The sequence below is a fragment of the Amphiura filiformis genome, chromosome 10 (assembly GCF_039555335.1).
Source record: "Amphiura filiformis chromosome 10, Afil_fr2py, whole genome shotgun sequence".
Lineage (NCBI taxonomy): Eukaryota > Metazoa > Echinodermata > Ophiuroidea > Amphilepidida > Amphiuridae > Amphiura > Amphiura filiformis.
In genome coordinates, this window is record NC_092637.1 from 13942817 (window position 1) to 14044146 (window position 101330).

The following is a 101330-nucleotide window of genomic DNA, read 5'->3' on the forward strand; positions in this document are numbered from 1 at the left end:
ATAATGTTCCAGATAACGCTAGTTAATAAATACATTAAGAAAAAGTACCTTAAAGTTGCACTTTCTGTTAGTAGTCTATAGGCTTACGTGATATTTTTCAAACTTGTCATTTTTTTGGGTAGATTCTTGGCAACCATGTTTAAACACATCTAGAAACTTCACTGATTAAGAAAAAATGGGTGCCAGTTTTTCCATTAACATTTAGAGCATCCATTTTGAATTTCAAAATGGCCGCCAATATTTTTGGAAAAATTACCAATTAACCATAACTATTCATCCAAATGTCATACAATATTTATTATTTTTTACATAAACTCACATAAAGGGGTCAATGATTTATTGAAAACAAACTAAGCACACTAAAAACACTCTAAATAGCAAAAATCCAAGATGGCCGCCATATTTCAAGCTTTTGACGTAAAATGCCATAACTCTTGAACCAATGGACATAGGAAAATACTTTTGATGACTAACCATATGTTTTGGCATATGAGGATTCCAAAAATAACAACGTATTTATGATTGGAACACTTTTAGTATATATATTCCAAGTAGAGTTTCTTCTACTGATTCGGAGACGTGCCGAAAAATAAGGCCATGAAATATAATGATAAGGTCTTGAAATATAATGCTGTGTCAGACATAATCCTAGAACAAGGCAAAAGTTCATAGTCAGCAAAAACATATGCATCCAGCGATGCTGAGGTATTCATCAGTGCTCGGGCCCCAGTTCTTTTTGTAGAAATACTCGGAGACTCGTTTCTGACTAGAGCAGACGAGTCACTTCTGCGTTGTGATGTTTACTGCAGAGCTACCTTCGTGATGATGTACAGGAGAGGTGCGGTGGATGAACATGAACATAACTGGAGACGGATGATAATGCTGACCAAAGTTCAGTAAAAACCTGGTGAAGCTTGACTAGTAGTACATAGCAAATAATAGCTTAAAAGTACTGTAAGTAAAGTAGTGGCGGCTACGTCGGCATGAAAGGTTATATGAGTAAGGTTCCAAGTAAGGTTTCTTCCACTGATATGGAGACATAATCCTTGTCCTTGAACACGGCAAGTCTTCAACAAACACAATTATGATAAAACGATTAGCATCACTAAACTCATTAAGGTCTGAAACTGGGACACGCTTCAAGACAAAAGAACCACAAATAGACTATGTTACTCCACAAAACCATACAGGGCTACCTGGCCCTGCCGGTGGAACACCTACTCAAACCAAGCCTCACGTCAATCTCGGCATTCTTACTCTGATTCATACCAGATAATCAAATACTCATATAGATTTCCCCAGAACTGTAATATACTGGAATCACATACCCCAATGAATCATTCAAATACAAGACTCAACCAGCTTCAAAGCAGCTGCGCAAGAATACCTAAGCAAAACTAAAGGAAAACAGCAAGCATCCTTTCATGCGCACACCCATTCCTGCACGTCTTGTTCCACCTAGAGCGTTGTGCAGTATAGTGCTCGGGCCCAGTTCTTTAAAGCAGAAATACTCGGAGACTCGTTTCTGACTAGAAAACATTTGCGCGAACATGTTTTCTAACACGAGTACTAAGCTTGGCGTCCAATCTCACCATAAAACTTTACAGTGGAATGATCTACCTCTTGCCGTTAGAATGTCCATCCACCCCGCTTCCAATTTTTAACAAGTATGTTAAAACTCATCTCTTTGTTTAATTGTTTGCTTTCCATTATTATCTTGTTCTTTGAATTGTTTTTTCTTCTTCAAGTTTTGTACGCACTTTGAGCGTCCTGGAAAAAGTGTATTCTTTAAATGCTATGTAATGTATGAATCAGGGGCGTCAACGTTACTGATTAATTGTTCCTAATTGTCATTCTAACAATGATCTTGTAGATCTTCACCAATCAATTGTGGTGTAATGTTCATACAGCTGTCGCCTTCCCCACCACATTTGCAAAGTTTGGTACAGACTATATTGTTTCCTCTGCATGAGCACCTTCTCGAGCACTTCAGTTTCTCTCTGTTACACCTGACGAGCTGAGAAAGAACCATCAGGTTGTCTAGGTTTCGCCACCCCAAGGTCAGGGTTCAATACCATATCCTGGTGCCAGATATTAGCCTGGACATGGGCACGGCGTATATGTTCAACCCATGCTCCCTGGGTCGGTGGCAGTTTGTCAACTCCTTGTTCATCTTTGAGTTGCTCGAACAAAAACAATTTGAGCATCTTTGCCTGCCCAATGTTGGACAGAAAAGAGAGCAAAGAAACTCTTCACATCCACATAGAACTTCATCGGATGGTTCTTCTCCTTTGCCAAGACCAGCTAGTGCTCTTAGAATTGCGGGGCTGCATGGCCTTCAGGAAAGTTGTAAAGCATTCCTTTCTCCCTTCTCTTGGATATGTCCTGTCGTATCACAGCCTGTGAGAGCATGCCAGTTGATCAAAGCTGCTGATCTCTCTGGGCCAAGCTTGTCATAATAGGCTGCAGGAAGACTTTGCGTTGTCTTTCGTCTGTTCCCATGATTAGCACCAAATGGTTGCCAAGTAGTGGTGTTCTTCGTAGGGCCAAAAGTAGCACATCTGTGTCTTGTGAATAAATGTGGACATTCATCCCATTGCTTGCAGCTTCTATAGCATAATAAATCATAAGAGTGTCCGCCTCTTCCTGAGTGCTGACACTGGTCATTGTTTCACATTCATAATTCGTCATGACTCCCTTCCGTGTTGCAGTAGTAGCTACAAGTTGTTCGGTCTCATTAGAAAGCCGTGCCAGCTCCGGAGCAGTGAGACAAAACTTCAAGAGCGTTGCTGGAGATGTTGTTATTCCAGAGATCCCTCTTTGGCCTTTTGTTGATTTGTTGAGGTGTTCCATCGCTTGATCAACACCAATTCGTGTGAATGGAATTATGGTTGCTAGTATTTACTGCAAACTCGCCGTCGGTGAAGCTATGCCATAGTTCTGGATCAGATGTTTTTATGGCAGCCATGCGTGCGATGAACTCTGGAATGCTTTGAGCATAATCTAGCCTAGAATAGGCAAAGAAGTTCTTGCAAAGATGCTCCAGTGATGCCAAGTAGAGGTGCCAATTATATACCTTCCCGTATAGCCCTTTGGAACTATAACAGTGTCATTACCTGTCGCATGTACATCCTAGCCCATTTATATTGGGTCTGTCTTACGATTAGCGTCGAACTCTCGTAGCTGTTTCTCAAGATTCAAGGATTCTATCTCCATTAAGAATGCCTGGTGTGCTTCTGCAACGCCTGTTCTATCTCTGCATGCTTCAGTCAGCTGCTTAACGTTGGCGTCCAGGGTGTCACGTACAACGGGGTGATCCTCAAGGAATTCCTCCAACCAGCGATTGAAGAGAACCTGATATGATCGCTCTGTTGTAATGAATGCCATTTAAAATCTGTGATACAGTCACGCTACTCATGCATCGTCAAGACCGCTACCTTCAATTGTCCTTCCCAAGCAGCTAAGTGCACAGATCACTGTGTGGAATGCTCCTGGGCTGAACACCCACTTGTTCTTGAACTCTGGATATAGATACTTGAGTTTCACAACTCTCTTGCATAAATCCATGTCTAAAGTCACAACGATATTACTGCTTGCTCTAGACACAACTGCGTTCAATTTAGTCAGCTGATCCAAGGCAGCAACTAACGTGGGCCATTCGGTAGTAGTCCACAGTATGCCAGCTACAAGATGGGCGTATGTGATGAGATGTACGATGCTTCACAAGTCAATGACCTTGCTTGGATGATAGCTCGTTACTGTAACAGAGGAAACTCGTCAACAAACATCAACTTACCTGGCGTTGAATCTGAAGTTCCAGATTTGTTCGATTCAAGCACAGATGAATTTGCAGAAACCACCCAAGAACCTGAAGGATTGGTAGCCAATCAACGCATTGAAATGCAACAAGTGCATTTGTGGTCAGCTTATAACTTCGCTCCTACACACCTCAGATGATGCGGATGCCTTGCCAGTAATCCCCAAATGCCAAAACATATGGTTAGTCATTAAAATCATCTTCATATGTCCGTTGGTTCAAAAGTTATGGCGTTTTACGTAAAAAAGCATAAAATATGGCGGCCATCTTGGATTTTTTGCTAATGTAGAGTATTTCTAGGGGTATTGTTTTGTTTCCAATGAACCGTTGACCCATTTATATGAATTTAGATTGAATATAGTCAATATTGTATGACATTTGAATGAATAGTTATGGTTAATTTGTAATTTTTCCAAAAAAATTGGCGGCCATTTTGAAATTCAAAATGGCGGCTCTAAATGTTAATGGAAAAACTGGCACCCACTTTATTCTTAATCAGTGATGTTTCTAGATGTGTTTAAACATGGTTGCCAAGAATCTACCCAAAAATTTGCTTTCTTTGCACAAGCCAACAGACTATAGTATTCCTTTTTGGACTTTAACTTTTTAACATGTTCTAGCAGCCCTATATAAAACCGCGACACTTTCGAAAGGCCATATCTCTGGAATGAAACGTCCGATTAAGATTATTTAAACGCCAAAATGTTTCTTTCATCAATTCCCAGCCAATAAGTTAGGTCTGAATCAATTTAAAAGTACTTCAATTTTTAGTGGACATGCCTACTATTAAAGCCATAACATATGATCTTATAATATGAAATTGGCAAATTGTTTTCAAACCTGAGCTTTTGCTATATGTGACCAGCTCCAACAAAACCTGGAACAAGTCACCAGACAATGTTTTTGAGTTATAGGCCTTTAAAGATGACATTCCCATCATCCCATGGGAAAAAATCAAATTTTGGAATTCTTAATTTCATGGAATTTGACTATCCTTGAAAGTACTTATTAAAAAGAGGTTTATTTAGTCAATAAATAACAGTTGAACTATGAAAATCTCTATTCAATCCTGTGTAAGGCAGGAAACTAATTGGCCCATTACTCAGAATAGCAATTTGGCAAAATAGCAAGGTATCATTTACAAAATTATCCATATCCTGAAAAGTATGATGCTATTTATGTAATTTTGGTATCATTTTAAAGCTTATTGTCTAGTGCTTACAATTGAATACCTGAGTGGAAGAAGGGCCCAACTCCATCAAAACTGTTTTTGAGATATTACCAAAACACTTAATATTTTGAAAAGTTTTAAAGACAGAATGTTTTCATCTTCAGGGAACCTTTAATACATGAACATACAATACTACATATATTCGAAATTCTATATGATGTTTCTGTGGCAACGGTACAGGTCTTAATATGAGCTGGAGTTGGGCCCTTCTTCCACTAATATACTGCCAGTGCCAGTTCTGTGAGCATATGTGTTATCAATAGCCACAGGAATTTGATAATTATCCATTAATTGCACAAGTAGAAGCATGTAATATGTTAGCAAGAAAGTTTATTGTAGGGAAAAGCAGATTTCATGGATGAACAAAATTCCTCTTTAACCTAATATTTGTGGAAGGAGGGCCCAACTCCATGGAGTTGGGCCTTTCTTCCATAAAAACCATGATTAAATGTACATGGAAGACTATTTAGAGAGTGGATTTTGGCTCATCTTTCACACACAAGGAAGAACAGTGTGCTGGCAATAAAATGCTGGGTCTAACTCATTTTTGTAAAAAATTGGAGTTGGGCCATTCTTCCACTCAGGTATTCAATTACATTTTGATTCAAATCATGAAATTTCAAAAATGCGACTTGTTCCTGGTTTTTCAGAGCGGATCACATATTTGTAATGTTTACACATGTACCAATGTATGTAATTGAAATCTGCCAAATTCATTGTCTTTGTATATAGGTCAACAAAGCAATTTCTATACAGACCTAACAGCATAATTTTGTATTATATTATGTTCTTCTATTTGCTCAAGGAAATGCATTTTTTTTACATAATTTGATTTAAAGGATGACTTTGGCAATCACAACATTATGCCTTATATGTTAGAAAATTAATGATCAAGCACAAATCACATGGTCTTATTTTAAACAAACTAATAATATTGACCATAAAAACAAATTAAAATAGCCGTCTCTCAACACGGGCTATTCAAAATTCCCGGGCACCGAGATTGTTGAGTGCAATGACATCCCAGTAACATAATGAGCGCAAATAACCATGACATCATTGTACTGGATAATTTCAGCGCGGGAAGTTTGAATATCGCGTGGTGAGAGCTGACTGTTTTTATTTGTTTTCATGGTCAATATGAGTTTGTTTTATTAAAATAAAACCATGTGATTCGTGCTTGATAATTATTTTATGTAAGGCATAATGTTGCGATTGCCGGAGTCATCCTTTAACATTACGTTTTGATTTTCATTATTGCTTGTCCATATGCACTCAGTGCACAATATTATTTTTAGTGCTAAGTGCTAAGTTTGTACCTTGTACATATTATTTTGTTGTAATCATCTTGCTCTTGACATTTTTCATAAAAAATAATTGCTATTTTTATTGTATAACTATATAAAATATATTTATATTTGCTATTTTGATTGTTATTCATTGTATATTGTTCACTTGATGAATGGATACAAAAATTGATTGATTGACTAACCTTGACTATCAACATGCTGATGAAACAAAAGGGAACTTTACTTTACTTGCCAAGGGTAAAAAAATGTGAATTTAGCAATCTGTTAGGTTGCTATGGTAACAGTTCAATGCCATTGACAAAGCTACTGTAAATACATTGAGATTTCTAAAATGGTGCTTCATGATTGAATTGTGGTTATTTATAGCATAGCACAATAGATTGTGTAGTGTTGCCTATCAGTAAGTACTGCATATCTTGCCTATTTTACCATTTTACCTGTACGTACCTTACTTACTTGAAAAAATTGTCTGCAAATTATCAAAACAGGACTGCACTTATAATTTGTAATGCTAACAATTTTTGTTCTTGGTTATGGGCTTGTCACCCACCTTCAAACAGTATTTTTGTGGGACCTGAGAGACATACTGAATTGCATTCTGAATATGAGGAATGTCCTGATGATATCAAATAATATTGATTTTCTGAAATTTGGGATATGATTCAAATTATTCAAAATAGACATATTTGACACTTAACAGTCCTCAAAAAGTAAACTAGGTAGACTTTATAAATCTAATGATATGTGCTTAAACATTCATGTATGTGGGAGGAAAAGGCGACCATCATATGAAAAATTTTGACCTTTCGTAATGTCAATTTTTAATAATTTGCCATAAAATTTGTATCTCGAATTTCAAACAGTCTAAATTATATGATATCAGAAGGACATTCTGCATATTCAGAATCAGCGTTTTCATGTGTAGCAAAGTCTGCTGTCAAAATATCTCTTGGTATATTTCACACATTTCAGTGTGTTAGTCTATGGCATAAAAATACTATTCAATTCCAAAATTGTGTAGCAAATTTATAAAATTGCGTAGCATTTTGCTGCACCAAGCCACTAATTCCAAACGCTGTTCAGAATGCAATTTGATATGACTGTGATTAAATTAATGTTAACATCCCTCACCAAAGGACAAAATCTTTGACATTATAGATATATTCAAAAATAATGTTAAGAATGTGTACTTTTAATTTGATATGATTGTATGTAAATCATATAACTTGGTACTTTGTATTTTAAAGTTTGTATTGTGTCCACGGCCCAAAGGAAGACTGATGAAAATTGGGCTATTCTAGTTGAAATCCACACCCTGTGGAAAATTTTGGAAATATCTTCCACAGGGGGAGTATGTTTTTCAAATGTAATCAGGGTTAATCATTTTGAAACCCATACTCCCCCTGTATTATGGCTTTACCTATATCTTCTCCAACAGGAGTCTGTATTTCAAATGGAAGTTGCCTAATTGTCTATTCTATTCAAAACTTATACTCCCCCTGTGGAAGACTTCAGCTAAATCTTCCACAGGGGTAGTGTGCATTTTAAATGGAATAGACCAATAGAGTATCCTATCCCAAGAAGAAAACAATGTAATTTCCAGGGTGATAAAATGAATAAAACATTTGTTTAGATCAAGCTTTGAACAAGATTTTGTATACCTTATTTGTTGTTTATTTTCCCCATGCCTTTTCCAAAAATTAGAACCAAGCCAAGGATTCTGGAGTACTAATATACTATAGGATAAGCCACTCGTTTGCGCAAATGAAGTCAGTCATTCAGCCTAGATGCGCCTTCATGCATGTGATGGCATGGCTGTGTAGGAGTGTATTACCTGTGGAAGAGTTGCTGCATGTTGACGTCATCGTTTCAAAAAAAATTAAATGGCGAAAAACGGCGAACAATTGGTCGTTTCTTTCCATTACTATCATATTTTGAAAAACCAAGTAGCTCAAGAGTTACCTCAATATGCTAGGAAAATATTTTTTTCGATGACCCCATGACGAGACTGGCTAAATAAGCTGTATTTACAAAATAGCTCCATTACAAACATTGGAGTTTGAAAGGTATTCTGGTGATAAATGATCTTCTTGATGACAATGGTGGCTTTAAAACATTTGATTCTTTTGTGCAAACCTATGATATTCATACCAATTTTATAGAATATTATAGTATTATTCATGCAATTGAAGGTGGTTTCAAATTTAAGCAAAAACTAATGAAGCAAGATGGTTTTGTAAATCCAATTGTAATGGATCTGTTAAAGCCAAACAAAAAGGGATGTAGATTATTTTATGAAATTTTGTTGAAAGTTCAATACAGATCTCCTACAGATAAGTGTAAATGGCAAAGTGAGTTAATGTGCAATTTTACAGAAACAGAATGGAAAGACATTTGTAGTCGCAATTTCAAATTTACAAATGATGTAAAATTAAGATGGTTTCAGTACAGAATAATACACAGAATTCTAGGAACAAATGCAATGTTGTTTAAAATGAATAAACGTCAAAACGATCTATGTGCATTTTGTAATGAAGAGAAGGAGACGTTATCCCACCTTTTTATCAAATGTCCAGTTTCGTCATGTTTCTGGATCAAAGTACAAATATATGTAACAGAAAATACCTCCCATAGCCTATTTGTTACATTGACCCTACTAGATATTATGTTTGGTAAAGATGGTAATTATCTGAGAAATTTAATTATTGTGTTAGGAAAGTTTCATATTTACAAATCAAAAATGAACGAAAGGAAACCCGATTTGATCATTTTTAAACAAGAACTGAAGTATTATTATAATACGCTGAAGTGTATGGCTTCTTGCAATTTAAAAACACACATTTTTGATAAACTTTGGGAAGGCTGGGTAAACATTGTCACGTAATCCTTGTATAACCCTTTTCATATATTTCATGTTAATACAATTTCCTGCCCTGTAATAATTATTTATGTCTTTAGAAATAATTTCTTCATTGTATACCATTAAATATTCATTGTTGTTTGTGCTATATTTTTTTTCTCTAAAAAAAAAAATCCGTAAATTTTATACTTGTATAGCATTGGTAATGTAAGATGTGTTGTGGGAGCTGGTGGATCCATTTTGTATGTTTTTTCTTTCCCACCACCAGCTCCAAGTACAGGGAATAAAATTTACGGAAAAAAAAAAAAAAAAAAGTATTTTTGCCGGAAAGGGTCCGAATAATTGGCAGTCGATGTGCGCCATCTTGGAAAAATAGTTTTAGGCTTACCACCTCGATGCATAGCAACCGGCATAGCAACCGTCGAAGTGACTTCATTTTTAGCAAACTATAGCCGTAGTCTAAATTTGTCTATGCTTTTTACTTTCTCTTGCTACATCGTTTGAGCAATGGAGCTAGTAATTTGAGGGAGCGATCTTTGCATAATTGTTCATGATTGTTACTTATTTAGCTAGGAAAATTCGGACGGAAAGTGTCATTTTTGGAGCATTTTGTTACGAAAATGTTTACCACATTTCATGGAATAGTCTCCTATGCAGACTGTTTGTGGTGCTTTTCATATTACAAACACTGTACAAACTCCTTGATCTGGCGATTTTGTAAAAGAGATGTTTGCTTTTCAGTGTTGCTTTGCCTTACATTCTGTAAGTCAATAAAGCACCAATTGGGCTCGTGCTGTGTATAGGCCCTTACTTCTGTGCACGAGCCATGGGCAAATAGTGTCTCAAATTCTCCCAATTTGGGCTACCAAATTGTTGGTTGGCAACCCCGACCATGAACAAAATCTCACTCATTTATCACACATCTTGACCAGTTACTAAGCCCAATTAGTTATGTAAACATTTACTCAAGGTAAGTAGCACTTTTTCAGTGCCTGGTATATCAGTATATGGGACCATTAACCCCTCTCTGAGGTGGAATGTTTTAAAATTGTTGGTATTCGATTTGTAAGGAAAAGTAAGTCTGTTTTGCCGTTTCAATGAATGAAAACGAGCGAGTATTACCAAAGTTATGTTTGAACTAATTATGACTTTAAAAAGTTCTAGGTATAGGCCTAAATGTAACAATAATAATTAATATACAGCATCATATGGTCAGCAGAAGAAAATTACATCACCTATGATGTCATATCAGTGTCCTTGACCGGGGGTCCTTACTCCTTGACCACTGAACAGCATGATATCATGTTGATAACAGATCTATAGAATCAAAATCTTCATCATATCACACAACAATCTGTGATCATATGGACCATATTGATGTGAAAGTAGTTATCTATCATATCCTGTGTCATTTTTTAGGCCTAGCTATAATATGGGCATAATTTATTCATGTAGGCCTATAGTATTGAACAATGTACCCCATTTGACATGCACTTATAGATAAATAAATTGTCTTACTTTATTAATTTAATAACTTCTTTATTAAAAATAAAATGACACATAACTTATGTGAAGTCACTTTCTATCTATTTTATTTGATTCATAAAATTACATTCAACAAAATGATTGAAGAGAAAACACACAAGGCACTGGACAGACTGTTATAGAATGGAGTAGGTAAGATGCCATGTCCATAGCTTCGCAGGGAGTTTCCGACTAGCAATCAACATGATCAGCACATTCAGAAAAACACAGTTTAAGAGTGAAGATTGTAGTGAGTACCCAGCAAACACAAAAACGTTTTAAATAAGTTATATTCTGGCTTTTGGTTTAGGTAAAAACGTTTTAATAACATTAAAATGTCGGGTTATATAAAGGTCATGAAAACGTTTTAAAACGTTTTGTATGAAAACACACAACAACAATATTTTTAAATGTTTTCAAAAAATGTTATTGTAAACTATTTTTGCAAACATTTGTGCCAAATATTGTGTCAATACTTAAATAACATGATGTTAAAATATTTGAACCCAGCAAACACAGAAATGTTCTTAAAATGTTTTTGTCAAAACCTTTTAATAACATTTAAATGTCGGGTTATATAAAGGTCATGAAAACGTTTTTAAACGTTATTGAAAATATTTTGGGCAAACATTTTTCGCAAAATATTTTTTCAACTCCCAAAATAACATTCTGTTTAGAATGTTTTGTATCAAGTTTTCAAGAATGTTTTTGGAATGTTATTAAAACGTTTTTATACCCTTTATATAACCCGACATTTAAACGTTTTCTGTAAAACATTCTTGTTTGCTGAGCAGTAGATTATCAAAAAATGTTTTTTAAGGTTATGAAAACGTTTTATACTCTTAATATACCCTTTATATAACCCGACATTTAAACGTTTCTGACAACCTTTTATAACCTTTTGCGAATGATGTCGAAAACGTTTTGTGTTTGCTGGGTAATCAGTCCTTTATAAATGTGCTGGCCACTATCTATTATAATATAGTCCGGGGGGGGAGGGACACACTTTAGAAGTGACGGGTATGTGCCTACCGGCGTCGCCAAGTAAAGGGCCTATCAGGTACAAAGCGTCATTTAAAAAAGGGGGTCATTGGGTACAAACAAAATAAAAAAAGGGTGTCATTGGGTATAATATTTTGAAAAAAGGGGGTCATTGAGTATAAGATTTTTTTTAAAGGGTCATCGGGTACAAATATTTGAAAAAATGGAGCAATGAGGTTTGAGAATACTGAAATGTGTTTTTCAAAGTTGGCAGTCCTGTATACATAGCTATACATGGCTAGTTTCAAGTTTTTATGTGGAAATTGCTTTTACATCAGTTGCACTCATCTATCCGATGGTGCATCCAAGGCATTAAATATACAAACAAAACTGTATTAATGCGGCTGTGTACTCAAGACGCTGTTTCTTTCACAAAATTGAGCTTTTTCGATATTTGTTACTTTGTTATGTTTTTTATAAATACGAGGAAAGAAAATCCAGATTTATAAACTCCAACTGCGCTATTTTATGGATTTTGTTTCACTATTTCATTCGTGTTTGCAATTTTAAAAGAGAGAAAATCTTTGTTGTATCAGCGGGGTACACGCGTGCAACAACGCATCGCGTTGCGTATCGCGCAATTTGTTAACGCACAGATACGCTACGCATACGCGACGCTTATCTGCATGCGTGGCGCATCCTTTGGAAACACTAATTTCAAGTGGTCAAATGGCTCCGTTTTAGCTGATAAAATGTGGGTTTTTTCAAGTTCTTTTCCTCGATTTGAATATCAAGTTATGAATGGATTTCGCTCAAACTTCTCAACGGGCTGTGGATTTACCCGATGTTCACGTAATATAAGGTAGAAAAACGAAAACTGCCGCATTCTCCTGTGAGATTCGATGAAATGGCAAAATGTGACCACTTTAAACTTCAACGGCCATTATTTCAATGTTCATTTTCTCGGTAAAATGACGATTTAGGTACACGATAACTCAATAAATACAGCATCTATAGGTAAGCAAATATGATCATCGTAAAAAGCATGATCGACTCAAGAAACGGTTTTCTCATTTTATTATATTTTGGTCTATTTCCGATTTTAGGCATCATTTTGTGCAAATAGGCCTTTGTGAATTTTAAAAAGTTCAATTTGATGCCTTATATGGTCAATATCTCAAAAACTAAGGCCAATATCAAAAAAATTAAAAAAACGTTTTTGGAATGGAGCCTCAAGATTGAGCTAAAAACAAAATAAAATATTTTGGAAAGAGTGTTTTTTGTTATGATGTACCTCATAAATATTGCCAAAAACTCACTTTTTTGTGATTTTCTTCATAATTGTTGTTTTTACCCCAAATCTGTATTTATATTAAGATTTATTGATGTCTTGCCTTTACAAAAATGTATACTTTTATATGCCTTGCGCGATACAAAGTTATTGCACTTTTACTACATGCATGTCTGAGAGTACACAGCCTCCTTAAACAAAATAAAATCAAAGGATACTTGACAAGCAAAAGGTACAAATAAATAAATGCCTTGAATAAATAAATATCTTGAGAACCGTAGGTGTATTTTCAAAATGCTGATTTGTGCTTGATCACAGCACTATGGTGATTTTGAGGTTTGGGAATACTGAAATGTGTTTTTCAAAGTTGGCAGCCCTGTATACATAGCTATACATGGCTATACATGGCTATACATGGCTATACATAGCTATACATGGCTATACATGGCTATACATGGCTATACATGGCTATACATAGCTATACATGGCTATGACATGGCTATGACATGGTTACATATGGCAGCCCTGTATACATAGTTAGCAGCCATGTATACATAGCTATACATGGCTATACATGGCTATACATAGCTATACATGGCTATACATGGCTATACATGGCTATACATGGCTATACATAGCTATACATAGCTATACATGGCTATGACATGGCTATGACATGGTTACATATGGCTATACATAGCTATGCATGGCTATACATGGCCATACATAGCTATCCATGGCTATACATAGCTATGCATGGCTATACATAGTACATAGCTATGCATGGCTATACATAGCTATGCATGTCATTTACCATGTTTACCATGAAATTGTTGTAGTTTTTAAGTTTCAAGTTTTTATATGGAAATTGCTTTTACATCAGTGGCACTCATCTATCCGATGGTGCTTATTAAACAAAATCAAATCAAAGGATACTCGACAAGCAAAAGGTACAAATAAATAAATGCCTTGAATAAAGAAATATCTTTTTCTTTTTTTTAATTTTTATTCCCTGTGCTTGGAACTGGTGGAGGGAGAAAAACATACACAAAGAACCACCAGTTCCCAACGATCATGAACAATTACATTTATATAAATTTACAATCACATTAATTTTTATACTTTTAATATTAGGCTATAATCCATACTTATAAAAGCAACAGGTACAGAGAGAGACAAAAGAGACAAAGACAGAGGACAAAGACAACATGCATGATGGTATTCATGATTACTTGTATTACATGTACTACTAGCTGTATAAATGGGCAAAAATGGGCACATAAACATGGAACATGGTGAATAATACAGTCAACATTATGCAGGCTGGCTGATTACATGAATATGTGTAGCATGAAAAATAAATGGGAGTAGTAAAATCAGGAAAAACAAAAGTAAAAAAGCAAAATGAATAATACTTTTTGATATTCACTCTCCTGAGATGTCAAATGAAAATTTTTTAAAGTGTTTTCCCAATTTACCATTTTTTTCTGCAATTTTATATTCAGTTTTAAACTTAGTTTTGACCAAATTTAAAAAGGCTTGAAAATTTGGAATAATTTGTTGAAACTTACACCTGTAAAGATAAAACTTGAGACAGAGAATACAAAAGTTCAAGCATGTGTAATGCTTTGTACTAGTGGTATCGGTCCCAAACATTTTTTCAAAATTAGAAAAAATAAAATTTTCACCAGTTTTATTATAAAATAGAGTTGTAAGTTTGTTCCACAAAGGGGACACACAATCGCACTCACAGAATATGTGAGCTAAAGATTCATTTGATTTCTTACAAAAGAAACACAAAGGCGAATCTGTTCTACCAATTTTATAAAGGAAATTATTTGTGCAGATAGTTCTATGAAAAACTTTAAAGTAAAATGCCCTGAGGTGTATTTCGATGGTACATTTAAAATTATTTTCATGAATGGATGTCCAGTCAATTTCCTCTTCAACTCCCAAAGTGTCAATCCAATAAACCTCTGTATTTTCTGGTCTATCCTGAGTCTTTAAAATGTTGTATGCAAATTTTGTCACTTTATTTGTTTCAAACAAAGTTTCCACAATTTTATCAAAAATGTTCACATCAACATTCATGGGATTTTCAAACCATTCAATCAGAGTTCCATTCATGAGGGAATTGTATTTCCGTCTATCTCTAATTGGAATTTCATACTCAATGACAAGATCCTCAAAAGTCTTAACTAAATTGTAACCTCTATTAAGATCAGAAAGAGTAGAAATACCAAGATTACTCCACTCGGGATAAAAGAAAAACTGTTTTGTTTTCAGCCGGACACTTTTGTTCCACCAGATTGGATCCTGCAAGTGGTAATTTCCATAACCCATATTTTCCTTTACTTTGTCTCTATACAGATACCAATTCTTTATGGTTTCCGCAAGCTGTGAATTTTTCAAGGACTGAGAACCGTAAGTATATTTTCAAAATGCTGATTTCTGCTTGATCACAGCACTATGGTGATTTTGAGGTTTGAGAATACTGAAATGTGTTTTTCAAAGTTGGCAGCCCTGTATACATAGCTATACATGGCTATACATGGCTATGACATGGTTACATATGGCTATACATGGCCATACATAGCTATCCATGGCTATACATAGCTATCCATGACTATACATAGCTATGCATGGCTATACATAACTATGCATGGCTATACATAGCTATGCATGGCTATACATAACTATGCATGGCTATACATAGCTATGCATGGCTATACATAGCTATGCATGGCTATACATAGCTATGCATGGCTATACATAGCTATGCATGGTATTCCTGACCATAACCCATAACAAGCTACAGCACCAGTGGTGCTCTTGTTTATACAGGGATTGAATACGAGTGTCACAGCCCTGACTAAGCTAACAAAACATTACACAAAATAAACACTCAGTGCAACATTATATTTTATGTAATATCACATATCATTTTATTTATCGTTCTAATCTTTTCGACTATTACAAAATAAAATATTCTTTATGTAAGAGACATTTATCTACAATTTTATTGGCATTAAGGTGGTACTACACCCCCTGATAAATTTTGTGACTAATTTTGCATTCTAGCGGTACCTCTTTTCTTATCATAAATAACGTACCGTTTTGTCTTGAGTCACTGAATTCCAGTGTAGTATAGTAACTGGATCCCTTGCCCCTATAATATACATAACTTCTGTTACCATTGTATTACTATTTTTTGAGCAAAATGCAAAAATAGTCACAAATTTATCAAGGAATGTAGTACCACCTTAAGTGAAATAGTACTCGCATATATTCATTTCAATTTTGATACATTAGAATATCATTTATTGTTTAATTTAATTTTTTAATCTTAAGTAGCAAGTATGCATTGCATACAAAATATTTATAGCAAAATGATTTGTATTACTTTTTTTGCACCTGTAGGCTTAAATGTGTAGTTTTTCGAAGCTGCAATTAAAAAAAAAAAAACTGCTCAGAAAAGTTAATATCAATAAAATAGCTCACTATATAGCTATATATAGCCCTGTAAACAATCGCTGTGAAATGCCCTTGAAATCATTCCATGTATCAATGCTTTAGAAAGCACTAACCAATTTTATTTATCACACAATAATGCTTGGTAGTCAATTATAAGTGGTCTGAGTACTAACAATAATTATATAAATTGCAGTTTGCTCTTAAAGGTCACTATATATTATATATAAATTGAACAAAACCTGCTGGGGCAGGGCAGCTTTAGCCGCCCAAGCGAAGTAAACCATGAAGACGCGCTGGACGCAAGTGTTAATCGGTGATGAACAACTTGAAACATTATTGAATCCCTTTCAACAACGAAAACAAGCTAAATATTGTCTAATTCACATGATTCTTTCATTCGGAATGTCAGTTTGTTATTGCCAAGAATATCAGTGATTTCTCTATTGATATCAGCAAAAAAACTTACGAATAAAGCGGTAATGTTTATTAGCTGCTACTTCCAACATAAGACAAGTGTTCACGCATAAGTTCCAGGCATGACAAATTTTACGCGTAACACATACGCGTACCTTGCGTTCACGTTATAATGCTATTGGACTATATATGCTATTCATCACCGATTAACAATGCTTGGCTCCTGTACAAAGGTATATAGGAATTAAATGTATTTCAACTAGAAAAGCCCTATACTGGAATACTATTGCTATGCATTCACTACAAAGTATTACTATCAAAAACGTGTTGGTCCATAAATATCTAATCTAATGCTACTCAAATGAATAAGATCTTCTTGGGAACGAGCACCTTATGGGCGCTCATTTTTTGCATTGTTTACATAATTGCATGTACATTTTCACTCATCATCATCAGTGTGCCTTATGGTTTGGACCATGATCCCAGATTTGCATAGGCAGTTAATAATACCACAGTTTGCTTGTTGTAAAGTCACTGGGTGGGTGCTTTGAGGGGCATGTGTGGTAACTTAATGTTAAAGTTTTGAGATATTTTCTTAAAATATCAAGAGCTATCTTACGAACCACTGAACCAATACTAGGTTGGTTTGTACCACAGAATTAGAGAAGGAGAAACGGGACTCCCTATACCGCCATGTACAATCGCGACGTCAGCTATGGGGAGAAAATTGGGGGTATTCGGGTCCTTGCCGACGGTGCGCGGAGACGAACGAAAACAATTCTGCGTCTCATCTGAAGCGTCTTGGTACTCGCGTGCAGGTCGCATCAAGTGCGTCCCTCAAATGCGCCCATCATCCATGTCGCTTGCATGACAACGAATGCCTCGAGCGCATTCCGAGGGAAACCAAATACCCCCAATTTTTGCTCCATGCCTGTATCAAGATGGCGGTCGAGTCCTGGTTCTCTGGTTTTAATTCTGTGGTTTGTACTCATTTGAATGCATTTTTCATGCAGATTCCATACAATCATACATGGTCATGAAAATGTACAATTCTGAAATTTTTTAATTAAAAATCGTCTGCAGTCGACACCTGCATGGAGACAGTTAATGGAATGCATATGGTACAATAGTACTTCAAAACAAATTTCTTGTTAATTTCACACTAAATTCTGGGAGGAATGGAAAATTACGGATCTTTCAGTAAAGACCAAACAGGTCCTACAATGTACATGCAAATCTCAATATCACTCCCAGCAATATTAATAAAAAATTGCTGCAGAAGTGTGGACTAAAACTATTATTGCTGATAAATAAAAACTACCAAGGCGTAATTGTCACATGAAAGTGGTCACATTTGACACGTTTACAAAAGTTAGGTAAATATTTGGAAACACATTTGGTTAGGTCTATAGATATCTGAGACAAATATACCACAGGCCTTGTGTTGAAATTTCCAGGAGTGCTACAAATCGCACTCCTCAAGACATTTAGGAGTGCTGTAGGAGTGCGATTTGAGTTGCACTATAAATCTAAAAAAAACACAAAAAAGGCCTATTTTTATTGGTGTTATTGGAAAAAAATCCATATCTTCAATACGAAAGGTCATAATTTTCAATTGATCGTCAGCTTTTCATCCCAGCTTGACACAAATCATTAGATTTTAATATTAAAATTTGAGGATTGTTAAATATCAAAAAAAATTTTAAATATCAAATTTTAATAATTTTTCATAAAATTTGTATTATATCGCAAATTTCAAAAAGACAAAATTATTTGATATCAGGACATTCTTCATTCAGAATGCAATTCGATATGTCTGATGTGTTCTCATGTCCCACAAAAAATACTGTCCAAATGTTGCTACCAAAGCCCTTAAGCATAATAATATTTTTTGCGTAGTTTACTCTTACATATCAAGGTGATTAGTCCCTTCATATATACAATTTACATACATGTACATGTAGAAATATCATACACCAGAATAATACGTAAGTATTTACAGAAAAAGTTTTAAAATATTTTACTATTTTCCAATAAATATGATTTGTACACCTATTCACTGTACATACTAGAAATTTCATACACCAGATATGTAGGTACATGTATTTACTATACTTATTATTTTCCCATCAACACAATTTGTACTCATGTTAGGCTAAAAAAAAAAGAATGCTATGTCTCAATTGTTTTATACCTAAACAATGCGAGTATCAAATCAAGTAACTTTTCTTCTAAATTTGTCTCAGAATTTCATGATTTTATGGCAAAAACTATAAAAACATTTTTTGAAAAGATAAAAATGAACTTCCCATTTTAGCTGACATGGACGCGCTAAGAAAAACGAACGCGCGCGGGGGCTTTGAGACAAAACTTTTTTAGCCTTATCTAAATAATTAGTCTTTCCTATAGTAAAAAACTATAGTAAGCCCAGGCCTGTATGCAGGGGGGGGGGGGTGCAGCTACACCCCCAAATTTGCAAAAAGTATAAAATATCCAAACAAATCCTAATTTGCGAGCATAGCAAGGTTTTTTTTAATGCTTGTTTGGTCTAAAAAGGTCTAAATTTGGGGAAGGTCCACTTTTTACAAAACTGCCCCCACCCTTGGAAAAATATCCACTTTTTCCAAATCCGCAATCCTGTGTATGGGCCTGAGCCAAGCCAGAGACACTCCGGAGGACAGCAGAGGACAGAAAATGTGACTCTCGTGCTAGTCTCCTACACAACCAGTTAATTATGTGGTCCTGATCGTTCATACCGCATACAGTCTGGCCCGCGCCCGAGACTAGCACGAGAGTCACATTTTCTGTCTTCACCTCGGTATGGGCCGTTTGCACGTTAATTGTACGGAGTGTCGCTTCTCTATCTTCTTTTTCTTGGCCTGAGCAAGCCTTTTAACTGCAAACACACTAAAAGCAAGCTTAGGGCTAGGATTAAGAGATTAGGGTTTATATGCAGCATTGTGCTATTCCATTTGAAATCCATACACCCTCTATGGAAGAAGGAAGATATAACCTTAATCTCATACACAGGGAGTGTGAATTTCAAATAGAGTCACCCATCAGCTTTGAAAGATTGGGCTATTCAAGTTGGAATTCAGGCACCCGGGAAGACATGACCTTAATCTCCCATGCAGAGGGAGTATGAATTTCAAATGGGGTTACCTGAATGGGTGACTCCATTTGAAATTCACACCCCCTGTATGGGAGATTAAGGTCTTCCATAGGAGGTGTATGGATTTCAACTGGAACAGCCTAATGCCACACCCTTGAATTGGTAGCTCATGACTTGAAATGGCCACAGCGATTTTGCGACTTTTAAGCTTGAGCAGGACAACATTTCCTTCGGCCCATTTCAGGTAATGTTGCTACAAACCAACAAATCATGAACTTTTGAAGATGTTTTTAGATGAAATTCACAGAATATACTACAAATTTAGACAAAATTTGTCTTAAAATGCCCTCCAAAATTGATTTCTGAGAAGCTATATTTTGGGCAGATTTTTGAAAATGTGTGTGACATTTTTAAGTGTCACACCTGCAAAATGGGCTGAAAATAAGTGGCTGGCAACCCTGATTATATGATATGGTTGGAGATTGGCCACCACCACTACATTAGCCACCATTAAATTGCTTAAAAATTTTGATATTGCTGGTCGGGGTATATCGGGTACAGCTACTTCCATTTACATAAGCTGAAAGGAGGCCACAAGACTAAAAATTACATTACAGGCATTTTATAAGAATGAGGCACTACCTGATATATCAAACAATTAATTCATGACTCTTTAAGATTTGTTATGACTCTTGGGCGACACTTAAATATTCACACTTATGCTAATCAACTAACAGAATAGATTTCTCTGCCAAATATTGCTTTAAGAATCACAAAGCCTAATACACATGTAAAATAAATGTTCACAGTTTCCTTGTATGAATTCTATAGCAGCCCTCAAATTAAGATGAGTTTTATACTTGTATTGGCAAAATAAGAAAGAGGATGTTATTGGGTCAACTATTGGGTCCATTAGTGCTGGTATCGGCAAGCATTTTCATTGTCGACAATCGACAAAAATTAAAAAGCCGACGTCGACAATCAGGCCTAATTAATGTCCCAAAAAATCGCCCCATGGCAAATTGCGACAATCAAGGTTCAAAATTCGGCAACCTATTCAGAGTGCACATTTACAGTCAACATGCTGCAGGGAGTATGAAAACGATACATACTGGCAATGCTATAGTCATGGTATAGGTGCTTATATTATTTGCATGTGGGGTGAGAGGAACTAAGAAAATAAAGCATATTTTTCACATAAAAAACATAAATAAACAAATACTCAACCAAGTAAACACAAAATAAATTTTGGCATCCCAAGTGTGCACACAGCACGCTAAGAACGACCTTGACATTTGGCCAATCAACGATCGTTATTCAGCCAAGCCCCCCTGACGTCACATGGCGGCCGTTCTAAAAATAAACCAAGATGGCTGAAGCCAAATCGACATCAACGAAAATGGAAAAGCATGGAAAGGGGTCACAATTTTGCTGGATTTGACCATTTTGGATGCTATATTATGAACTATCCTTTGATATTTAGATAAAAAAGATTCATAACTTTCTTGTCGCATGAGATCTTTGGGGTTGCTGGTAAAAAAGAAGGAAATTAGCGAAGTTTCTGCCAATCAATTTTTCAATTTCGATCGCAAAATTTCTGATATTTTTTGTCGATACATGCAAAGCTCTTGTCGCCAATCGGCAAAAGTGCTCTTGTCGACAATTTTGTCGACAACGCCTTGTCGATACCAGCACTAGGGCCCATAATCATAATAAAGGCCAAAAAAAATGTTGTAAAAATCAAATTGGTGCAAAACCACAGGTCGGTATTTGCTTTTGTGTTTTTCGTTGATAAAAGAAGTTTAGTACAAAAATTAAGAAGAATCACTATTGCTTGATTAAAAATGTCAATTTGATCAAAATATGTTTTGTGTTATTTCCCCATTGGATGTTGTGTCATATTTCCTGTTTTTTATTTCAAAATATGTAATCGTATTTGTTGCTGATACCAACCTAAATGATTCCCATACACCCCCTACGGAAGACATGACCTTAATCTCCCACACACTGAGTGTGAATTTTAAATGGGGTTACCCAATGGGTGACTCCATTTGAAATCTACACTCCGTGTGAGAGATTTTTTTTTCTTTTCAAATTTTTGCATTCTGAAGATGTAAAAAAAAAAAATATTTTAGAGGTTGTGTTCAACATTTTAGTTGTTTTGTAATGTTAGTTGATTCATTTTGACACCAAAATTGTCTGATTTTTCATATTTTGAGCCTTAATTAATACAAACAATAGAGTTTGCTAGTAATTAAAAAACAAAAGAAAAAAAAAAAAAAAGAAATCCCGACCGACCGACCCTATTTTTAAATTTCATTTGAGGGCAAGCAAACAATTTTTTTTTTCTTGGCCTTAAGGTCATGTCTTCCGTAGTGGGTGTATGGATTTAAACTGGAATAGCCGGATGCAGAAACAATGTGTTTTCTTCTATTTTACAGTTTAAAAAACACACGACCTCTCATTGTAGGTTGAGTTATTGGCCGGGGGGAGGGGGGCAGCGTTCGAAATAGGGCCGGTCAGCCGGCCATTGGTCTGTAACTTTTTGGCCTGGCCGGTAACTTTTCTGACTGGCATCTAGTTGCAGGCCCGGCTGGCCGGTAACTTTTTAAGGTCAATCCCGACTGGCCTGTAACTTTTTGAGGCATACTTCGAACACTGGAGGGTGGTACTCAAGTTTGGTTTTGGTTGGGGTGTGCCACTGAGAATTTGAAAGTGGACCCATCAATATACCAATATTTTCGTCCACATTTTACCCAAATTGTCTTAGATTTGACAGATTTCCCTCCAAATTTTGGCAACATTTCAAAAATTTTGCTAGATTGAGACAAAATTGGGCTGTTTTCTGAAAAGTTGAGAAAATTTTGAAAAAAGGACCCATTGATCCATATACCACATTTATACCAAAATTGACATTTATATATACCAAAAGGTCGAAAATGCTACCCATGTCTGTGGCACGTCCCTGTATAGTCATTTGTACTGAGTAAACAAAAACACAAAATAATAACTGTATGCCTTATCTAAGATTTAATTTTAAATGTAACAGCAACACAACAATTTTTTTGCCTAATGTTTGACTCTTTCATGAAATAGTAAACTTCCCTTTATTGGACCATACGTTATACAAATATATACTGCCATGAGAGGTTCTGGTTAAAACTATGGGCCCGAGGTGAGATCAATAGTACTATTTTCCTGAGGGGCGTAGCCCCGAAGGAAAATAGTATTAATTGATCTCAAAGAGGGACCATAGTTTTAACCAGAACTTCGAATAAAGGCAGTATATATTTGTTTTATATACTTCATAAATATGTTCTTTGTTCATTGATTGGTTAAAAGAAAATTATTTTACGTTTTGACTCTCCAGCTTCTATCCTGAGTGAACAGCACGACCAATTTAAGCACAACCTATATTTTGCCCTTCAAAAAAATCGAATAGCCTAAAATCGGGCTGACCAATAACAGCAGCGCCGAAATCACGCTATGGCAGTTTCAGCGTCGTGAACTGTTCCGTCGCATCAAATGCGTGCCGCGAAGGCATGGTCAAAAGTACTATTTACGGCTTGGAGGTACTATTTACGGCTCATCCGGGACATTGCAAATACTATTTACGGCTTAAAGGTACTATTTACGGATAGGAGTACTGATGGTAGAACTATTTTTGGTCATGTGATCCACTTTTAACCAATCAATGAACAAGAATATATTAATGAAGTACATAAATACCTGCTATATGTGCTACATTGAATTTTATAGTCACAAATTGTGCAAATCTTATTGTGCAATTCTGTCAGTCTTGAAGTATACCGACATGTATGTAACCCCTGGAATGAAATCAAGTTACACTACAGTTATTTTATAAAAGGCAATTTATTTAAAGGAATATTTAGTGATCCTAGCATTCTCTTTTTACGACATTTTCAGTAGATATACATGAAAAAAGTTTATTCCAAAAATTTCAGTTGATTCCGATTTTGCGTTTGCGAGTTATGCATGCTGCTCCATAGGCCACTGTTGTAATTTTGCTCTGTTAACCAGAACTTAATACAAATTTGACGATATTTTTGCAATATTAATTAACCTGCAAGAATTTTTTTTGTACTTAAAATTTTGTAGCCAGATGATTCCAGTGGTATAAAAATCTCAACTTTTTTTTAATGAAAAGTGTGGGGATGAGGCTGTGGATCATGAATTGGCCCTTTAATGTCCCTATGAATGATTCATCGTTACCACACCAAGACCACCAAGTGATCAGGTGATGTACAACAATGCTAACAGATACAAGCTTTTCAGACATATATCATCAAAGTTGATGATGCTTTATACAGCTAACTTATTACACATTGGGAGATTCTGATTCTTTTTCAATCTTGAACTAAATTTATAAAGTATACTAACTGGAAAAAAGTTATCAGTGGAAATTCTTACAACAATAACACTGCAAAATTGCAACAACAAAAAATTTGCTGCAAAATCTGGTCCAGAATTTTATTATTTTTTATTTATAACATTCGGCCAAAGCCAGGCTAAGCCCAATAGTGCTCAGAGGCTACTAACTTCAAGGGATGCCATCCAGATATGATGGGACAGGGATATGGGAAGAGGTCCGATTTTAGATGCAGGTGGAAAACCGGAGCACCCGGAGAAAAACCTGCGAGGACCAGCATGGATCGGCAACCAAACTCACATGTGGCACCGCGGGGAATTGAACCCCGGACACAGCGGTGAGAAGCGAGTGAGAAGACCACTGCCAAAGATCACTTTTCATAACTTTCCATCTTGAAACTGTAATGTCAGCACCCATCTGGTCATATGGTATTAAATATTAATTGCCTTTTATAAAATAGCCTAAACTTACTGATATACATGTACAGAAACTCACTTATCCTTCTTCACTACCTTTTATTACACACAACTCACTCAAGATTTTCAACGCCACTTCAGGTTTCCTGTACGCAATCATGCCACCCGCATTGGCCCATTTCTGTCCCGGGCTGGCGCCTTTTACATCGTCAGGCTGATTATACGCAAGCTGTGTTGACTGAAGCTCTGCTTCCCCGTACGACCCTTCTGGACTTTCCTTCATTCCTGACAAGCCTTTCGCCAGATCTATGATACCACCTCCAAGTGATTTAAGTATAGAGTGAGGAGCGCATGTGTCCCATTTAAACGTACTGCCCTTGGATAACACGTACGCATCGACCAGTTGTTGAATTGCGCAATACACTTTGTATCCGGCACCACCTGTGTATTTTACATTGTTATTGGTTATCATTTCCATGGCGCTGATGAACTGTGGAACTTCAGAGCGACTCATAACGACTGACATTCCTTTCTTGTCTGCAGCGTCACTTTTTGGTGTTTCTATATTGTTTATGTTAGTGTTTTTGTATGATATTCCCCACAAGGATTGTCCTGCCCAGCTGAAAGAAACAAGAACACATTACATGAGGTTCAGTTGGTTATCCTTCATTTTTTTAACAACAACATACTATGACGTACATGTTGTCAATCACATGACGTCATCAAAAAGGATTATCCCGATTCTAGACAAGATATCATCACAGCATCACCATCTGCTGAAGATGTTCAAGGTGAGAGAAAAATATAGAGTAGTGCTGAAGTTATTAAATTCTTTAAAATTACAAACTAGGGGATTTTACCAAATCGCTGTATTTCCTAAACAACTTTTAAGTGAAGTTGTTGATTTAAAAAGAATACCATTGGTAAAACCAGATAGTTTAAGTTTTTGAATTTCAATTTGCAAGTAAGGAACCTATTAAAACTAGCTCCAGTACCATCTTTCAGAGACACCCTGTTTATGTACACCACAAGATTCCTATTGTCGCCGCCTACACAGGTAAACTGTCTACCATAGCTGGTACTCTGCAGTACCAGGGGAGTACCAGTGTGCTACCAGTGCAGTACCACTGTTGGTGGATCCTGTGCAGTACAGCATTGGTACTATGTAGGTACTTTATGTGCACCAGGTAGGTACCTTGGCGATGATGTACCTGTGCAGGTGGCCGCAATAAGAATCTTGTAGGGTAGGAGACACCACTGATAGACTCACCTATTGTCTTGTTTGTTGTATTTTGCAAATGGCTGATTGATAAGGCCCATTAATGGCTGCCCTGTGGCTCTGTCGAATACACCAATAAGTACTAATGCAAGAGGTAAACCAACAGGGCAGATGCCATCAGCTGGCAGTGGTCCTTCACCACCTCCATGGATGTATTCAGATGTACCATCTAAAGGAGGAGAGAGAAATGAATCATTAATGGCTGCCCTGTGGCTCTATCAAACACACCAATAAGTACTAATGCAAGAGGTAAACCAACAGGACAGATGCCATCAGCTGGCAGTGGTCCTTCACCACCTCCATGGATGTATTCAGATGTACCATCTAAAGGAAGAGAGAGAAATGAATCATTAATGGCTGCCCTGTGGCTCTATCAAACACACCAATAAGTACTAATGCAAGAGGTAAACCAACAGGACAGATGCCATAAGCTGGCAGTGGTCCTTCACCACCTCCATGGATGTATTCAGATGTACCATCTAAAGGAGGAGAGAGAAATGAATCATTAATGGCTGCCCTGTGGCTCTATCAAACACACCAATAAGTACTAATGCAAGAGGTAAACCAACAGGACAGATGCCATAAGCTGGCAGTGGTCCTTCACCACCTCCATGGATGTATTCAGATGTACCATCTAAAGGTGGAGAGAGAAATGAATCATTAATGGCTGCCCTGTGGCTCTATCAAACACACCAATAAGTACTAATGCAAGAGGTAAACCAACAGGACAGATGCCATAAGCTGGCAGTGGTCCTTCACCACCTCCATGGATGTATTCAGATGTACCATCTAAATGAGGAGAGAAAATGAATCATTAATGGCTGCCCATTGGCTCTATCAAACACACCAATAAGTACTAATGCAAGAGGTAAACCAACAGGACAGATGCCATCAGCTGGCAGTGGTCCTTCACCACCTCCATGGATGTATTCAGATGTACCATCTAAAGGAAGAGAGAGAAATTAATCATTAATGACTGCCTTGTGGCTCTATCAAACACACCAATAAGTACTAATGCAAGGGGTAAACCAACAGGACAGATGCCATAAGCTGGCAGTGGTCCTTCACCACCTCCATGGATGTATTCAGATGTACCATCTAAAGGAGGAGAGAGAAATGAATCATTAATGGCTGCCCCGTGGCTCTATCAAACACACCAATAAGTACTAATGCAAGAGGTAAACCAACAGGGCAGATGCCATCAGCTGGCAGTGGTCCTTCACCACCTCCATGGATGTATTCAGATGTACCATCTAAAGGAGGAGAGAGAAATGAATCATTAATGGCTGCCCCGTGGCTCTATCAAACACACCAATAAGTACTAATGCAAGAGGTAAACCAACAGGACAGATGCCATCAGCTGGCAGTGGTCCTTCACCACCTCCATGGATGTATTCAGATGTACCATCTAAAGGAAGAGAGAGAAATGAATCATTAATGGCTGCCCTGTGGCTCTATCAAACACACCAATAAGTACTAATGCAAGGGGTAAACCAACAGGGCAGATGCCATCAGCTGGCAGTGGTCCTTCACCACCTCCATGGATGTATTCAGATGTACCATCTAAAGGAAGAGAGAGAAATGAATCATTAATGGCTGCCTTGTGGGTCTATCAAACACACCAAAAATTTGAAAAATGTCAGTCAAAATCAATCCATTTCAGCCAAAAAAAATAGCTGCTTTTAATTGCATGGGGCAGATAAAAAATTCCAAAAATATAAAATCAGTATCGGCTCATAGAACAAACTTTATTTGCCAGCTTTTAGTCTACATAATACACTGAACACTCAGCTATATGCAAACAAATGAATCTCTCCATTACATTTTTTACCACATTTAAAAAAAGGGAGAGAGGTAATTGTTTTATCTTCAATTCTATTACCCCCACGACCCATTATTCAAAATCGCGCACTGTGATTTGTTGAAACGCGTCACGTGACAGACCATTGTGATGTGCCCTGAGTAATTTGATTTAATTTAATTATTTAGCTTTGTTTACAAGCTGAAAGTATTTCATGAGATGGGAAAGCCCCTTGTAATTGCAAGATAATGGTGTGGAAAGCCATATTGGAATTCCCCCCAAATTATTGTAAACAAAGTCAGAGCTATGTTTGGAACTTGGAAACCCCCAGTTCATTATTGCACCATCAGAAAAGCCCCCAGGAAGTGATGCACACCGTCATCATCCCTATATCTTCGTGTTAAAAATTGCCGTGGTAGTACGATAAATCCTCACGTTTTTCAACAACTACGCATGGTGATTTTGTTCGAGATAGGCCGTATGACTCAGGCTATGCATACAATTTGAGATTTTGAGAGCCGGCCACACTGTTTCTATTCTATGTTTTACGATTTTCGCATGATCAGTATATGGCTGGCCGTAACGCCCATACGTGGAGCTGCTACGCGTAGCTTACTTTTAAGCTTCATGGAGCTAAATTGACCAATCATGTTAGATCTTTTCATTACGCGAGCCAGTTGATGCATCATCGTTCCAGAGAGAAAAACTCTTGCCAAAATTAATGTTTACTATGTGGATTTTAAATGAATCGAATGTAAATAAACCACCAACAGTTGTACAGGATCAATACCATTGTTTGATTAGTGTATAGTCAATGTTACCTTGCATGCATGTGCCATGTGTGTGGCGTGTTTGTTTGTTTGTCTACTGTGTCAGGCCAGGATCACTGACACCCACGGTACTGATACTGTCATACTATCACGGTGATCATATTGTTGAATGTTGTTGACTTTAAAATAATCATGATGCAGTCATGTCTACAGTAGAATTCACCACGACCTTTGAAGGACTTAAACCCCATTAAAAGCTATTAAACCAAGATAACACTCAATGAAAACAGCTCAACTATGTAACATCAGATCTTCTCTGGTTAAATACACACTGCACTTGTGTCTGTTTTACCTGTGCAATGAACAATGAGCTGGTATTATAGTTTCAGTTGGGTGAATGATTATAAAGCTTAACGCAAGGTAACAATACTGTCTGGGCTTTTGTTTACTTAAATGAGACAATAGTCTGCTTATTGTTAACCAGCGTTCTTGAAAATGAGAAGCATAATGGTTTGCAGACTTAACACGGTTTAGAAATAATTTGTTCATATTTTTTGGTGTTATCTGTCGTTTGCATATCCTTCCTAAAACACAAAAGTACCAATATTTCCAAACACCTAAATTAGCTAAAAATTTAGGAAATTTTACAAAACTATATTTTCTAGAATTTCAGAGAATACTTTAAATATTGACTGGTTATTTTTTACACAGTGACGTCATATAGGCAATGGCATAATACTTCTAACATACACTAGGTCACGCGTCAATGGTGAGCGCACTGAGTATTGTGTATAGGAAAACGGGCAGTACCGTAACTACAGTATGTATGGCCTACTACTAGTATATAAAGTAAATCCGAACTGGTTTGCTGAAGGTCGAATTCCATGAGGCCACGCCCGCAAGAAGATGTACAAATCAGCTCCCGGCGATACACTGCAGATCGCAGAATTGTGTGCATGGTTTACCACCACTCTGCCTAGCTATATAGTTGTGTACAATACTGTATGAGTTTCTTGTGAGTGCATGTCCATCTTAATAATAATAAGTCGGTTCGTACTTTTCATAAATTACTTTTTGAATCATAACTATCGTGACCGAGGATATCTTGCAACCACGAAGCTCGTCTGGCAAATTCTTAATGACTAAATTCGCTTCACGTAATGAGTAAGTCGTACTTGATTGGTCAGTTTTACCTCCGAGTAATGAAAAACTCTAACATGATTGGTCAATTTGGCTCCACAGAACAAAAAGTCAGCTACGCGTAGCAGCTCCACGTTGTGGCGGTTGCGGCCTACCATATCAGTATCCCATATGATATTTCTATTGTAAGAAAATTTTATTTGTTGTCACGTAAATCACAGGTTTCGTTTAAATGTACTAACTGGAAATTAAATGTACTAATTAGTGAGGACCGGTATTTTGCTGTGGATATGTTTAACTGCAATTTTGATGTAAAACATTTGAAATCCGCTGTAAAAATTTTGATAATATTTAACTCTTTGAGAAAATTATTTTATAAAGGAATGCTGGTAAAACCAGGTGCAATACAATGTACATTATTGACACACTATCACGCTCTTTATCTTCGTCAATAATAGAATAATCGATTTCAATCGAATTGAATGCATGAGTTTGTAGTTGACTACTGAGCGACCTAAGCGATCGATTGCTAGCCAATCAGATAGAACTCCTTTTCTTGCGTTCAGTGAAATACCACTGCTTGTCGCTCACTACCACTCGCCCGTCGCTCACCAACGGAGTATTAAATTTATATTTATCGTATAGGACGTCGACGGTGTGTGATGTAATGTGAAAGGTGAATGTGTATAATTAATCTTGGGAAATCCCAAGATTGCAGCAATGTTGTGAAAATGTGATTGAAGTAATGGTTTATTAATAGATGATGGGTTTTTTTGCATGAGGACTGATATAAAAAGCTTGAGGCTTTTGTTGGGACTTTACAGAATGCCATGGGAGATTGAGATACTCCACATGTGTGTGATGGTCTTCGTGCTTCAAAAAAGAAGTACATTCTAACCAGTTTATATAGCCAATAATTGAGCTAATTTTAATACAGCAACGAAGAAGACAGCGAGCACACAAAAGTGCTCTTCCTCATCAAAGGATTAAAAGTTCTTCTGTCAAATTGCTGGAGTTTGCTGGGTTTGTGAAGGCCACGCATCTGTCAAAAAACAGCGGAGCTGCGTTAAAAAACCTGTTCCCTGGAAAAAGAGTGATTGGTGAAAGAAACACCATTTTTGGAGAAAGCAGCGCAAGGAGATATATTTGTGGAGATAGCAGCGCAAAAGGAGATTGGAGGAAGCATCATCATTTTCGTATGAGGATTTTATACGCAATGGATTTATAAATGCAAGTGTACTATGGACTTCGCTGATTTTCGCCGGACAAGTGAATAAGGATATATTACATCAGTCGTCCAGAACATTGCAAGAACTCTAGGATCACCAACAAGAAGACAGCTGGTTAAGTACTGATATAGTAAAACTGTCATTGTGTGATTTTATTGTATATGCGATATTGTTATTATATGTACCAATCATACTCTGTTTTCAATTAAAGACTTAGATTTTGTTAGCTTAAACAGTGTATTTGTGTTGTGCATTCGTGTGAGTTCGGGAAAAAGGTGATTTTGGCCTTGAGTCAAGTACGACTCGTAACACCATTAATTAGCGATAAAGTGTCAAGGGCAACGAACTTTATGTTCTTATATCATCACAGCGCACAGCAAAGCGCACAGCACACCTGCTTATGTAGGGGAGAATGGAATGCCAGGTGTGTGTTATTGTATGTGCATACCTGCTTATAGGGGAGAATGGAATGTTAGGTTGTGTTATTGGAATGTGCATACGCTTTGGCTACGTGTAGGCGCTACACCTTGAGGTAAACAACTTGAAATATTTGGGCAAAAATGTGATATTTTCTCTTTAAATCGCACTATTTTGTGGTAATAGAATAGAAATAAAGGGTGCAGCATTATCCTTTACACGCAAATAATATGTGTCCTCGGCAGTAAAATCGTTTAAATAATGGGTTCGGCTGCGCCTCACCCATTATTTACGTTTTTACTGCCTCGGACACATTATTTCCGTGTAAATGATCATGCATTACCCTTTATTTCTTAAATAATAGTAGAGTACACACATTGTACATGCCTCCAAATTAGTCTCCTACGCAGCCAGTTTGGTTACGCTCCCTCCACACAAACAGTCTGCCAATGACCACGTGTCACGGTGTTTCTGATTAGCTAAGAGGCGACAATGCAAAGTCAATGAGAACCGAACAGCAGTGCTGCATCCGGGAACTTGATTACCCATGGGTTGAACTCCTGGCTGAATAATCAGATACGCGAGAAGCACATGCTGGATGACGTCATGGGAACCGGCTAGCCAATCAAAAAGACCTTGTTTGTTATCATTGGCAGACTGTTTGTGTGGAGGGTGCGGAACCAAACTGGCTGCCATGGAGACTAGCCTCCAAATACCCCCCCATCACCTTGCCCCCCCCCCCCCCACACACACACACCAACATCACCTGGCTAATAATTACTTTGTCAGCAGAGATACTAAAATAAATACCCGGGATCGATACACATGAATTTGCTATGCACAAGTTTAATATGAGAAGAAAATCTTAGGATACCGGGGTAGAAAATGATATCTCCCATAAATGATTTTGTATAAAGAAACCAGATGTGGTCCCTTGCACTTGAATATATATTTTGAACAGATATGATAGTTGTTAGCTTGCGTCTTGAGAAAGAACTGTGCGTGTTGAGTCAAAAACTGACAATAATTCTGATTTATATGTGCCGAATTATATAGCGCAGTGTATAGGCTAATCGTTGAGGTAGTCAAAAAGAATATGACCTATGGAGTACCATGCTCGACCCACACATCAGCGAGGTCAGTAACCGGCTAATTGGGGCTATTGTCAGTAGCCTTAGTCAGATGTCCTTCGGCCCATTATGCGCCTCAAAACTATTAAACAGGTCGATACAAAAATACAAAATGGCCATGCGTGGTGGTGGATTCAACCTACCATGGCGATTTCTGCCATGAAGATATCGGGGCGATGACACTGTGCCACCCCATACCTTTCTCTGAAAAAATCCCGGCTACACTACTAATCTCACCTATAGGATCAATCCATATTCCAACAGAATCAACATCCAGATCTATTTGTACCGTTGCCAACAGCTCATCCGTTGTCATGGCAACCTCTCTGTGTATGATGCTAGCCAAGATGGCAGCTGCTTCTGCATTCCCATCAAGGACTTTGGTGAGTAGGCTACACGTTTGCTGCTCTGTGTCCTGCACAGCTACTACAATGGTTTCTCCTAATGTGTTGGTGAATTTGTTACTTTCCTCACCTAGCACATGATCTGCCAGTGAAGGATGCTGGTAATTAAAAAAAGATAGACACATAATTATAATTATCGAACTTTTTTTTTCAAGATTTTTCTTTCCTTAAATCTAACACAAGGGAAAGAATAATTTGAAAAGAACATGAAAAAATCGAACCACAACACTTTAAAATGCAAAGGAGCTTCAAACAATGATACAGAAAAATACATATTCACAAATATCAAGGGGTCAGAGCCAAAAGGCCTTAAGTACAAAAACACCATTTAATGATACAGGCATTTTTGTACTTGGGGCTCTCACATATTTCATGAACTTAGGGCTTTACATTTCCGCTGATGACTGTTTCTGTGGCTATAGCTTCATTATGGCTATACATACAATCTTAAGGTGCGCAATGCTGTAAGGATTATTTTGGTACCAAATCTCATTTTGGCCAAAAATGCACTTAGGGCCATTTTGCTCTGACACATCAATATTAATATTTTCTTATCAACTGTTGTTTTTTTCGATGATTTGAGCCACAGCGGGAAAATTGGTTTATTAAATTATAATTGGGTAATATCATTCCCGGGAAACTTTTACTGCTCGTGGGAAATACGACTTTTTGAAATATGGCGGGAACAAGAGAGGGCATACTTTGAAGTGAGTAATCTTTTGTATGCTTCTCAGCTATCAAAAGATTACTCACTTCAAAGTACGCCCTCTCCTTTTGTGCCCGCCATAGTATTTCAAAAAGGCTTATCCAAGCAACTTGCACTGGAGAAATATGATGTAAATGGAAATTTGTTTACAGAATTCTCCTTTTATGGAGATTAAGAGATGAATATATCCGTGTAGCTGTGTAAGGAGGGAGATTAAGAGATGAATTTGTCTGTGAACCTGTGTGTAAGGAGGGAGATTAAGAGATGCATTTGTCCATGTAGCTGAGTGGAGGGAGATTAAGAGATGATTTCATCTGTGAGATCCTGGGTTGACCGAGGGAAAATTTATTTGTCATTCCTGGGAAACTTAGCATTTTTTTACACCCCTGATTTGAGCCTACCTGTTTGGACACTTCATGTCGTATCAGTTCCTGTATCAATACATCTGCCAATGTCTTGAAATCATGCACAAAGTTCTTATTCTTCTGTTCTCCCGTCTTTTCTTCCACCAGTAAATCAAACAAAGTTTTCTCTGCTCTGATTCTCCTCGCCAAATTAGCTGCTTTCTCAGACAGGTGCAGCAGTAACTGAAGAAGTGATGCCATTTTGCTACCTGTTAAAAAAAAAGTAGTTCAGAATGGTATAATACAGGGTGTCCCAGAATGATCTGTTGGGGCAAGTTGATCTGTGTGTATGGGGGGAGGCAAGCCTGGAGGGTTGATTTTTTTAGCTATGAATATCATTGCCATTGGTCAAATTTAGTTGAACTTCTGTTTACATTAGCTTTTTAGAAATTTTAGATTTAGAATTAAAAGATAGACCAGGGAAGTACAATGGGATTAATGGCACAAGTTGGTAAAATTGTCGTCAGTTTTTAAACGCATTAAAAAAATTATCTGTGAAGTTTGATGTTACCGAAATTCATTTTGTGAATCTGTTTCTTCAAACGCAAAGTTTGCTCATTTTTAAGCGACTATAACACCTGTCAATTTGAGCAACTTTTTTGGAACTAGATCTGTACTATACTTTTTTGAGAAGTCTAGCCACAAATTTGCTCACCTATAGATGATATATATACGCACACATCATCACAATTTCCATTGTTTTTTGCCTGGCAGTATGTGCGCGCATCATATTTTGTTCAGGGCTCGTGTTTTTAAAACTCCTGCCGCATCACAATAAGGCTATTGAACAGTCTAGTGGTTGCATGCGCATGGGGTTCACTCAAGCATATCGATATACCAGTCCCTTGCCTTTGTTGATAAACATTGAGGTCAACAGTCAACTCATCTGTAGCTTCACATTTGAGGCTAGAGACCATTGCATTCAAAATCTAGTCAGATTCGCTGAAGTATGACACCGTGTAAACTAAAGCAATGGAAGTTCAGAAGTAAAACACGGCCAACAATCACGACAGGCGATCGCATAATGTTGCTAAAATTGCACTTCAATAAAATTTTAGACTGTTCAAAATAGGCAAATTTTATAGATAAAGTAGACTCCAAATTTAAACATTAACAGAATAAATAACATTCGTTGCAAAAAATGTCACTGCTGTCCGACCGAAAAATGATAGTAACATACTCTAGCATCGAATGCATAACTATCGTGTACAAATTCAAAGCTAGAATACCTGTACCGGTATGTGATGAGCTTTGTTTACTTTTGAATTTCCATTGCTTTACATTCTCAGACCTCACCGATTCTGACACGATTTGAGATACCCATACCGTATATGTAGATTCTCTATCGCCAGTTAGACTTTTCGTTCAACAGAACAAATTTATTTCTGAATACATTTTCCAAGGAGCAGTTTCTGACAATAGCTTGGGATTATTGGGGCAAAGGTTATCTATTGAATCCTTTCATGACCACCATGACCACTGAAGCATAGTAAAGTCTGCCAAAGACACTCAGCACAAATTGAAAGAACATGTCACTCTCGACAAAAGAATGCATGCATGTCAAAGGTCATAAAACACCAATTTGGTGTTTGTCATGCTCCCCAGAAAAAGTACGTATTAAGGCCTATGTCATTGTATGCTCTGTATGTCTGGATATTGAAATTGTCATTGAATTGATAAGCTTAAAATCATTTCTCTGCTTACCTTATCACAGTTTGCGAGCACGAACAAATACACCATACACAGTACGTGTACAAGTCAATAATTTCTTCGGGATGTACCTAATGTAATTGTCCTCAGTATAAAGATTCAGTTTAATTTAGATTCTAATCATATGTACCACTCCCTTTCATGTTGTGCAGTAAACATTTTTTATTGCGATTGATTTGGGGTTACGAGCTGTTACTTACAAGTATTAAGGGCGCATACCACTATTTTCTATCCCGGAACCGTGGGAGTAGCTTTTTAAAGCAATGATTCAGGGGGGGGGGAGGGTGCTTTTAAAGGTTAAAGATATATCTTTTTGACGCCGGCAATTGGTCCATGACATGCACGATTTGAGGTTGAGGGTATTATGAGGTATATAATATTGCACCCACAGAATTTTAATTCTGTGATTGCACCTCAAGCAGCATACAGGCCTGGAAGAAGCACCAAGGAACATGTCTTTAGCAAAAAATGCTTGGCAGAAAAGGAGCTGAAATTTTTTTCACCAACTTTTTTAAACGTAAAATTTTTTACACCTAGGGTTGTAAAATTCCCGGGAATTTTCGGAGTGGAAAGTTTCCACCGGAAATTTTGGGAATAAACGGGAATTTTCGGGAATTTTGGGAATTTTCAGAAATATTCGGGAATTTTCATTCAAATCTAAAAATCAAAGTTGAAACAGGGGAATCACTGTGTATGTTAGGGTATTGGAGTAATTTATAAGAGCATGCAATCATAATAAAGAACTTCAAGAATGACCAATAACCATTTATATCAACAAAAAAACAACATGCATGACCAGATCTTACTGCGTTATGTTTTTGTTCTGTAAAACATTTTACACTAGCCAATACAATGAGTTTTGAAACAATAACCACAAACTCTGAAGGGATAATCATTATCTTAAATCTTATTAGGCCTACATAAAGACTTCTATTATTTTAGTAATAGAATACTAAGCACTACCAACATTTTTGTTACCAGCTACCAGCTATTAAAGGAGTATTTCGTGATCCTAGCATCCTCTTTTTATGACATTTTTCAGTACATATCCACGAAAAAAGCATATTCCCAAAATTTCAGTTGATTCCGATTTTGCGTTTGCGAGTTATGCATGATTATGTGTATTACACTGCTCCATAGACAATACGTTGTAATTTTGTTCTGGTATACCAGAACGAAATTCAAATTTCGCGATATCTTTGCTAAACGAATTAATATGCAAGAAATATTTTGTACATAAACATTATGTAGCCAGAGTATTCCAGTGATATAAAAATCTCAACTTTTTTTTTTTTGAGAAAAGTGGGGGATGAGGCTGTGGATCACGAAATGCCCTTTTAAGTGATCTTGAATATTAAATTTAAACTCTCATTCAGCCCCGGAGGGGGGGGGCACTCAACTTTAGAAGTGACGGGTATGTGCCTACCGGCGTCGCGAAGTAGGGGCCTATCGGTAACAAAGCATTATTTTTTGGGTACAAACAAAATAAAAAAGGGAGTCATTTGGTATAATATTTTGAAAAAGGGGGTCATTGAGTATAAGATTTCAAACAAAGGGTCATCGGGTAGAAAATTTTGAAAAAATTGAGCAAAATTTTGAAAGTTTCGGCATAATTTTGAAAAAATGGAGCAAAATTTGAAAGTTTCGGCATTATTTTGTTGCATTTTGATGATGCTATTCTAGGAAATCTAGAAAAAAGGGGGTCATTGGGTAGCCTCAACCAAAAAAGGGGGTCATTGGGTAGCAGCAACTAAAAAAAGGGGGGTCATCGGGTATGACTCAGAAGGGGGTCATCGGGTAGAGTCGACTTCAAAAGAGGGGGCCTATTGACAGGCACATACCGTCACTTCCAAAGTTGAGTGCCCCCCGGGCATTCAGCGCTACATGTAGCAGGGATGCCAGTTTTCCGGATATTTCCGGAAATCCGGACCGCTCGGCCGGTCGCAAAAAAATCTCCCGTTGGAAGGAAAAAAATCTGAGGAAATCTCCAATTTTAAAATGAAAATTCCTTAGAACCCTGACTGGATGACTCAACTAGATAATGGTACTCATTTAACATGCATGTGCTCAAATTTTTATATTATTGAGAACACCTTTTCATGCCCAAAATTGATGAATTTTAGTCCATTATCGGACCAGCATATTATACTGAGTGTGTCGGCTTTTGCGTTCAAAAACTCATCTCTTTTTCCTCAACAAATATTACCCAAGTAAGAAGTATGTAATGTGTATTAATGAACGATGACGTTTGAGATGATGCTGGACTGATGATGCTGATGCCGTATAGGCCTATGTATACTCTAATATCAAGTCATGTTTAAGTCTAAATGGAAATGAACTTCGGTCAAAGGTTTGATATGAACCTTTTAGCTGTATCCTTTGGCTTTGTGTAGCCGTCGTTGTGAACATGGGGGTGGGGGTGGTTGAGTGTGTGTAGGTCTATGTATTTCCTTTTTAGGCCTACTATTTTAGTCCCAATTTGTAGTGACATCACTCTGTCTCTGTATGTTTAACATACCGAATTTTACAAATTACTCTTATCATACAATGTCCGGGTACAATGTATTCTTCATGCACAATCATAAGTAGGCCTATACCCCCCCCCCCATGTGGGCCCCTCCCACATACCCGAAGGGGGGGGGGGTAAAAAATTTGATGAATCATTGTTTTTATATTGCGCATTACATATATCAATTTCAATCATGTAGGCCATGTTATTAGGCCAAGAAAACACTTTGAAGAATGTCTCCCATGTACAAAAGTATAGGAAACAGAACATTTAAAACCACTTTTTTAGGATGAAGGAAGCATTTTTTCAAAAAAAAGTCTAAAACAGGTTTTTTTTAGCTAAATTTTAACCAAAAGGTGGGGGTGGGTGGGGTGGGGTGGGGTAGGCAGTGGATGCCAAGCACAAATTGTTAATTATTGTTTTATTTTTCTGCTTCACATATATCAACATCAGCCATATTGGTCATGTAATAAAGCCAAAAAACATTTTTTAAGAGTGTCTCTTGTGCATAAAAGTATAGGAAACTCAAAACTTTAAAGCATGTTTTCTGGAAGAAGGAAGCACTTTTTATTAAAAGTGTAGAACAAGCCAGGAGCTTTGAAATGTTCTTTTTACCCTCTGAAATGGCCTTTCCTAGTGTGGTGCTAAATGTGCAGAAACCATCTGGCTTCGGGGGGAAAAGCCCCCTCGACCCCCAACAGGGGCTTTGCCTTAAGCGGGCCCCTGGACCCCCACGCCGTGAGGGACGAGAGCTCCGCTCGCTACGCTTCGCATTTAGTATTTTATGAAATATTTTTTTCCTTCCCAACTTCAGGAGGCCACTGGTATCCCTGATGTAGCTCGTAAGATGCGAACTACAAAGATCTTGCATGAGTTAATGCTCAGGAGTTTTAACATCGTTAAAACATCGTCTGTTCAGTACCAAAACACATGTATGCCTATGTACCATGATGTAGGCCTACATACGCATTTTTTTTTGCGTTTGGTTGGACTTTTGAAAATTAAAATGCAAATAAATAATCACGAATTATTTTTCATACAATTATGTCGATGTCAAAACATAAATTTAACAAGAAGCATATTATCACTTGCACTATTAAAATATTTAATAACAAATGATTTTTTTTGGATTTCTGAAAAATGTCCATTTTCATAGCAATTTGAAGAGGTTTGATTGAGGAAGTCAATTATATGACATGGCAAGTTACATCGTCAATCAAAATGACTCCCATATTCTAAAGCATACTGCAGTTACTGTCCGTTTTCCTATACACAATACACAGTGCTCTCACCATGCGTGACCTCTACAAATGATGTATGTTGGAAGAATGGGCACTTGCCTAGTTAACATCACTGTGTGAAAAATAACCAGCCAATATTTAACTTATTCTCCAAACTTCTAGCAAATATATTTCTCTAACATGACCTAAAATTACAGCTAGGTTAGAGGTTCAGAAATAGTCGCACTTTTGTAAAATATGAGTGAGGGCAAGGCATAGCTAGCCAACTCCCCGTGTTAATTGAATGGAGATTTGACCGGAAATATTGGTATCGGACCGCTCACTTCTGAAGGATGCCACAAAAAAACGGTACAAGCTACATTTAAACTATTCTCTGGCAATCATCATGATGAATTTCTTATATAGTATGCCGAAATTGGGTACTGTAGGTGATTGACAAAGGGTCGCACTTTTGTGTTTTAGGAAGGATATGTAAACGACAGATAACACCAAAAATATGAAGAAATTATTTCCAAACCGTGTTAAGTCAACAATCATTATGTTGCTCATTTTCAAGAATGCTGGTTAACAAAAAGCAGGCCATTGTCTCATTTCGTGAACAAAGGTCTACATACCATTGTTTCCTTGCGTTTCCTTTATAATCGGTTACCCAACTGAAGCTGTATTATAGCAGCTCATTGCTATATCGCACATATAAAACAGACACATGTGCACAGCCAGAGAAGATCCGATTTAATCAGTTGAGCTGTTTCAATGAGTGTTATCTTGGTTTAATAGCTTTTAATGGGGTTTATAAGTCCTGCAAAGGTCGAGGTGAATTCTACTGTAGACATGACTGCATCATGGGCAAAATAAATAGGAATGTTTGTCTCAGTGACTCAAAACTATTGAAAAATCCCAACTGCATACATTTTTGGTTAAGAAATAGCAATGAACTATTATAAGGCCACCGCAATGAATTCATAAGCTTTCATAGTTTCCTCGGCGCTCATCATCAATCAGTCTTTATTTCATTCAAAATACAACAATACATTTTTCAAAACTTTCATTATTTTCATGCAAATCTCAATTTTCTTGAAGTTGATGTCATTATGAAAGTATTTACTTGTCAGTTATGTTTGTCTCATTCTTGTAAGCATTTTATAGCAGTGTTTTGCTGCAGTAGTGGTAGAGTGGTAAATAATGGAAATTTAAAAATCCCTCGTCACTTTCCGGTGCAGTTTCAGATGCGCTTGTAATAATAGTAACTTATTTTAAAAGATTTTTATTTCACTATATGAGCAAAATGAACCTATATAGTGATTCATTTGGAAAATGTTTTATGTTTGAATCCAATCCTCTACAAATAGCAAATAATGAAATGATGCCAAATAATGAATAATGAAATATGACCTCATCCCCTTTTCAAGATCTCCAAGAAGAAACTATGAATTCATTGTCGATGGCCTAATGGTAATTGGGAATTCCCAAAATATGCAACATTTTAGGATGAAAATATGCAAGTGGCTGGACTTCCCACATGAAAAAATCTTTATCTTGACAATTCATTTGCTCGCCCTATTCCTTTTAAAGGAATTTTTATTACCCCTGACCTGAGAAGTTGAAAAAAACCCTAAGAGATCAAAAACTTGTTTGAAAACTTTTTTGACCCCTCATATGAGGGGGGGGTTCTTCCTGGTTGAAGGTATACGGGGATGTGCCACGGTTTTGGGGTACCTTTTCAGCGATTTTGGTATATCAATGGGTGGGTTTTCAGTGGAGACCAATGCGCCAAATTGGGCGCATTTTGGAAAAAGTGCACATAAAGCGCCCAATAATGGCACATTTGGGTGCTTTGTGGGTGCTTTTTCTTGAAAATTGGTATACTGATGGGTAGCAAAAACAGCAAAAAGTAGGTATAGAGAAAGTCAGCATCCGAAAGTCTGCGTGGCACACCCCCGTACAATTTTTTTCGAAGAACCCCCCCCCCCGGATATTTGTCCCCCAGCTCACCCCATCAAATCATTTCTGAACCCGAGTTCTGGCATTCATTATATTACTTATTCTTTTTATTGAATATTGCTTTAAATTAAAATTATGTGTAGTGCGCCTGTAGCATTATGGTTACGGGCAGTGATGCCAACGCCGCGCCTTAGGCGCACAATTGGGCTACTTGGCGATCACTTGCCGCTACTCAAAAAAGCATGCCGCTACTTGTCTAAAATTGGGCTACTTTGGCCAGTCTCAGGCCGCGGCACTAATTTGATGTATTTTCCTTTCAATTTAGCCGATTTATAAAGGTTTTGAGTCTTTGAAGCTCCAAATTGAAATTACAATGGGTTTTGTGACCATTTATTGATCGATCAGTAACTTCCCAGTAAGTACCGGAAGTTTCAAAGTCAAGTGCTTTTCCGCCCAATTGGGTGTTTTGCGTTCTAAATTCGGGTAAATCCGCCCAAATATCCGGTATTGGGCGCTTTTTTAGAAGCTTAAAAAATTGGGCTACTTGAGAATCCTTTACCGCGGCCTGACGAGTCAATGCGCCGCGCCTTGACGCTGAAAAGTTTTGGCAACACTGGTTACGGGCTCTATTTAACGTTAATTGATTGGTTTGCGCAATGTGAATCGGTAAAGCTGTCGTGGCAAGCATCTAAATGTGAATTAAATAACAGTATTAACACTAATTAACACGTTTTTATACTTAAAGGACTGTTACTGGTAAGTATAAGTGAAACTTGATCTCATGTGTGATTTTGGGATACATTATGATGTCGTTTTTTAGCTAAAAGTTTCGATTGTATTTCTTTAAATTGTCGAGTGATAGCAGAATTCGGCAGACTTTCACTCGGCGGATCCAGGTAAGCTTACATGTAAGCTTAGCTTAAGCTTAATTCTTATTCAATGGGTGCGTCTTGTAAAGAATTCACGTAATTTGATTGGTTTTCTGGTGTATAATATCTCACAATAGTTGATAGTGATATTAGTCAAGGCGCACGCCGCCACGCAACGGTATACGCCAACGGCGGCACGCTAATTGCTCCTCAATGATCGCGCGATAATGCGTTCGCGTAATACACGTGCGAGAACTAGGAACGCGATTCGGCGGCTTAGATGTTCGTGATGGTTTCGTTCATTTAAAACAACGGGGATGTACTCTGAAAAAAGGCAGTTTTTCTCGCAAACATTACATTAAAACTGAATAAGAATGAGAATAAAAGATAGGATTTTGTCTTTTGCCTATCCAATATCGTGTCATAATGGATGGGCTGGCCAATATTGTTATCGTAGTCTACTCAAAATATTGGCCAGCCCATCCATTATTCTCTAAATACATGTAATAGGTATCACAGGGAAACCTCGGTTAACACATTTGTTAGTCAGTCAAAATGGCCTAAACCGGCAATACAAATTTACATTGAAATTAAAAAGAAGCTTTTTAAGAAGGAAACCTTCATAAATATGTTGTCTATACTTCACTTGACCCAAATATATGATTTTTTTAGTGATGAGAGACTACTTTATGGAATTTCAGAGAGATTTTGATAGCAGTTCCATTAAAAAAGGTGCTATCGTCATGAGACTAAGATCTAGAAACACCCCGTAATGCTGTTTTGGGGGAATTTTGCTAGGAGAATCTTTTTGATGAAAGTCAATCTTTGACAAGATGTAACTTTGCTACGGAAAGTGCTATGACAAAAAGGTTTTCAGTGTTGGCTTTCTTTACTCAAGGGCTTTAATTTGATATATAAAATGATGCAGTTTGATGGCAAATTTGAATTCACCTGGCATACCTACATGTAATTACAAGCTGCGTGAGGGGTACTAGTACTACACCCTCGATAAATTTGTGTCTATTTTTACATTTTTCTCAAAAACTAATAACACAGTGGTGACAAAAGTTATGTATATTATAGGGGCAAGCAATCCAATTACTACACTGGAATTTCAGTGACCCAAGACAAGCGGTTTGTTATTTATGACCAGAAATGAGGTACCCCTAGGATGTACCTCGCTTCCTATCATATATACTGAACCGCTTGTCTTGAGTCACTGAAATTTCAGTGTAGTAATTGGATTCCTTGCCCCAATAATATACATAACTTTTATTACCAGTGTGTAATTATTTTTTGAGAAAAATGCAAAAATAGTCACACGTTTACCACATGGGTGTAGTACCCCCTTAAATTTTGAAGACTGACCGACGGGTATGCCTTGTTTGTCTACCCAACAGGGTTTTCTTGAAGCAGTTTGCTGCAGGGATATGTTCAATTTTTTGGACCCTTTCAATTGTGAATTTTTCCTCTGAAGGGGTCCTAAACATTGCCCAAGGGGTATTTTTTATTTTATTTTGGAAGACGTTTTTAACAATATTGGGTGTTCCTATACATGTATATTCAAATATTCAAATTTGAACACATACGTTTCAAGATTTTGTACGCGTTGGACTTTGAACTTTGGATTTGAAGGGGTCCGCAAACTGTGTGAACGCGTACAAACCAAGGGTGATTTTAAGCGGGCGACAGGCGCCGTTTGGCCCCCAGAAACCATGCAAATACGCTTGTGACAAGGCAAAATAATATTGATGTGCGACACCCATTTTCTCCCGAGTGGCGCTTATACGTCTCCAACATTCCCTGCCTCTTAAATTTAAGATAAAACAAAGTAGAAATTACCTGTATAGCTTAACAAGTTTTGTTGACGAAAACATTGTTTTAAAATCATGAACGGCGCTCGCATAGAAAGATCAGTGTATTCAGTAATTTAGTTATCGGCAGCTTTCCAATCGTGCACAAGTTGGAAAGCTCAATTAATATGAAACAAGCGTGAATATGCCAATACAATAGATTGGTCTTGCAATAATACTTGTTTGTATATGCTTGGATCTGTAATTTATTTGCTCAAACTCTATAATGGCGCCTGGATTAATTTAGCTTTCATCCGAAGCACTCTATATGCTTGTAGACGATGTTTTACGGTATGATCACTCAGTGCCAGTGGCAGTGTAAATAGCTCATACATATTAATCACTTCATGGCGTGTCGGCATCTCCCATTGGTCAGTTGAGTCATTGAGCCTCGCAACTCTGCGTAGTAATATAAATTATCTAGGGCCTATTTTATTTTTTTAATAACATTATACTGCTTTTATTTTAGATCCCCAAACTTGAAATAATAATTGTTTTAATCATCTTTAAATTATTTGTTATTTTGCTATATTTGCTCAGTTGAAAATACATCTACCGCAAAAACATGTTTTCATAATTGTCACCAGGAAATGTACCACCGACACAGCTCAGTCGGCTCACAGCATATTTTTAAACTTTTCATTCATAAATTACATACAATTACTACAAACGCTGCTACATGATACACAGTGTGGGCTCACTCATCGCTATTTCATGCACAGATGTTTGATTAGTGATACAAGGGGAACTTTAGAAGAGGTGGCCTGGACTTTTCTTTGGATCGTGCAAATATTACGTTACAATGTCGCCAATTCAATTTACCATGTTTACAATATTTCTTGGATGGGATTTTTTCCAGGTCCAACTCCAAACACAGCCTGCTGGACCCATTCAGGTTATGTAATCTTACTTTTTCTGGGTCCAGTGAGTACAAAAAGCGTCCTGGACGCAAAAACATGAAAAACTGTGAACCCTGTCGAGGAACCAGAGGATACATGCCTGAGAAATATATAACAATTAAAGAAATGAAGCTCAGACAAACTGGCATTGTCTGAGCGGTTCTGATTTTTTCTCTCCTTTATTATAATGCCAGTTTGTCTGAGCTTCATGTCTTTAAAAATTATTGTAATTAAAAAGAAAAACAACCAAAACAAGTAAACAAATATAATTATAAAAAAATAATCAAAATGGGGAAAAAATCAACATGAACCACAGAAACAGTGGAACAAGGTAAATAAGAAATACTGATTCACTAAAACTGAAACCAGCATAAAAATCCGCTGAAGGAACAAGAGAACTAAACAATAAATTAAAAAAATTGAAAGACAACCATATGAATTCGGAAACAGTGAAAACAAATAAAAATAAAATTGATAAAAAAAAATCCTGAGGAGGCATGGAACAGATGGAACAAGGAACACTTGTGAACCATAAACACTTAAACGTGCAAAGTCGTGCATACCCAGAAAACTTTTTTGCACAAGCGTGCGTACCCATATTCACTTGCACAAATTTGTGCTTACCCACAGTGTCTGCAATAAGGGTGTAGCAGTAGCAAAATGCTACACAATTTTCATCATTTGCTACACAATTTTGGAATGTGTAGCAATTTTGTACCATTCATAAGCATTCGCTCCCAAATTTGGTGAGCATTTTTGCTACACAAATAAAATTGCTTAATGCGGACCCTGCTTACCCATTACCAAAGTTTGCAAAAGTGTGTGCGTACCAGCCCTCGAATTAAGGATCTGAAGGGGCACAGCAACTTTTTTAGGGCAAGTTGATAATTGCCTTGGATTTTCACTGAAAAGGCAAGGCAGCACGGCAGTTTGTAATATTTCAAGAGGGCACCATGGCAACTGTTGAGAATTTGAGAAGGGCACCAAGGCAATTTCTCAAAAGTGAAGAAAACACACACAAAAATAGATAGATGATTTTATAATGAAGGGGCAGGGCTGGGGCACCAACGGCAACTTCATTAGAGGGCACGGCAAGTGACTGCCTTGGGTAAAGGACATATTTTGAGGGCATTATGGCAGTGGGGATGGGCACCCATGGCAAAATGCCATGGGTGCCGTGGGTTAATTCGAGGGCTGGTGCGTACCAGGGTTGGCGCGATTTAAATCAAATGATTTTTTTTTTTAATCACTGATTTAAATCAACTTGTTCAATTTTTACCATTTTTGATAAATTTAAGTTAATTTCTTCCTTGAATTGACTGTTTTACTTCATCTGTAATGCTTTTACACCTTTTGGGTACAATTAAATACCTCTATGATGTCATTTTATCTATTGCTAAAAAAATCATTTTCAAGGTGCAGAATTCAACAGGTTTTTTCCCATGATTTTACCAAATTTTTTCTGTGAAATTTTCACATCTGAAAATGCGTTTTGACTTATACATGATAGGATTGTACATAATTTATGTCTAGCATTCCACTGGTCTCTTTTGACTTTATTATGTGGTATAGCAGTTCTTGGAATTTTTGAAAATCAAAAAATCGCCAACCCTGGTGCGTACACATAAACATGTGAACACATGTGTACGTATCCTATACATTTGCGCAAGTGCATGCGTACCCATAAACACCAACAATTAAGCGTCACATTGAAACACATGTGAAAATGTGTCTTTTCTTTTTATGATTTTAGACCTTTTCGGCAACAAATTGAATATAGCGATTACAAATCCATGAAAATATATGTTTGAATGTAGATTGTACAGGTAGTCTTCAAATTATATTTTGAGATGTGTGTACAAACAGCACCATCATCATTTTCAACCCGTTCTCTAGTACCTTGAAAACCTTTGATTTTGTACATCAGTAATTGTGCATCATCAGGTGTAGAGGTCAGTCCATTCTAGGTTTGTTTAGCATGCTGGTAACAATAGTATCCCTCCAGTAGTAGTTCATGCACATTAAGAAATACTACACCCTCGATAAATTTGTGTCTATTTTTGCATTTTCTCAAAACTAATAACACAGTGGTAACAAAAGTTATGTATATTATAGGGGCAAGGAATCCAATTACTACACTGGAATTTCAGTGACCCAAGACAAGTGGTTTGTTATTTATGATAAGAAATAAGGTACCGCTAGCATGTACCTCGTTTCCTATCATATATACTGAACCGCTTGTCTTGAGTCACTGAAATTTCAGTGTAGTAATTGGATTCCTTGCCCCAATAATATACATAATTTTTATTACCAGTGTGTTGTTATTTTTTGAGAAAAATGCAAAACTAGTCACAAATTTACCACAGGGGTGTAGTACCCCCTTAAGGGCTGTTGAACGTTGGGTCATGTCAAGTTTGTGCGTGTCTTTGTTGGTGATAAAATAAAATTAACAATTTTTAAGTGGAGTAAAATTTCATAAAAAATATAATTGTTGTGTTAATTTTAGTGAATAAAATGCACATTTTTACCAGTTATTTTCAGCTTGATTCATATAGCTTTCTAGTTTCTGTTTTGTCATAAACAGCAGTCATGGAAGGAAACTCGGCTAAACGGCAAAAGAGTTTCCATAGCAACAACCACTCATCCAACCAATCAGATGACTTGTATCATCATCGCTGTAATCTGCCAATTTATCCGGCTAGAGGGAAACTCTTATCTGAGATACATAAGACACAATGCTCCATAGTGATTGGTGAGACAGGAAGTGGTAAAACAACGCAAATACCACAGGTATGTGCATGTACCCAGCAAATTGGGCTGTTCCAGTTGAAATCCATACACCCCCTATGGAAGACATGACCTTACAATGTAAGGTGGCTGTGTACTCTCAGACATGCATGTAGTTAAAGTGCCCTAACTTTGTAATTATTCACGCAAGACATATAAAAGTATACATTTTTAAAGGCAAGACATCAATGAATTTTTATACAGATTTGATGTAAAAACAACAATTATGAAGAAAATCACGAAAAAGTGAATTTTTTTTTTCTTAAACTTGAGGCACCATTCCAAAAACCGTTTTTTTTTTGGTTTTTGTCTCGCCTGATAAGGCAGGAGACTATATAATCACTTTTCCGTATGTAGGGGTGTGCGTGTGTGTGTGTGTGACAAATTTGATTAAAGTTTTGGTTTTCGCCTATTTTCTCGGAGACTAGGAGTCGCACGTTTCTCAAACTTGGTGGGTGGGTGCATCTTGACCCGAGACAAAACCAGTTTGTATTGGTTAGTGGGTCAAGGTCACTGAGGACCTCTAGAGGTCATCTGAGGTCAAATTAGTAAAACCTGTCGTATGGGCATGAAACTTGGTAGGTACAGTCAACATTTCAAGCCAAATTTTTTGAAGGTCATTTCAAGGTCACCAGGGGTCATCTGAGGTCAAATTAGTAAAACTGTCGGATGGGCATGAAACTTGGTGGGTACAGTCAACATTTAAAGCCAAATTTTTGGAAGGTCATTTCGGGGTCACCAGGGGTCATCTGAGGTCAAATTAGTAAAAACTATCGGATGTGCATGAAACTTGGTGGGTACAGTCAACATTTAAAGCCAAATTTTTGGAAGGTCATTTCGAGGTCACCAGGGGTCATCTGAGGTCAAATTAGTAAAAACTGTCGATGGACATGAAACTTGGTGGGTACAGTCAACATTTAAAGCCAAATTTTTTCAAGATCATTTCGAGGCCACCAGGGGTCATCTGAGGTCAAATTAGTAAAAACTGTCGTGTGGGTATGAAACTTATTGGATACAGTCAACATTTAGAGCCAAAGTTTTGGAAGGTCATTTCAGGGTCACCAGGGGTCAAATTAGTAAAAACTGTTGCATGGGTATGAAACTTGGTGGGCACAGTCACCATCAGCCAGATAATCGTGCCTAGCCGATAACCGCCAAATTCATTTACCTCTACCAAAAGTAATCACAAAAGCAGGCGGTTGCGAAAGCAGGCGAGACTCGTGGTTCGAGAACCGCCTTGTTTGATATTGGTATTATTTTTTGAGATATTGACCATATAAGGCATCAAAATAAACTTTTTTAAATTCACAAATGCCTATTTGCACAAAATGATGCCTAAAATAGGAAATGACCAAAATATAAAAAAATGAGAAAACAGTTTCTTAAGTCGATCATGCTTTTTATGATGAGCATAGTTGCTTACCTATAGATGCTGTATTTATTGAGTTATCTTGTACCTAAATCGTCATTTTACTGTAAATAAATGCATGGTGTTTGAAAATTAATGCATTTTTGACAGATTTTTTCCTGCAGTACATCTATAGCTGAATAAAAAGTCTATCAAGTGAAACCATTAAAAACAGAAACAAGTATTAAATAAAAGTCAGGTATGAAGAAAACTAAAAATGGGGGTCCCTAATGCCCCACTTTACCCTAAATCTTTTAAAATTTCAACATTAATGTTGCATGGTATCAAATAACACGTAAAGCTGTAAGCACTTGAACATTGTCATTCTTGGCTCAAATGTTCTTTGGAAAGTTCAAATATAACATATTTGCACAACCTAAAGAATTAAAGTTGGAAAGCTTCCAATTGTATAAATCAAAGTTTTTCAGACAAACTGTTATTCATCTTCAGTGAAAGCATGAATAACATAACAATGTCGGATTATAAAATAGAAAATGTTGACTAAATTACTTTAGGAAGCAGTGAGCGAGTATGAAAAAGCGTCTGTTGATCAAACTTGGAATGAACTGCATTGATGCACGCATTAGGTAATCGTTGATTTCTTCGCAACCAGTCAACTGAATCAAATCAAAATTTTGTATGTAATGCGAAATAAAATAGGCTATGCGCTACATTTTTAATTGTTTGATTCTATTTCTCGACATACGTTCAATTTTATTCACTCTGTAATTTTTTCTGGGACACCCTGTATGTTTCGGGCCATGATCCAGATTTGCATGGGCAGTATGTTGTAAAGTTATTGGATGGGTGCTTATAGAGGCATGGGCAGTTAATAGAGCGAATACGGTAATTGTAGCACATTGAAATGTATTTTCTTGGTTTTATTCATTCTTAATTTACTTTCATCAATTAGAACTTATGTAATTAATACCAATATTGTGATTTATTTATTTCTCTTGTAGTATTTGTTGGAAGCAGGCTTTGCAAAGAATGGGATCATAGCATGTACACAGGTAAGCATCACAACAGCTATCCCATCATGCATTGCATTGTATCTGCTTGCTACATAGGAAATGTATACAAAAATATAAGTAAGAGCCGCTTATAGTGGAAATTTCAATTGAATGAACGCAGCTTGACATAGCATGTTGATTTTTTTGCGTCCATTGCGCGATGTACACCAGCGTGTGCGACTGTGTGTGAGTAACTCGGAAATGAATCCAACCATGCCAATGCACTAGTGATTGGTTAGTATTGTAGCCAAGGTCGTGCGTTCGTGTTGAAGTTTGAAATACGCGATATACGATCACGGTTGGATCGAGTACAGCTGTTGAAAGCTGTGTTCATTCAATTGAAATTCCTACTATAGATATTATATGGGTATGGATCAGGGTTGTAGCTAGAGAATTTTTAGTGCGGGTGGTATTTGAGGGAATTTTTTATAAATTGACAATTTTATTGAAAATTGCCTAAATTTGGCCAAATTCTGTGATTTTGCAATTTTTAACACTTGAGTGCTGGGTGCTAGAGCTTAAATTGTTTTTCAGTGGTGGGCTCTAAATCTGAGTGCCGGGCTCTGCCGCCCGCCACCGCCCACCGTAGCTACATCCCTGGTATGGATAGTAAAGTGATGAAAGTGGAAGCGGTGGATTTTGTATATATTTTCATTGGCAAGCGTTGTTCTATTAAATATTGTTCCGCAAAGCACGATGGGATAGACTTTTCACCTGCTACTGCGGCATGCAAATTGCAATATGATTCATGCAATACATGCACATTATTTACAGGTGACATGTATTTTTTGAAAGGAAAGAGTCAAGAAATATTGGTGTAACAAAGTTTTGGAGAGAATCACAAGAAACATGTTTGTTTGCCCTATTTTTTGTTTTTTTATTGATCAATATTCCTGAATAATATCCTGAATTTGAGTTTAACTTTGACAGTACACTATTATTTGCTCACCTGGAACGTTTTCACTAGTACGACTGGCTTCTTCAGCAGATGGTGATGCTGTGTTGATATCTTGTCTACAATCGGGATATTCATCACTGATGACATCATGTGATTGACAGAATGATGTCATAGGATGTTACGATGTAGTGCGCACTTCAGGCTTATAGTCTCTCACATGGTATTTTACCATTGGGCATCACAATCATGCAAAAAGTAGAAATTCAAAGTGGTGTCTAACCTAGAGCCCACCCATATATCCTTGTTAATTTTATACTACTCTCCTTTATGTGACTGTGATTTTTGGTGGTTTTTTTTCATCCTGTAGCCAAGGCGTGTTGCTGCTGTAACAATTGCTGATCGTGTTGCCCAGGAGAAAAATGCAGAACTTGGACAAGAGGTAGATATGTGACCAGTTCCAACAAAACCCGTAACAAGTTGCCAGATATGTTTCTGAGTTACAGGCCTTTAAAGATGACATTCTCATAAAAAAAATCAAATTTTAGAATTCTTAATTTCTTTGTATTTATCTGTGGGACTTAGAGGACTTTCAAATCCTTGAAAGCACTTATTGAAAAGAAGTTTATTTAATCAATAAATAACAGTTTAACTATGATAATCCCTATTAAATCATGTGTAAGGCAGGAAACTAATTGGCCCATTATTCAGAATTGCAATTTCGCAAAAATATAAATGTATCATTTACAAAATTATCCATATCTTGAAAAGAATTGAGGCTATTTATATAATTTTGGTATCATTTTAAAGCTTATTGTCTAGTGCTTACATTTTTATTCAAATCATGAAATTTCAAAAATGCAACTTGTTCATGGTTTTGTCAGAGCAGGTCATATATGTCAAATAAAATGTAGCATCCTTTTACAAGATTTATGATATATATGTTAAATGGATATGACCCAACTGACAGACAGTTTTATCCTCCAATTTTCTTCAAAAAAACTGAGAGTTTGGTATTAGAAGAAAGCTCATATATTTCCCATAAAATTAATGGCCAAGATACATTTTGTTTAGATGATGTGAATAAAAACATGGTGATTTGTGGTAGCCACGGAAAGCATTGTGTTGGGGTATTGTTATACATGTACACATTTTTGGCTTTTTGCTTCTCATATCAAAACCGCTGGAGCAATAGAGCTTAAAATTTGGAAACATTGTTTTAATGGTATGCCTTAATGTTAGATAGAAAATCCCGGACCACACCCCTTTAAGCATCAAGTGCACAAGCAGAATTGTTGATTGGCTCTTAGTTTTCAGTTGCAGAATTGTTTTATTTTACTATTTATTTGCAAATGTAGCCCTATTTGTTCTCCTCCCTATAGGGCCATATGTACATTCCGCAGCACCCGATAAACATTTTTAGCCTCCCGGTGCTGTAATTATTTTTCTAGAATTTAATTTAAGAATAATTCAGGAATGTCAGGGTTTTACTGATAAAATAAATTAAATTTGTATGCAGGTTGGATATTGTGTACGGTTTGAAGACATGACATCATCTAGCACAAAAATCAAAGTAAGTGACTTTAAATGCATGGGCATGCTTGCGTATTTTGGGGGGGGCTTTGAGCGCCAGCCCCGGGTCAAAGTAGGGGCGGCAGAAATGAAGGGCGGCGGAAGAAGAAGGGCGGCAAAACAGGGCGGCATAAACGAAGGGGCGGCAAAACGAATTAGCAAAGAAAAAAGCGCCAAAAATTGAAAAAGCATAAAAATTTTTGAAAAAAGGTTGCTTTTGGGACGCTAGCGCTCTTCACTTTTTCAAACGACCGTGAAAAAAATTGGGTCAACCTTTTCGGGCTTTTAAGGAAGGGGCGGCAAAATTGTTTCTACTTCAGCCCCCCAGGGTTGGGGCGGCCACGGTACGCCACTGATGGGGCTATTCCAGTTGAAATCCATACACCCCCTATGGAAGATATGACCTTAATCTTCTACACAGGGAGTGTGAATTTCAGATGGGATTACCCCAATGAGTGACTCCATTTGAAATCTATGGACAAAGTTAGTGACTTTCTGTGCATCAGGCTATTCGAAATCCATACATTCCCCATAGAAGACATGACCTTTATCTTCCTTAGGCCAAAAAAAAAAAAAAGGTTTGTCTCACGAACCCGCCAAGATAAGTATGTGAAAGCGATACAGCTGCTTTGTCTCACGCTGCTGACCGCCTTTTTAAAGGTTTTTTTTTTTTTTTCCCCGATTTTTCCGGTTCCCGATAGTTCGACCAACGTAGTAAAAATGAATTCCTCAATGTCAGAAAACCATCGAAAATGTCAGGCAGCGCGATGCCATTAGTGTTGCAGATAGCCCGTAACCCACACCGTAGCCTCAGTCTCGCTAGTTTCACGCCATCCTTGCAACGGCACGGAGCGTAAAGCCGACAAAAAGCCACATTGTACTCTAGGTTGGTACATATGAGCGAGAATTGATCGGTCCATAGAGGGGTAAAAAAGGTGAAAACTGAAGAAACCTCTCGATAGAGTACCGAAAGCTCACTCAGCCCTCTAAATATTCACCTCTATGGAAACATCAAATCTCGCTCATACCAACATTTGTATCGTAACTTTGTATTTTGCACTGATTTTTAATAGTGATCAGCTCTAGGAAGGCAAATAAAATACAGTTACAGAATATTAACATTGTAAATTTGTTGCTTCTCTTTCATTGTAAGACCACTTGTAGTTTTCCAATACCTGTCTTGTGATTTTCATTTGTCTCAGGCTAAAAAAAAAATGTTCGTGAGACAAACCTTTTTTTTTTTTTGGCCTTACAGGGAGTGTGAATTTCAAATAGGATTACATGAATAGGTAACTCCGTTTGAAATCTACACCCCCTGTGTTGGAGATAAACCCTCACCGTGCCCATGTTTTTTGGCTATCAGAAAGGAAAGAAAAAATGAAAAAGGAGAGAAGATGAACAAAGAAATCACTTGGTACCCCTGGGATTCGAACCTCGGACACCTCGCATGCCACACAGAAGATCACCGGTCTGTAGCCATGGGGGTTACGCTGGCCCGGACAGCGATTCCCTGGATATATACCGTATTTCGTCAAATAAACGCCCCCGGGGACGTTACATTTTCCCAAGGGGGGCGTTTATTCAAGGTCAATTTTAGAACAGTAATTCCTGTTAAAATCATTAGGTTAAGTAAAAACACGCGCTAAAATGACGAACTATGAACTAGAAACACTGACTTCTGGCTCACTTCCGGTTTCTGATCCAGATTTTCGCCAATTATTGACACTATTATCGACCATGTGCGCAACTTGGTAAGCTTACTACACAAGATAGCATGGAAATATCGGCATTTTGAAACATCTTGGTTGAAAAAAGTGGTGGGGCGTTTATTTGAGGGGGGGGGCGACTATTTGAGGAAATACGGTATGACTTGGGCTGATGATGTGGAATGCATGAATGAGCAGTGGTTTTAATAGTGAGCTTTAGTGAGCTCTGGTTGGTTAGAGTTAAGGTTATGTCCTCCATAGGGGATACCTACAACGTAGATATCAACTGGAATAGTCCATTATCCAAGAACAAATTGATGTTTGTGTGATATATGATTTGGTGTGAACAATTATACCACGCCACATGCTCATCAAATGCGTTGTCGCCATAGTGTGATTGGTTGAGGTATTTTTTGAGGTATAGTTTGTGTAACATTATTTACACATATATGAATATTAATGACTTCATTATTATTCTTTGCTATTTGTAAACCTTTGTTATTTATAAACCTTTGCTATTTGCAAACTTTTGTTATTTACAAACTTTTGTTATTTACAAACATAGTTTCCAACAGTCTTATTTGCTATTTTTGTTGTAGTATATGACTGACGGTATGTTACTCAGAGAAGCAATATTAGACCCACTACTCAGGAGGTAAGCCTAAAATTAAGTAAATATTTGTGTATGTTTGTGTGTACGTCTGTGTATCTGATACATGAACTTTGGTTGCATTGTTGATCACTCCCAAACTGTGAAAGGTCAAAAACAATTACATATATGTGACACAATCTGGTCCATTAGGGCCAAAGGAGGCAAATTTGAAATTGAGATAAAAAGCAAAAATATGGAGTTAAAAAGCAATAAAATACATAAAACAATACTCATCATAAAACTTCAGAATTGTAGAACCAAGTATGCTTGACATTTGGTGTTTTCAGTATATGATAGCCTAATGTTTGTATAATAATTATAGTAACTCAATTGTCAAAAAATACCTCCTTGGAGCAGATCATCCCTATATACCTGGTGGTCCACAAACAATGCACCACAATTGAAATACTGATGATATGATTTCTATAAGCAATTGGCAAACACTTCACATCAATGAGGGCGCTGTGAGTGTTGACCAAATTCAGTGTTAATAGCAGAGGTGTAAGTCTTCCCGAAATTCCCGGAATTCCGGAAATGTGGCCAAAAAAAATATATAAATTGCGGAAATGTGATTTTTTTTTTTACATTTCCGGAATTGGATGATGATAATTTGTCATAAAAAAGAAGAAAACAACTTTTTGGAGGGGGGGTGATACCCTGCACAGGGCCTAGATTTCATCATCACTGCACTTACTGTATATTACAATGAGAGAATCATTACGAGAATTGATTCTGTGATTCTCATCGAAATCTAGGCCCTGCTGCAGCCTATTCCCCGGACAAGCCCCCTTGCACCCCCGGAATTCCGGACATTTGGCGAGGTGCTCGCCTTAGGCTCGCATGTTTTTCAATGAGTGGATCGTTACCTCACTTACACCTCTGTAATAGGGACTACTAACATCTCTGCTACTTGCAAGACAGAAACTTGTACTTGACTCATGCTGAATTTGTATTTATATAATGCTCACACTTTTTGGTTTCAGATATAGCGTGATAGTCCTAGACGAGGCCCATGAGAGGACCATTCACACAGATGTATTGTTTGGTGTAGTGAAATCAGCTCAGAAACACAGAAATGCAAAATCACTTGTTGCAAAATTAAAGGTAAGGAATGAAAGCGGTAATGGAAAGTAAATAATAAATAAGTTTGGGGATTTATACAGTGGCTTAGCTAAGGGGGGGCAAGGGGACAGTGCCCCCCTGTGAGAAGTCTTGCCCCCCACCCCAATGTGGGATGCTGGCTGCCCTGATTTTGTATTTCTTGATAATTTTCGTCAAAGGTTGCGCCTCTTAAAAGTTGTCTTGCCCCCCCCCTTTGCCCACCCTCAGAAAAAGTGCTGGCTATGCCACTGTATTTATAGTGCATAATGCAAGCGCACAGACCTCTGCAGTGCACACTTTACAGATTTTTGTTGACCACTGTGGCCTGATTTAAATTAAGATACTAAGATAGTGGGAAATTTTCATGGGGGTTTAATTTTTGCACTTTTCGCATTTGAAAATGCAGTCGCAAATTTTTAACCCAGTGTAAATATTTATTACACATACAACTTAAAGGAGTATTTCGTGATCCTAGCATCCTCTATTTATGTCATTTTTCATTAGATATCCACGAAAAAAACCTATTCCCAAAATTTCAGTTGATTCCGATTTTGCGTTCGCGAGTTATGCATGATTATGTGTATTACACTGCTCCATAGACAATGCGTTGTAATTTTGTTCTGGTGCACCAGAACGAAATATCTTATCTTGCTAAACGAATTAATCTGCAAGAAATATTTTGTACATAAACATTATGTAGCCAGAGGTTTCCAGTGATATAAAAATCTCAACTTTTTTTGAGAAAAGTGGGGGGATGAGGCTGTGGATCACGAAATGCCCCTTTAATGTGAATGTAGTTGGAAATGTGAATTAAACACCCATTAAACTGTCCAAAATGATAAAGTTGAACCCCGGCGGTAGTTAGTATGCTCTCATGTAAAAAATTAAGTTAGCTTGAAATTTCCCTGGACAAGGAACTTGCTAATTGTCTTGTTGTAAGTAAATAGATAAATGATGAATTGAAAGAAGTTTGTAACTGGTTCAAAGCTAATAAATTGTTTATTAATGCAAATAAAACAAAATATATGACATCACACATGACATATAAAATACAAGATAACGTTGAAATTATATTAAACAATACACAGCTTGACAGAGTAAAAAAAACCCAAAACTCTTAGGGTTATTATAGATGAAAACTTTACATGGAAAAGTCATATTGACTGCATAACTAAAACGATTTCAAGAAATATTGGTGTCATGAACAAACTTAAACATTACATTACGTATCGAATACTACATTCTTTGTACTGTACTTGGATTCTATCTAAACTATGGTATACTTATTTGGGGGAATACCTACAAATGCTACTTGGATAAAATTGTCCAACTTCAAAAATGGGTGATAAGAACAATTAAAGGAAGGTGACCTGATATATTTGGGAAATCAAATTCTTTAAAACTTTCGTATAACATAAAATGTTATCCCTTTCAAGCACTCATGTAAAAAGAACATGTAAATGTGACTAATTCCTAATGGAATTACCAACATTTATACAGCGTGATATTGGTAGTCTACAGTGTTTTTATTAATGATAATCATCATGACCATGTAATATATTGATATCAAGTGAAAGGCCCTATTTTTCTCATAAACATATTGAAATTAGAAGTTCCAACTCAGTGTATTTCCGAAGATATCATCAAAAAACTGCCTAATTAGTCTCAAATGTGGTATACCATATTTGAGACTAATTCGCAGTTTTTGATTATTTCTTCGAAATATACCAATTTTGATGAAGTAAAGTGGGGGATGAAATTGTAAATCAGGTTACCCACCTTTAATAACTCTAATTACAGAAGCCATATAATACAGCTCCTTTATTCTTTAAAAGCAATCTCCTTGCCATCAACGATATGTATACACTGGAACTGGGCATTTTTACACTGGAACTGGGCATTTTCATGTTTAGACATGAAATGAACGATTTACCTGTAGCTTTTAAGGAGTACTTCTGTTCAAGTTTGGTAATGTTTAGAAGTGGGAGCTGGTAGCCTAATGGATAAGGCGTCCGTCTAGAGATCGGAAGGTTGTGGGTTCGATTCCCATGCCGGCACATTCCCTTGCTTTCTTTTCAAGTTGGGTTGTGTGCCGGTCGGGATTTGTGTTTATTTATTGTCTTGTTTAATTGTAACACTTTGGGTTGGCAAACTGTTCATTCTTTCTAATGTTTAGAAGTTTACTGTAGATTTAGTACCGGTACTGGATATTATTCAAATGTAAACATCAGTTTCCATAGGTTGCATTAGTTGTTGTAACTTCATATTCAAACAGCATCTCTATCATCTTGCAAAGATCCACTTATGTTACTAATGCCAGTCTGGATGCCACGGTGACTGTTAGAAGATAAGCAGCGACAACAAAGTTTTTTCAGAGTATCGCGCATTGCATGACGGAATTTTTGACAGCAACAGACATACAGGATTGGATTAACAGAAGAGTTTAGCATGAGACAAAAAAAACCCATGGCGAAAAATGTGTTGTTTTGCTTTGAATTCAAAATGTCGATGCTGCTCACTTTTTCAAATATGTCATCAAAATATTTAAATTGAATCGGCAATTGACAACAAAAGAAAACCAAGTTGTTCAGAATCAAAGTGCGAGTGACTTGATTATGAGCTGATTGCATCTGCACACGGTTATTTGTAAGATTACGGCTCGTCAATACCGATATGATTTTAAATGAAATAATGCAGTTGAACAGGAAGCAAACTACAAATGAACCAACTAGGATTAAATTTAGATATCCAATGTATAACTCACAAAATGCAACATGTACAGGTAGATGTGAGAATGCTTCTTCTGACGGCCAAATGAAACAGGTTGGATAAAGTTTTAATCCGGTTGCCCATATGACACTAAGTGCTGTACCAATCAACCATACAGCAATTATCATCTTAAATGTACGCTTTCCCCCTTTCATCAGGCGATGTTGAATTGGTCGGCAAATTGCTAGGTATCTTTCTGCCGCAATCAGTGTGACAAAGTACAGTGACACAAAGAGGGGGATAGTTCCAGATATATTGTGAACATAACAATCTATAGTTGAACGAAACAGATAATCATCGCGAACGTCCGAAGTCCAATAATCCAAACTTGCCCACATCAATATATCAGCAAGAAAGCAAATATCTGCAATGGCTAAGTTGCTCATAAAAGCAGTCAAGCTACTCTTCATTGCTGGATTTGTCAAAACTGATATCAAGAAGATAGCATTTCCTAGTATGCCAAAAGCACAAACAATAGGTCCTAAAAACATGTAGATAGCTGCATCTTCAGAGGAGAAAATCCTTTCCATGGCTAATATCGGATCAGTTACATTGATGATATACTCTGCCCCAAAACAAATGTTGGTGTTTTGAATGGCATCCATGATGAAATAACTGACTGTCCTCAACAATATTGTTCTTGCAACATTAAAAAAGTATCAAAGAAAGGTTTAAAGCTAGTCAACAACACTTGTGTTTTTTCCGAATAATTTCAGAGTAACCATACTCCATCATCAGCGGTGTAGTACTGGTGAATGTATGACCTTTACTTCTTGTTGACAATGTCCTTTTTTGACCTTTTTGTCAGATTTTTTTTTCTAGAAGCAAAGTGTCATAGATTTTGGAAAGTTCTCGACCCCTGTCCCTATTAAGGGTGGGCTGGTCTCTTTCTTGATGAAAATTGCTTCTCTCACTTCTCCTTGGCAATATAGTTTTTCTTCTCTGCAATAAAGTAAGTTGCGATATAGGAATTTTATCAGTTGTAATCTTGATGATTTGACAAAAGTGGTCACTGAGTTCACAGGCTTGCTACCTTACAGTCCACACAGTTAAAAATGCAAATGTTTGTGGAATGGTTTGTTGACACTGGCTTCAATCTCAAATTTCCTTACCAAATATGGATACAATAACTAGAAAAGCAGATACGTATGAAAATGTATTTCCTAGAACCCCAGATCAAATCGGAATAGGGGCCATTAGTTCAAAATAATAACCTATTAAATAATTTGTATCTTTCTTCTCTGGCCTGAGCCTGGTCAGGAAGTATGTCTTATTAACAGTGTTGCCAGTCTTCAGAAAATTGTCTGATTTCAGGAAATTTTACTCTGACGATTCTGTGTAAATGTATAGTCAAAGTACATTTTTCAGGAATTTTTTTTGCCATTTCAGGATTTTTTGAGAACATTGACTGGCATCTCTGTGTCTATAGACATTTTATGTATACCTCATCCTGTCTTCTTACATTATTTTCCATTTTGAAGTTAATGGATATACTTATCAAACTAATTATCAATGCATCAGGATAATTCAAGATATTTATATGCGTAATGCAGACCTAATCAATGCTAATGGAGTTAATGCAGAGCTGATCAGGCTAATGGAGTTGGCATAATGGGCGAAGAGACATGAATCTTATTTGGTAATTAGGTGATTTAGGCTATTATCGGTTTCAGCTACAGAAATTTTGTTATTACATGGTGCAGTTTTGAGTCTGTATTTTTTTAAATATAATATCTTTGTACCATACCCATTTGCCAGAGCCCACAAGTTGGCAACACTGTGTCACCAACTTCCTTTTGTTGATCTCATCACCAACTTTGAAAACATGCGGATCTTTATATAGAATTGCAGATTCATACGTAGTGGTAATAAAATGAAAGTAAATTAAACTTCCAACATTACTTGTTTATTTTCGCTTACCGGGAGCACTTTCGAGGAACTTCCTCGTCATCAGCCGATGTTGTTGGCTCTAATGTATTTCTTGGAAACGACTAGAGTGACGTCATTGAGTGTGATGTCACCTGATCAGGTTGGTCTCTAGCCGTTTCCAAGAAATACATCATAGCCAACAACATCGGCTGATGATGAAAGTTCCTCGAAAAGTGCTCCTGGTAAGCAAAAATAAACAAGTAGTGTTGATATTTAATTTAAATTACTTTCATGCTGATCTTTGTTCTTGTAGATTATTGTGATGTCGGCCACCATGGATGTGGATCATTTCTCACGATATTTTAACAATGCACCGGTGTTGTATCTACAGGGAAGGCAGCATCCTATTCAGGTTAGCAAAAGGGAGAAACATGGACCAAAATTCTGGACCAACCCATCATCCAAACTGGGCTATTCCATTTCAAATCCACACTACCCCTGTGGAAGATTTAGCTCAAGTCTTCTACAGAGGGAGTATGAGATTCGAATAGAATAGACAATTGGGTAACTTCTATTTGAAATACTCACTCCAGTTGTGGAAGATATAGGTAAAGCCATAATACATGGGGAGTATGGGTTAAAATGATTAACCCTGACCAATTACATTTGAAAAAGTTACTCCCCCTGTGGAAGGGGTTTCCAAAATCTTCCACAGGGGTAATGTGGATTTTAACTGGACTTGCCCAATTAACAGAGGGATGCAAAATCCACTATGGGTGCTTGTATGAGGGCTAGTTCTTGGTCCATTTTGGGATACTGTACAAAATATATATTTTGTACATATGTGTTTTTTTTTAGTTCAACCCAAAAATATCATTAAAAATGAATGGTTTTTGATCATTTTCAATAATAGTACATTGTGCTTTGAATTTGTAAAAGAACAATGTTTACAGGCTTAAGTATTTCCAGGTTAAAAGCTGAATTCAGGGCTTTTTAAACCAAAATTGACACTTCTATTTATTTTCAGACCATTTTGGGGTGTTTCGGTCAATTTCATGCACTTTGTCAGATTCTATCAGTTTCAGGTTTTTCCACATAAGTTTATTTGCATGTCTGTGTTTTAGGTGCCCTTTTTGGCCTTTGTATGTCTATTTTAGTCAATCCAATTTGAGTAAATATTTGGGGCGCTTCAACCTGTGAACGCAAGCATGAATCTTTACTTTACCTTTATGGCAATTATTTCAATTTGTAATCAATCTTTTTGATATATTGTTCCCACAGTTGATGTATTCAGGTGAGACACAGAATGACTACTTATTTGCAGCCATGGTAGCTATCTTTCAGATCCATCAGGAACAACCAGCCAAGTAAGTCAAATGTTGCTCATATGAACACCTGGGGGCAGGATCTTAGCTACATGTAGGACTGCTTGTCCAAAATATGACCTTGAAAAACAAAAACCAGACCTCATCCCCTTCTATAGCCTTTTTTATTAGTCTGGTCTTGCTAAGACATGTAACTTACATGTAGGCCTAAAAAAGAAAATTGTTTGATTGGCGTAACATAAAAAAATAATTAGGATAGGTCGGTCAGCATCTTTTTTTATTTGTTTTTTTACATACATTTTAAACAGTAAATTATGTGACGATAAAGGCCTTGGACCTTTTTAGTTTTTTTTTTTTATTGATTAAAAAATATTTAAAAAAGTCTAGGGTCGGGCCTATTTTTAGGGTCGGTCAGGTTACGCCAATCAAACAATTTTCTCTTTTAGGCCTTATTCAAACATTATTTTTAGAATGTCACAGCCATCATTAGTTTTACCTGTCCCAGAAGCAAACTGCCCATCCAAAATGATGGGTAACTATGTAGTTAAAACCCTGCTGGAGTACTCAAATTTTGTTTGGGTAAGAGTGTGCTGTTGAGAAATTGAAAGTAGATCCATCAATATACCAATTTTTCAAGAAATTTGCACCCATCAATATACCAAAAGTCAAAATTTTCAGCCAAATTTAACACAAATTGTCTTAGTTTTTACGACTTTTCCCTCCAATTTTTTGGAAATTTACAAAATTTTAGTTACAGTGAGGCAAATTTGGCTATTTTTCGAACCTCCTGGTTATGAACACAAGTCATAGTCATGATAAGGTGGCATTATTTTGTGCAGTTGTGTGTGAATGTAACTACTGCATTCCATCTTCAGTAATTTTCATCTCAGCGAGTCAATGACTTTTCACTGGACACAGCTTCAAATCTGAAGCATTTGCTGATTATAAAATGCTGATTATATAGATACGGGCACAAAGCAGCTGCTGCAGATTGGTTTCACCATCCTTTCATCATCGTAGTGCAGCAATACTCACTTTGTGAGGAATGCACCGCACATGAAGAAGAATCAGGTGTGATATTACTTATACTTATGCATTGTGTAATTCTTGTTTAATCTTGCATCACAGTGAAGACATCCTGGTATTTCTGACAGGCCAAGAAGAAATCGAGGCCATGGTCAGATCCGTCAAAGATATCGCCCGTGACTGTCCTTCAGGGACACCACCATTAGTTGTAACACCTCTATATGCTGCATTAGCACAGGGAGCGCAACTCAAAGTATTCCAGCCTACACCACGGGTAAGTTATTTCTGATGCAATGTAGGTAAAGAAGCAATTCAGACCATGGTTAGATGTGTCAAAGATATCGCCCGTGACTGTCCATCAGGGACACCACAATTAGTTGTAACACCTCTATATGCTGCATTAGCACATGGAGCGCAACTCCAAGTATTCCAGCCTACACCACAGGTAAGTTATTTCAGACAGGTCCCTTCATGCTGCATTAGCTCAGGGAGTGCAACTCAATGTATTCCAGCCTACAAAACGGGTAAGCTGTTTCTGACAGGCTAAGAAGAAATTGATGCCATAGTTAGATCCGTCAAAGATATCGCCTATGACTGTCCATCTGGGACACCACCATTAGTTGTAACACTGCTCTATGCTGCATTAGCACAGCGAGCGCAACTCAAAGTATTTCAGCCTACACCACGGGTAAGTTATTTCAGACAGGTCCCAAGAAGAAATTGAGGCCATGGTTAGATCCATCAAAGGTATCGCCTATGACTGTCCATCAGGGACACCACCATTTAGTTGTAACACTGCTCTATGCTGCATTACCGCATGGAGCCCAACTCAAAGTATTTCAGCCGACACCACAGGTAAGTTATTTCTGACAGGTAAAGAAGACATTAAGATCAGGGTTAGATTCATCAACTATATCGCCCATGACTATCCATCACTCAGGGACACCACCATTTGTTGAACAAATGTAACACCTCTTTATGTTGCATTAGCTCAGGGAGTGCAAGTATTCCAGCCTACACACGGGGAAGTTATTTATGACAGGCCGAGAAAAAATTGAGGCCATGGTTAGATCCATCAAAGATATCGCCTGTGACTGTCCTTCAGGAACATCACCATTAGTTGTGACATCCATGCAACATTAGCACAGGGAGCACAATTTAAAGTATTCCAGCATATACCACGGGTAAGTTATTTCAGACAGGTCCCTTTATGCTGCATTATCTCAGGGAACGCAACTCAAAGTATTCCAGCCTACATCACAGGTAAGCTAATTTTGATTGGATCAAGAAGAAATTATGGTCATGGTCCGTCATGACTACCCATCAGGGACACCACAATTGACCTTTTCAGCAAATCCACTAAGCGTTTGCGCGTAGAGCCCTGATGACATCACGCTTCATGCCAAATGCGCAGTAACAATGTTCGCTAATGATGTGTGTATCGGAGTGATGTCCAAACACAAAAGCTTATTGGATTTACCAAAAAAGTCATTTAGTTGTAACACCTCTTTATGCTGTATTACTGCATAGAGCGCAACTCAAAGTATTCCAGCTTACACCACAGGTAAAAATAAGCTATTTCTGACAGACCAAGCAAGAAATTCAGACCATGGTTAGATTTTGATCATCATGTCAGCATGTGCATAATAAATTAATTGTCTTTTCTTCTTTCTCTCCAGGGTAAAAGGAAATTGATTTTATCCACTAATATTGCAGAAACCTCTGTGACAATCCCAGGTATCAAGCATGTCATAGACACAGGCAGAGTCAAAGCAAAGTAAGTCAACTTTTGTTTAAGATATTATAGAAAGCCAGCTCTAGGCTTATTTTAGCTTAAATTTTGCTTAGATTTTAGTTAGATTCACATACCAGTGCATCATGGGAAAATGTTGACATCCAAAGCCGGTGTAATATGAATACAACACAGGGACATATGTATGTTATTGTGTGTTTAAATATCAATATAATGATGTTACATGAATGCACACCAGAGGATGTTTAAAGACATTCCCATGACCCAATGGGGTTTCTGACCTTGGTATGTCTGGTTTTTGTACACATGTGGCAAGTTGACCATACTTTGCATTGGGATTGTGTGCAAATATCTGATGTTTTTATCATAATATTTAACACTGAAAACATCGAGACTTAGGAATAAAATTAATGCAGTGGGACAATATGAATGTTTCCTGTAAGAAAATCAAATATCAGTCCTAAGTCTCAACTATTAGCTCGTTGGCTGCAGTTTTAAAATGACCATTTTGTGTGTGTGGCAATGGGGACTTTGCCTCTAAAATTAGGTTATATTGGTCAAATTTCCCAATCATAGTGCATTTTAGGAATGCCTTTAAGCCTCCTCTGAATGCACACTAAAACAGTAATTTACAATTATATTAGATCCAATTTCTATCTATTGATCACACGGAATCCTTCATGGAGCTGTTTCAACATTATTATTATCACACTTGTGTGAAAATCTAATTGTGGCTAGAACAACGATGTTGACCCCGGAGGTCAAAAATTGAACTGGCAAGAGCAATACTGATGGTGCATCATATTTTGAATCGTGAGAATTCAAGTCTCTGCACAAGTTGTGTTTTTCTTTCAGTGGCTTTTTTATTCCAAGATGTCTGAACACTGATAGCATTTGTACAATCGCTATCAGTGTTTGATCACAAATAATTGAATACCTAAGAAGGGCCCAACTCCATCTCCATAATGTTCCTAATGTTTGGGGAAGAAAGGCCCAACTCTAGTATGATATGGGCATACACTAGAATCAAGCAAGCTTTCCTTGTCTTGTTTTTGCTGTTTGCAGGAGTTATGTTCCTGGTAGTGGATTAGACATGTTAAAGGTGCAGTGGACTTCACAGTCACAAGCATGTCAAAGAATGGGCAGGGCAGGACGGGAGGCCAGGTAAGGTGTTTTTGTTTTAATTTGTAATTCCATTTTAATGTGGTTTGCAGCTTATGTACGACCTGGTCAACTGTTTTATGTCTCCTATGTAGATGACATTTCTGTAAATCTGTGTCAACAGTCATCCTTCTGTTCTTGATGTGGATGTACTAATCTTTTAGCTTTGAAAAATTGCATGGTGAATCTAGTATATTGGTATATTGCTCCATTGCAAAATTAAACTCAACTTACAGAATTTGTAAGTATGAAATGGAGTTTTGTAAAGTAGTTTTGACTGAAAAATACACCCAAAATGTATAATGTTATTCAGTTGTATGCAGGAACAAATCCCAGATCTGGGTGACTACTTCTGGCCCTAAAACAGAATATGTTCCATATGGATGGGCCAGATTTGTTTGTGTGTCTGTATGTGGAAGGTTCCAGAATCGTGCATTGGTAAAATAACTGTGTATATAACAAGCCCTTGCATTAATACTCAAACATTGAGGTACAGCACATAGGAAGGAGGGAAGGAGGGGGACTAACTAGTTTACCCTTGTGGTTGCTATTATTTTTTTAGAAATCTTACAGCCTGACACATATTGTCTTTCTTTCTTTCCTTCTTCAGTGGAACATGTTGGAGATTATACACAGAGACAGAGTTTTCCAAGTTGCCAACTAATACCATACCAGAAATACAAAGGTATAACCTTTTTTTATTTATTCTTATTTATAACATTCGGACAAAGCCAGACAAAGCCCAATAGTGCTCAGAGACTACTAAATTAAATGGATGCCAACCGAATATGACGGGACAGGGATATTGAAAATAGGTCTGATTTTAGATGCAGGAGGAAAACAGCACCTGGAGAAAAACCTGCGACAAGGATGGATCGCCAACCAAACTCACAGAGTACCCCCCAGCACCCGGAGAAAAATCTGCAAGGATGAGCATGGATCAGCAACCAAGCTCACAGAGTGCTCCCCCCACAAGAACTGTTATACACATAACACTACATACAAAGATTAAATGTTATCACAATTAACAATAGGCGCTTCACTGATATTTCATAATTTATTTTATTTTATTTTATTCATTTGGCAATTAACAACAAAATAGAAACAAAACAACAAATTGGGGACTGCTAAGCTGCCAGAGAACACTGAAAGCACAAAAGAGCTCTGTCACCACAAGGCGCAGCGGTCGCAACTCAGCAGACCACACACATACAAATCACATTGGAAAAAAATACAAAAAAGGCATCAATACAAATTAATCATAATCCATATAGTGAGATTTGAGTTGAGATTTAAAAGTAGACTTGCTACAGGTGAGATATGAGTCTCTGATATCGAATGGAATCTAAGACCATAAAACTGGAAAATTAACTAAAGCAAATTAACTAAGCATCTGTTTTGATGATAGGATCACCCAAGCATTAATGGTCAAAAGATCAAATGATTTTGGATCCATTGTCTAATTTGTGTGTTTTATTTGTCCTATCACTCAGGAGTAACCTTTCAAGTGTAGTGTTACAATTAATGGCTCTTGGCATCAAGGATGTGGTACACTTTGATTTTATGGACCCACCATCAGAAGAGGTAAGAAAACTTTCTTGTTCAGGGATAGAATTGGGCTATGCAAGAAACATGTTGATTTCCAGGTCCAGGAGCTCAGTCCATTAGTAGAAAGTGTCAGTAGTCCAAAAAGGGTTAAATTTTAGGTCAGGATTAGGGTTAGGGATACGGTTTGGGTTATGGTTAGCATTAGGGTTAGTGTTAGTATTAGGGATGGAGTTAAGCTAGTGATTAGGAGTATAGCCAGGATTATGTTTAGGGTTAGGATTAGAGCTTAGGTTATAGGTTTGGGTGACATTAATGGTTAGGGTAAGGATTGGGGTTAATAACCAAGTTATTGGATTTTTGGACTAACAACCCTTTGGACTATCGACCTGTAACCTATTTCCCAAGTTGACTTTTTACACTTTTTAAGGTCTTTCTGATATTTCTTTCCTATTTAATTTGTATTTTCAGTCTTTAGAGAGTGCTGTCAAGCAACTTCAGTTACTGGGAGCCATTGGTGGTACAGGGAAAGCACAGGTATTTGAAATATTTCAATAAACTCTTTGTATTTTTACTCCTCTAAATCAGTGACGTCAGAGTGAACGTGCTAGTGTTTACTCAAAATACTGGCGTACACACATACCCATGCATTGAAAGATGCCCCATAGACGTGCACAAAACAGATGCCTCAACACATTGACATCTCTGATTTATGGAGTGTGAATATACTATAGCTGACCTCCTGCGCAGCAAGGATGACAACAACCAAAATAAATTCTTAGTCATGTGGTTTAGCTTTTAAATGCTGAATTTTGTTTGTCGTTGTGGAACACACTTGTTAGATTTGCGCACTAGCTCCATGTATGTGGTGTAAGTGTAGTATATGCCACACAGTACACACAGGTGGATTTGTAGACAAGTTTTGTTCATTTTAGAATAAGGGGAGTGATGGTGACTTATTTTTTTCCTAAAGCAAATTCCCCCTTTACTTGAAAATTATGTTACTTGAATTATATACATGTATCCTTCCCTTCTAATTTCTGCCTGTAACATTTTGTGTTCCTCACCTTACCTCCCCTTTTTCTTGAAAACACTCCCCCTTCAATATTCCATTTCCATGCCAGAAGTATTTAATCAATCACTTGAATCTGAAATGCTTCATTCATTTTCTTTCTTTCCTAGCTGACCACCTTAGGTCGTGATATGTCAGCCTTCCCTCTGGAGCCTAGACTAGCCAAAGTCATTCTAGCAGCCAATAAATATCAATGCGTGTAAGTATGCACCGGAGACTATTTATTATTAATATTTATCCAAAGAAGATATCTTACCCTTCCCAGAATCCTTTGCAACATAACACATCACCTCATTTCAACAAATGGCACTCCCATTACTTAGTACAGATGCACTTTGTTTTCATTTTGAGAATAGAATGGCTATAAACAAGTGTTGATAATCAAGAAATAAACATAATTTGCAAGATCTGGGTGTGCTCTGTTCATTTTTTTTTTTGGGGGGTACATTCCGTCACTATCAACCCATGTTGTACAAGAGCAAATCAATACAGAAAATTGAAATGGGAGAAATGCATTGTGGGAAGTGTACAATATCTTCTCTGATTAATATGCAGATTGGAAACATGCGAGTTCTTGAGTCACATTTTGCTGCTGGTGGAGTGTTTTGACATTCTTGTTTAAAAAAGTAAAAAGATTTTCTGGTTCCATCCAGTGGGTATAGTCTGTCCACATAGAAGTACAAAGTAAATAGACCTCGGAAACTGGAGGTATGAGAATAGTTATTTCAGTGCAATGCTTCTTTGGCGCTAACTGCTGCGCGATTTGTGCACCTCGCTCTTTACGCGTCTCATCGCGCTCGCGTTTGACGCAAAGCATCGACCCCCGATGCCACAGATTTGGTTTGTACTTCTAAGTGGACAGACTGTAGTGGTGTGCAAGATCAGTGTTTCTAGATGGTCTTGTACTAGAGTTACCAGTTGCTTTCTCTGATCTCACTAAACAGTTGTATACTGGAGATTGTATTTCTTGATATGTTCTTTATTTTTTCATACACAATTTCATCAATATTTTGAAAACCAGTTTGCGGCCACCATTTTGATGAGACTGGTCACATGTGGCCATTGGCAACTAGTGCAGCAAAACTTAAAGAACAGATTTTTAAAAGTGATAGATTATCAGATAAAGTGTTAAGATAAGTTTGTAATTCTTGTATTTATCTTTATCATTTACAGAGAGGAAATTTTGACAATAGTATCATTATTATCAGTGGAATCAGTGCTGCATTCACCACATACTAGGGTAAGGAATACAGAGATCCCTGTAATTTCCTGTATAGGCACCACCATTTTTTTTTATTTCACACCCTATTTTCAAGGCCTATTTCACGAGTTCCGAAGTCATATTTGGTGAATTTTTTCATTGAAAATTCATTTCTAAAAAATTCATGCTTCCTTTTTCAAAAATGCAACGTCCCCGGACGTTTAACCCTAACTCCCGTAGGGCTTTTTGGCGACTGGAAGGGAAAGAAGGGAGAAATTAAGAGAGAAATGAACAAAGAAGTTGTTGGCTCTGCATGGGATTCGAACCCGATACCCCTCGCATGCCAAGCAGTAGGCCGCTGACACCTAGCCATGGGTCTTACGCTGCCTGGGCCAGCGAATTCATGCCCAAATTCAAAATTGAGATAAAGGCAAAAATATGAAATAAAAAAACAATAAAATATATAAGAAAATAGACACCAAGTATGCTAAACCTTTGGTGTGTTCAGTATTTCATAGCCTAATGTTTGTATAAAGTAATAAATATAGTAACTCAATTTTCAAAAATGCCTCCTTTGGCCCACTTGGAGCAGATCATGTCACAAATACGGTATTTCATTTTTGAACAGAGAGAGGAAGCACATGCCGCTTGGAGGAAGTTCAGCAGTAGCGAAGGTGATCATGTCATGTTGCTAAGCGTGTATAGAGCATTCAAAGCCGTCAAGGGGAACAAGGTATGTTGAAAGAATTTTAAATTAAGATAATTCTAGTGTGTGCAAATTATCCACTTTCAAACTGTATCAACTGTGGAGCCTTATCACAACCATGGAGCTCCATTGTTGATTAATTGACTGCATCAGAAATAATTTACAGGATGGCATATATCACATCTATCGTATAATCTGGCAGAGTGGCACAGAACCAAGCGACCTAGCAACTATCGTAAAATTAGATGTAGTCTGGCTACCAGTGGGTTTGATGTTATATTTGTTTTTGATAGATTATGCTTCTCAAGACCACCAACTTCAAAAATATTTTTACTGGACCTCTGTCAGCATGGAGCATTTTGAGATATGGAGGGTCAAAGTTAATACAGGGATCAAAATTCAAACTGTTCAAATGGTGTTGAAAAGATCACCAAATTATTCCTCTTGTCATAGCGATCCAGAAAAAGTATACTTTACCTGTCTGTGACATTCCCTTCTGGAGTTATAAGTAGAAAGGTCAAAGGTCACCATTTTATGAAAAAATTGTTCTACATATTTTGATACATGTACCTCATTCGGCACCATTTCTACCAACTTATATCAATTTGAATGAAAAAAGAGAGCATCTCAGAAGTGATGAAGATTGCTCTCTTGAAACACTAATTATATCACAACAAGTTTGTGTTAATCTGTCAAGCTGAAGGAAGAAATATCACTTGTGGAAAATTGAGTCAGCTTGAAATTCCCCTGGACAAGGAACTTACTGCTAATTGTGTCGTTGTAACCCATACAAAACTCGGGGAGCTGATCCTGGTTGCGATGGTTATTTGTGGAATGTCTAGGGTGTGCGCTCTTGTAGCTGCAAAGTCCCTGATTTATTGTTAAATGGTGTATAGAATGATGTGGGGCCGTAGTGGTCAGTGACAATCTATCAAGTGTGCTGAGACTAGGCATTGTGCATGTGCGTAGGGCACTATAAATCACTGTGTTTTTTAATTTTTTTTATAGCAATGGTGTTTTGAGAACTTTGTGCATGTTCGTAATATGCGTCAAGCGGTAGAAGTAAGACAGCAACTACGAACGCTGTGTGTGAGGCAGCATATCCCACTCAAATCATGTGGACAGGATACAACATCCATCAGGTAGGTGTAAGGACCGTTAATATATCAATAAATCGACTATCCGATAATATCGATATCACCAATATCCTTTTCTGAAAAAAATTAATACATCCAAGTTGCCTTGAAGGTGGCTGGCACATTTGCAGAGGAGGCTTAAAGGCATTCCTACAATGCAATATGATTGGGAAACTTGATCAATATAACCTAATCTTAAAGGCAAAGTCCCCATTACCACACACACACAAAATGGTAATTTTAAAATTGCAGCCAACGAGCTTATAGTTGAGACTTATCAAATTAAATTGGATTTTCTTATAGAAAACATCTTAATGTCCCACTGCATTAATTTTATTCATAAGTCTCATTATGTTTTGAATGTTAAATAAAAGGATGAAAACACCAGATATTTACACACAATCCCAATTGCAAGGTCAACTGTGCCACATGTGTATAAAAGGCAGACATACCAAGGTCAGAAACCATTGGGTTATGGGAATGTCTTTATGCATCCTCTGGTGCATTTGTGAGTCCAGATGGCATGATGCATCCTGTTACATAAGTATAGATTATGACATTATAAACTTACGGATGAATGTAGAAGATATGAGGAACATTTGGAAGGAAAATTGATTTGTCGATTTTTATGGATATTGAATGACCAATATATTGATTTTTTTTAAATCTGACATCAACACTCCTTATGTAGGTGCTAAAGCTGTTCTTATACTCCATTGCTCTTTTTTTGTCAAAAAAAACATTGTTTTTGCAAAGAGCATGCATGCGATTTTCTTTCCTGTAAGTGCGATCAAATATAAATTCAGCTCAAGAGTCTGATGCAAGGTTTGTGAAGTCAGGGGGAAAATTGGGAAATTTAAAATAAATGACCCATCCCTATACCAACATTAGCCTAGAAGAAGGATCATTGATATACCGAATGGCCGAAATGAAAACCTGTGTTTATGGCACATCCCCTTGTGGTTGTTTTTACTGAGTAACCCCTGCCCCGAGTTTGAGAAAGTATATCAGACAGTTTTGAAAAACATTCAAATCATCTGCAATCCCCTTTATCATCATGGTTAACTCCCTCCCACAATAATCATTGGGGGGTTGAGAATCGAGGGATAAAGCACCTTGAAATGTAATACTTGGAATGAACAATGCGGGCCAAGTATATGAACACACTTTTTTCAAGCATTGTAGGTTGAAATGAACTATCACTCATTGACAGCTATATTGTTCTATTTATGAATTTATATAATCATGATTGTAATGATAGTATAGTAAACAGGTTTAATTTGTACTTTATAACAACACATTTAACCCTTTGAACATATGTGACCTTTTGAAAATATTTGACCTTTTCAACATATTTTACCTTTTAAACATATTTTACCTTTTAAACATATTTTACCTTTTAAACATATTTGACCTCTTTACAGAAAGTGCCTTGTTCAAGGATTGTTCATGAATTCAGCAGAGTTACAGAGAGATGGAACCTACCTCACAGTGAGTATATGATATCATCTAATTTCTATACATTAATCATATCTGTATTTCAGGCATAATTATCGCAGGGAACCATTTTTGCTCTTGTACTGAAGGATTATATTTTAATCCTACCATAATTCTTACCCTAACCGAAGCCCGATAAAGGCTTACGAGGTCTAAATGGATCAATTTAGTACTATTCCTACAGAAAAGGCGGATGACTTGTGGTCATGTTTTTTATACTGGGCACCTAAAAAGGGCGGCTCTGTTGCATTCTTACTCATCAAGATGTGTTTACATGCATGTAGCTTGTTTATTTGATATTGTGATCCTCTTTACTTCAGTAAACTAAAAACTAGTAAAACATAGAAAGTTTGCGACAAAAGAGCGCCCTCATGCTCAATTTTGATCCAAAAAGTCCATTTTTACGAAAACGCTTTGTCGAATTCTCTTTTAACTTTCAAAACTGGATTGTCTATTGTGGAGCTTATTGTACATCGTTACATGCCTCAATCATGAAAATTTGCATCTCCAGTGCCAGATAAGGGGTGTTTTAAAGAAATTTATTGTCTCGCCTGAATGTTCAGGGAGAGACTTAGTAATCACTATGGTGTGTGTGTGTCCGTGTGTGTGGGGGTGCGTGTGTGCGTGCGTGTGTGCGTTCGGAAAAAGCTTGTGAACGCGTTATCTTGAGAACCGTAAGTGCTATGATGATGAAACTTTTTAGGGGGTAGCATGACCAGAGGGTGTCGACCTGATTAGATTTTGAGCGCAAAATATGGTAATTAAGTACCTAATTTGCATAATTTATGCGTAATAAGCAAAATACCTTGTGAACAGATTATCTGGAGATCCGTATGGGGTACAGTGACGTAACTTGGTGGGGAGTAAGCGTGGCCAGATGTTCTCGACCTGATTAGATTTTCAGCGCAAAATATGCTAATTAAGTACCTAATTTGTATAATTTATGCGTATTTGATGCGTATCAAGCAAAAAAAACCTTGTGAACAGCTTATCTGGAGATCCGTATGGGGTACAGTGTCGTAACTTGGTGGGGAGCAGCGTGGCCAGATGCTCTCGACCTGATTAGATTTTCAGCGCAAAATATGCTAATTAAGTATCTAATTTGCATAATTTATGCATATTTGATGCGTATCAAGCAAAAAACCCTTGTGAACAGCTTATCTGGAGATCCGTATGGGGTACAGTGACGTAACTTGGTGAGGAGTAGCGGGGCCAGAGGTTCTCGACCTGATTAGATTTTGAGCGTAAAATATGGTAATTAAGTACCTAATTTGCATAATATATGCGTAATAAGCAAAATACCTTGTGAACAGATTATCTGGAGATCCGTATGGGGTACAGTGACGTAACTTGGTGGGGAGTTGCGTGGCCAGAGGTACTCGACCTGATTAGATTTTCATGAGGTCAAAGGTCACATACAAGGTCAAAGGTCAACTGAGGTCACCAAATCTTTTAATAATTAATTTTCAACTGTGCATCACATATCCCAATAACAGCTTGATCGGTCATGTAATTAAGGAAATATGACGACTTTAAGATAGTCGCTTTCTTTGTAAAGTATAGCAAAGTAGCACTTTCAATGAGTGATAACTCGTAAAGGAAGCATCTTTCTGTTTTGATTTATTTGATGAAATAGTTCTTTGGTATTGCCAAATTTGATTTTTCAGCGCAACATACTTTTTCCAATTTCGTGAGGTCAACGGTCACATACAAGGTCAAAGGTCAACTGAGGTCACTAAATCTTTTAACAATTAATTTTCAACTGTGCATCACATATCCCAATAACAGCTTGATCGGTCATGTAATTAAGGAAATATGACGACTTTAAGATAGTCGCTTTCCATGTAAAGTATAGCAAAGTAGCACTTTCAATGAGTGATAACTCGTAAAGGAAGCATCTTTCTGTTTTGATTTATTACTTTGATGAAATAGTTCTTTGGTTTTGCCAAATTTTGGAAGGTCATTACGGGGTCATCCGAGGTCACTCAGGGGTCATCTGAGGTCAAGTTATTACAAACTAGTATGGGCATGAAACTTGGTGGGTACAGTCATCATTTAAAGCCAAATTTTGGAAGGTCATTTTGGGGTCACCAGGGTCATCTGAGGTCAAATTAGTAAAACTGTCGTATGGACATGAAACTTGGTGGGTACAGTCAACATTTAAAGCCAAATTTTGGAAGGTCATTTCGGGTCATCTGAGGTCAAATTAGTAAAAACTGTTGGATGGACATGGAACTTGGTGGGTACAGTCAACATTTAAAGCCAAATATTTGGAGGGTAATTTCGGAGTCACCAGGGGTCATCTGAGGACAAATTAGTAAAAACTCGTATGGGCATGAAATTTTTTTTTTTTTTTTTTTTTTTTGTTGACCTGTTTTTAATTGCCTTTTGATACCTTTTCCACATTAAAACCAATACATTCGAGCATGATATAGTATACAAATATTAACTGTCTATGAGTTTGATGGTCGAAATATAATCACAGGTGTTTAAATGGGTTCCGGCATTCTTAAATGCTGGGAAGGTAACAGACTCGCTGTAGAGGAGGTGTAGCGATCCCCCTATAGCAACATTACATAAAAAGAGTCTGGCCCAATCGCCAATGAAAGAGAGATGGGCACTCCGATCACAGTTTATACAGGATCGACTCCCTCATCAACATAACACCATGTTTTGCCGTGATATACTTCACATTTTGGGATCCACCCCATTAACTAAATCGGCGAGTCTAAAGAGTCAGCACACGGCTTGGCGCAGGGCGCACTACGGCAGGCACTATGATGGTAAAGACTATCACACGGAGAGGCTGATAGTAAAAATGATAAATGGTAATCAACCAATGAACTGTCTAGAATTTATGTATGAGTGATATAATTGTTGATATGTTGACGCGATGAACATCCGTTAACCAGTAATATACTGTCTACTACTTTTTTTTTTTTTTTTTTTTTTTTTTTTTGAAGTTTTTATTCCCTGTTCTTGGAACTGGTGGAGGGAGAAAAACCATACAAAATGGGCCACCAGTTCCCAACGATCATGAATTAAAATATAATATTATAGTCAAAATTTTTAAGAACAGGTACAAAGGACAATCACAAAAGAGACAAAGACGATGGACAAAGAGAACGTTCACTCTTACAAACAAAACACAAGCACCAGTCTTGTGTCAAACAAGTGCACACATTACTTGGTTACACCCATCTTGATCCTGCCATAATCAGTTTGAAAATAATTGAAGAAAAGGACAACAATTTAAGATGCTTCAAGATCAATGGTCCATTTTTTGAAATGGAGCCGCAGTTTACCTTTACTTTCAGCAATTTTATACTCAATTTTCTGCTTCAATTTGACCATATTCAGAAAGGCATTGAAACTAAGGTTAGTCTGTTTAAATCTGCACTTATGAATGTAAAATTTAAGGCACAGAAAAAGGAAATTAATACAAAGGTCATGTTCTGAGGTATCCCTGATACCAAACATTTTATCAAATTTGGAAAATGTAAAAGAATCCCCAGTGACACTGTTGATATAAAACATAGTTCATCCCACATGGGAGACACATTCTTGCATTCACAAAATAAATGCAAAATTGTTTCGGGCAATTCATTACAAAAGTAACAATTGGGTGAATCCACCCTACCAATTCTGTGAAGAAAATTATTTGTACAAATTGCCCTATGAAAAACTTTAAAATAAAAAGAGCGTAACTGGGTTTCAATAGTACATTTAAAATTGCTACTATGCACACAGTTCCATTCAATTTCATCAAACACATCGAGACAATCAACCCATTTGTTTTCAGCTTCAACAGTGGCTTGGTTCCTAAGAGTTGAGTAGGCATGTTTTGAAACCTTCTCTGCATCTAAAAGCGAAGCAGAAATAGTATCAAAAATGTTTTCTTGAATGTTCTTAGGGTTCTGGAACCAATCCAAATAAATCCCATTCATTAAATAATTGTATTTTCTCCTGTCTTTAATGGAAATATCAAATTCTAAAACCAAATCTTCAAAGGTTTTAACTAAATTGTGACCCATATAAAGATCTGAAATGCAATGGATCCCTTTTTCATCCCAAGAAGGGTAAAAGAAAAACTTTTTGTTTTTAACCGAACATCTTTGTTCCACCAAATTGGGTCCTGGAGATGGAAATCAGACCAGTTTAATTTTTCCTTCATCTTGCATTTGTATAAATACCATAATTTGATAGTCTCAATTAGCTGACAATTTGACAGGGTATTTAAAACACAATCTGGAGCATCTGTCTTCAACAAGACAGTATAATCTGGATTTGCTCAATTTGATGAAGTTTAGGGGTGAAGTTGAGCTCAAAAAGAGCATGTGTATTAAGAGAAAAATTAACACCTAAGGTTTTAAAGGTGTTTGTCTTCCACTTCAGCCCAATATCTTCAAAGGGATGGAAATCAGAACCTTTTAAGCTGCCAATATGAATGGCCTCAGATTTTGACATATTGATTTTGCAACCTGAAAAGGAAGCAAATTTATCAAGGATGTTGAAGAGAATTTGGAAAGATTCCAAATCCCCTTGTAAGAAACAAGTGGTATCATCAGCCAGCAAATTAATCTTCTTTTCTATGTTACCCACTTTAAGACCTTTTATTTTTTCATTACTGCGAACTGCGATAGCCAAAATTTCAATGGCAAAAAGGAACAAAAAGGGTGAAATAGGACAGCCTTGAAAAATTCCACGAGACATGTCAATAGGATTGCTGAGAAAACCATTATTGATAACATAACTTTTCCGGCAATTGTAAAAAGTTTTGACCCACTGAATAAAATTATCCCCAAGATTAAACCGACTTAAAACCTGAAATAAGAAACTGTGTTCAACGCTGTCGAAAGCCTTTTCTATATCTAACAAGACAATAGACCCTGGGATATTATTCATATCGGAATATTCAATCAAATCAATAATGTTACAAATGTTACAACCAATATTCCTACCCTTCATGAAACCAGTTTGATCATCATGAATAAGATCCTGAAGAACAAGTTTGAGACGATTAGCCATGGTCTTTGCAATAAGCTTATAATCAGTCGTCAATAAGGAAATAGGACGGTAAAAAAAAAAAAAAATAGGATCACGGTCCTTTTTAGGAAGCAAAGTAACAACACCATTTCTTTGGGAAAGAGACAAAAGGCCTTGTTCAAAGGAAAAATTAAAAGATGCAATTAACATATCAGCAATATCATTAAAAAGACGATGTAAACTCCACTGGGAGGCCATCTAAACCTGGTGCTTTGTTATGGCACAAAGATTTCAAATTCAAAAGCAGTTCAGCTTTTGTAACAGGTCTATTCAAATTCTCTTTACTTTCTTCAGACAGCTGAGGAATTTCAAGCTGATCAAGAAAAGTACTTGCAGCTTGGTCTGATGCTGTAGTAGAGCGAGAAGTATAAAGATCACCATAAAAACCATGAAGGTCTTTCAAAATGTTAACAGGATCAGTTTGAATGGTACCGTTTTCCTTCATAAGATTCCGGATGACCTTTTTCTCTGAGGAGCGCTTCTCAAGATTGCAGAAATATCTGGTACTCTTTTCACCATGCTCAACCCACTTTAATCTAGATCTGACAACTAGCCCAGCAGTCTCTTGATCAATAATATTATTTAAATCACTTTCCAGAGAACTAAGTCGTTCAACCAAGACATCAAGACTAACATCATTATTGATATTAGAAAATTCAGAAATGTCCTTTCTCACTTTGTCAATTTCTTTTAGAAGATTAGACTTTACTTGATTTCGCCTTTTCTTTCTGCTGGTATATTCAATACAATGGCCTGTAATGACACATTTCAAACTGTCCCAAATGATGTTTGGGTTTGCAGGAGATTGACTATGGATATTTTTAAACTCAGTAATTTTTGATTTAATAAAATCAACAAAATCTGAGTCATGTCTCAAATAATAGCAGTTACATTTCCAATAGCCCTTTCCTCTTGCATGGACATCAGTTGAAATTTTAGCTGTAACAATCGAGTGATCAGAGCTAACACCAGAAATGATATTAGATGATTTAACATTGTTTGCCAGGTTACTGGAAGCAAGAATGTAATCAAGTCTGGAAAGCACAACAGGGTGTTTCTGGTGCCTGGTATAACTCCTGGTGTTGAGGTGTTCAGACCTCCAAATATCGACTAGATTAAATTCATCCATTAAAGCTTCAAGAGCATTTCTTGAATTAATATTAGAATGATTTGTGAGAGAACCTTGATAATCCAGGGACCTAAAGCAATGTTTAAATCACCGGCAACAAGAAAACTAGAAGAATCCATATTATCAAGTAATGAAAAAGATCAGGAAAAAATCAGGGTCATCCTTATTGGGAGCATAAACATTTACTAAAATTAAATGTAAACCATTTAACAAAACATCAAGAATTAAGTATCTACCATCAGGATCTTTAAAAACCGCATTTGTAGTCACAGAAACAGAAGACTTGATTAAAATCCCAACACCTCTACTGTTAGAAGCAAAGCTGCACAGCCATGAGTGACCGCCCCACTGGGTAGACCACCAGTTTTCATCATTCACGGAAGAGTGGGTCTCCTGTAGAAAAATAATATCATCATTACGTTTATGAAAATAACTGAAAATTTTCTTACGTTAAAATTATCTTGAAGCCCTCTGCAATTAAAAGTACTAAACTTTAAAGCCATATCTGGGGAATACAAAAAAGAAACAAGTTACAAAAGATCATTAAAGATTTAAATATCATGGCAAGATCAAGATAATAAAAACAAGACATGAAATATGAGCACAACATGAAACATGAAAACAAAACACTAAAACAGACCACCACACACACAAACAAAAACAAACACAAATACAAAATTGTCACAGAAAACCACATCATGGGGTGGAACCTCAAGTTTTATCACAGTTCCAACCGACAGGTATCACTGATCAAAAGGAGTGGCATGTGGCTACTCCACATTAAAGATGCAAAGTTTGAGGCATAAAGTTCAAAGTCAATTAAAAGTCTATTGATATAATGCCTCCATAATTCCCTCGGAAAGGAATAGGATCGATTCTTTTGAGAACAAAAAGCAAACATGCAGAAGATAGAAACATTGCAGCACGTGAAGAGATAATAAAAAGCTCAATTGGCTTGAATACATCAATGTTTGTGCCACCTAAATTCCCGCAAAAGGGAACAAACATGAGAAACAGTATTTAATAACGTCATATAAGTGTCCTTTTTCACAAAATGGTTCAAGTCCAAAGAAAATGGCCTAATAAATTTTTTTTTTAAGAGTTGGACTTGAATTTTAAACTTTTAAACTTCAATTTCATACATATTTTTTCCAAAGAAAACTGGCAAGAAGACACAAAATGTCCGCTTAAAACTGAAGCTGGATAATGAAAGTGTTTTGCCAAAATGAAGATATTTGGATGAAAGCAAATATGCAACCAAATGTCACTGAAGAAAGTTCAAGTTCTTGAATTTGAAAGTTAGACTAAAGTGCTGGTTGCTGAGACCTCAATGGGGTATTCTGACGACTGAAAGGATTCACATCTGGTGTGATCTTGAAGACTTTGACAGCGCCTGCTTTTCCCAATATTTCAGGATGGCCGGGTAGGAAAAGAAGGGTCTTTTGCCCTCCTCACGAAGCTTCTTGAAGGTAGGTAACATTTCCTTTCTCTTATTCTGGAGACACTTGCTTATGTCCTCAGCCACAAAGAGTTTGCAGTTCTTATACTTTGTTGCTTTGAAAGCTGGAATTGCTGCCTTGCGAACCATTTCTTTCTGAGAAAATTGGTTGAAATATACATGAATGGGTCTGGGCTTGATCTGACCTGGTCTAGGAGGTCCAGTCGGCGTGATTTATCGCTTTCGCTGAATATCAACTGATCCTTCTGGAATATTGGGGTCGATGAATTCTGTGATCAAATTGTTCACAAAGTCAATGCAGTTGCTTGGATTTGCTTCAGAACCTTCTGGGATATTAAAGAGCACAATGTTATTACGACGAGCACGGTTTTCTAAATCATCTATTTTGTCCCAACACTTATCTATCTCTGATTGCAACTCCTTCACTTTGGAATCACATGCTTCATTGTGAAAATCCAGGGCTTCACTAACTTCCAGCTTGATCTTCAAGTACAAAGATTTAAAACGATCCTCCAACCTTTGCTCGTATGCTGTAAACCATTGTGGTTGTTGTTCATGCACAGCGCCGCCGCCGTCTGCTTGTGACTTGGAATTAGCATGGCTGCTTAAGCTTAACTCCTGCGTTGTCGATGCAAAGTCCAGTTTTTTAGCCTGCTTTTTCTTGTTGTTCCCTTGAGCTCCTCCAGGTGTTCCTGGTCTCTTCTGCTTCCCTGAACCTTGGTTATTATTCATCTTGGAAAAGTAGCTCTCAAATCCGAGGGGGAATGGGTAAAATGAACAGAAATAGTGGAGCAACCGAGCCGCGTGACTCGCCTACTCAGTGACCATGCTGCAAAATCCTTATGGGCATGAAACTTGATGGGTACAGTCAACATTTAAAGCCAAATTTTTGGAAGGTCATTTCGAGGCCACCAGGGGTCATCTGAGGTCAAATTAGTAAAAACTGTCGTATGGGCATGAAACTTAGCACGAGGGGTACAGTCAACATTTAGAGCCAAAATTTTAGAAGGTCATTTCAGGGCCACCAGGGGTCATCTGAGGTCATATTAGTAAAAACTGTTGCATGGGCATGAAACTTGGTGGGTACAGTTACCATCGGCCAGATAATCGTGCCCAGCCGATAACCGCCAAATTCATTTACCTCTCTACCAACAGTTATCGCAAAAGCAGGCGGTCACAAAAGCAGGCGAGACTCGTGGTTCGAGAACCGCCTTGTATAAATATTGACAGATTTTTGACCACCCTGTATCTACATAATTGAAGTACTTGACCGCTAAAAGTTCCATATGGCTAGGTGGGCAATTAAGTTAACTATATTAAACATGTGTCAAAACGTTACATTATTAATGTACGTCGAGGGGTGATACCCCTAACTGAATTAATATTTTCATTCTTATTTTGCTTGTTACACCCTGTATATTATATGGGTCACCCTGTATAATTACTCCCATTGTATGGTTTCTGAAATCGTCTGAGTATATGCTCTCAGAATATATACTTTTATTGGGTATTAATGTAAACTTTTGAAGTTATAGTACCAAACCTGTAAAAGCATGTGGTGCCCAACATAAAAAACATGACCTTGTAGCAAATCTACAAGATATTTGGTATTATGTAACAATACTGGCTTGTTATTTCGTCCACTACTTTTAACCATAAATCATATACTATTGTTTTTATGTTAATGTCAAGTATTTAATATCACTAATACACATTTGTTTTGAAAGACAGAGGTACAAACTTGTATTTATCATAAGTAAAAGTCATCAAAGTCGTGCTTGAGTGGAGATACATAATTGTCCGCCCCTCGTATTTGTACAGTTACAACCAAAATTCTTATCATTTGTTCTCTAAACAAACTCTGAGGAACAATTATAAAATTGAGGACACGATGGCTCAGTGGGTACGGCCTTGGACTCATAATCTGAGAGCTTGCTCGTCGTGTGTGGGTTCCAAGTCCCCGCCCCATCCCACCACCGTGTGGCGCCCTTGGGCAAGGCGCTTTGCCTGATTTGCCTCGCCCCACCCAGGTGCAATGGGAAGCTATTAGGGGTAGTCACAGTTGTTGTACTGATGAATTCTGCACCATTTGTAATTTGCAAATGTGGTTCTGACATATTCTAATGACGGCGGAATAAATGTAAAGCACTTTGAGGCTGTTTACGGCATAAAGCACTATTAAAATATCTACATTTATTTTATTTAAAATTATTGTCGTTGAAATACCTTGATCATGTTCTGATCAGCGTCTGCCACATACAGGCGTTGACCATCCTCAGTAACATCGATACCCACAGGTTTATCAAAACCAACAGCGACACATCCTAGACACACATCCCCAGCCGCTGTATACCGATATACCGATTTAGGGCTACCCCAGTTAATGATAAAGATCTCACCCTGCTGACTACAGCAAACATTGATTGGGAACCATGAGGCGACGTCCGGAGGCTGCTGAAGCACCCGAATATTTTGACCCTTGTAGTCCATCAGTTGGACAGATGTGTTATCCATGGTCGCCACTATATCTTCTTGCGATGTGACAGCAAGACCCAAGGGTCTGATTTGGGTGGTGAACTTTGACATGAGATGCCCATCGGCATGATGGATGGAAATGGTTTTGCCCGTTTGTAGCAGCACGATAATTCTACCGTGCGAGTCGGTTGCAAGCGTGACAGGTCGAGAACGGGTGTTGGTGATATCGTAGGTGGTGGTAGAACTCAACCTGTTGCCTTGGCTGTCGTAAAATAAAATCTCATGCTTGCCTGTGAGGAGGTATCGGTTGTCGGGTGTGATGACGATATCATCCAAGTTTGTATCAAAACTACCCTTGAATGTATACTTGTAATCCGCTTTTTTTGAAAATATCTTGGCAGACCTGTGAATGCCATTTGTTACAGCAATGTCGCCATTGGGATGGAGAGCAATCTCCCATGGATTAGGTAATTCATCTTGGGTGTTGAATTCTGCAACCTGTTTCCATCTTTCATGTCTTCTTACTCTTACCATACTAGTATAGTCTGGTTGAGTAAAGGATTCTACACCAATGTACCCTAGCGCATCATTTGTAAGCGTAGGCTCGTTGGTTGTTTTGCAAACTTCTTCTAAGCTTGCGGATAATGTTGAGAAGATGGAGCTTATATGATGATCTGACCCCACCTGTGTAACCTTTGTAGCCAGATCACAAGCGTTCTCAATCTTGGATAACTTTGTCTGAACATCATCTTTAATCTGATGTAGCGCCCTCATTCTTTCTACTTCTATGGCATCTACGTCAGTCACACACATTTTGAAGGTTGCATCAAGTTGTTTTTGGTATTCGATCTTAATTTGTTGCAGTTTCTTCTTGACCTCTGTAGATGTTGCAGCGAGAGTCATTTCCACTTTGTCAATTTTCTTGATCTCATCGTTACATTTTATCCTTGAGTATTCCACTTGTTTTGTAAGATCCGTCAACTTTTGGATGTGATCCTTAGTGGCTGCTTTTATACCGATATACTGATGTTGGCGATGATCTAACACGATACAATCCCGACAGATGGGGGTCTGGCAAGTTTCACAGTAGAACCGCTTTGTTTCGCCATCATGATCTTTGCATGTGTAGTTGCTGGCTGAAGAAAGTGCAATTTCACCAGAGCTTAGATCTTCAACACTGATGACTCTGTGGTCCTTCATGATTTTCAGGGAGTCATGCGATGCATGGCACTTATGACAGAAGAACTCCTTGCAGTCTAGGCAGCGGACTGCTGCTTTCTTGTCTGCTAGGTTACAGTTGCTGCATGGGATGTCTTGGGTTTGTCCTTGTGTGACCTGCTGGAAGATTATAGAAAATAACAAGATATGTGAAAATATTGGGCTATTCCAGTTGAAATCCATACATCCACACAGGGAGTGTAGATTGCAAATGGAGTCACTCATTCAGGTAACCCCATTTGAAGTTCACACTCCTTGTGTGGGAGCTTAAAGCCATATTGTAACGTTTCCATTAAAATAGATTAGTATTTCTTTTCCATAAAATGTTAGCTTTTCCTGTCAGATATGTCCCCTTTTTAATTTTGAGCCGAACAAATGAGGTAAAGCCAAGAAAATTGGAATTTACAACCAGCGCAGATGTCGCCAATGCATGTCACTCCATCAGTTATGCTATGGTACTGTCCTTTGATGTGTGTATTAACGTCCCACATGCCATGTACGTACTGTGTTATGATCATCGCGTTCATGTTTGACTAATAAATATTCCAGCGTAATAATTAAACGACAAGACAAAACTACAGCACCCAAAGTCTCGATTTTTTGCAGGGTATGTTAGTTTAATAAAGTACATTACAATCGTGTAAAAAACACAATTTTGAAAAATATTGATGGTGTCGTCCTCAGCAAATGTTACAGTATGGCTTCATGCCTACAACTGGAATAGCCTGTAGTGGCCAGGATTTAACCCCCTCTCCTGCATCTGATTCTCTTCCCACCCACCTGGCAATGCCACCATGATCATCTGTTTGTTCCTTCCCCCTTAGATTTGCCTTGACAATAGATGGTTAAATAATGTATTTTTGGGCACTTTTATGTTCACTTAATTTACTCCAGAAAGCTCATGCTTTAAAAAAAACATCAAAACTGTTAAACTATGAGTTTTTACTGTTTCTTGTTTCCCAATCACCCAGTCCCTCATATGGGACTGTTTCCTTCCTGTTCCTAAAGTGCTGTATCCATCAATTATTCAGTCCTAGATAAACCACAAAATCCTAATTCTAGGGTTTTGTCAATAAAAAACAAGCCAAGTTCAATATTACCTTGTTGTGTTTAGCAGATTGGGATATTCCAGTTGAAATCCATACACCCCCTGTGTAAACATGACCTTAATTTCCCACACAGGGGGTGTAAATTTCAAATGGAGTTACCTGAATGGGTGATTCTATTTGAAATGTACACCCTTTGTGTTTTGGCGATTAAGGTCCTGTCTTCCACAGGGGGTGTATGGATTATAACTGGAATAGTCCAGTGCTATGTCCCATCAGTTATGTAGAGATAACCCTATTCTGAAACTCCTATTTAAAAAAAAAGTATTATTTAAAGCCTTAATGTACGATTTCCGTCAAATTTTGATTTTGTTATTCTGTATTCAAAATGTTGTAATAACATTAGTAATAACTGACGGGAAGGGTTGCTGTCCATTTTAGGTTGAAATAACAAGGTAAAGTGGAAGAAACCCCACTGGTTATTTTGGCCATTTGACATGCAGTTCTATGGGAGGATATTTTATCATGATTTTTAAATTATGATAATATGTCGAACTTTGCTCTGTTGACCTACAAAGACAACAAATTTGACCGATTCCATTTAGGTGCAAGTTGGGACATGTGTAAACATTACAAATATGCACAAAAATCAGGTTTGAAAAAAATTACCTAATTTCATATTATAAGATTGTACAGGCTTTAAGGAATTAATCAAAACTCTGAGCATTAATATTGACTGCTATGAGGGGCATGGTTAAAATTATAGGCCCAAGGTGATTTCAAAACTATGCTATGACCCGAGACGCACATAAACTGCTCAAATAAAGAAAGTCCGCAGTCATGTAACTCGTCCTACTTCAAAACCTGATCTTGTTATGGCAATTTGATTGATACGGTCGTCTGCGGGATCTTGTTAGCTCTAATTTGATACCAAATTTTCTACCAAACACTCAACAGTAACAAGGATTGATACCAGTTTATGGCATTTGGTGCATTTTCAAAAATTGCAAATCAAAACGATACACGCGGGTCGAAATTGCTTAGCGTGGCAATGTGGTCAAGCTTGTTTGCCCACTTTATTCAATTGTTAATTTAAAACGCATGGATTGTTACAGTGCTTTACTGATGAATACTAGGGCACGATGCGATCGATATGACCTAGCGGTTGTTTCGGGCTATGTTAATGATCGTACTCTGCCATTCACCTACAGATCCGCGTGCTCCGTTTTTAATTTGCAACTTTTGAAAATGCACCATATTTCATATACAGGGATCAATCTCTGTGAATTTAGAGTTTTGGGTAGCAAATTTGGTATCAAATTGGAGCTAACAAAATTCTGCACACGCCTTTATCAATCAAATTGTCATAACAAGATCAGGTTTCGATGTAGAACGGGTTACATGACTGCGGACTTTCTTTATTTGAGCAGTTTAGCATGGTTTTGAGATCACCGTGGGCCTATAATGTTAACCATGACCCGAATAAAGCAGTCAATATTTGTTTTATATACCTCATTAATATAGATTTTTGTCATCTGATTGGTTAAAAGGCCTATTTTATTGTTCATAGGCCATGGTAAAATTTACAAAGAAAGTTTTTCATTATGAACCGATCGCATCACCACAACTAGCAGGCAGCGCATTGGCGCTGCGTGCGTAATGTGAACATGCCATCGCACGCGTAGAGTTTGATCGGGACGCACACCGATGATGTGAAAATGACTATGCCCGGGGAATAATCTTTTTAAAAGACTATTGCCCAGGGAATAGTTCAGATTTTACGTAATTCTTAAAAAGGAGGGCATAGCTAATTCAATGACTGCACTTTTAACCAATCAGATGACAGGAATCTATATATGAGGTACAGCCTATAATATTAAATATTTACCTTGATGTGTTGTGTAATAAACCCCTGTATTCCATCCTTTGGTACAACCGTTGGTTTCTTGCAGTTTGGACACAGTATCAGTGACCTGCCCTTACAGTATCCATGCAAACATTCCTGGCAGAAAGAATGATTGCATGGCAGCTCTTTAGGTGACTTCAATGGATCTAAACAGATCCCACACTCCATAATGTCCTTTTCAATACCATCAGCCATTTTAGATATGAACTAGTCGGGTTGGCACAGGATATGGGGTACTATAGAAGTGAAATATTTTGTTCTTCATCAATTTTCACACTTACAGTGCTTTTGTAGGCTTTTGTAATATTACAAATATGGGATACTTTATAAAATATATAAGTATTTATGGAAAAACTTGCATTTTATGTGAAATCAAATTAAGTGAAATTAAACACAAGGAAAAATATTTGAATTTTTTACAAATGTGAAAAATCAATCACATGAAATTTTCCTTTTTTACAACAGAGGTTAAGGCATACTCCACTTTAAGCACTACTGTAAAAATATAGAAACACTCCACCTTATAATGTATTTGTATGTAGAAAAGCATTTGCTGATATCCGATCAAAGTTGATATCATGCCCAAGCGTCAAATTGCAACCAGATGACTAAAAACTTTCTAAACTAACTTCCTGTGGAGTGCACCCTTAAGGTATTGAGGAAATGATTCTACTTTCAAGGATTGTTTTACTTTTAGATACTGGAAAAGTGTAAATTTTGATGCAATTAATTGTTCACGTTTGCCAATTTCAAACTACTTCACTTGGTTTTTAAATTCACAATTCTAAGCTTCCTTAGGGAACAACCCAAAAGTTTGATTAAGCCCTATAAACGAATGTCCTTTCGTTAGGGAGCGAGGGGTCAAGAAGTCCGATTACGTTTGTAAAGAAGTAGTTAAAACATCGGTCAGTTGATCTTTTTTTAAGGATTTAATATATAATTGTAAAATTTTAGTATTTTCTGAAGTACGATATTGACATTTTACAGTGGTTGCTTCAAAATGATTTCAAATAAATATAGAAGGCAGTACTGCAACCTGCAACTTGTAAGTTCATTTTAAAGCAGCTGTACGGCACTTTGATTATTTTTTATTTGAAAATCCAGCAAGTCCTAGTTTTTATGAAGAAAAATATTTCAAAATAAAATAGAATTATTGTTTCTTAAACGTGATCAATATCCTAGCAACGTCGCACCCATCCACAACTCTATCGACCATAGCGACGGCCCTGTGCCCAATGAATACAGGTTGGAATTTTCGATATTTGACACTTACGTTAGAGGGGAGGGGGGTTTATAGGGTTTCATTGAACTTTGGGTTGTTCCCTTACATTAACCTATATGCAACTGTTGTTATTTTTGCTGTAGGTGCTTGAAATGTGAAAAAGCGTGAAAATAAATGTAACACAAAAATGTCCACTTTGACAGCAAGTGGCTCTGCATGGCCATGGTTTCAACCTTACTCATAATGTCTCTCTTTCTGCTTTTGTTTTCAGTTGGATAGGAAGCAAACAGTAACCATTCACCCCTCATCATGTCTATTCAACTGCAAACCAGCTTACCTACTATATAATGAACTAGTCCAGACCACAAAGTGTTACATGAGGTAAGACAATGTATGCAGTGGCACACCATTTGGGGGGGTAGCAATTTTCACAAAATTAGCAACAAATTGATGTGATGCAACACAGCATATAAAGGCAGGAAACCAGTTACCAGGGCCAATATCAGCTGGTATAAGATGTGATCACACAATAACTAAATTACATGTTCAGCATATCTTCTTTTGCTAAAGCCTATTTTAAGACCAAAAGAAAGGCAGTCAAGTTATCAGTCGATAAGGCGTTCGACTAAGGTGCGAGAGGTTGCAGGTTTGAACCCTGGTGGTGGTTTAGTAAGCTCTTGTGGGAAAATTGAGTTAGATTGAAATTCCCCTGGACAAGGAACGTACTACTAAAAAATAAACTCACCTTGATTTGTTGGAAAATGAATCAAATTGTTTCAAAATTGCAAATATTCTCATGTTTCATGTTTATTTGGCCCTGTAAAGTCATTTAGTAGGAGCAGGTCACAATTTCCCCCCATGGCAATTTTGCCAAATCAGTCCACCAGAACAGAGTCTTGTTTGTGGTGCCGGAGTCTATGCTTCATTTCATCTCAAGTTTGTTAGTTTTTCAAGCATGACTGATGCCACAAACCGCCATTGATCATGATTAGGTTAGAGGGTGTCCAGTGAAATAAGCAACTGCGGTGAAGCAAAGTATAGACGAATCTCATTTCACGCATTCCTAAACCTTACTGGCAGCCATAACTGGGTCCCCGTTGGGTACAATGCACCCAAAATGTGAAATGATTCGGCCTTGGCGGGAATTTTAAACTGCATTCCATCACCCGTTTTACACCTGAAGAAAAAAACAAACATAGATAAAAGAATGATGAAAGTTTACAACACAATAGAATTCCCTTCGGCAAAACACACAGCTTCTACATGGTTTATTGCCTTTTATGTGCGGTACAAAGAAAATAAAGTCATACACCATATCAAACGCTACTTCAAATGGATGTCTAGTACTTGCGAACAAAAGGACTATGTATGTATAGATTTGACAGGATTACCTGCATAATTATCTCTATTGTATATATTATTCTATTAACCCTCCTCGCATCTTCTCTAGGCGTTAGGCGGCTTTTATTCACACAATTGGGCGGTCAAAACACCAGCTTTGTGCAGCGGGGACCCAGTAATGGCCGACCAAATCTATAGAGTCCTATCTAGAGTTCAAGCCTATTCGCCAGCGAAGTGTTACGTGTAATCCGATTATCACCATGTCAACTGGATCACGCTTTTGAGTTCTACACCACGATCGAAATGATCGTAACACAAAGTCAATGGCATTATACTATCAATTTCAAAAGGTGCATGATCCAGTTACCTGGGAGTTACGTAATCACTTCGCTGGCGAATTGGTATGCATGACTCCACAAGAACCATATTTTTCACATTTTAGTCATTTGTAGAAAAACTGTAGTGTTCTTCGTAATATGAATACTTTGATCTGATAGGAAATTTGTCAAGAAAGCCAATAATCTATTTATATTTCTTGCAGTTCTTGAGTTAAAAATAGATCAAAATTAAAGTTTTGGGTGTTTCCCCCTCACAAGAAAAATCATGCACATATGGAGTGAAAATAAGACCTCTATATATCAAACCTTGCGATCTCCTTTATAGAACCCATGCCATTCCTCTTGTATCTCAGCTTTATTTGTCTCAATATTTAAGTGCAAGAATCACTAGATCATGCACACTCGACCCACCTTTTAAAATCTTCTGAAGTTGATTACACAAAATTCATATTTGTCTGTTACTTTTATTTCAGAAATGTTTGCTTGATTGACCCAGAGTGGCTTTATGAGGTAGCACCAGAATATTTCAGACAGAGAGTGGCCAGAAAGAAATGATCAGCAAGTGCCAAGGACACATTTATTTTAGTGATGACCCATAGTGGTTCTATGAGGTAGTGCCAGAACACAAAGTGACAAGGAAATATTTATTTGGATGACGACCCATAGTGGCTCTATGAGGTAGCGTTGGAACACTTCAGACAGAGAGTGGCCAGAAAAATGACCAGCATAGCAAGGGACAAGAAAATATTTATTTGGGTAACCCATAGTGGCTTTATGAGGTATCGCCAGAATATTTCAGACTGAGAGTGGCCAAAAGACTATAATGAAAGACAGAGATAAAAAGACTAAATCATGTCTGCATGACGTCAGGGCAAAGGCGTGCCGTGATTGGTTGCCGTCCTGCACAGTACTGCATTTTCATAATTTCAGATGTGAACTAGTCTTTTTATCTCTGTCTTTCATTACAGTAAAGGACTAAGAAATATTTGTTGACCCAGAATCGCCAGAATACTTCAAAAAGAGAGTGGCAAGAAAAAGTAACCAGCATGTGAGAAGAAAACATTTGTTTGACTGACCCAGAGTGGCTTTAAATATGAGGTACAGCACTGGAACACTTTGGACAGAGAGTGGCCTGAAAAAAGTGATCTTCAGTGATATGGAAACATTTGTTTGCTTGACTCAGACCCAGTGGGGGGGTACTCAAGTTTGCTTTTGGTAGGGCTGTGCCGCTTAGAATTTGAAAGTGGACCCATAAATATACCAATTTTTCAAGAAATTTGGACCCATTGATATACCAAAAGTCAAAATTTTCCACTGAATTTAACCCAAATTGTGTTAGTTTTTACAAATTTTCCCAAAATTTTGGGGAAATTTTGGCTAGATTAAGGAAAAATTGGGATATTTTCCGAGAAAATTTTGAAAAAAGGACCCATTCATATACCAAAATAGGCTTTGAAAAAGGGGTCATTGATATACCAAAAGGCTGAAAATGCTACCCATGTTTGCGGCACGTCCCCGTATGGTCATTTGTACTGAGTACCCCCCCGGGGACTCAGAGTGGCTTTATGAGGAAGCACTGGAATATGTCAGACAGAGAGTGGCTAGAATGAACTGACTGGCAAGTGATAGCAGTCACTGGCTTATTGACTCACAAAGCAGCTGATGTGTCGATACAGGTGGTCGGTCACAAGAGAAAATGACAGAGCTGTCTCTAATCTATGCAGCAGGCAACATAGTGGGATAAATATACCGTCTAGTTTAACTAATCAGAAGTATACCAAACCATAAATTCCTCATTAATTGACAGTTCAGTGTGCCTTTGGTCAGATTCACAGCTTGAAATAATCAGGAATCACTGATACATTTCTTAGGCGAAAAAGACAACAACCTTGTTTTTCTAAAATCATGTAAAATTCAAATTGGTGGTTTTTGGCCAAAATTTATTGATTTTAGAATATTTTCAAAATATGTTTGCAAAATGTTATCAAATTTTTGCCAGATTTTTCAAGCTTTTGGTGATATTTTAGGGCAATTTTAGCCTCCATAAAAAAAAAAAAATCCAGACCGGCCCTACTTGAAAAGTCTGTCTACCCGTAAAACAGGGATGGTTGTTTTGTCACCATAGCCAATACTTTTATGCAGGATCATGTGAACAAAATTTCCTGATGATCTCTAAGCAATCATACATAGCCGCTTTCGCCAAACGTTTGACAAACATTTAGCGATCACAAACATTTGACAAACGTTTGTGATTGCCAATTGTTTGCCAAACGTTTGGGGAAAACAGCTGTGTATATATCGTTGTGTTCACAGCATATTGCCAAATAGAATCCAAGTAAAACCAGGGGTGTGATTCAAAGCTTGTGAAATATCCAGAAAATAGTAAAACAAATCCAGAAAACAGCGTGAAATTGGGCAAAAATACCCTAAAACGGGCTAAAAATCAATAAAATTGCGGAAATTTTGGCCACAAAAAATCCAGAAAATCTGAAAAAATCCAGACAAATCACACCCCTGTAAAACCTTTTGCTAAAAAATCAGTAACACCGCCCTCTGTTGACAGAAAGAGACAACAATACAAAAGCTTGATAGTTACTCATGCTCGGTGAAATGCCGGAAGGGCTTCACATGTTGGATAGAGGGATGGTATATAGTAAAATTGTTATTGGGCACTCTGTTGTTGTGTTGTTCACAACGATATGCATGTTACAGCATGTAGTTGTGAAATACAATTTGCAGTAGAATGACTTCTGGTGAGCAGCACCATTTTTCTGTCATTTCTGCACTTGAGGTCTTCTAGCCTCCTTTACCATACATTATTCAGGGTTACTTCTAAAAAAAAAAAAAAAAAAAAAAGGAAGGTTTTATTTCAAACTCTAATGGTGACCCGCAGGTCAAATTGCTAGAATTGTACATTAAACACAACTAAACAGACACAATGCAATTTGTAGGCAGCAGCTTAATCAGCGCCAATATTGCAACATTGAAACAAACAACTATACAAACATCCAATCCAACCCAACCCCATCCCCCAGTAGGCAATGAGGATAAAGTGCCTTGCCCAAGGACACAACACGTTATACGAGCGGGCTCGAACTCACAACCTATGTATTATGAGTCGGGCGCCTTATCCACTCGGCCACACGTGCTCCCAAAAGCACTTCTGATATATATTCAACCAGAATTTGGTATATTCTTTGTCAAAATAAATGACCACAAGAAAAAAATGTTTGAGTAGTGTGTTTTTCTTAGCAGCAGTCAGCAATTTGGGATAAATACATATCAATTTAAAAAATGGATGTCTGTGAATTTTGAAGGGAATGGGCTATTCCAGTTGAAATGCGTACACCGCCTGTGGAAGACATGACTTTAATCGTCTTTACAGAGTGCAAATTTCAAATGGAATCACCCATTCAGGTAATCCCATTTGAAGTTCATATACCCTGTGTGGAAGATTAAGGTCATGTTTTCCATAGGGCTTGTATGGATTTCAACTGGAATAGCCCAACTGATCATGATTGTAGTTTACTTGCAGTTCTAAAAGTTTTTATCCAAGCCTCATTCCCCCTCCACTTTTCTTTAAAAAGGTTGTGAATGATATTTATACCCACGGAAAGCTCTGGTTACATACCGATTGTGTTCATGCAGATTGATATTATTGTCACAGCATAACAGGGATAACATATCTCAATGCAGATTTAATCCCTTGAACTCTGTTGCCCCTTCATTTCCAAAAGTCTAGTGGCCCAAATCTGGGGTTTTCTCGTAGATAATTTCTGAAAATATACCAGATTTTGCTCCATTTCTGCAAGTATTGGGATTATTTACATTTTACACACACATAAAACAAGTACACACAATTCTTCAACACAATATTTATTCAATGTGATCATACATAACATCATACATAACATATATTTCATGGAAGAATACAATATTTGAAGAAGTTTTGAACATACAAGCTTATCAAAATGATTGGTACCAGGCCTTGAATTTTAATTTTTGGGGGCACCCATTTTCAAGGCCATTGGGCAAAGATGAAGGGCACCATGTAATGAAGAATGCATTGGATGTTGACAAAGATCGGAGCACCAAGGCCAAAACTGAAAAGGCCAGGCAATGGCCTTGGTGGCTTTCCTGAAATTCCAAGCCCTGATTGGTACCCATCAGTTTTCATTGCTAATGGATGAGTCTGATACAAGATTCAACATAAGATTCATTTAAATGTTGCATTTGGAAGAGGCAAGCTTTTGTGCCAATCATTTTGATACAGCCTGTACACTTGACATTGACAAGGGGGGCATTATCCGTGAACATTTAAAAAAGCACCCAAACAAACATGCATTGATCTGAAAATACGTCCTAAGTAAGTACGGCAATGGGCTATTCCATTTAAAATCCACAACACCCCTGTGGAAGATTTTGAAAGTACCTTCCACAGGGGGAGTATGAATTTGAAACTTGCCCTCCCTTAGTGGAAGATTCAGGTTGAATCTTTCTCAGAGGGTGCATGAAATTCAAATGGAGCTGCTAATGTGCTCATTCCATTTGAAATTCATACTCCCCCTGTGGAAAATATTTCTAAAATCTCCCACAGGGGGAGTGTGGATTTTAAATGGAATAGACCAATGGCAATAAGTGTTATTTCTATACCCTAACTAAGTATTGGCATTATCTTATTCCCTAAACTTTTTTTCGCAACTCTAAACCAGTTATTTCAGACCCGAGATGTCATCATTTGCGCAGTAACAATGTTCGCTAAACGATGTGCACATTGGCGCAGATCGGCGTGACTTCAAATGACAACATCTCGGGTGTACTTGCAAAGGCTTACGGGATTTACCAAAAAGGTCAATTGGAATAATGTTAAACCACAGAGGAGAGAGAAAACGGAGAGCGTACCACCAGTGAAAGTCCCCCGTGTATTGTATACGGTGAGTTCTTGCATATTCATGAGGGCCGATTGTTCGATCGTGCCGTGTCAAACAATCACGCCAGCGCTGCGTGCCTTCGAATATGATATACGCGATAGAGCGTTGCATGCTTTCGCGATTACCATGAAAATACGCTGTAATTGCGTAGCAGTCTCGTCTGTCGCATTTCATGGAACAATTGGCCCTCATTATCGGATGATGCGGAGACTTTGACTGGTGGTACGGGCTCTGTTTTCTCTCTCCTCTGTGTGTTAAACTCACAAGGTCCAAAAATTTACCTGATTATGATTTTTTAAGAAAGAAATGCTCTTCTCAAATTTGCCTGTTTTAGATACTAAACACATCAAAAGAAATAAGTTCCCCTCTGAAAATTGAAGTCATAACATCGTAAAGTAAAACTTTGTACCAATAAAACTTACTTAATGATTGTTTAATAAGTGTTGTGTGAAAATAAAAGATGTCCAGGACTTCATGGCTGAATGAACCCAAATCGAAGACAAAAACTGCTCTTTCCAAAAGTCACAACGTAGGCCTATGCTTGTTAACTGCAAGGCGTACTGGGACAAGGAATGGAACTGGCCATCTTACAACTCGCTGTTCTGAACTCTGCACCAAGGGGATTTGCATGGCTGAATGATCAAGAATCGATACACAATACAGTAAATGTTCACTTGGTGAGGATTTTAAACTGCACTCAACCACATGGGTTTTTCATTTAGTAACAAGCCATGAATCAACTTTTGTGACAAACATATAGGCCTACTTTGTGACTTTTGAAAAGGGCAGTTTTTGTCTTCAATTTAGGCTCATTCAGCCCTGAAGTCATGGAAATCTCTCAATGTCACACAACACTTAGTAAACAGTCATATAATTATTTCAAAGTTAGTTTTATTGGTACAAAACGAAACCTTAAAATGTTATGATGAAATGTTGAGAGGGGGACTTATTTTTTGTGCTGTGTTTAGTACAAAAGTCTCGTTACGTGTGTACAGTACTTACCCTTTTTATGTGAATCTTTGCTCACGGATGATACCCACTGGCCAATGAACTGTCAGTGACCCCCCGCCGGTTTGCACATAAGGAAAGATTCATCTTTCAAACAAAATTATGTTGTCCTATACAATTTACGTCTAAAATGCACATATTTACAATTATATAATTTTTTGAATAAAGATACCTTTATACAATCTATGCATACATACATAATGAATTAATATGATTTACACATCTACATTGTGAAATTAATCTATATACATGAAGTGCATCCGCATGTTGATGATGTTGGCTCTGTTAACGTTGCATTTTACATTTTCTCTTTTCTTCTTTTTGTGAATACTATTATTGGGCTATTCCAGTTGAAATCAATACACCCCTATAGAAGACATGAACTTAATCTTCCACACAGGGAGTGTAGATTTCAAATGGAGTCAACCATTCAGGTAACCACATTTGAAATTCACACTCCCTCTGTGGAAAATTAAGGTCATGCCTTATAGGGGGAGTAGGGATTTCAACAGAAAAATTTTGACCAGTTTTTCAACTTAGCTGCCTCATAGATCTTCCTGATCAAAATATACAGTGGAACCAAAGCTCTGACAAGTTGTTGTTAACAAGGTTCAACTTCCACTGTACATGTAGATCTTCCTAACAAGGGTAAAAATAAGAGCTGGAACCAGGGGCCACTTCGGCAAAAAGTGGCCCCTAGTTCACCAAGATTTGTACCAGGGGCCACTTCAGCAAAAAATTGGCCCCTAGTTCACTAAGATTTGTAGTGAACCAGGGGCCACTTTGGATGAACCAGGGGCCACAAATCCTAACCTACATGTACAGTGAAACCTTGTTATACACCAACTTGTCAGAGCTTCAGATTTTAGTTTGTGTTAGCAGGAATTATTTTATTTGATCAAAAGACTAACTGACATAAGCCACAATTAGGGAAACCATATTGGCACACTTGGGAAACCACTGCAGTCTAATACTTGGCACTTGCTGTAGTACCCAGCCCATTTATCGTCTTAAAAAACTGGGTCCCCAAGAGATTTGTAAAGTATACCAACTACTCTATACAGCAGTCATGTTAAGTGTCAAACACAACATGGTGAAATTCAGAATTGTTACAAATTGCACAGATATCCTTTAATAATCTTGTTATTTAGTTGCATAGGTATGAAGTTTGTTTCCCGGGTTTGTTTGTCCCTCCAACACGTCTACTGTATAAGTGGCATTTTCATGGACTAAAGAGATTACAAACAAACTCCAAACATTCAAAATCTCAGCATCACCCGATAATGAAGGCTGATTGTTCCATGAAATGCAACAGGCGAAACTGCTGCGCACATACATGTACAGCATATTTTTACGGTCTTTCACATAAACGCGAAGACACGCAATGCTTTATCACGTATACGTGAAGGCATGCAGCGCTGGCGTGATTGTTAGACATGAATGATCGGCCCTCATGAATGAGAATTCAATACAATACACAGGGACTTTGATTGTTGTATTAGTCTGTGGGTATTTTACACATCAGTTATTTTCACGATTTGTAGTGATACAGACATTTGTGATATGATCAAGCAAAATGAGCTGAATATCGGGACTATTATTTTAAGATGTAGCCAATAATATTCAACTTCCTATGTATTTTATTGTTCTGAGCAACACTAAAATGGCCGTATATCTGGAACCAAAAGTCTAATTATTAAGGGGTTTTTCAGCAAAGTAAAGCTCTGGGAATGGACCATGTAATGAAATTGAAAACTGCCTCTTGATTTTGATTGATATCAGTTTCATTATCCTTGATCGCATCACATTCAGGACTTTCTTATTTTCACAATTCTGCCATATAATGCCACATATTTCCAAAACATTACATATCTTCATGATGTGTTAATTTTGCGTTTGGAACTTCAATCACAATTTTTTTTTATGTGAGAATAAAACCTGCACAAACAGTTATTAATACCACGTATACAGTTACCATATCATATACAGTGGGTTTCATTTGTTGCATAACTAATATATTTGCTCCAAACACATGTGATAATTTGCTCCTAACACTTTGAACATTATGCTTATACACCCCTAGGTATTATGATTCTTGCTATAATCTTTCCAGCTCCAGAGACACACATGCATATAATTTGTCAATGGGTAGGATGTGTTCACTGGAAAGGCATGTGCTGAATAAACATAGCATTGATTTTTCAAAGTAAAATGATAATACATATTATAATACATCCAAAGGTCCACAGAAATTAATGAGGTGTCATTGGAGATGGCACAGATCTATGTAGTAACTATAAAAAGACTATTTCCACCGATTTCAGAATAACCACATTCAGAATAACTTTCCACATTCTAAATCACTCTCTCTATATATATAACTACATGTACATACTAAAATATTCAAACATAACAAAATACTAATGGACGGAATAACAATATACTGTTGGCACCACAAACAGGTTTTCACCCTCTTGTTACTGGCTAATTGGTAATGCTACTTTTGATCACCCTAAAGTGGCACAACTCATAACATTGTGAATCAGAGAAGATTTATAAGCAGTCCCATGATACTACTGAAACATATGGGTACTTGAGAACCAGTCTAGTAATCACAGAGTTTCGCACAATTCTTCACTGTTGATTCCCGTTCCAAAGACGCAATTTTCAAACACTCAAAATATGTCCAAAATTTGGGTGGTTAAGCGTTTTGAGATGATTCCTGAAAAGAACATCGGTACCTTTTTCAAATGAGCTCTTTTTTGTTACTATCGACCCACATTTTAATGAGGAATAAAAGTCTGAAAGTACAAGAAATCGGTATACTAAAAGTAAAAATTCAGATTTAAACAGACTAACCTTAGTTTCAATGCTTTTCTGAATATGGTCAAATTGAAGCAGAAAATTGAGTATAAAATTGCTGAAAGTAAAGGTAAACTGCGGCTCCATTTCAAAAAAATGGACCATTGATCTTGAAGCATCTTAAATTGTTGTCCTTTTCTTCAATTATTTTCAAACTGATTATGGCAGGATCAAGATGGGTGTAACCAAGTAATGTGTGCACTTGTTTGACACAAGACTGGTGCTTGTGTTTTGTTTGTAAGAGTGAACGTTCTCTTTGTCCATCGTCTTTGTCTCTTTTGTGATTGTCCTTTGTACCTGTTCTTAAAAATTTTGACTATAATATTATGTTTTAATTCATGATCGTTGGGAACTGGTGGCCCATTGTGTATGTTTTTTCTCCCTCCACCAGTTCCAAGAACAGGGAATAAAAAACTTCAAAAAAAAAAAAAAATTCCAATTTAATGGACACAGCTGCCTACTGCTGTACGCGATGTGACCGATTTTGTATGTCGCATATTTCAAAGTACAATGCGAACGCACGACCATGGATACAATAATGAAAATACTAACCAATCATGAGTGAGTTGGCAAGGTTTGATTCACTTCCATGTTACTCACATGCGGGCGTTCATCACACAGTGTACGCAGAGAATCGTCACGCTGTTGACAGTTGTTTTCATTCAATTGAAATTTCTAGTAGCCTGGCTCTCAAGTACCTGGATGTTTCACTTGTATCATGGGATCGCCTATTAGGCCTGGCATTTTCGGGTAATTTTGTACCCGGGTACCCGGCGCATTTTTCGGGCGGGTAACCGGGTACCCGAAATTGCAAAAAAAAAAAAAAAAAAAAATTCGGTTTTGTAGTGTCCCTGGACCTAGACCTAAATGCTAGGATCATTCATGGTGGACCTAAAAAAAAAGATATTTTGTATTTTTAATATGAAAATTGATACTTTGTATTCATGTCATACTCTATTAATGATTTCAAAATGCATTCAAATTCAATGCATTTTGAAATCATTAATAGACTATGACATGAATACAAATGATCTTTTTTTTTTTTTTTTTTTTTTTTTTTTATTTGGCACCGGGCAGGGTATTTCCTACCGGTAATGTAATCTCGGCGGTACCCGCTACCCCGCCAAAATGCCAGCCTTATCGCCTATAAATCTTCTTGGATTGTGGATTGTATAATATAATATATTTATAATACAGCACACTTATGTGGTGGGTGGGTGAAATAAATAAGAAGCACATGTAAATGGTGGAGAATACTACAATAAATTAGCACAAGGTGGGCAATAAAGAAATTTGGTTTTCAGCTTTCACATAGGATCCTGTCATATACAAGAGACATCTCAACTGTTCTATAAAATAATTAGAAAATAAAAGATGGGAATTGTTTTTCTTACTATCTTCTATCATGCCATAGATGATAGGTACATGTAGGTCCCTTATTTTGGGTAGTGGATACCAGCTCAAAGAGATATTATGGCAAAATTTACTTTTTACCCAGTTACAAAGTACACAATAAATCAGTACTTTTTAACAGAAATGCATTTTAATACATACATACATTAATTTCTATAAGGCGTAATATCTTATGTAATAACTTACATGAGACAATAATTTGATTGCATACTTACACACACAGGCAATGTGCAAACTATTATATACCTCATATATATATTTCTGTCATCTGCTTGTTAAAAGTGTGGTCATTGAATGAGCTATGTTATTTTTAGGGTCATTTAGCCTCTTCCAGAAAAAAAAAATTAACAAAAAAATCCTACCTGGCTGACTCTACTTGGAAAGTCCACCCACCCATCAAACAGATTTTTTTTATCGCCTTATATCACATAATTTACATATTTGATACATACAACTGAGTTCTTAACATTAACCATGGTGGGTATATATTGTATTTTCTTTGGAGCATACTACATCTATAACTTGAAAATTGTGACCGTTCACCACAAACTTCACGTAAAGTCAATAAATTGCATTTTGAGTTACAATGCAAAATGTGCATGAAAGTGACTCACAAAGTC

General features: G+C 37.2%; 3 protein-coding genes across 4 annotated transcripts; 1 reads left to right on the plus strand and 2 right to left on the minus strand.

Annotated features, from left to right (window-relative positions):
* Positions 1-24889: 24889 nt before the first annotated feature.
* On the minus strand, positions 24890-35968 carry LOC140162532 (inositol polyphosphate 1-phosphatase-like). Its single transcript, XM_072185780.1, has 5 exons — positions 35805-35968; positions 34098-34309; positions 32824-33088; positions 26091-26268; positions 24890-25440 (listed from the first exon to the last, which is right to left on the minus strand). The coding sequence occupies exons 2-5, from the start codon at positions 34299-34301 to the stop codon at positions 24900-24902; spliced, it is 1188 nt and encodes a 395-aa protein (XP_072041881.1). The 5' UTR covers positions 34302-34309; positions 35805-35968; the 3' UTR covers positions 24890-24899.
* Positions 35969-42154: 6186 nt separating this feature from the next.
* LOC140162534 (ATP-dependent RNA helicase DHX33-like) lies at positions 42155-91221 on the plus strand. 2 transcript variants are annotated; one of them, XM_072185783.1, is made up of 22 exons: positions 42155-42257; positions 47707-47912; positions 50280-50330; positions 51596-51667; positions 52745-52798; positions 55103-55158; positions 56139-56259; positions 61208-61306; positions 62176-62261; positions 63348-63519; positions 64925-65022; positions 66064-66162; positions 66770-66844; positions 67653-67743; positions 68176-68241; positions 68887-68975; positions 69950-70016; positions 70606-70710; positions 71692-71825; positions 73244-73310; positions 89089-89198; positions 90970-91221. In XM_072185783.1, exons 2-22 carry the CDS (start codon positions 47712-47714, stop codon positions 91049-91051), a joined length of 1995 nt encoding a protein of 664 aa, XP_072041884.1. In that variant the 5' UTR covers positions 42155-42257; positions 47707-47711; the 3' UTR covers positions 91052-91221. The 2 variants fall into 2 exon arrangements, with proteins under 2 accessions (XP_072041884.1, XP_072041885.1); XM_072185784.1 differs by having other exon boundaries at positions 47710-47912.
* Positions 82182-87776, minus strand: LOC140162533 (uncharacterized). The gene is made up of 2 exons (XM_072185782.1): positions 87578-87776; positions 82182-84763 (listed from the first exon to the last, which is right to left on the minus strand). Exons 1-2 carry the CDS (start codon positions 87761-87763, stop codon positions 83159-83161), a joined length of 1791 nt encoding a protein of 596 aa, XP_072041883.1. The 5' UTR covers positions 87764-87776; the 3' UTR covers positions 82182-83158.
* Positions 91222-101330: the final 10109 nt, after the last annotated feature.

Coding starts and splice junctions, on each gene's coding strand:
- LOC140162532 (XM_072185780.1), bottom strand. CDS start 34,301: ATGGCATCACTTCTTCAGTTACTGCTGCACCTGTCTGAGAAAGCAGCT. Junction 26,269..32,823: donor AATATGGATTGATCCTATAG/GTGAGATTAGTA, acceptor CTCCTCCTTTAG/ATGGTACATCTGAATACATC. Junction 25,441..26,090: donor TACAACAAACAAGACAATAG/GTGAGTCTATCA, acceptor TGTTTCTTTCAG/CTGGGCAGGACAATCCTTGT.
- LOC140162534 (XM_072185783.1), top strand. CDS start 47,712: ATGGAAGGAAACTCGGCTAAACGGCAAAAGAGTTTCCATAGCAACAAC. Junction 51,668..52,744: donor ATGCAGAACTTGGACAAGAG/GTAGATATGTGA, acceptor ATTTGTATGCAG/GTTGGATATTGTGTACGGTT. Junction 68,976..69,949: donor GCCAATAAATATCAATGCGT/GTAAGTATGCAC, acceptor TATCATTTACAG/AGAGGAAATTTTGACAATAG.
- LOC140162533 (XM_072185782.1), bottom strand. CDS start 87,763: ATGGAGTGTGGGATCTGTTTAGATCCATTGAAGTCACCTAAAGAGCTG. Junction 84,764..87,577: donor TTATTACACAACACATCAAG/GTAAATATTTAA, acceptor ATAATCTTCCAG/CAGGTCACACAAGGACAAAC.